Raw genomic sequence first — 144,179 nt, forward strand, 5'->3', positions numbered from 1 at the left:
TTCTCCAACTGAAAATTGGGCTCTAAGTTTGGCAGTTCACTATTGATTGGTTTTCATTTTCACTTAAGTATGCTACATTGTATGTTTTAATTGTTTCTGTGGCAAGATCTAAAATCCTATATCCTTTACATCCTATGGAATAGCCAACAAGTATTCCTTCCTCAGATCTACAGTTGAGTTTTGTCCTTTTGGCTTTTGGTTAATAGGTGTATGCTTTAGATCCAAACATTCTTATATGACTCAAAGTGGGCTTGTTGCCATGCCATAACTCATGTGGTGTTGTTCCTATGACCTTTGTTGGCCATCTGTTTTGCAGGTAAGTAGCTGTCACCACTGCCTCTCCCCAAAATTTAGTAGCCAAACCAGCATCTACAAGCATGCATCTGGTCATTTCCATAAGAGAATGGTTCTTTCTTTCCACCACTCCATTTTCCTCCGGAGTATAAGGAACAGCCTTTTGGTGTTCAATGCCCTCCTCATCCTTTAGGAATCTTATGACATCATTCCTAGTTTATTCACCCCCGTTGTCAGTGTGGAGGATCTGTGGCTTTCTCCCAAACTTGTTGCTCACTCTGGAACATATTCTTTTAGTCTTTCTAATACTTGTCCCTTTTCACTTAGCAGGTATGGATATGTGTATCTAGAATAATCATCAGTGAAAATAAGAACATATTTATTCTCTCCTGATGTATTAGTTTGCATCAGTTCCAAAGGATGCTGTGTTTCTTTTTCTTTGTGTGGAAGAAAAGCAGGCCATGTTGCCTTTGCTCTTATACAGCATGCACACTGATTCAGTGCTACAGGGGGCTATATTTAGACCCTTGACCAAATCCAACTTTTCAGGCTGACATCTCATTTCAGCATCTCTATGGCCTAACCTTCTGTGACACAAATTCAGACATCCTTTGTGTGTGCATTCCTTCACAGTTTTGGCCTTTTCAGTCACACATTCTACTTCAAACAATCCATTCTCTTGTAAAACTGCTTTCATAAGCAAATCCTCTATATGAGTAATGAAACAATGCCTTCCTTTAAATTTTACTTTGTAGCCCCTTTCTGTAACATATTTTACAGACATCAGACTTGTTTTTAGAGTAGGCACACACAAAGCTTCTTCAACTGTTAATCCAATGGTTTCTCCTTTCTCCAATTTGCAGAGCAACTGTGCAGATCCTTTCCCTGCTGCACACATCTGTTTTCCATTTGCCAAATATATAGGGATTTTACAACTTGTATCTAGGTTTATAAATCTCTCCCTTTCTCTAATCAGGTTGCTTGTAGCACTTGAGTCAATGCAAATGCCACTGCTGTGTTTCTCAGACTTAGGTTCCAAAACTTTATCTGTTCTTGCAAGGTATATCCTTTGCTTATTAGCTTTACTTTTATCTTTATTCTGTCAATTGACCAGCAAAACAAATAAATAAAACAGCAGCACAATCAGAAAATACATTCAAACAATCCCACCAGTCCCGCAATGCACCAGAGCAGTCTGAATTCTACCAGCAATGTAGCAGAATTTCGCCACTGAATAAGAGACACTAGAGTCTTTATCTTCAATTAAGAAGTTCACTAACAGACTGTTAGATACACAAAAGCTCCCAGGGCCATCAGAATACCAAGCCAGCAAGGGCACAATTAAATGCTTCCTGACATCTTGATAAAATTCACAATAAAGTAACACATGGTCAACCATCTGGATCTCATTAGCATTTTAGGGACATAGTCGCGTCTCTATCAGCCACTGGTGAAATCTTCCATGCAGTAAAGCAGATGGCAAGGCATTAAAATGAGCTCGAGAAAATGCCCAATGAAACTTAGAAAAGGTGATAGTGGACAAGTATGGGGCAGTAGAGAAGCCTGCCCATGATTTTAAAGGCCTATATAGTATTGGAAGCAGGCGCAGGCCGTGAACGTGCCTCTGGGGGGGGGTGGCGGGCAACTTCTTTAAGTGTAAATGGAGCCGGTGCTCTGTGCCACCCAGCAGCCCCCGCGGTGGGGAATCACCTCCGCCACTCACCTGGCCACTGGCAGGGGCTCGCCTCCGTGGGAGCCAGCTGAGTGGCAGAGGCGATTCCCTGCCATGGGGGCTGCTGGGCAGCATGGAGCACCGGCTCCATTTACACTCCATTTACCGGCTACGTTTACTATCAAAATTGCATCTGACATGATTACTTCTTGAGTTTGCAGTTGCTTAGATACATTTTTCTAAGATTTCATTCATGTGCTTGGACAGACTTTCTCCTTCTCTAAGTCCTTTATTGCTCCGTTTTCTTACTAGATGCACTTTGGAAACCACAGACTTCTTTTTATATAATCCCTTCAGAGTTTCCCACATATTCTTTGCATTTTCTTTGTCTCTTAGATGCACTAAGATTGAGTCACTCACCACCAAGTAAATCATTCCTGATGCCTTTTCATCTGCTCTGTCCCACTCTTTCTGCTCCTTTCCTGCATCTGAAGGACACTGGGTGTGCAGAACACTGCCAAGTCCATGACTCTTGAGGAGCATCTCCATCTTGAAAGACCAAAGCTTGTACTCAGGACCTTGCAACTTTTCAATCATCTGGAATCCTTGTGTTGTCTCCAATTTCAAAGATTTTATCTTTGCTTTGCTTTCTATTTAACTCTCTAGGCTTTTCTCCTTTATTAACTGGCTTCTGGGCCCATAACCCTTTGTAGGGGGAGAATGGCAGTTCAGTCCCCAAATAGCAATGCAAAACCAGTTGGGTGAGAAAGCAGCAAAGCAAGCAGTCTTGTGACAGTTCTTTAGTATTGAAGAACTACAAGGATTTATTTAAAGAAAAGGTTACAGACAAATGTAGAAAAGCCTACAGGTTAATTTCAGGTGTAGTTCATGGCTGAAGAGAGAGACCAAAACAAACAGCCATCTCTGGAGAGACAAAATGGAGACTAACAGTGGAAGTACAAAGAGGGGAAGAGTCCGGCACTTTTATCTATGACCCTAAAAAAAATCCCAGTGGTCACTATGAGACATTGCATCTGAGAGCTGATTCTGCCAGGGTCCTAGCTCCAACATCTTGTGTCTCTACCTGCAGTACTGGTGGGACATCCCAGCTTCATCAAGTAATAATTTGCTCTATGATTGTATATTGGTGCAGCAGCCAGTATAACCCATCCTGACGGCACTGGCGAGTGTAGAGAGACACAGAACTGGGTCACAGAAATCCAAGATGGATGAGTCTTTGCAAATGAAAGAGAAAACCTGGTTGGGCAATGTGATTGAGCAGGTTATGGCCAACCAGCTCCAGCAGGTTTTGGTGGAAACTGATTATCTGATAGGATTGCTGTTGAATAGTTTGCCACATTACTTTGATAGTGTGACTATTGCCTTGGAAGTCAAGGAGGATGCAGATTTACAATTTGTAATTAACCATCTAGATGATTAATTGCACAGTAATTAACCATACAGATGATTTGATCTAGACCCATTTCAAACTGGCTTTTGAGCTGGCTATGGGATTGAGACTGCCTTGTTTGACCTGATAGATGACCTCTATCGGGGAATCAATGGAGGGAGTGTGACTCTATTGGTTATTTTGATTTTGTGGCAGCATTCAATACCATCAACCATGGTATCTTCTGGATCACCTGGGAGAGTTGGAGGTTGGGGGCACTGCTTTGCAGTGGTTCCGCTCCTGTCTCTCAGGTAGATTCCAGATGGTGGCCCCTGGTGACAGTTGCTCCTCAAAACAGGAGCTGTTATATGGAGTCCCTCAGGTCTCAATTCTGTCACCAATGCTTTTTAATGAAATGCTTTTTACATGAAACTGCTGGGTGAGGTCATCAGGAGTTTTGGTGCTGGGTGTTATCAGTATGATGATGACACCCAAATCTTCTTCTCCTTTTCATCTGCATCATCAGGAAATGGTATTTCATTCCCTAAATGCCTGCCTACAGGCAGTAATGGGCTGGGTGATGGATAACAAATTGAAACTGAATCCAAGCAAGACGTAGGTGCTCATTGTCAGGATTCAGAATCTGAGGGATGAGTTAGGCCTCCCTGTGCTGTATGAGGTTACACTCTACCCAGAAGAAGCAGGTACAGAGCTTGGGAGTACTCCTGGACCCAGACCTCACCCTGGTATCTCAGGTGGATAGGTCAGGAGAGAGCACCTTCTTCTTCATGATCCCCACCACAAGTTAAGGTCATCTGAAGAAGTCAGTCTACAATTACCACTAGTATATCTGGTGGAGACTCAGAGGCAGGCCTTCTCTGTAGCCACTCCTGGACTGTGGAATGCACTCCCTGCAGAAATCCATAATTTGAATTCTTTATTGGCCTTCAGGAGAGCCCTCTAAACTAACTGTTTGGCCTGGCCTGGCCTTCCAGGGTTTTTAAGTTGTTTTAAATGGTTGTAATGTTGTAGCCTGGTTTTTTGGGCTTTTTAAACTGTTCTGACTGTTTAATTGTTGTTTTGTGGTGTTTTTAATTGTTTAATTGTTGTTTTATGCTGTTTTGGAATTTCTGTTTTAACTGTTAATTGATTTTAATGGGTTTTGTTTTAATTGTAAACTGCCCTGAGCCATTTTGGAAAGGCAGTATAGAAAATGAATGAATGAGTGTGAGTGTGTGTGTGTGTGTGTGTATGTTCTGGCCCTTATAATTCACCAAAGTTACTTGGAAATTTAAATGCAGAACCCCATATGGTATTTATTGGTAACTTATGGATAGAGGACATAGATCTAACCAATGGTAAGAATTATTTTTGTGCAAGTGGATCACAATCTTGCTTCAGAGCCTCTAATGGTTTTGCAAACAATAAGATTTATTTCATAATTTAGATTGTCTGTTGGTCCCATAAGAACCGTAGAAGTAAAAAAAAGATGGAACAAGAATATTTTTAAAAAAGGTTTAGATTATCCCCACATTACACTCCAAATGCAATAAATTCCAGACCAAGCCCTTTGACTGAACTACCAATGCTCAGGTAGTCAGTTCAACCCCAAGACGACAAACTGGAAAATAATAATTCTGTTGTCACTTCTATAAGCAGCAGTAAATTCACAGGGACTATAAGTGTATACCAATTAGTTCCTTTGATTCAGAAAAGAACTCAAGATTGTGGCTGTAATTTTGCATTCAGATTTTTAAACCTCACTGAAGAATGTGATATAAGCAACCTACCTGGGCACAGGATTGCAGCCACATCATTAAATCAATAAGATTAAGTTGCAAAATAATGATAGAAGAAATTATGGAGCAAGAAACTTCATTGTATCACTAAATAATGTGACAGTACTAAACAGAACTTGTGGTGAGAGGGCAACCCAGCTTCGTTCATCTGTGTAGTACAATTTTACAAGTTGAAGTTCACTGTTAATTAAAAGCCTCTAACATCACCTTGGAAGCTACAACTGGAACCACAATACCATAGAGCAAGTTTAGGATTACAAGTATTATTACAGTCTTTTATATGGGCAGGAAATTCTTTTATATGGGCAGGAAATTATATGGGCAGATCTTTGTCACAGGTTTACTTGAAAGACTGCAATTATTATTTTTAAGTAGATCCTTATGTAGTTACATGGGTCACAGAGGCATAAATTCAGTTATACTGGCATAACCTCTGATTTGTGAAGCTGAAGATAATTTTTTAATTGGCACTTTTTCATTGAAGATCCTGATAAAGTCTAGCCCATTCAAAAATGCAGGTGTAGAACAGCATGTTGTCTTAGTTGAGAAATTCAGACAACCCTATTAACAATTATTATTCATGTTACATACTATCATTTGAAGAAGTCAGCAGGATATTCCTACCATGATGTACAGCAGCAGATTAAAAAGCTGTTGCACACATACAGCTTCCATTGTGTATAAAATCTCACAATACCCAGATCCAAAAAATTTTCTAAATTTAAGTTTTCCTTGCTTCTCTTTTACAAAATTCTTAATACAACATATAAAAATATATAATAAATACTCTACCAATTTAAAGCATAATATTTGAAAACCAGATAAGCCATGTAAACAACAGAAAGCCAGGTAATGCCAAAGTATCTAGTCTGCAGTTAGAGTTTTAGGGTTGAACTATGTAATAGTTTATTAACTGTAACATATGTTATTAGATATAATGTATTATATCTGTGTATATAATGCATTAGAATTATATTAGATGAATTATTTGAGTATCAGAATGGGGGTTGTGCAGCAGATAGCAGGGTGGGCAAGTGATTTCAAGTAAACAGGAGAGCTACCGAATGCATCCCCAACCCACGAGTCCTCCTCCCTCACACTCCTCCCTCCAGCCACATCTCTCTCACTTGGGTATTGAGAATGGAAATTAGCCCAGCTGCATGGGAAGTAGCCTATAAAGGAGGGAATGTTAGATGAAACGAGCAGACGTTGGAAGCATTCAACTAGGGATGTGCATTAACTTGTTTGGAGTCCCTTTTACAGGCCTACAAACCAGTTCGAACATGGCAAGGTTCGAAGTTCAACGCTGGGGAGTGGCGCTTTAAGGGCAGGGGAGAGTCACTTACCCCTCCTGCCACTTTCCCCCCACCAGCATCAGTTTTCCAAAAAGCCCATCGGGGCAGCAGCGTACCTCTGTCGCCCCGTTGCCATCCTTGGATGGAAGTGGCCGGAAGTACTGGGCACGCGTGTGCACGCGTGCCAATCTGCTGTGCACCCTCCCCCCGCCCTTAAAGCTCCAGCCTCACCACTTCCAAACTGCCCAGACATGGTTCCATGCACATCCCTAGATTCAACACTCCACTTCTACTCAATGTTTCTATAGGATCCCCTGCCAGCCACTTTGGAGCTCTTGTTAGGGTCCCTCCGTGACACCCCTCTCAATTCCAGGAAGGTGATTTGTTTTTATTCTGTGACAGTTTAGTCTCCAGGTTCTGGGAATTCATTCAGTTTTTACTTTCCCTCGCTGCCACCATATAAATTCTGGTTACCCTGGTCTCGGTACTCAACACCTTTGGCTGTGTAGCCTCGCAAGCACAGGATAGGCGTATATGTTGAAACAAAATTTGAGGTATAAAATGAAAACAAGAATAAGTTTATTATTTACGGATTTGAATAAAGATCTCTGCAAAGCAGATGCTTTGCACACAAGCTTCTCTGCCAAGTTACTATGTACATCTGCTGTTCAACTTTGAGTGTTTCTTTTCATATGGATAAAATGTAACATATAGGGAGGTGAGATAACTGAGACGGAGGGAATTAAAATTGGGTTTGTAAACTAAGTGAATTCTTCCAGACCTTCTTGTCCATTATTAGGAGGTGCCCAGAACACTGCTGGTTCTCCGGCCTCCACACATTCACTCTTCAAATTCCACACAACCCCCACCCCCTAACAATCTCTCCATTTCAGAACACACAAACTAATCTCTCAACCCTCAGCCCAAAACAACTTCTACTCCCACACAACTAAATCCAACTCTCTTCCTTCTCTTTCTGTCTCAACTGCCTTTATTTTTAATCCATTCCCCTCTGAACTTTCCATGCCTGGTTACTAGGGTAACCAACACACACACACACACACACACACACACACACACACACTCCTATATATACATCCCATTACAGCTCTTCAGCTCAACCTGCATTCTGATATATAGGCCTGTTTTTGAAACATTTTGCTTAGTCCTTAGAGGTTCTAGGAAGAAAACAGTGGCCTGCATCTGCCCTGTGCAGCCCACTGAAACCAAATATACCAATCTCTAACTGTTCCTTATTAGGGATGTGCACGAAACTGGTTTGCCAAGTTCGGTTCAAATTTGAACCAGGTTCTAACCAGGAGGGGGAGGTTCGGTTTTGGTTTTGCTAAAAAAACAACCCCACACCTGGTTCAGTTAAAATTTGAACCAGTTTGAACTAGTTAGAACTTATTTGAACCTCCCAAAGTGGGTGAGGTAGTAGTCGGTACCCATGGGTGCCTACCACCCAACTCCCAAAGCAATCGGACACTTGTACAATTTTTTATGAATTTTTGAAATATTTTTAATTATTTTTCTCATGGGGTATAATGGGACTTGAACCAGCCCATTATTCCCTATTGTTGAGCACCCATGGGTTCCAACTACCACCCAAACCCAGAAGCAATCAGACACTGCTATGATTTTTTATGAATTTTTGAAATATTTGTAATTATTTTTCTCATAGGGTATAATAGTACTTGAACCAGCCCATTATCCCCTATTGTGGAGCACCTAGGGACACAAAAGTGGGGTGGGTGTTAGGCACCCAGGGGTGCTTACCACCCACCAAACCCCAAGGCAATTGGACACTCCTCCAATTATTGGTGAATTTTTAAAGTATTTTTGAATTCCCCATAGGAAGAATGGAGGTTTCAGAAAATGTATCACTTCATGTCGAGGGAAAAGGGATGGCCTAGAGCAGAGTGCGAAGGGTGGTAGTGTCCAAGGGGGGCAAGGAAGCTACCAGAATTATTTCAAAGGAATTGGGCAAAGGGCTGATTTTTAAGTGATTTTTGAAGTTTAAGCGTCTTTGTTTTTCTCCATAGGGTAGAATGGAGGTTTAAGCAGCCCCATAACTGCACTTTGGGGGCACTGGAGTGGCCCAGAGCGAGTGGTGGTGTCATGCACAGAGGGTGCAAGAGTACAGATTCTCTGGAAGCATATGAGATTTTAAAAGACAAACGATGAATCACTCTCATTTGCTACTAGAGAATCTACACTCAGAACACCTCAGAAACACAAAACCCTTTACCCCATGGGTTAGCAACCCATGGGAGTGGCTGGCACCCTCTGTGCACTATACCACCACTCGCTCTGGGCCACCCCAGCGCCCCCAAAGTGCAGTTATGGGGCTGCTGAAACCTCCATTCTTCCCTATGGAGAAAACCCTTAACCGTGTGAACCCCTGGATCCCTTTTTGAAAATCAGTGTTACATTTACTACTTTCCAGTCCTCCGCTACAGAGCCTGATTGCAGGGATAAGTTATACATTTTAGCAAGGGGGTCAGCAATTTCACATTTGAGTTCTTTGAGGACTCTTGGATGGATGCCATCTGGCCCTGGCGATTTGCTAGCTTTCATTTTTTCCAGACAATTTAGAACTTCATCTCTTGTCACGTCTATCTGACTCAGTTCTTTAGCCTCCATCCCCGAAAAGTCTGGTAAACTCCATGCATTCTGGTGCAAAGTGACTCTCTTGATTTTCCCTTTCAGCTTTCTTTTCACCATACTCCTCATTTTGGAGAAGTTTCCTCTTCTGAAATTCAAAGTGTCTGTGTTAGACCTCCTTGGTGATTCTCTCCCCGCATGTATGCTGAATTTAATCACACTATGGTCACTCTTCCCTAAAGGGTAGATGACACTGACATCCCACACCAGGTCCTGAATACCACTCAGGATTAAGTCCAAGGTCGCCTTCACTCTGGTTGGTTCCAAGACCAATTGTTCTAGGGCACAGCCTTCAACATATCTAGAAATGTGACCTCTCTGTCATTACCTGACTGTGAATTTACCCAGCCCATGTGTGGGTAATTGAAGTCACCCATTATTACTGCCTTGCCTCTCCTTGACGCCTCCCTGATTTCCTCCTGCAACTCCCAGGACCTGTCAACATTTTGATCCGGAGGGCGATAGCCTATCCCCAGTGGCACATTTCCTTTCAAGCCTTGTATTGTCACCCACAGGGTTTCTGTGGAGGACTCCAGTCCCCCTAGGTTTTCTTCCTTGTGAGATTCTATCCCTTCTATAGCATAGAGTCCTACTCCACCTCCAAGGCTCCCCTCTCTGTCCTTTCCATAGAGTTTATATCCAGAGATAACAGTGTCCAACTGGCTCTCACTGTTCCACCACATTTCTTTTATGCCCACTATATCTATTTTTGCGTTAGCAACCAAGCACTCCAGCTCACCCATCTTGGCTCAGAGGCTTCTGGCATTGGCATATAAGCACCTATACGCTGAATCTCTTACCTGGTGTATGCAATCTTTCTTTTGACTCTTTGACCAGCTGGCACAGACTTCTGACTGTTCTTTATGTGATTCTGCTCTGTCCCATTCTGATTTCTCTGAATCCTTTACATCCTCACACTTTAAAGGATGGCATTTGCCAAACCGGATACTGCCCAGGTCCTGACAGCTATTCCCCACGCGTCATTTTAAAAGCTGCTCTTTTAAAATAAACTCTGGCCATGTAGTGCATTTATTCCATGTTACTGCTAGCTGCACAGCTAAGCAGTCGTCTGGAAAAAAATTATTATTCACTGCAGGCTGAAAAATCAATAATGTCACATGACAGACCAATCAGATGATTGCTCAGCGGTGTGGCCTGCTATAATGCAAATTCATCTTAGAGCTTTGCTGATTTTCAGTCATGTGAATAAATCCATTGGGACAGGGGATAGTAGGAGTTTAGGCACAGAAATAAAATCCCCATTTCCATTTATAAACCCACCACATAAATTTAATGTTTGCCAGAAGTTCTAGATTTTAAAAATAAAATAAAATAAACAGTGGCTGACATCCGGGGTACATTACTCCTGACTAGTCCTATTGAAATTAAGTAGTTCTTTAGAGTAGTGCCTAAGTAATGCTATTAAGTAACTGAGTCTGAACGTCAGCTATTGATTCTTGCTATCAGTACACGCATTATTATTTCATCTGCCCGAAGCTTGTTGATTTATGTCCCAAATTTGGAAGGCCTGCCCTAGCATCTCAATAGCTTCAGTGCAGTTAGGAAGATGTGGCCATTTTTGTGGCTCTTGCTAAGGTTTCTCCTAATATCACCTTCCTTCCTGTAGATGCCCACAAGCGAGTAATTGTACAGCTGGAAAGGTTAAGCAACTGGCCATGCAGCAAACTGAGCCACTTAGTTTATTCACATATTTGTATGGATTATTTCCAGCAAAAGATCCTCCATCTCATGACCTACCTCATGACTTCCCTCAGTCCTGTTACAAAAGGGCAATAGCCTGTAACAGCGTGAAATAGATTGAGCTCCGTGCTTCAGCACCTGACCTTGGCTACGTGAACAGAGTGAAATAAGCTGCACTGAAATGTGGTAGCATCCATATATTGGAAACGGCTGAGTCCAGCTAACAAAATGTTACCAAGGGCTCAATATTTAAAAGGGGTGGAAACCTACAGCTCTGTAAAACAGAGAGTAGGGTATGTAATTGCATTTTCTTTGTGCCTGGAAAGAAAATATTTACGATGGAACAAAAGACATTTAAATGAGATTTTACATTTCCATTGCCTTCCTTTCATAAAACCAAAAGAAAACAGGAGCAGGTTCTTACTGTTTCTGCGGAGGATTTAGAATTCTGCACTAAGGAAAATAAGTCACAAGTTCTGAAAACGCACTTTTATTGACTGCAGATGTGCTGCTAGGTAATTTTGGACCATGGACTTAATGAGCTTATGGGGACCCCATACAAAATAAGAATCTTTTCCAGATAAATATACATTTCACAACAAATCCACAGGTCTGGGCCAGAGTGCATTTTGGGGGGAAAGGACTACATGACCTCCGAAGGATCCATACATCTTCTTGATCATTCACCACAAACCCACAGATGTGGGCCAGATTGCATTTTAAAAACAAACAAAAGACCACACAAACCCCAGTGATTTCACACAGCTTCTTGACGATGCACAAACTAACTGAGAACAAGACGTGTCCCTTGCTCCACAGTTCAAACACAAAACCAACTTGGATATTGTAAAACCTAGTAAGGGTCATTTTTGTATTAGATAAGTGCTTAAATAAGTTAGCCATATTATGCTGGATAGGTGCTTAATAATTATTATTATTATTATTATTATTATTATTATTATTATTATTATTATTCAATGTCTATACCCCCCTTCCAAAAATGGCTCAGGGCGGTTTACAAAGAGAAATAACAAACAAATAAGATGGCTCCCTGTCCCCAAAGGGCTTGACATGAGTCCAATTGTTTGACACAGTTCAGGCCTTGGCCTTGGTATGAACTCATGGGCGAAGGCTGTCACATAGGTGAATTCCCAAATCTCCCAAACTACGTACAAATTAGATATCCTTTTTCTGGTTGAGCACACAAACTCCTCATCCCACCAGTGAGTAACTTTCCGCTCACTGTTCAAGATAGCCCCCACCTCTCCTTTTGTTTAAATTTAGAGAATCAGCCTGTCAACTGAGGTGAACTTCCTCATTTTCACTGAAAAGCAGAGTCTAGAAATGAGAGTATGCCGAGAGTATGCCGACCATAGAGTTCCGCTTGAGGGGTCGCTCTCCCATGTTTATGCCCCTTTCGCTTGCGTCTGTCATATTTTCTGGCCAATGACATTAAATGTCAAAGGTATAGCAAATTAAATTATAGGTCGATTGGTCAAGACCCCTTTTTGGCCAATTATTATCAGGGAAATATGGAAAAATTGATGGGTGGGTGATCTAAAGAAAGGTACAAAAACCTCAGATTAGAACTCAAAGTGTGTCGGGTCTCGAATGGGACACATCACACAGGAGGAGAAGGAGAGAAATGAGGAAGCACAAGGACTTTTGGTGAGACCCCAGGGGGATTGAGAAACCACAAGAAAGGAGAGGCTTTGACAATCTTTTAAAGCTGTTAGCTAAAACTGCCTGATTGCTTTGTGGGGGGAGAGAAGTATTTTTGCTGTATGCTGTGTGCTGAGATTTACCTGAATCTGGTGAGCAATAAAGCCTTTTGATTAATTACCCCTTCATTCTCCTTGTGTTTTCTTGAGTCTTGAGAGTCTTGACAGCCAAGACCATCAAAAAGAACCCACAGTGCTTGTTAATGTGAGGATTCTGAGATCCTAATCTATTCCCAAAACTGCAAAGGAATTTTGGGCATCTCGAATCTCTTACAATATATAGTGCATTCGTAAACTGTGGTGGGGGGATTAAAACCACAACACATGGCCCTTGTTTCAGAGTTCTCATGCAGACCCTTTGGATGACAAACCAACTTGAGCATAGTGTATTCATTTTAAAATGTTGTTTGTTTATTCAGATGTAACAGTTCCAGTTTCACTAGATGTGAAGTACTCTATAGATAGAGATAACTCTTTCTGGCAGCTTTACTGCAATAGGGGGAAATTATTTTTAAAAATCACAGGATTGACCAATTTCCTTGAAATAAAAATACACAGAGTCCTGACAACTTGGACTACATGCCTTCTGCAGATGCAAATAGTGGAAAAACCAGTTTTGAGATAAGCAACAAACTATGTTTTGTTCTTTGAAAGTTACAAAACCCTACAATTAAAACCTCTGTGTATGCTCAAGCAAATTTTTTTGTAGAATATTAGTCTGCTTGCTAAGGTTTTTGCCTGACACTTGTGACATTAAACTGAGTTGCTTTTCATGGAGTGTCTAGGTTGCTGGTTTTTCAAAATAGTTTTTTTTTAAATTCTATAAAGCACAGTGAGAACATACACGAAAGAAAAATCAGAGAAGAGAGGAGAGGAGCTGCTTCCCTAATGCTGTGATTTTCATTCAAAATGGCTTTGCTCATCCGATATGCCGAGAGCTGAAAGCCCTGTCTGGAAAGGCTCTGGGTAGTCACTCCCTTTCAGAGTTTTCTCCACTTCAAAGATCGCATCTTCCTCCTTCACAGACTCCTGCTGCTGCCACCCTTGCCTCCAGTCACTACTTCTCTTTTGGCATTTCTTCTACATATCCTTCCCCTTTTCATAACCAGTCCAGTCCAGCATCCAAAAGAAAATGGAAGAGAGTGTACATGTCAAGTGAAGCAGAGGCCATTGCTGTTGCGAAGAAGGATGTGGATGCAGAGGTACATGTATGCATATGCATGCATATAACTGCCCACTTTTTGGAGTTCTAGCGCATCGACCTTTTGTACCAACTATCCTAATGACCACTAGGGGCATTATTATTATTTTAGATTTATTGGGAGTAGCAAGAGTGAATAAGGGTCTCCCTAGCTGTTCTACCTGTCTCTACACTATGACCCCTGATATGACTCTTCAGGTATTTCCTGTTGAGAGTTAGAATCCCTTCCTTTCCTCTTAGAGAGCAGATGGAGACTTCTCTCTCCCCCTACCTATTCATTATGTAGTTCTTTAGATTAAGGATTAGGTCTTTCCTATCCAAAGGTGTACTTCACCAATAAAACTACTTAGTATTTTATTCTACAAGAATCTCCATGTGTCTTCTCTAAGTAGCTGCAACAGCTAAACTCTGCATTGTGCTCTGTAACTGGAGTAGGTAGCTTCTTTAGTGCTGTGCTAATTAACTGGGGGATAAAAATTACAACCTCCAACACCACTTGCATGCCTTTCATCTTTTAAGGTGAACAGCAGCAACCTGCCCTGTCGCCCTCACTGATCCTCAACCCCTGGGCCAAAGTAGGCACTAATGCTGCCCACCCCTCACTGGCATTGCCCTGCTTCTCTCGCTACCATGAACACACTCTCTCTCTCTCTCTCTCTCTCTCTCCTCCTTACTGTTTCTCCTCTCCAAGCACCAAACTTGTCCAGACACAAAGCTGAGAGACAGTGGGGGGGGGGGAGAGAGAGAGAGAGAGAGAGAGAGAGAGAGAGACCGCATGAGCGAACTGACTTAGGAACAAAGCAGCGAAGAAAAGAAGCTAGCACATAAAGCTATTACTGCTAGATACACACTCCACATTTCCTCACACAGCATGCAAAAGCAGCATGTGCCCAAAGGAGAGGCTGGGAGGGGGTGACAAGTGAGATGATGAAGCAGGAGGTGAGGCCAGCAGGGGATATGGGGCCTGTAAAAGGGGAGAAAAGCAAAGGACTTGTGATAGTATAGGTGGTGATGCCTGGGATGGGAGGGGGGTGCCACTTGCTGCCTGATGCTGACACTTTACATGGCCATGAGAATGCCACTCCTGCAAAGCTATGGCCACTGCTTCTAAGAAAAATAAAGGGAGGAGGTGCACAAGAGAGGGGAGCATTTCGTGCCCTGCCTCAGGTCTGCTGAGGTCTTGAGCAACTACTGGGTACAGTCTGTGATGTCTTCATGCAAAAACACACACACAGCAAACACATTGCAAATCATCAGCACAGAGGCCTCCCTGTCTCTTCCTACCTCTTGTTTACATCCTACCCTCAGCTTCATTCAGACATTATAAAATTGCCCCACTGTATCCTAATGGCATGGCGGGGAAATGCTTGACTAACAAGCAGAAGGTTGCCGGTTCGAATCCCTGCTGGTACTATATCATGCAGCAACAATATAGGAAGATGCTAAAAGGCATCATCTCATACTGCGTGGGAGAAGGTAATGGTAAACCCCTCCTGTATTCTACCAAAAGAAAACCACAGGGCTCTGTAGGCACCAGGAGTTGACACCAGCTTGACGGCACACTTTACCTTTACTTTACAGTGGGAGGAAGGGGGAAGGAGGAAGGTATGCATGAACTCTGCTGCTCATGCATACAGTGGAGTGATCCAGTCTCACAATCACAGAAGTGCCTGCCATCACACATTGGGCTTTTCCCTCTTCAGACAAGCCCCACTGTACATGTGACCAGTGGGGGGCACTGCTCATTGACACAGCAGGGGTGTGACTTCCTTCCACTTCACCCCACTGTACAGTGGGGCAATTTTATAACACCTGAATGAGGCTCCTATCTCACTGATTGAGTGGATTTGCTTCTTACTTACTTACTTACGGTTTGAACGTTGCCTGAGGTCCTGTTGCTGTATAGGAGTTGATGGCGACCCGCTGGTGAAGAAAGTGTGGGGTTGAAAAAAATAGCCTTTCAACCTTCTGCTCTTCAAACGTCCATCACATACCCCAGTTCCATCAAACAGAAAGGTTTGTCTCTGCAGAGAAGGAGAAAGTAATGAAATTGTTTACCAGAACATCCTGTATAGGTTGGGAACAAATTGTGTGTCAGATTCAGAAAGGTGCTAAAACATCCATCAGTTGTAATATCAGGTAGCAGGAAAGTTGGTGTCACACACAAGCTGTAAGGCCTGCAGCAATGTGGGTGGGTGTTATTCCACAGAGTACAGTATTGCCAATTATAGGAAAGGGTCAATAAAATATGTGCTGGAGTGCGTGTGTGCAAGAGAGAGAGGGAAAAAGAGAGAGAGAGAAGAAATTAGAAGTAATAATACAGCCATAAAGATTCCTCTAGGCTGCAAAAAGACCCACAAAAACACAGTACATATTAGGCCCAAGAGAAACTTGAATTCTGTGTTATATGAAGTAAGATGAAAGGCTGCATACGCCATGTAGCAAGGGAGAGCATATGTGTGTTATTTTATTTTAGAAAGAGTACTGGAAAAGAGGGTAGAGGTACTTTGTTAAAGGCTCCTTTAAGGCGCAGTCATAGCTTGGTAAAGCATCCTTGGGATCTCTAGGTAGAGCTGGAAAAGGACCCTGGGGGCGTCAGTATAGGCCGTTCTGAGCTAGATGGGCCAATGGTCCAACGCACCATAAGGCAGCTTATACTGTATGTTCTCTGAACTTACAACATTGCATCAAAAGAACTGAGGGCACACTTTTGTTCTCATATATTCACTCTTCAGGCTGGAGAGCGTGAGATTGTTCTGTCAACTAGATTTCAAATGCTGAAATAACAATATACTTGGGCAACATATGTAAATTTTAATTTATTTATTACATGTATCTCCCACTCTTCCTCCAAGAAGCTCAGAGCAGTGAACATGGTTATTTTTATCCTCACAACAGCCCTTTGAGGTAGGTTAGGCTGAGAGATCCATGACTGGCCCAGAGTCACCCAGTGAGTTTCATGGTTGAATGGGGATTCGAACTTGGGTCTTCCCGGTGCTCATCCAACACTCTAACCACTACACTATGTAAAATAGAGAAGACACTGACCCATCCCTAGCCAGCAATTTTGAGCACTTTTATTTGGAAGTCTTAACTTTAAAAACTGAAACTTTAAATATTTAGAGTTTGTATTGTATTTTTAAAATTGTTTTAATGATGTTAATGTTTTAATGGTTTTTATATTGTGAACCACCCAGGGACTTTTTGTATAGGGCAGTATATTCTCTGCACAAATTTGAAAAGCAGTTTGGACTCGGAAATCCATGTATATGCCCTAAAAGAACTTTCTGGCTTCTTGTGCCAGTTTCTAATCTAATTAGTCCAGTCTTACAGTTTGCTGTTCCTTCCAATGTATTATGGCACATCATTTTGGGAATGAGCCATAATGCTTTGCATACAGATCAGATCAAATCAGAGAGCAAGAGAAAGAAAACAGAGGTTACATTCCTCTCCTCCAAACAAACACAAAGAAGCTAGCAAAAGATCAGACTTACAAACAACCAGCCAACCTACCTGCTCTCTAAACAAAATGGTCATTTGATTATTTTGAGTAGCTAAAAGAAAGACTCCTCCATCCTCTGAGCACTCTGATTGGCTGCCTGAGGAGACAATAAGCCTAGTCCCTCTCTGATTTGGTTTATAGGGCAGTCCTGGGACTGCCCACTTTTCAAAACAAAAGTGAACATGCTTATTGGCACCTGCCTTATTAATATTAATATTTTACAAGATCTGGGGCTTTTCATTTGTTCCTTGAGGTTGGTGCTACCGTTGCCCACCTCACTACTCTTAAAGCAGCAGGCAGCAGGCAAGAGCAACAGCGAACAACAGAATGAGGCAGTAGGCACACAAAATGGAGGCAGAGACAACATGGCTGAGAAATGTAAGGTAAGCCACTTTGCCCACAGATAAGATCCGCCCCGCACTAGGACACTGCAAGGGAGGAAGAGAGCCAGCCAGCCACTTCTCCTGGAGTACAGAGTTCCATTGGTAGAGGATGATCACAGAGAAGGTCCTTTCCTGTCCGGGTGTCGGAGGGTGCTCAGAGGGAGGCAAACACACACAGGAGGCAAGCACACACAGAATTTCCGTGCAAATCCTTGTGAGCCAGGCAGATTTACATGTGAGAAAACAGCATGTAAATCTGCCTGGTGGTGGTGGGAGCTATATTGTGCCTGGTGGTGGTGGGAGCTATATTGTGCCTGGTGGTGGTGGGAGCTGTAGTCCAACAACATCTGAAGATCTCAGGTTGTTAGACAACAAAAAAAATCCAAATATAGAGGTTGAGAACTGTAGGTGAGGATTTGAGTCAGCCCTTTATTTAGCAGAGAACCCCAGTATGATGAGAACAGAACTCATAGAGGAGATCTGGTGAGTATTGCTTAAGGGCTAAAGCAAGTAAAGGCTTATTTTAAAAGTTACAAACTTGAATAGAAAGTCCTGCACCCTGAAGTAGCTACCACATGGTGAAAGGAAGAAGAACAAACAGAGAGAACAAAGAAGAACAGTGTCCTAAGGGTATCAGTCTACCAATAGGACAAGACATAGAGCAGAGATAGAGATAAGAGAGAACAAGAGGGCTAAACTCTCTACCTACCTGACATCTACCTGATGTCTCTAGTGGTCAGTAGGAGTTATTGGTGTTAAGATTCGATGCCTGTGGAGTCACATCTCCAACTAGAACTCCTCACAGGTCACCAAAAGAGAAGAACTAACAAAAACAGAGCTGCATGTGACAGCAGGATCATATAAGCGGGATCATACAGCAGGATCTGTATCCTGGTCATTCATTTCCTCTCAGGCTTCTACCACAGGAACCACATGCCACGAAGAAAAAGAAGACCTTTGTCTTCTAGAAGTTTTACTTCTAACATCCCTTGTATATGCAACAACTAGACAAATCCATGGGTTTGTTTCCTTGTTAAAAAAAAAAATACCCACCGAATGAAACAGATCCTTAGCAAAAACGTTTTCTCTTTCAACATTGTGCTGCAGGGTGTCAGAACACATACACATTTCACACAACCAACTTCCATTTGTGTGTGTGAGGAATAATGTTCTTCAGCCGTAACTCCAAGCCTTGGGCTTGTACATTTTCAGTCCCTCGCACTGTCTGCCCTGTAGCATACTGTTGACATCAAACGGACGTTTGAATCCGTGCACATGAAAACCTTAACTTTTCACTTTGTGGAATGGAAATTTGACATAGGCAGCACACTAGATAAAAATGAACAGCCTCCTCTATTGAATGTGAACCTTTCTTTATTATTAAAGGGAGGGCAGAAAGAGAAAGAGAAATGCAACATCCTAGTCAGTAGGATGCATTATGAAATCATTAGTGCATGTGGGATCTATGGTCAAGGTCTTTCTCTTCTCAGAGATCCCTAAGCGGCAAGCACTTTCAGCTACAAAACCTTTCTGCCAAGAGTTTTGCAAAAGCCTTTTCTGCCATCTAGTGGCCATTCTTCATACAGCCTTGGAAATGATCTTGGATATAGCACACACGATTGCCCTTGTTGACGGGGCTGACTTAGAAGCGTACCTAACCTTTTTGATTTGCTCACAAATGACTCTTTGAGGGCAATGGCACAAACCCATGCCTGCATGAAATAGATGGGGGGTGGGGCGTTTTGCAGTGGAGAGAGACGACGTTACTACCGTATGCTCTCTTTTCTAATAGATAGGTCTGCCATACAGAAAAGAGGACAGGCCTCCTGTACCTTTAAGCGATACAGGAACATATCTGCTGAAACTGCTGAAATTCCCTCTTCTGTGCATCTCTTAAAGGTACAGGAGACCAGTCCTCTTTTCCATATGAACCTCCTACTAATGGAGATTCAAAGAGCAAACGGTGGATGCAGGGCTGTTGGGTAGGACCGCCATAAGGAAACGTCCACAGGTCTCCTGTATATTTAAGAGATGCACAGAGAGGGAAGCTTTTCTTCAGCTGCCGCTGCCAAAATTCCCTCTTCTGTGCATCTCTTAAAGGTACAGGAGACTTGTCCACTTTCCCATATGGCAGCCCTATTGGTGATGGATGATCTTGTTCCTGGATTGTTTGTTTTTGTAGTCTTAGGCTGCCTTTGGACATAACAGCAAACCGCAGGTCCAATGGACCCGCAGTTTGCCACCATTCCCCCAGGGTGCTCCCAGACTATTGTCCTAGAGTAACAGGCTGCAGGAGCTTCCTTCAGTGCAAGAAGGACAACCTCAGCAGCCAATTGCGATTGAGAGGGGGAGGAGCTTACTCCCCTTAACTCTGGTTTGTGAAAGTTGCATAAACCGGACGACACTCTGGAGGCAACGAACCCTCAGTTGGCTGAGTGAAACTTAATTCCAGCCGAGGGTCCATATCCATATTTGGGGGAAGAATCGGAACCATGACTGGGTCCGGGAACTGTGGTTCTGATCATCCGGAGGTCACAGGGGGGAGGCAAACCTTAGGTGCATTTGTCTCAGGTTCCCCATGACATCTAAAGGAGGCTAAATGTGCACTCCCAAACAGAGAAGATAGCATCAGACAGAATATTCTGGGTTTTTCTTATCCAGAGCCATTCTTGCTTGCTATATAAGGGTTTGGATTTCATCCATTCCTTCACATAATGGAAGGATATGGCACACAATATAATCTTTCCTTGTCATGGACTGGATCATTTGAGATAATGTGTAGGTTATTAAGAGCTGAACCAATATAGTGTAGTCAGAAGTGCTCTTACTCCTGGACTTCGGGACCGAAGTCCAGGGCCTCCACACCTCCTAGGGGCCCCCCAAATCTTCTTTAATCTGTCTTGGGTGGTGTAGTTGCAGTGCCACACTATGGGCCCACACTGTGCTGGGTGGACAAGTGAGATTGTGAGCTGTGCGGGGTCCTTTAGAGACAGAGCGGGGAGGGGGGAAGTGTTAAGTTGTGTGATGAAATGTTTCTGTTAATGCATATCTGCAAAAATATACCTGTTTTATATACTTAAATTCTTGAGAGTTCAGCTGCTGTTTGAGCCCTCAAAAACCATGTGTTAAAAAATACTGTGAGGAAATTCTCACGATCCACCAAAAGCGGGCTAAGGGAGCCTAGCCCACTTTTGGCTCCCAGCAGCAAACCCTCCTAATTCCCCCTCCCTTTAGATGAGGTTAGCGGAGCGAGCGTTCTACTAACCCTGTCTATTTGATCATGTATTGCAGCAGCGCAGCTCCGCACCATGGCTACACATGAGGAGACCCCTGCCGGGAGGCTGAAACAAGCCTCCCGGCCCTGGAGGTCTCTCCAGGATGCTCTGCGCACTCGCACAGGGCATCCTGGAACTTCTGGGGGACGCATGGCCCCCGATCCCCACAGCCCCCGCCGGCTCTGTGATGGAGCTGGTAGTCATGTAGGCGGCCAATCCGGCCACCCAGGGCTGTCTGGGGATCGTCTGCAGGGAGAGCAGGCTAAGCCTGCTCTCCCCACAAACCCTCTTAAGGCGGGTCTCACTGATCATGAGACTTGCCTCTGTGTGTGTCACAGTATATGTAGGGGGATATGCTTAGCTTGCAGAGGGGGCCTCCAGTGGCAGGGAGAGGGCTCCATAGGCCTTTAGGTCCAGGCTCCAAAATTGCCTAGGTGCACCTCTGAGTGTAGTAGTAGGTTAAGGCGGCAGACTAGGACTAGAGAGTCCCAGACTAGGACTAGAGAGTCCCAGATTCTCCATTCAGGCATAATGCTTATTGGGTGGCCTTGGGCCAGCCACTATCTCACAGCCACACCTACTTCACAGGGTTGTTGTGATGATAAAATGGGGAGGAAAGGAGAACGATGCCTGTTGCCTTTAGTTCCATGGAGAAAGGATAGGAAAGGAAAGGCTAAATGTAATTTCTAGCTGAGTAGAGGCACAAATGTATATCCCCTGACATGCTCTCTTTATTTTATGTAGTTAATAAACATTAGCTCTCTTTCACATAGCACCCATGACCAACCCAGAAACATGAGCTTAATGAGGACAGCCATCTAAATTGCCAAGTAAAATTTTACAAAGAAGACAGGCCATGAACCTAAATGAGTGTCTTTAGCTTCTTCCTGAATAGGAGACTGATCTGCTTCATGCCTGACTGGAGAATGGATGTATATAGCAAGCAAAAATTCATATCCTTAACCAGAAATGTACTCCTTATATTTCTTAATGCCTGAACTTTACATCTCTGGATTACATCTTTACATCTTCTCTAGGAGAGGGGAGCTGGTCTTGTGGTAGCTAGCATGACTTGTCTCCTTAGCTAAGCAGGTCTGCCTTGTTGCATATGAATGGAAGACTAGAAGTGTGAGCACTGTAAGATATTCCCCTTAGGGATGGGGGCACTCTGGGAAGAATATCTAGATTCCAAGTTCCCTCCCTGGCATCTCCAAGATAGAGCTGAGAGAGATTCCTGCCTGCAACCTTGGAGAAGCCTCTGCCAATCTGTGTAGACAATACTGAGCTAGATGGACCAGTGGTCTGACTCAGTATATGGCAGCTCCCTATGTTCCCCTGAATAACGCTTTGTCTTTGGTAGCACTCATTGAAGTTCTGCAGTCAGGCTTTCCAAAGCTTACCCATAACCTAATTTAAAGCTAATTTAGACATTACCAAAGACTATTACCAAAGACTTGACTATTGCAATGCGCTCTACGTGGGGCTGCCTTTGTACGTAGTTCGGAAACTTCAATTAGTTCAGAATGCAGCAGCCAGATTGGTCTCTGGGGTAACCCGGAGAGACCACATTACGCCTATTTTGAAACAATTACACTGGCTGCCGATATGTTTCCGGGCAGAATACAAAGTGCTGGTGATTACCTTTAAGGCCCTGGACGGCTTAGGTCCAAGTTACCTTGGAGAGCGCCTTCTTCTGCACGATTCCCACCGCACATTAAGGTCATCTGGGGAGGTTCGTCTCCAGTTGTCACCGGCTCGTCTGGTGGCGACTCGGAGGCGGGCCTTCTCTGTGGCTGCTCCGGGGCTGTGGAATGCGCTCCCTGCGGAAATCCGTAATTCGAGTTCTCTGTTGGCCTTCAGGAGGGCCCTTAAAACATATTTGTTTGGCCTGGCCTTTCAGGGCTTTTAAAAATAAATAAATAATTTTAAAAAAAAAATTAAATTTTTAATTTGATTTAGGGTTTTTAATTACTTAACACCCCCCCCCCCGCCTTGTGCAGATGGGAGGGAGTTTGTCCCAGCCTGTCCTGCACGAAGACCAGGAAGGGTTCCGTTTGACCCTTTTGGCCATTCTTCATTCTTCATTCATTGTCCATTCTCTCTTCAGTTGGGACCAGGCAACCACAGGAGAAGGAGCTCTCCCCTCCCTCCCCCCCGGTACAGAGCGGGTCTAGCGACTGGCCGCCTGAAGGGGCCGAGTAGGAATTTTTTGCTCCCAACGCATTGGCCACTGTTGGGGTTTTTTTCGCCTACTCCGTTCTGTGTCCTGGGTGCGTAGTTAGAGTTAGGTCAGTCACAATGGCAGGAACAGTGCGGGCGGGGTGGTAATTTGAGGGTTAGAACATCGGTGAGCACCCTTGGATATGTAAAAGGGGTGATTGGTTAATCGCTCCTTTGTAGCCTGTGCGGCACGGGGAGAATGATTGCCATGAACCCTGCTTCAGGACTTCTCCAACCTTTGGGCTGTGCGGTCCGGGGTGGACGAATGCCTAGAAGTATCCAGATCCTCTCTTACAGAAGGGGGGGTCGGCTTTGAAGTAATTGGGTGGAGTGTACCTGCCCATTCCCGAGCCAGGGTGTGTCGCCCAGTAGGGCGCTGGGTAGGATTTCAGAGTTCTGACCTGCTTCTATTGGCCCGCACTGTTCTCTAAGGGTGATTAATCACCTGGTGTTCCAGTCTGCCATGCTTTGTGTAATAGTTAACAAAGTTGTGGCCCTTTTCTTCTATACTAAGTCCACGTGTTTTCTTGAGCTGGGGTCTGGGGACAATGTTTAATTTTTGTTTTAAAATGTTTTTAAATTGTTAGTTGTTTTATTGTTTTTAATTTGTTTTAGCTTTTCATTGTTTTATAAGTTGTTTTAATTGTAAACCGCCCTGAGACATTTTGGAAGGGCGGTATATAAATTAAATAAATAAATAAATAAATAAAGAAGTATGGGCAGGAAATCTAGAATGCCCCGAGGTCAATACAGAAAGCAGTGCTTGAATTTCTGTTCAGTTCCAGATTATTACTGTCTGTTTCCAAGTATTTCCTGACTATCTTGGGTTAAATGTGAGTTTGGGGAGTGGCAGCAAATTCTCTTGGATTACTAGTATTAATGGAATAGTCTAACCCAGGACTGCACAACTTTGACCCTCAAGTTGGCCATTGTGGCTAGGGATGATAAGAGTTGTAGTTGAACAACAGCTGGCGAGCTGAAGTTGTTCAGTCCTGGTCTAATCTAATACATATTATTTATTTTATTTATGTTTATATGCCGCCCTTTGACCTAAGACCCCAAGGCAGTTAACAACAACATAAAAACAATTCAATAAAAACATAAAACCAAAACAAATACAGCTAGAAGTTTAAAAAGAGCAAAGGACAGCTCAGCAGCCCAAAGCCTGGATAAAAAGGGCAGTCTTCATTTTCCTCCTAAAGGCTGAGAGAGACAGAGCCATGTACGTCTCAGCTGAGAGCGAGCTCCACAGCCTGAGGGCACCGAGAAGGCCCCATCCTGCCTCAGCAGGTGTCGGCACTTGGAGCAGAACCCTCCCAGCTGATCTAGTCAGTAGGGTAGATTCAGCTGAGAGCAGAATTGTCTCTGGACCAACCATTTCTCTAGCTCTCTGAGAGCTGCTTCAGATGTGAGTGCAGACAAATCTAGGACACAGTCCCTTCTAGCAGTGTTAGCACCGCACACTACTCAGGAAATCCTGCTTCTTCATATTTCATAAGACAGGTTTACCAAGAGAGATTTTTATTATCCCATAAAATGACAACTTAGGCAGTAGATGCTGTTAAACTTGAATTGCCTACGAAAGATGAAATATACATAGAGGCCTGGAGTTTGTAGGAAGGGCAAACCCATGAAAAAGCCAACCATTGATGCATTCTGGGCCTCCATGAACTCTGCAGAACTCATGCTTCACTAACTTTCAAAGCAAAGAAGCTTTTCGAGTTACTGCCAATTGATATACCCAATGTGAGAGTTCTGCATTTTCTGTTCTTTCTGCTGTATGTTTTGCAAGGGCAAGCCTGCTCCTTACACATGTGCATGCTCACCTGCACAAGGTTGGTCTAACATGCTTCTTCAGAAAGATGCAGTACTGCAGAATGCTGCACATTCACACATCCCACAATGAAAGTAAATATCAGAACACTTGTCTTTCAACACATACCAGATTTCATACAATATATCAGTGGCTGATTATCCTTTCTTCAAACAATCATCAGTTTCTTTCTTTCTTAGTCTCACAAATGCAATTCTTTTCCATGAGGAATACAGAGAATTAATTAGTAGTTATCCACCAGAGAGTCCTTCCACCTTTAATTACATGCTCCATTTCCAATTTTTCCCTTTTAACTTCTTTAGAATATCTGATGGCAGCTTCAATTTTTTCCCTCTACCCTTTAGAAAAAGAGAAACACTATAGAACTTGTGTCCAAAGACTGGGTTTATAGTTTGGTTTGGGTTCCTTTCTTTAAATATAAAGCACGAATAGAACACTAAAACAAAATGATAATTCACCCTTGAAAACTGCAGAAAGCAGCATTTAGTAAAAAGTCCCCATCAGCTGGCAACATATATACAGCAATTGGCGTGAGAAGTAAATTGAACCCTCAAGCAGTTACAATTTTCCCCCTCATATTGTTTTTCTTCACTTTCCCCCACTTTAATTCCTTGTTGGCACTGGGTTATTAGTCCCCACACAGTAAACAATGGCTTGCAGATTCTGACAAAACAAACTGCTGAGATGATTATTCATTCCTCTATGAGAATGCTCTGTGCACAGAAGGCTACATGTTCTGCATTCCGTGATACAGCCCCATGTGGTTTCCCAGCTCAATCAAGTGTGCTACAGACTGTCACAATAGTCCTTGACACCAAGAAAAGAAAATTTAGGCAAAAATGGCAAGCCTGAGTCGCATTTTAATAGCTTACCATTTGCACCAGAACTTGCCCCCCTCTTCCTCAGTTTATTTTATTTTTTAATAATCTAGATTGACTAGTCATTCAAAATGCAGTCACTCCACTTGGCAGGAGAAACAAGCAAAAATGACTGTAAAACCCCACTTCTCTACATAATGATTGCTGAAATCTCACATTCTAGAGCCTTCTTCTTTGGGGTCAAACCATTGAACCCTATGGGGGGACGGGATCCAAGTTTAGTTAGGATTATGGGTTTTTTTAGATTTGTTTTGTTTCCCTTACAGAGGAAGCTACAAAAAGAATATTAGTCAACCGGGCAAATTATGATAGAAAAAAGTTCGGCACAGTAATAACAGAAACAAAGTTTGAAGGAGGATTCCATTTGTGAAAGTTATTCACGCCGTCCTGAGAGTTATTTAAAGCTGACAAACCATCCCCACCCCCGGAATCTACTATCCCAGAATTGTTTCCCTTTGGAAAAGCTGTTTTCAGAAGCCCCAATTAACCTTGATTGAATTCCGCTTTAGTAATATCAGGAATTTTAATTGACTGGGAAGGTGATCATAAATCTCTGTTCAAAATACAGCTTGGCCATTAGCAAATCCCCTGTTGGCAAAGCTAAGTGTCACAGAGCTCTTCTGGAGGCAAGACTCTTTTTCAGAGCATAAAAACAATCCAAAGGGCTGGCGGGGTGTGTGTGGAATCCAGGATTCCAGGTCCTATCTTGTGAAGGATACTTGTTCCCCAGGGTTATTTTGACTTAAAAGGAATGAGCGTCTCAGGGACACTTCAAAGCAGACTTTTTTGTGCTTAAGTCTGATCCCACAGTAAAAACATGTGCTACACTTCACACTTGAACTGCCCACACATGTCTCTGCGTGTCTCTTTGAAATGCACACAAGCACCAGTTAATCTTTTCCCCATCCTTGCTCGTGTCCATTTTGCAGCGCATGTATTTTGTAATCCGACCCGAATACAAAACAGTCTTGTTTGAAGCAACTTGCTGATAAACTGCAGATGAGCATTTGAATCTTGCACAGTGTTCCTTTCTGAAGTAGTTCACATTATTAACAACTCCTTTGCTTTTCTACCAATGTGAAAGAGATTTTTTTTTTAAAAAAAATCACCTCATACAAAGCCATTATAAAAGCCAGGATTCTAAGGCAATTGGTCACTGACTCAATTCTGGCTGGATTTTAATGGGATTTGGGAACATAATTCCTTGAGAATTGACATTCTCAGCTTTAATTATATTTTGTACAAGGCTTTAGACTTTGCAGTGTAACAGTCTGTGAACTGAGAGAAGTCATCTTCCGACTATATTATGTGTCTGACAGGGGCATCGCTAGGGGAGAGGGGGCCTGTGTTCACCCCTCTCTGGCAGCCCCTCAGAGTGAGGTAGATAATGAAGAAAATAGTGAGGGGTATTGCTGGGTGGCCTGGGTTCACTGAACCCATTCGCTCAATTATAGCTACACCCCTGGTGTCTCTTACACAACAGATTTTTAAGATTCTTGTTCATTATTACTTGGCTGCTCAGAATCAAGCAACAAAGGATGAGCTCTGGGCTGTCCCCAGGCGATAAGGCCTGCTGTGGGCTGGGCCCATGTTTCCAGGGAGTTATTCACATGCCTCGGGGTATCTGATTGTTTAATTCAGGGGATTAAATGGATAGTTCACATAGTTGTCGGCTCCTCCCCGCGCTTCTTGCCAGATCTTTTTCCTGTGCATTCCCACCTACTTGCTCTGGAGTTTTCCTCCAACCACTCACAAACCACAGAGGAAGAGGGGAGAGAGCTTTTTAAAAATAGTTTGACAGCTAAGAGCAGAAGACCAGCATGACAAGTTACCAAACAGCTGGATAAAACAGCAGGACGCTTAACCCTTGCCTTTGTGAGTGACTACACACACATACCTAATAGAACCAGCTTAGACAAAAAATGGGCTCAGGTTACATCCATTCTGCATATCTAAAGACTAAGTAAAACATAGGAAGACACACATTTTGCAGTTTGTGCTTGTGTTTAACTCAGGAATTTCTCCCTCCCCCTCCTTCAACAGAGTATCACCAATCTGCAACAACACACATACACACAACCACCTCTTGCAATTTGAAATCACTTAGAGCAGACCACATCCAAAACAGATGTCAAGCTCCCCTTCACTGAGTTTTGAAAAACGCCGATTTACTGGCATGACCACCCCACACATAACAGAGAAAATTGCAGGGCATAACAGAAGCCCCGTTTTTTCTCTCAAAAGCCTCTGGAACTAGAGGATATTTTTAAGCCGGACATACTTTGGGCTAAGCCAGAGACAGACATTTCAAGGTACAAAAGCAAGCAAGGTTTATTGGGGAAATTGCATACTTGGATAGAAAAGCCTGTGTCCCTGAGCTTTCTATCTTCATAATAGTGCAGAGCAGAGAGGGAGAGACACAGGCCCCATGGCTAGTGGAGAATGCAGCGGAGCAGGGAGCAAGGAGGAGGAAGTGAGACACTCCTGAGAGTACAGTCTACCAATCCAAGAATGCAAAAGCAGAGGGAGGCACAAGCAGGGGGATCAAGAAGAAGACCCTTCCTTGCTTTACTTCTAATGCCCCTACTAGTCATAGGACAACAAGCGCATCAGACGATGCAACTGGAGTTGTGTCTGTTTCCCAACACAGTAGCCATACACCCACCCTCTCCCACACAATAAACCTTTCAGATCCCAGAATATGAGTGACAGTAGCAGCCAGAGGGGTGGTTTCCATCCTTCCCTTTTCACACGCAGGGGGTTCTAATTACTTGAACTGGTATTTAAGCCACACATAAAGAAGCAGTGCAGACAAACCATCCACTGCAATTAGAGGAAGGTGCCCCTGTGTCATCTCTATGTCCTTTTATAGAGGACATGCAACTATTCTGGGGACCAAATGACTTTTTGTGCAGAGTACATGAGTTGTGGGGGGGGGGGGGTTGTTTGTTTGTTGCATGAAGTTCTCGGAGCAGCTGGAACACTTTGTTTGCTCAGAACACTTTGCTCTGATGAGCAGCTTCCCTCCCTCTGACTCCTTCCCCTTCCTACTGACCATCCATCCACTGGGGAAGCCAGAGGAAGTTCTGCTTCAGTGGCAGGTTGCAGAGCCACATGATGCAGGAACACAAACAGATGGGCTCAGCAGATCCCGCTTGCTTCCTCCATGCCCCTGCTAACAGAGTATAAAGAATCTCTTTTATTTATCACAGGGAGATCAACTGGCCCTATCCAACCCCAGCACAGCATTCCTTCAGTGGCTGATGCTGGTGTTACCTTGCATTTCTTTTTAGATTGTGAGCCCTTTGGGGACAGGAGAGCATCTTATTATTTATTCTTCTTTGAAAACCACTGTGAAATGTTCTGTTGAAAACACACACACACACACACGTTTGTAGTTAGAGAAGAGCAAGTGAGTGGGAGATGGTGTATGCATCACTGTGCCAGCATGGAAAGCTAGCTGGCTGGCTGCCCTGCCTTGAACCAAGAGATGAAGCTGCCGGGCTGTCTGGGGAGAGCAGGCTGGGGAACCCATGGGAGTGGAGGACAGCAGACTAACCATCTCCTAACCAGGAGGCTTTACAGACAGGGCTTCTGCCCCAAATCTCCTTCAGAAGAGCATGTGTGCGTTCACACACCAGCCAAACAGACCTCGAAGTCCCTTTGAGATTCTTGGACCCACTCCACACACAAACCGGGATTTGTGATGCAAATTCTAATTTATCTCGACATATGTCCAGGTTTTTTAAATGCTGGTTTTAAGCTACTTTTTCTGAAAACACCGGAGCAAATGGGAGAGGCACTGATGTACAGTCATTAGCATGATAAGAGGCATACTCTCTTCAGAAATGCAGATCTATCTCTGCAGGAGTTCTCCCCCTCCCATTGGCTAAAAGGAAAACATGGAGCATGCCATGTGGACTTGCAGAAACAAAACTTGAGAGGGGAGGGGCTGCTTCCCTCAAAGCCGCATGTGTACTTCGAAGTGGCTTCACTGAACATTTACCCTGAAGCCAAGTGCGAATAACTCCCAGGAGATGGATTTACAGTTAAGAAGCCAGGGCCTTGAGAACTCTGCTGCACCTAGACTGAACAGACATACCACTCACCTGGTCATCAGCTTCACAGTGGTGAGCTGTATTTATTCTCAAATTATCCATTTTTTAATCAAAATATGCATAGATAATACCAGAAAACATAGAAATTTTATGCAAAGTGGAAGGGGCTTTTTTTGAGACTTTTTTTTTTTTTTGGATGAAAAGTGTCCTTTATTGCCCCTTTTTTGGTGATGGATATTGACTTTTTTCACCATCTGGACCTGCCAACCCTAAGGATAGTTGGTGGACAAAGTATCATCCAAACTAACCCTATATAAATGGCCACTGGTATCAGGGGTATGCTTTTCTCAGGCTATGCATACCATACAGTTGGATGGCTTTAAGAAGGATGGCTGGAAGGATGGATACCATTCAGTAGTTGGATGGCTTTAACAACCTGGATGGCTTTAAGAAGGGTTTGGATAACTTCATGGAGGAGAGGTCTATCAACGGCTACTAGTTGGAAGGCTGTGGGCCACCTCCAGCCTCAAATGCAGGATGCCTCTGAGTACCAGTTGCAGGGGAGTGACAGCAGGATGGAGGGCATGCCCTCAACTCCTGCCTGTGACTTCTGGCGGCATCTGATGGGCCACTGTGCGAAACAGGATGCTGGACTAGATAGGCCTTGGGCCTGATCCAGCAGGGCTGTGCTTATGTTTTTATGTACAGTTATATCCCTAGGCCCAGCATCAGATTCACAACGAACAACAGGAGGGCCTTTACATGTCTGCTGTCTTGACTGCTGCTCAGAAGTGCTGCCTCCTTTTCCTTCTCAGTGGGGTATGGGGAGGCAAGACATGTGGAGGACAACATAAAAGGCACCTCAGGAGTAGGTGCTGGGTGGTGAGTGTGAGTGTGTTTGGGGGTACAGAATTGGGAGCAGATGCACTGAAGCAAGTGGACTGGGGGGCGGGAGCTGCTGAATCCTTGACACTATCTTTGGCATCCCTGCCAGCATCCAACCTGCTTAGCAAGTGTGAAGGAGAAGCACCCCATATGTGCTTTGCTGGCAGGCTGATTGATGCACCCCCACCCCATACCTAGCCTATACTATTCCTAGTATAGTATACCTAGTCTGCACAGGCATACTCAGGGCCAGATTATGATATGCAGGGGCCCTAAACTATATCAAGCTTAAAAGGCCCTATAGCATTCCAAGAAAATTATTATGATCAAAAAAGACAAAGTGCAAATAAAGCTTTATTTTTACATATATTTCTTGGCAAAGATCAAAACTGCACTCAGGGCCATAGACTCCCAGAATCAAACTGTTTATGGATCAAATTTCTGATCCAGGAATCAATCTTACAAAAAACTGGGTCCTGGTTTAATGAAATTACAATATATCTTACTGTTATTTCTGCACATATTTATGAACTAACTAACTGTAGCCATATACATATTTTTTTTTTGTCTTATCACAACAATAATGTCTGTTTTAGAGTCTTTTCCCCCTTTCTCCTTTATTTTTCAACCAATTTATGTAAAATTTGAACATTGTTTGTTTGTTTGTTTGTTTGTTTGTTTGTTTAAATTCAGAGGCCCCTTATAATGTGAGGCCCTAAACTGTAGCTTACCTAGCTTGTGTCTAAATCCAGCAGTGGACATGTGCACACAAGGAGAGTGAACCAGGAAGAGCCACTTAAAGCCAAAACCAGGTTTCATTCGAAAATTAAAAGGCAAAAATAATCCCATTTTCACCGTGGGTATGTTGGGTGGCTTGGCTTCTTCTTTTATCATCAATGTCTCCAGGTAACATTGTGATCATGATAGCTGCTAAGTTCTCCTTATGCTTACCCAACTTGTGCATTGGATTGCAGCTTTATTATGAATATGTACAACATTAAAAGTTCATAGCAAAAGGAAAGGTTGCAGAGTAGTTACTGACTGATGTAGCTCCAACTCAAGCTATTCCTTTGTGGTGATTACACACACACACACTTATTTTTCACCATATCACCAAACATGCTTTCATCAGTCAGTTAGGGATTGACATCAGTCCTTTCTTCAGAGAAAGTTGTTTTTATTGTTCTGTGCATATGCCACACAATCTTCAGGTGGTCTATGAAAAAAGTTAAACAAACAAGGTAGGTACTTCACTTTATTTCAATACTTCATTTCGTTTAGGCACCTCACTCCATTTGGGTCCTGCCAAATGAAGCTGAGCAAAGGGCCCCACTATCTAAATCCACCTCTTCTTCAGGATACTCTACATGAAGCAATTTTTCCAGTGTTCTGCACTGGCATTAGTCAACAAGACAAATATTTTATGGTTGCTTCCCTCATACATACAAAAAAACTTATATAGAGTTATATAAAGGTTTATTGAGCAACAGCTCCATTTTCTCCTTCTCCTTCCCCTCCCTTTTTCTTTCTGACGCCACCTCCCACACTTTCTACAGCAGGGGTGGGGAACCTTGCCCCTCCAGCTGTTTTTGAACTACAACTCCCACAATCCCCAGCTAATTGTGGCTGGGGATGATGGGAGTTGTAGTTCAACAGCAGCTGGAGGGCTAAGGTTCCCCACCCCTGTTCTATAAGATCCCCACTGAGACAAAATACCAAACAACAAAACACAGGTTAACTAGCTATAACATCAGCAACTTTATTTGTTAGCCAAGCCATATCAAATTGTTCTCTGGGTGGCTCACAACACAGCATTGAATCATCAAGTAAAAACACATAATACATGAAATCACAACATCCCCCCCAAAAAATTACAAAATACAATATGAAACAATTTTTAAAAACTTTTTAAAAGTCAGTTTTAAAAATCAAATTTTAAAGGCCTGAGTGAACAAAAAGGTCTTCACCTGGCATCTAAAAGAACAAAGTGATGAAGCCAGGCGAACCTCACTGGGGAGGCTATTCCATAAACACTGGGGAAGCTATTCCATAAACAGGGTACAACCAACCTCGCCTCATTTGGCAGGGACACTTGGAGCAGGGCCTTTGAAGAAGATCTTATGGAGCTCTCTCTCAGGTAACCCAGTTCCAAGACATTTAGGGCTTTAAAAGATTAAAACAAGCACTTTGAATTTGACCCAGAAACTGACTAGGAGACAGTGCTGCTGATGAAGCACTGGCATAATATGATCAAAACATCCAGTCCCAGTTAATAATCTTGCAGCCCTATTTTGTACCAGCTGCAGTTTCCCGTCTGTTTCCAAAGCCATACAACAACATGATACTGCTTTATGAAGAGTTGGGTCAAATTCAAAAGCTTGCCTACACCAACCTACTACATTGGTCCAACAATACCACTTTACAAGTGGTTTGTATCCCCACTCTTGAGCACTTGACAACTGTTGCCTACTGAACAATATTCAAGTGTGTGAGAGGCCTCATTCAAGAGAGGAAACTGTACTTGTGCAACTCAACTGCACCCGCTAAAATTAGAACTTGAGATACAAGCCGTGTTTGTTCCATACATACAAATCCCATTTCAAATCAATAAGACATATGTAAGTGGTCCCACAACTGCAGCCTCAGGGCACTATCAGCCATGAACGGCTACACAACCATAATTCATATCAACAGGCCTCTCACAGGTGCTCTGACTGAAAGCTTCACAGCAGTAGCACATGGAGAATTGCTCTTTTGACCTCAAAAATCAGATATACCATTCCACTTCTATTTTTCAATTATTTAGATTTACATTTTGTTTTGCCGGGGTTGTTTCCTTCCTTAAGAATAAGATATCTCGACAGCCTCCCATTGAAATTGATGGCAACATTTAAAATAAATTTTAAAGAGCCCAAGTCTCTTGCTTCTCAATTGCAGCTTTGGAGAATTTTTGCACAGAGTAGCAAGGTCTTTATGTCAAGGGCGTATCTCATGAGGCCTAATATAAAGTAGTTGGAAGTGAAGGTTTAACAGCTTACATCAAAGCAGGCTATATAAAACAGGCCATTAGAGTGAAAAGTTTCGTGTGTTTTGAAAAATGTTCAAATGAATTACATTCCCTGCCATGCACATATTCCACATAGTTCAAAAAGTGCCTTTAGGAAGAAAGGGAAAGTGACATTCGTGATGGGCAGTTTGCTGTTCTGCTGAGCATGTGAGCCTGCAATTTTGTTACATATTGATTGTAAGAGATTCTTTCTTCCCATCTAGTGCTTGTGCATACTGCAGGTAAATCTGCCTTTTCTTTCCCACTTGGAACTCCAAGTAGTTTAGTCGTTTCAGGGAGCAATGTGGGAGCTATCACTACCTAGATATACTTTATTCCACATGTATGCTGCTAGAATCACTTAGCCGCCCCCCTATCCCTCTTTGTGATTGACAGATTTCATACTCTAATTTTATTTATATTCAGTTTTCGGGGGGGAGGGAGTTGATATAAATGAGTTATAGCCAAAAAATAGGGATGGTGAAGTTGCCATGAAGTACCATTCCACCTTCATTTTACAACAAAACCATTGCTGAATTCAGCATTGAGTTCTACATTTTAATAGAGATTTTGATGCTCTAAAATTTTCATATTAAATATTTTACTGTCATAGCAAAGGTTTGCAAGATATATGTGAAAAACTATTATTGGCCATCATTTCTCCAAGATGACAGCCAGAGCTCAACCTGGAACATTCTGGACTTTTAATCTGTTACTTATAACACTATCCTCAGCATCTGTGCCAATTTTCAAAATGTTTGGATTTTTCCCCACCTTGCTTAGGATCAAGGTGTAGATCAGCTTCAACAGAAATACTTCCATCTAACTGGATTGTGCTGTACATAACTAACTATTCCATGCTTTTATTAAATACATAAATAATGTAATTCCATTTTAATTCACTGCATTATTATTATTATGAATATTTATATATCACTCTTTTCAACAAAAGATTCTCAAAGTGGTTTACACAGAACAAAATAAAAATTTTAAGCCCATGCATCTAGGTAGATTATGGGCGGGGGGGGGGTGTATAGATATATAAAGGAAAGGAAAGGTTGTGCCCTCGAGTTGGTTTCGACTCCTGGCGACCACAGAGCCATGTAGGTTTCTTGGTCGAATACAGGAGGAGTTTGCCATTGCCTTCTCCCACGCAGTATGAGATGATGCTTTTCAGCACCTTCCTATATCACTGCTGCCCTATATAGGAATTTTATATATTTTGGGAAACACATCAGTGGGGTTTGCACCAACAGCCTCCTGCTCTCTAGGAGCTTCCCCAATGCACCATTAGGTGGCTTCATTTTATGTAATGTTTTTCCCTTTTGGCATGGCAACTGATTTTATGAGCAACAATGCCCTATATTTTTAATGCTCCCCCCACCTTTGGCAACAGAAACACCTCCACAGCACAATTTATTATTGAATTATCTCACAAGCTGTTTCTGAGAAAATCCATTCACAGAGTTGTATTAACAGTATTTGTTCTTGTTTCATTAGATCTCTGGGGTAAAGCACAGGGAATAGTATTTCCCCACATCATGACTTCTCTTCAAAAAGGATTCTTTACAGTTGGAGTTCACATTTAATACAGGCTGTGAAGTACAGAAAAACTAGGACCCAACAGAGAAATGGTGAAACAAAAGAGAATCTCTGACCAATTCTCAGAGTTTTTGTGCTTTTCATAATGGCTTCTCCAAGGTAGGGCTGAAAGAGATTCCTGCCTGCAACCTTGGAGAAGCCGCTGCCAGTCTGCGAAGACAATACTGAGCTAGATGGACCAATGGTCTGACTCAGTATATGGCAGCTTCCTATGTTAGATAGGCTCTTATCTGAGGAAAGAGGGTGGAAGTTTCCTGGGAAGGTGAACATGGTACAGAGGGACATTCCATCAGTATTGTCTCAAGCTATCAAGGTAGATTGCCTGTAGGCTTCCAGCGGCATCTGGTGGGCCACTGTGTGAAACAAGATGCTGGACTAGATGGGCCTTGGGCCTGATCCAGCAGGGCTGTTCTTATGTTAGATTACCATAACCATTTCAAACATGTTGAAGTAGATATTTTCGTTATAAAACATATGTTGACCTAATATCACTCTGTTTCAAAATATTGCCATTCAACACACCCTGCTTTATTCTGCTTTTTTGATTGCCATCCAGACACACACTGAGGATTGCCATCCACACACACACACACACACAATTTTACAAATCCATTCATAAAGTCAGCTACATCAGTGGAGGAGATGCAATGCTAGTTGAACTGTGCCAACTACTGAGCAAGACTGAAACATTCTAGGAATTGGTCAGGGTATGGTAAGAGCAAAGGGGCATCCAGTTTCTGTTCATACTTGCAGGTTCTGGGGCTTGTGATTAAGTTCCCCATCTCTAGACGTTGGATAGTCTAGACTTTGGAATGCGCTTTCCATGGGAATAAGAGTCTCCCCATCTCTAGCATCTTTTAAAAAATGTCTGAAGACTCATCTTTTTACCCAGGCTTTTTAACTTTTTAACTTTTAGATTGTTTATTGATTTGTTTTAAACTTTTCTTAGCATTTAATTGATTTTAATGTTCTGTTTGGTGTTTTGTTGTGAACTGCCCTGAGACCTTGGTTTAGGGCAGTATACAAATATGATAGATAGATAGATAGATAGATAGATAGATAGATAGATAGATAGATAGATAGATAGATAGATAGATAGATAGCATCACCAGAGTAGCTTGCTCTCTATAGTCCTGATCATGGCCAGGATTTTTTTTTTTTTTTAAGTTCAGCCAGATCTGCATACTCAAGGGGGCCTTAGGCATGTGTTTCTCAAAAAGCCTTGTATGCCACATAAAATGAGAGAGCTTTCCAAAGAACCAAGTTAGGGCATAAGTTCTACTGTTCCAACCACCCACCCCTCCCACACACACACACAATCCCATTGGAAAGGGAATTCTTTGGATCCTTTCCAAGTCTCCTATATCTTAAGCAAGATAAGTCCTGCCTTCCACTATTCCAAACACAAGATAAATCACAGCAGTGTTACAGTCACTTCTGAAATGGCTAATGCAGACATGCATTAACAACTTCCTATGCATGTTGACTCAGAAGTATGTACCACTAAGTTTAACCAAACTTGTTCCCTACTAAGTTGATTTAGGATTGCAGCATAGACCCTTACTTGGGCACTTAAAAACTGTACATTTACTTTGGAGTAAGCCGCCCTCTATTCAATGATAATTACTTCTGAGAAGCATGCATATGACAGGGATGCACCACTATTACTTGCGCTATCGAACCACTAATCCAGTGGACTCAAACTGCCCGTAAAAGATTCCCAGCAGCAGAAAACCAGAGGATGTTATGGATCGGCAGCAAAAGAAGTTACTGACATGCCCAACAAAAACAAAAAGCAGAGGAAGGAAGAAATCCATTTCCTTTGTAGGAAATCTCACCAATGTTCATTATGCACCGCATTTGTGGATTCATGCATGCTCCCAGAATGTCAAGGGGATGAGCAAGTAGGCAGGTATGTGCAAAAAGAAAACCAAAGATGAGCTGGAGTTCATATTTAATACACCGAGATTTTCCTTCACAATTAGGTATTTGACAATCATGTATTCCTTCCATAACTGTCAAGTTATATAAACAAGTTACAAAGCAAGAATGTAATTGTGGTCGGCTAGCTTCTTTGCTGTATATGTAATGTAGAGAGATTGAGCCTTTTAATATAGCCCTATTTGAGTTAGAAAAATGACTGTCTTGTTATCTTCTCCTAAATAACCTAGGACTGTTGGGGTTATGACTGTTGTATAAATGACTGTTAGTGACTGTTGCTCTTCAAAGCAAGAGTATGGAGGCTCCATATTGTCTCCAGTACTTTTTAACATCTATATGAAACTGCTGGGAGAGATCAGGGGATTTGGTGCAAGGTGTTATCAGTATGCTGATGACACCCAAATCTATTTCTTCATGTCGACTTCATCAGGAAATGGCCTAACTTCCCTAAATGCCTGCCTGGAGGTAATGGGCTGGATGAGGGAGAACAAACTGAGGCTGAATCCAAGCAAGATGGAGGTACTCATTGTGAGAGGTTGAGACTTAGGAAGAGGTTTAGATCTGCCTGTTCTGGACGGGTTGCACTTCCCCAGAAAGAGCAGGTACGTAGTCTGGGAGTACTTCGGGACCCAAACCTCTCCCAGATTTCTCAGGTTGAGGCAGTAGCCAGGAGTGCTTTCTATCAGCTTCGGCTGATTCACCAGCTGCGTCCATTTCTGGAGATAATCTTAAAACAGTGGTGCATATGCTGGTAACATCCAGACTTGAGTACTGCAATGTGCTCTACATTGGGCTGCCTTTGTACACAGTTTGGAAATGCAGTTACACAGAATGCAGCAGCCAGGTTGTTTCCCAGGGTTGCCGAAGAGATTGCATTACACCAATTTTAAAAGAACTACAATGGCTGCCAATAGGTTTCCGGGTGAAATACAAAGTGCTGGTTATTACCTATAAAGCCCTAAACAGCTTGGGTCTGGGGTGTTTAAGAGAGCTCCTTCTTCTTCATCAACCGCACCGCCTGTTAAAATCATCTGGGAAGGTCCAGTTGCGGTTGCTGCCTTCTCGGTTGGTGGCGACTCAAAACCTGGCCATTTCTAGAGTTGCCTTGGGACTCTGGAACACGCTTCCTAACAAAATTAGAGAGTTTCCCCTTCTCCGAATGTTTTTAAGAACGACCTAAAAACATACCTGTTTAGTCAGGCTTTTAGTTTATCGTTTTAAAACTTTGGTTTTAGGGTTTTAATTGTGTTTTAAACTCTTTTAGTTATAGTAATGTTTTAATGGTTTTATATTGTGAACTGCCCAGGGACAATTTTGAATGGAGCAGTATATAAATGTACTAAATAAATAAATAAAGGATTGGGATGCGGCAATGCAGAGTCCCTATTTTTGGGCAATAGTAGGAAGAGTGCTGAGACTCTGTGGGGTGGGACAACTGATTGGAGAGACAGCCAGCGAGTAGCACAGCTAGTATAGAGCTGATGCATTTCTGGGCTTGTCTGAGCTGCCCTCTCTATGGTTTCAGGAGTGGGCACAGCACAAAACCCAGTTTGAAGCGGCCACAGAATTCGGAGGACACAGTGCTGTCTTCAAACCTGAGGTTCAGCTAGCAAAACTCACTACAAACCGAAGGTTCATATTACATTTTGGGCTTGCAAACCTCAGGTTGTGAAAACCACCGTTTCACACATTTGGACAGCCATGAAATCGAATCTTTACCTCCAGTTTGGCATTGTGGGAAGGTGGCCAATGCCTACTCTTTTCCAGAAAGGCCAAGGCCCCTTTAGAAGAAAAGAAGAGGAAGGATGTTCTAACTGTAGTTAAAGGAGAACTTGATCAAGAATCTTCTTATGTATATTCCTGAAAAGTCTATACCAGTTTTGTTGTTTTGGTTGTTTGGGTGGACCCATTACTGCTATAGAAGCCTCCACTGTGCAGTGAAATTCTCAGAGAAACTTTCTGCAAATGTTCAAACTTTGTTCACAACTGAAGTCCAATGTCCAATTCCATGGGAGTCTGGGTTGTGGCAGGCACCCCTTGGGGCACTTCCACCCAACCCACTGTTCTGCCCCAGCAGACCCCTTTCTGCCCCAAATCTGCCCCAAATCTGCCCCAAAGACACTCCAGCTTCAACAATTCCTAAGCAAGCAGCCCTTAGGCCAATTCCATGGGAGTCTGGGTTGTGGCAGGCACCCCTTGGGGCACTTCCACACAACCCACTGTTTTGCCCTGGCAGACCTCTTTCTGCCCCAAATCTGCCACAAAAACCATGCAGACTTCAGCAATTACTTAAAAATCAGCCCTTTGGCCAATTCCATGGAAGTCTAGGTTGTGGCAGGCACCCCTTGGGGCACTTCCACCCAACCCACTGTTTTGCCCCGGCAGACCTCTTTCTGCCCCAAATCTGTCACAAAGACACGCAGACTCCAGCAATTACTTAAAAATCATCCCTTTGCACATTTTCCTTTCTTTCCCTCCTCCCACATGGAGAGGTAATGCCTCAGGATTGTATCTAAGGAAAGGTGGGATGTAATGAATAATAAGTACAAGTACAATGTGTTATGGCAAAATAAATCATTAAGGAAAGGTGAGATTATTGATTGATTGATTGATTGATTGATTGATTGATTGTTAAATTTATATACTGCCTTTCATTAGAACAATCCCAAGGTGGTTTACAGCAAAATTTAAAAACAAGGTTATAAATATGATACAGTTAAAATATTAAGCTAAAAATGTGAGACAAATCTGATTTAAAAAATTTAAGACACAAGAATAAAAACAATAAATACAAAGTACAAAGAACAGCAACAGAGACAATCATATAAATATAAATATATAACTATAAACATATAAATATAAACTCACTCAACAATAAATAAACATTTAAAAAGTCTGGGGGAATTCAACAAGTAGAGGCTGCTGTGCAGGCAGGCTGGCATGCAAGCATGGATGAAATATATTTTACACATAAAAGTAGATATAATCCCCTTCTCTCCCAATCCAATCTTTCTAAAAGCATGAAAAACAGGAATTCAGTATAAAAGTATATTTAAAGTAAATAATCACCTTCACACACCTTTTTTTTAAAAAAAGGCTTAAAACATAGGAGAAGCAGAGAGAGAAAAGGGGTGGGGAGGGCTTTTGCTAGCAAAGTTCCAAGCAGCCCAGAGTAGAAGCTCCGGATATTGTTACTTAGAGTTGGCACTGTGTTGGCTACTCTTCAGGTTAATCATTGCATTCTTAGTACACAATTGAAATACAATACAATACATTCTCAACTAAATCATTCATGCCCAAGGAAATGTCTTCAAGGAAGATGTGCCCCTTTTTGCATATCTTATCTTCTGCTATGCTAATTGCTAATCCTTTTGACACTCAGTTGCTGAGTGGAGAGACCAACAGGACAAAATGCAATGCTGAAACACAAATGGAGCTCCAAAGTGCTTTCCGAAGTACACAAACTTCGGATCCGAGAGGTCATTTCAGTTTGTAAACAAAAATTATTGAGGTCTAATTCTGGTTGCGATTTGTAGACAAATCATCCAAAATCGCCATTTTCGGGCACAAATCAATTTGTGCCCGAATCGAAATGCACAAGCCTATCATCCAATGAGGGAAAAGACGGAGCAAGGTGAGGGATGCAGGATGATCCTGATAAACTGATAGGTTTTGAAAACCCTCTTTCTTGGTTGCCTTTCTGACAAAACTGGAAGTGTATTAGTCTACTCCTTTGCACTTCTGCTTGGTGTACTTAATTTAACTGCTGCTGGCATTTCAGCTATTTCAATCATTATTATACTGTTTTTCAGTGGGGAGTTCTCAAAGTTCATATAGAAAATGAGAAGATGGTTCCCTGCCCCTCAAAGGGCTCACACTCCAAAAGAAACACAAAGCAGGCACCAGCAACAGCCACTGGAAGGATGCTGTGTTGAGGCTGAATAGGGCCAGTTGCTCTGCCCCTGCTAGTATAAGGAGACTCACCACTTTGAATTGTATATGTTTACCCAGTTCGCATATATTTTTGATAATAATCTGATTTTAGCTTTTTCATAACACCAGCCAGTGGAGCTTTTCTGACTGGTTCAGGGCTTGCTATAACCTAGGCCACAGGATGATGACGATGATGATGATGGATTCTTAAGTACATTTATTTATTTATTTATTTATTTATTTATTAGTATTACATTTATATCCCACTTTTCCTCCAAGGAGCCCAGAGCGGTGTACTACATACTTGTGTTTTCTCCTCACAACAACCCTGTGGAGTATGATAGGCTGAGAGAGACATGACTGGCCCAGAGTCACCCAGCTAGTATCATGGCTGAATGGGCATTTGAACTCGGGTCTCCTCGGTCCTAGTCCAGCACTCTAACCACTACACCACGCTGGCTCTATATACCACCCCATACAAAAAAAGTCCCTGGGCAGTTCACAATACAAATCCATTAAAACCCAGTAACATAATTAAAACAATTTAAAATACAATAAAAACTCAAGAACTCTAAAAACTCTATACATGAACCCATACTAACACCCTGTGCTTTATTAGCAAAAGACACAATTACTCAGATCTGCCATAACTTATATTCTACAGTTTGTGCAATCAGTAAACATTGTTATCCAATACAACATCTGGCCCTATGTTTTGAAGTGAGTTTCTGTTGTTGTTGACTTATTGTTATTCTTTTTCTGTGTAAACCACTTTGTGAACATTTTGTTGAGAATACTACAACTCCCATCATACCCAGCCACAATGGCCCATCATTGGCCATTGTAGGTGAGAATGATGGAAGTTGTACCCCAACAACATCTGGGGGTCCAGGTTTGAGAACCCCTGTAGTAGTGTGACATCCTCCTTTGGAACAGTCTCCCCTGTGAGGCTTGCCCAGCACCCATGCCAATGTATTTTTGGCACCAGACACAGAGTTTTATTTTCCCCAGACTTTAGACCTCTGAAGTTTAACATTTGGTGGTTTATTTCCTTGCTGCTTTAAATGGCATTTTTTATATTTTGTTATACTTTGCTGTTTCATTCCTTTAATTAATGTTAATTGCCCATGTAATTACTTTTGAAAGCCTATAAATAATAGTTTTTAGAAGAGGTTGAAGTTGGGTTTTTTAAAGAACGATGTACCTGTATGATAAAACTAACAGTTGAAATAAGAAAATGAAACCTATTTGTCACTCAACGCAAAGCACAGTTGTGTTGACAGACTAGAATCACACTGGGAATTGATTACAAATAAGATGACATCCCCCGCCCCCACTCTCCCATCCCCACTTTGGTACATTAAAAATAAATTCTCATTCATTTGGGATCCTGCTGTAGTGTAGAGGACAGATTATACCTCTGAGCCTGAGGGGGACAGTAAACATAATGTCCCTTCTCAGCCACCAAATGAGCTTTGTCTCATATAATACAGTTTCATAAACAAGATAAGAGGACAGAAAAGGAGGCTGAATGAACAGCAGAGAGCTCGGTTGCTATTAAGGAATTGTTTCCATGAAGGACATACTCAAAATTTGAGTCAGTCTTTATTACAGGTATCATAAGTAAGAACAGCAGCTGGATGGGATTTGCGTTCACCAACTGAAGGTGAGAAGGCCCCAAAGGGAAAGCTTAATCCTAATAGTACCACTAGATCAGAATTTTGTTTCCAGGAGAGAAACAGGAATTTTAAGTTTTCAAACAGCTAATATTTTTGTCCTATGACCGACCATTTAAAAGACTCAGTACTTCCAGAGCACAAGCAAATAGAAGCTGTTAAAAACTATGGGGTCAACTGCCTTCCTTCTCATACTCCTCCTTCCTGCCCAACTGAAAAATAGGATGTAACACATGCTCCCTCTTGTGGGCAAGCTTGTATTTTGATTTTGTATTTGTATGTCTGATCTTACCTAGCATGCGGATAATAAGATACTCCTAATCAAATGCAGAACATGCAAGCAGAGAAATCATTTATCAATGCCCAGTTGTCTTTCCTTCTACTTATGTTTTTCACCAACAGTGGTTTCCAAAGTGTGGGGCACAGGTTGTCAGACATTGGATCCCCTGCCAATTAGAATTATGATCTCTTTAAAAAAATAGACATTTTTAAAGTAACATTACATCACTTGATCTAAGCACTTGTTTCTGATAAGATTACTGAATTTAAGCTTATACACTCTGCCCACAAAGAAGTTTTGAACATAATCACTAATAAGAATGTTTACCCCACCAAGGTTTGACTTCCAGCTCTAAAAACAGTTGCCAAAAAACAACTCGCTCAGGAATTAAAAGAGGTCAATGCTGCACTTGCAGAAATAACAACCAAGAATTTGCAAGAAACAAACCAACTAATGTACAGTGCAGCAACAATAACAACACAAGAGCTCGGATATAAGATCAGTGGACCTGTAAAAAAAGAAAGCAGTATGTCACCTAAATGGAAGATTAGATTAGAAAATAAAATCTCCAGGCTTATAGATCAGATGCGAGTAAATTGAAAGATATGAAAGACAAGAAGCTGAAGAATGAAAACACCCAACTGTATCTGATCCAAAAATACCACCTAGATTCAAGGAAAATTAGAGAAGTCCTGGAAATAATAAAGCAGCAAATAACAGCAGTGTCAAAGAAGATTAGCAGATACGAAGCCAGAATTACACAACACAGGCAGAATCTCCAATTCCAGTTGAATCAGAGACGTTTCTACCAAAGCATAGGAGAAACTGCAAGAAATGTAGAAATGCCAAATAAAGAAGAAACAGTACAATTCTGGGGGAAACTACGGGACAGTCCAGTAGATTATAATAAAAAAGCAGGCTGGGTGAAAGAGGTCGAAAAATGTAACCTACAAATGCGAGATCTAATAATAACACCAGAATTAATAAGTGAAAGAGCAAAGAAAATTAAAAATTGGACTGCGCCAGGTGACGATGAACTGCATGGCTTTTGGCTTAAACACCTAACAAGCCTTCATAAACAACTATCAAAACAGTTCAATCACATTGTGCAAGGAGGTGATATTGAACAATGGCTAACAACTGGGAAAACTCATCTCATCATGAAAGACCCAGCAAAAGGTGCAGTTCCAAGTAATTATAGACCGATAACCTGCCTGCCAACACATCACACCCATTTTGAAAGAGCTGCACTGGCTACCAGTTTGTTTCTGGGTCCAATTCAAGGTGCTGGTTTTGACCTTTAAAGCCCTAAACGGTTTGGACCCAGGATACCTGAGGGACCGCCTGCTCCCAAGGGTTGCTGCCCCCTTGACAAGGTCATCTGAGGGGCTCTGCTCCAGGTGCCGACAATGAGGGAGGCTCGGTTGTTGTGCACGCGGGACAGGGCCTTCTCTGTTGCTGCCCCCAGACTCTGGAGTGCTCTCCTCAGCTATTCGCTCCTCAGTTTCCATCACAGCTTTTAGAAAAAATGTAAAATCTTGGCTTTTTGCCAAGGCATTTATTTGATTCTCTGCTGCTCCTCCTTATAATCTTGATTGCTTTTATGCTTTTTGTTTTAAACTTTTTAATCAGATTTGTTTAATATTTTTCCCCACTTAATATTTTAATTATGTCTTTTTTACCATCTTGTGTTAAATTTTTTTTGCTGTAAACTGCCTTGGGATTGCTTTAATGAAAGGCGGTATATAAATTTAACAATAAATAGATAGATAGATAGATAGATAGATAGATAGATAGATAGATAGATAGATAAAAGACCGATAACCTGCCTGCCAACCATGTTCAAATTATTAACTGGAATAATAGCAGATGAAGTGATGCAACACTTATTAACTAACAAACAGCTTCCAGTTGAACAGAAAGGAAATTGCCCCAACACCAGAGGCACAAAAGACCAGCTGCTGATTGACAAAATGATTTTAGAAAATTGCAAGAAAAGAAAAACAAATCTAAGTGTTGCATGGATTGACTACAAGAAAGCCTTCGATTCATTGCCTCACACATGGATACTAACATGTTTAGAAACAACTGGTGTCAGCAAAAAAACCCAGATATTTATAAAAAAAGCAATGAGCATGTGGAGTACACAGTTAACAATCAATGGCGAGAAACTTGGACAGGTTAGCATTAGAAGAGGCATCTTCCAAGGGGACTCACTATCCCCTCTGTCGTTTGTAATCGCCATGACCCCACTTTCACAAATACTAAACAAAACAGGCCTCGGATACCAAACATCTAAAACATCAAGTCAAATAAACCATCTGCTGTACATGGACGATCTGAAGTTGTATGGAAAGTCCCAGTCAGAAATTGAATCATTGCTAAACACTGTCTGTATATTCAGTAGCGATATAGCAATGGAGTTTGGACTAGACATGTGTGCTGTATTAATAATGAATAGAGGGGAAATAAGAAAAACAGAAGGAATAGAACTGCCCAATGGAAGCAATATCAAGAACCTGGAAGAGAAAAAACATTACAAATACTTGGGCATTCTCCAGGCTGATAACATTGCACACACTGAAGTTAAAAGAAAAATTGGAAGTGAATACATCAGGAGAGTTAGAAAAATCCTCAAGTCCAAACTCAATGGTGGGAACACCATACAAGTCATAAACACCTGGGCTATACCTGTTATCAGATACACTGCAGGAATAATAGATTGAACCCAGGCAGAGCTAGAGACGCTAGATCGTAAGACCAGGAAAATAATGACCATCAATCATGCTCTGAGCCCCAGCAGTGATGTAGATAGGCTAGACCTCCGTCACAGCTCAGGTGGAAGAGGAATGCTGCAAGTTCATCAAACAGTAGAGGAGGAAAAAAGAGGTCTTGAAGAATATATAAAGGGCAGTGAAGAAGATGCACTTAAAATGGTCAGTAACGAGAAACTATTCAACACCAATCAAACAAAGCAGGCCTACAAGAAAGAACAAGTCAAGAAGCGAGCAGAAAAATGGAGAAATAAGCCCCTGCATGGTCAATATTTGCACAATATAACTGGAAAATCAAACATCACCAAGACCTGGCAATGGCTTAAGAATGGCAACTTGAAGAAAGAAACAGAGGGTTTAATACTGGCTGCACAAGAACAGGCACTAAGAACAAATGCAATAAGAGCCAAAGTAGAAAAATCCACAACAAACAGCAAGTGCCGCCTTTGTAAAGAAGCAGATGGAACAGTGGACCACCTAATCAGCTGTTGTAAAAAGATCGCACAGACTGACTACAAACAAAGGCATGACAAGGTAGCAGGGATGATACACTGGAACATCTGCAAAAAATACAAGCTACCTGTAGCCAAAAATTGGTGGGACCATAAAATTGAAAAGGTTGAAGAAAATGAAGATGTAAAAATATTATGGGACTTCCGACTACAAACAGACAAACATCTGCCACACAATACACCAGATAGAACTGTAGTCGAGAAAAAAGAAAAACAAGTTAAAATAATCAACATAGCAATACCAGGGGATAGCAGAATAGAAGAAAAAGAAATAGAAAAAATCACAAGACACAAAGATCTACAAATTGAAATTGAAAGGCTGTGGCAGAAAAAGACCAAAATAATCCCAGTGGTCATTGGCGCCCTGGGTGCAGTTCCAAAAGACCTTGAAGAGCACCTCAACACCATCGGGGCCACAGAAATCACCATCAGCCAATTACAAAAAGCAGCTTTACTGGGAACAGCCTATATTCTGTGACGATATCTATAACAACAGCAACAACATTGACAATAAAATTCAGCCATCCCAGGTCCTTGGGAAGGACTCAATGTCTGGATAAAACAATCCAGTCAATAACAACTGTCTGACTGTGTAAACAAGAAATAATAATAATAATAATAATGGTCTGACTCAGTATAAGGCAGCTTCCTAAGCAGGCACAAGCTACAAAACGTGTATTGCCCTACTGTGACTTAAATGAAAACTTCTACAAGTGCCATTAGCTATTCTTTCAGGTCATGGGGGGAAAGAAATTTGAAAATTATCAGTCTTCAATAGCAGATGGTACAGAGTTTGAAAATCAAGAATCACCATTTATGTTATTGATTGATTTCAAAATATTGCTATCCTGCTTTCAACACATCCTGCTTTTTGGAAGGAGAGTTGGTCTTGTGTAGCAAGCATGAACTGTCCCCTCTGCTAAGCAGGGTCTGCCCTTGTTTGAATTTGAAGAAGAGACATGTGTGAGCACTGTAGGATATTCCCCTCAAGGGATGGGGCCACCCTAGGAAGAGCATCTGCATTGTGCATGCATGTTTCTATGTAACACAAGTTATAAAAGCAGCTTGCATATCACATATAAAGCGATGCCAACAACAAAACATAACAAATGAAAAGCATGGTGGCACTAAAACAAGCATAACACAAGTAAACAAACAACCCAGATTTTAAAGTACATTCTTGAACTGCCACCACAACACAAGAGCTGTGGGCACAGAAGTGGTCTCAAACTGGTAGTGGGCCCTCAGCTAACTATGCTGGCCACTGACACTGCCCTACATGTATATCTCTTGAATAGCTCCAAAGCAACAAAGATGATCTGTTCAGAGCGTCAGATCACGTGCTCCACCCCCAGTCCCTTAACCAAACTTTTAAGCTGCCTACTAAAAGACACATCTCTCATTTTTCCCCATGGTAGATAGTCACCCAATGGCACAGCGGGAAATGACTTGACTCCCCATTGGTATTTTTCCCAGACTATGGGGAAGCTCCTATATTGGGCAGCAGCAATATAGGAAGATGCTGAAAGACATAATCTCACACTGTGTGAGAGATGGCAATGGTAAACCACCCCTGTATTCTGCCAAAGACAACCACAAGGCTCTGTGGTTGCCAGGAGTCAATACCTACTCGACGGCACACTTTACTTTACATGAAAGAGACAGGCCCATGAAGGCACCAGGGGAGGACAGATGCAGCAGCCACGACTACAGTATCTTTTACTGCTACTGAGCTTTTAAAGGGAAACATCATCTTGTATGTTCATCAGATTGTAAGCTGGAAAACATGAAAAGGTGCAGCAATAGGTCACTAGGAGGTATCTCTTCAGCCCCATTTTGCTTTTTTTCACCATCACTGCAGTTGTCTTGCCTGAGGAGATCCGCATCACGCATTTCTGTTACTCCCCTACTTTTTGAAAAACTGCCAATATTATGTGGATGTGCTTTGTCACCCCTAACCTGCACCTAAGACAATTTTCCTCTCAAGATGATCAAACAATATGCCACTGTAGTACTCAGGGAATCTGCTTTTCTTTTGCCTTTGGTTTTTAAGGAGGCTACTCTCTTTAAAAGGTATTGCTTCAATTATGTCTACTCAGTTTACCAAGCTGAAGAAAGCAATGCTCCCAGCATCCCCTTTGCCATACGGTGGAAGCAAATACTACAATTTAGAGGGCACTATGATGACACCACAAGTGCCTATGTAAACAGAGCAAGGTAATAGACTTGTCTTGCTCTCAAGTACTGCCTGTGTCACAGAAAACTGCCTAGCATTTATTTTAAGAGTAATTAAAAATGTCTCGGAGCCATCAAAGAGAGGCTTGTTGTTTTAGCAATGACAAGGTTAGAACAAAAGCAATGGCTACATTTCTTTACAGAAGAGACCGTCTTCCCGGGTTTCATTGCTCCAAGGAATGCCTGGTCTCCGCGCTCCTCTGATTGGTATTTTATTCACACTCTCACCTTAATTAAACAGTCCATAGAAATTCCTCACCATGAGAGTAGGAGGAGCAGATCAAAATCAAGAAAAGCAATGGAAATTGTGTCAATATTTTTCATGCAGTTAGGCAGCTTTGTTTTGGTCTCTGCCTCCCGAGGAAAAAAAGATTAAAATACAATCAATCCCACCACCTGCACACTGCAGACAGGAAAGGAAGATAACCAGCTAGGATGTTTTGAAATCTACCTGCTTAATCCAAAATTGCCAAGGGATCGGGACAAAAGAAAACCTGCCACTGTCTTGGCTATTCTCCTTTCCAATGGTCTTCAAAGGGTTTCAATTTACTAATGCAAAACACTAACATCTTTCACAAACGGGAGGGGGGAAAGTCAGCCTTAGTGGGAAATAATTGAAAATATGCTGCTTTCTTTTTGTTTGTTTTTGCAGTCCTTTTCACCCTCTTTCCAGAGAGCTTTCGTTTCTAATTAGAAACACCACAATCACTGGCATATGCATTCTGTGTAGAACCAGCGACATCTAGTGATGAAACACTGAATTTTGGGTCAGAGAAATGAGTTCAGAAAATGAATTAAAGAAGAAGCAAAATATTACAAAAGATGTTTTTAAGAGAGAATCTGAAGCACTGGGTTACATTAAAAAGCTAACAAATAAGAACAGCCCTGCTGGATCAGATCCAAGGCCTATCCAGTCCAGCATCCTGTTTCACAGAGTGACCCACCAGATGCCTCTGAGAAGACCATAGCCAAGAGGTGAGGGCATGCTCTCGCTCTTGCTGTTGCTCCCCTATAGCTGGTATTCAGAGAAATCTTGCCTCTGAGGCTGGAGGTGGCCTATAGTCACCAGACAAATAGCCATTGATAGACCTGTACTCCATGAATTTTGTCTATGCCCCTTTTAAAGCCATCCAAGCTAGTGGCCATCACCAATCCCTGTGGCAGAGAATTCCACAGATTAATTATGCACTGTGTGGGGAAAGTACTTCCTGTTGGTCCTAAATTTCCTGAAGCCTTTTCAGAGAGCAGGATTCATCGCAGGTTTATCACAAGGCTTTACTGCGTGTTTGGGGCATAATCAATACTCTGATGCAAAAAGAGGATTTTTTTACCCCAGACATAAATCAGGCTAGGTTCAAATCATGTGCTCTCTGAAGTATTACACACACTTTGCGGAAAATTTGGCCAATATGTGAACGCACACTCACCTTCCCCAAGTAAAGTTGCAATAAAGTTGCCGTCTGAAAAAGCTGCTGGTCTTCAGTATCATGGGATGACCCCTGGTTCTAGTATTGTGAGAGAGGGAGAAAAAAACTCTCTATCCACCCTTCTCTCTACTCCATGCATAATTGTACACATTGCTATCATGTCTGCCTATAGTCGCCTCTTTTCCAAACTAAAAAGCCCCACATGCTAAAAAGCCCCTTATAGTATTATAAAATAGTAAAAGCATGGATTACAATCCAGCAGAACCTTGCTGACCTAGGAAAATAATAGAAGAAACATTGGGCTGGATCCAAAGAACCGTGCAACTAGTTATGTGTATCCAAGGAAGCACTGGAGATATGCAAGGGGATAGAGACAAAGAATGAAAATGGATCCCTCCTCCCCATTTTCCTGTCTCCTTCCCTTTAGCAGTGGGAGAGGAAGAACAAAGAGGAAGTTGTAGCTTAGCTGGTGGGGGCCCTCTCCCTCAGTGATTTTTCCCCCCTAAGGCATTTGTCCCTCGCACCTTTTATTCAATTATAGCTACATCTTGGCTATGTGCACCCCATTTATGGAATAATCTCCCCAGTGAGGTTCACCTGGCTTCATCACTTTGTTCTTTCAGATGCCAGGTGAAGACCTTTTTGTTCACTCAGGCCTTTTAAATTTTGATTTTCAATTTTGAATTTTAAAATATATTTTTAAAAAGTTTTTAAATTGTTTTATATTGGTTTCTGTCCTTTTTTTTTTTTTGCTGTTTTATTATTTCATGTGTTGTTTTTTTACTTGATGTTTTAATGCTATGTTGTGAGACACCCAGAGAACAATTTGTTATGGGGCAGCTAACAAAATTTATTTATGTGTTTCTTGAACACATACATACATACATACATGGCAAATCACTTTTCTAAAGAGAGGAGATTTTCAGAAGCCATTTGTGATCTGCTATGTGTCTTGCCATTCAAGGCAAGATATGTAAAATAAAAATGAAACTTCTTTGGCTCCCCAGCCATTGAATTCTATGACTCAGTACTGGGTTTGCAAATCCTTTTAGAAGACTCACAAAAGAGTTTGATCCAGCATCTGGGCAAGATGATACTCTCTTCAAGTAGCAAAGAAACCCTTATCTAAGACTTGATCATCCATGCGGCCCGTTTACAAGCAAAGCCATGCCCCCTACACCTGTCATCAGATGCAGGGGGGGCCTTAGCATGTGACATCAGGTGCGTGGGCAGGGCTAGGGGGCCACGGAGGCGGGCTGGACCCTCCGCCCCTGCAGGTGTGGCTCCCCCTTTCACTTATAAGAACATAAGAAACTGCCTATACCAAGTCAGACGACTGGTCCATCTAGCTCAATATTGTCTACTTTGATTAGCAGTTGCTCTCAGGGTTTCAGATGGATGATTCCCAGCCCTGCCTGGAAAGACTGAACCTGGGACCTGCATGCAAAGCAGGCCCTCTCCTGATCAGCTAGAGCCCCAATCCTCCCTAATGAAATGCAACAGCTCCATCACTCTTAGATAAAGAAGCCCTTTCAGGGTCTAGATCTGCAACCCCATCTATGTGCAATATATAATGATGGAAAGACATAGCAAGAGGAAGCTGTTGCCTCACAGCTTCGCTACACAGCTATTGAATCAAAAGTAAGGCGGTCTACTATGGTGGGGGCATACAATGCAGAAGGTGAAGAGGGGAGTGTGTTATCAGAGCTCATAGTCCAGGTGAGGAGGGGAGGGGAGAGAGCACAGATAGCAACATCCCTGTATCTCATTAGATTTTAGAGGAAAACAACAGACAATACCAGTAATACCCACATAAGCAAGATCAGAAGAGGCCGTGCATATTAATAATCAACAACTAATAAAACTGCCCATGCATAACTCAGTCATTTCCAAATGACTGAGTACCCCTACCAGAAAACACTAGAATGTTTTCACTGTGATGGCCACCTTTACTTTAAAGCAACCTTCAATGGTGGCTGATTGTTGCAGTTTTCGCAAGTGTAAAATGTTTATTAAAGCATATATTCAGATGTAGCAGTAGTTCTCAAGCCTTAAAAGAGCAGTATTGTCTGGTGCTCACTTTGTTATCCTTCCTACCCATTTATTCATGTTTGCTGCCATCAGATCACCAGGAGGTATGATGTGACAGACAGCTGACAAATTATAGGTCTGTAGCCTGAGGAGGACAGGAGGCCCATTCAGATGTTATGTTCAACACTTGTACAATGGGTGTACACAGGTACAGTCATTCACTTGTTATGTTGAATGAAGGTGGAGAAGTACCTCTCTCTAGCATGCATTTGATGGGCCTGTAACCAGGTTCACTTTTTAAATGAACCCAAATGCAGTCATTCACACAAAAACATGTATGAGTGTACAGATATCTGTACACCCACACAGCATAATGTCTGGATTGGACTAGGCTTTTAGCTATTTCCACACCTCAGGAAAGGTGTTGCCTCTGGCCAAAATTTGGGAATGAAAGGAATTATTCCAGCATAAAAGAAGATGTCAGTTTCTCCTGTTTACTAGCAATCTGCAAGTGAGTAAAGCTTCCGGGGCATAGGAAGGTGGCCGCCTCATTCTACAGAAGCTGTGGGATATTTCAGACAAACAATTCTTAACTTCTCCAATGCAAGATGCCAGAGCTCATACCTGCCTGAAGTCCAGGGGAGGCCCTTTCATGAGGCAAAGTAAAACCAGTTGCCTCCGGTGGCAGATTATTGGGGTGGGTAGGTAGGTAGGTAGGTTTTATTTCGGTCATTGACGAGTAAATTATTGGGGTGCCAGCGGGGTGACAAGGTGCCCCGCCATCACACCACTAGAGCAGCTCTTTGGGACCAGTCTGACCCCTGCAAAGGAGCACCTGGAGAAAAGAGGAGGCTGCTACCTGTCTGGCTCCTTGAGCACTTACAAGGCTTGCAAGGGTTGGTTCTAAAAGTGGCCAGACCTCATCCAAGGCTACAGGGCAAGGCAGCATTCTGGTGCCTTGAATTAGGTGCCACAGTTCTTTGGGTCGCCCCTGTAGAAAGTAATATAAAAAGTCATTACTACCCAGTGTCCACTCCAGTCTATACAAACAATTATTCTTTCCTTTAGAGGCAGAATGCCTCTAAATACTAGTACTAAATAAAGGCCTCTAAATACTAAATACCAGTTGCAGGCGAGCCATGGCAAGAGAGAGAGCATGCCCTCACCTCTTGCTTGTGGGCTTTCCAGAGGCATCTGGTGGACCACTGTGTGAAGCAGGATGCAGGGCTTTTCTTCTGTACATCAGGCAGAAGGAATTGTCTCAGCCAGGGGAAACTTCATTGGCTGGTGCTTCTAGTACTCTACTCAACATGGTCACCTTGGCTGTCCAGGATGTGGTGTTCTTTTCCCTCATTGTCTCAGGCTTTTCAAATGCCTATCAATGTTGTTTAAATAAACCAGGAACTCTTCACAACCTGCCAAGATCTTGCTGCAAGGTCAGGTCAGGAGAACTGTTGTCACCAGATCTGTGCAGTCAACATCCTTCTTTACAACCCATTTCTTAAATTTCATCTTTGTTCTAAAGTACCAGCAACAATTAATGTCAGACTCTCTCACTGCTGTGATGCAGTCTGAAAGCTAAGCACTAAACATTCGTAGGACAACTTTTATTGCTTCCCAGCAATAAAAAGTTATACATAATGTGTTTATTATAAGCTACCCTGAGCAGCAGCGGAGTAGATAGAAACATTTCTAATAAATAAGTGAAATATTTATTCAGTGGCAGAGCATTCAAGAGCTGATACTTTCACTCTCTACTGCACTGGACAGATTTTGTATTAGATGCATACACCAGATTGCTTTAGAACAACAATTTTGTGTTATTATTTGTACCTGCACTTCAACTCAAAGGCTCTCAAAATAACTAACAATAGTTTAAAAAAAACACCCCAGTAAGACAGCATATTGGAATAGGAAGGTTGCAAAGAAAAGTGACATTAGACACCATCAGTGTCACACTTGAATTAGACACACAACATTGAAATAGTAGACTTTAAATGTCCAGATAAATAAAGAGGTGTTTACCTGGTGAAACTCTCCCTAAACTCACCTGTCACCAGGTGAAGTCCTCTTTATTTGTCTGGATTTTGCATTCCAAAGGCTGGGCATCCCCACTGACAAGGCCTCATCGACTTAAAGTACAATTTGCAGAAGAATAAATCACTTCAGGGACTGGGTGACTATTGTGTGGTGAAGGCCTTTGCGATAATATGAAAAGTTTTGCCAAGAGGCAAGAAGAAATTTGAAACTGCACTCTTCACCTCCTGCAGCTTTGCAGCTTTTAAAAATATTGTTAAGAGCACAAGCCTATGCATATTTACTCAGAAAGAAGTCTCACTGGCCCACATGATGTGCAGCACAAGGCCTCCGTAATGCTTGGCTCCAGGCTGCTGCAGGCTCAGAACGCAGTTGCGACACCGTTAAGAATGGACAGTTGTGCTATCAGCACTTCCGGAGCTCAGGCTTAGCCCTTCACTCTGTGGGCTATTTTTCTCCATCAAATTAAACCCAGCTGTTTTTCTCTTCACAACACACAGAAGATAATTTCCCTTGCAGTCATTCGTGGGAAGTGAATGGGAAAGTGACCTCCGTCACTGCTCTGATGAAATTTTGTTCTCTCCCATGGCCGCATTTCAGTTTTAAAGGAGAATTAGTTTCATGCATTTCCCACTTCTAGTTTGGCCCTAAAGAGGCTTCTGGCAAATCAACCACAGAGAACCTTGATGGGACTTTTTTGAAAACATTTTACCCCTCTCACTTTCATGAAACATGCACAAAAAAGACAAAGAGCTGAAGTCCTGAAATCTTTCCTACCTAGGGGAGACAGATTCTTTTAGTTGATGCACAAATGGTTTTCTGGAAGTCAGTGTTAAAAGGAAGTGAAAATGAAAATGAGAAAAGGTATGTGTTGCGGGGGGGAGGTAAATTTCCCCCTTTTTCAGTGGCAGGGGAATGAACTCATTATTATTGAAGATGAATTTGAGTTGACCTTGCATGAACTCTGAGGCAGCCAGATCATATCGATACTGAACACACATAGATCCAAATCTGTCTGGGAGAGGGCAATTTCCCCACTTTTGGATTTCCCTGGTTGGCCACTGTATGAAGCAGGATGCTGGACTGGATGGGCCTTTGGCCTAATCCAGCAGTGCTTTTTTTAATGTTCAAATGGGGACGTGCAACTGTATGTTCCAAAGGCTCTCTATATATAATTGGGAAACCTTTGAAGGCAGTATTCCCAATTCAGCAGACAGTGCCCTTCAAGCACACGCTTGTATGCACAGCACTCCTTTCAGACATTCACATGGACACACAGATCAGGGTGGCACTTCCCCTTCCCCACCCCAGTCTACACACATTCACTATTCACACAAACTGGACACTTGGACAGCAACTTATGACTGCTTGAAAAGTATACATTGCATTGGAGACACTTTTAGCCTACTTTCCAGGAGGCTTATGAGATCACCCGGCATTCCATGAGTCCATGTGTGTGTGTGTCCCCCTATCAACTTCAAAATGCCTGGACCAATATGAACCAAATTAGGTACAGTTGTAGAGACACATAGGGATGCCCCAATGGCATAGTTTCTGATGATGTCATTCATCCCAATTCAAGATGGCGGATGCATAAACTTTTGGAGTGCAAGTGGGCTAACTGGTAAACCACGTAATCGACTTGAACCAAATTTGCTACAGCTGTAGGGACACATAGGGATGCCCCGACGGCATAGTCTCTGATGATATCATCCACCCCACTTCAAGATGGCAGATGTGTAAACATTTGAGGCGCAAGTGGACTAACTTGTGGACTGTCTAATTGATTTGAACCAAATTTGGTACAGTTGTAGTGAGTGACACATAGGGACACTGCAATGGTGGTTTTTATTGTGATGTCATCCACCCCAATCCAAGATGGCAGATGCATGAACATTTGAGGCACAAGAAGTCTTTGTGGACCACCTAACTAATTTGAACCAAATTTAGTCCAGTTGTAGGGATAGAAAAAGGAACGTAGGCAGATTAGTTCTTACTAGAACAACTTGTTTCAATTATCTTCTTATATGTATACAAGAGGAAGAGAAACATATTGCTTTCCCTTTCCTTTCCAGTTTTTCAAGCTAAGTTCCATCTCTATTCAGTGCTTAAACACTAAGCTTGGCAGAGATTATGGAAGCACTTAAGCAAGCATGTTCTTATTCACAACACTAGAACCAGGGGCTATCCAATGAAATGATCAAGAAATTTAGGACCGACATAAGGAAGTACTTTTTCACACAGCACATAATGTCCCCTGCTAACTGGGCAAAGAGGCACCTTTTACCATGGTGATTCTCTTTATTTAGCAGGGGGAGAGTAACTAGCCCTATCCACCCCCAGCACAGTACTTCCAGTGACTTTTGCTGGTGTGTGTCTTATGTTTCTTTTTAGAATGTGAGCCCTTTGGGGACAGGGAGCCATCTTATTTGTTTGTTATCTCTCTTTGTAAACCGCCCTGAGCCATTTTTGGAAGGGCAGTATAGAAATCGAATTATGAAGAAGAAGAAGAAGAAGAAGAAGAAGAAGAAGAAGAAGAAGAAGAAGAAGAAGAAGAAGAAGAAGAAGCAGCAGCAGCAGCAGCAGCAGCCATCCCAGGTCCTTGGGAAGGACTCGATGTCTGGATAAAACAAACAAGTCAATTACACCTGTCTGACTGTGTAAACAAGAAATAATAACCCCCCAGCGAGGGACTACCTTGGTGCGGTTGTGGGGCTTGTGTGCTCTGAGGAAGGTGAGAGCTATGCCAGAGGTCCAACCATACTGGACAGGTCTCACCAGAGGAGCCAGACAAAGAGTGCCTCTCCCATCAACAATATGGTGAGACGTAACGTTAATAAATCTATACCGGATCGGTCGTCGCCCAGGTCAACAAGGACCGCGCCAGGTGCTATAGTCCCTGGTGGCAAGTGGACAACAGGACTCAGGATCTTCAGTTGAGCAACCAGGGCTGAAGACATCAAAGTTACTGGAAGAAACGTCGCTTAACCGAAAAAAATATACGAAAAATGTCAACAAGGAAATAATGATCTGCTATTACAGGTCTAGTCCAACTAGAAGAGGTTATTTTAAAAGAATGTACCAAATTTGGAAAGAAAAGCATCCAGATACAGAAATAACAGAACAAAGGCTAGCAGACCAGAGAAGATACATAATAAGAAATAAAGTATTCACAGGAGTTGAGCTGGAAGAACTGCAAAGAGCAACACAGGCTCAAGATTAGGCATGTGCCCGAAACGTTTCGGAGGCCATTATAAAGGCCTCCAAAACGTTTTGGGCTAGGGGCCACTTCGGCGTTTCAGCGCCGGCTGGGGTAGAGCTTTAAGGGTGGGGGAGGGTGTACTCACCCCTTCCGCCGCATTTCCCCCACTGGCGCGCTGTCGGTTTCAAGCCCCTCGGGGCGGCAGCGTTCCTCCCTGCCACCCCATTTCTGCCCTCGGCCGGAAGTGGCCAGAAGTCGTGAGTGCACGTGCGCACACTGTGCACGCGCACATGCCCCTCTGCCGTGTGCGCACGCACACGGCATGCGCACGCACACTCGCCACTTCCGGCCACTTCTGGCCGAGGTCAGAAACGGGGCTGCAGGGAGGAATGCTGCCGCCCCGAGGGGCTCAAAACCGACAGCACACCGGCAGGGGAAATGCAGCGGGAGGGGTGAGTACACCCTCCCCCGCCCTTAAAGCTCTACCCCCGCCGGCGCCGAAGATCGTCGTGCACATCCCTACTCAAGATATGGAAGAAGAATTACCACCAATTGAAGAAGTTGCTCAGGCGTAGGTGGAGGAAGTGTTGGAAATCGAGGATGCCACTGTTACTGAACTGTTTCAAAATCAAAACCAGGCAACCTCTCCTTTGCCTTCACCTCAAAAACCCAAATGCCGTTTAACAGAAAAGCAACAAGAACTAAAGCAAAAAATAACTGAGCACATGAACCAAACAACCACCAGAGTTCAACTTCCAGCTCTAAAAACAGTTGCCAAAAAACAACTCGCTCAGGCATTAAAAGATGTCAATGCTGCACTTGCAGAAATAACAATCAAGAATTTGCAAGAAACAAACCAACTAATGAACAATGCAGCAACAATAACAACACAAGAGCTCGGATATAAGATCAGTGGACCTATAAAAAAAGAAAGCAGTACATCACCTAAATGGAAGATTAGATTAGAAAATAAAATCTCCAGGCTTAGATCAGATGCGAGTAAATTGAAAGATATGAAAGACAAGAAGCTGAAGAATGAAAACACCAAACAGTATCTGATCCAAAAATACCACCTAGATTCAAGGAAAATTAGAGAAGTCCTGGAAATAATAAAGCAGCAAATAACAGCAGTGTCAAAGAAGATTAGCAGGTATGAAGCCAGAATTACACAACACAGGCAGAATCTCCAATTCCAGTTGAATCAGAGACGTTTCTACCAAAGCATAGAAGGAGAAACTGCAAGAAACCTAGAAACACCAAATAAAGAAGAAACAGTGCAATTCTGGGGGAAACTATGGGACAATCCAGTAGATTGTAATAAAAAAGCAGGCTGGGTGAAAGAGGTCAAAAAATGTAACCAACAAATGCAAGATCTAATAATAACACCAGAATTAATAAGTGAAAGAGCAAAGAAAATTAAAAATTGGACTGCGCCAGGCGACGATGAACTGCATGGCTTTTGGCTTAAACACCTAACAAGCCTTCATAAACAACTATCAAAACAGTTCAATCACATTTTGCAAGGAGGTGATATTGAACAATGGCTAACAACTGGGAAAACTCATCTCATCATGAAAGACCCAGCAAAAGGTGCAGTTCCAAGTAATTATAGACCGATAACCTGCCTGCCAACCATATTCAAATTATTAACTGGAATAATAGCAGATGAAGTGATGCAACACTTATTAACTAACAAACAGCTTCCAGTTGAACAGAAAGGAAATTGCCCAAACACCAGAGGCACAAAAGACCAGCTGCTGATTGACAAAATGATTTTAGAAAACTGCAAGAGAAGAAAAACAAATCTAAGTGTTGCATGGATTGACTACAAGAAAGCCTTTGATTCATTGCCTGACACATGGATACTAAAATGTTTAGAAACAACTGGTGTCAGCAAAAACATTCAGATATTTATTAAAAAAGCAATAAGCATGTGGAGTACACAGTTAACAATCAATGGCGAGACACTTGGACAGGTTAGCATTAGAAGAGGCATCTTCCAATGGGACTCACTATCCCCTCTGTCGTTTGTAATCGCCATGACCCCACTTTCACAAATACTAAACAAAACAGGCCTCGGATACCAAACATCTAAAACATCAAGTCAAATAAACCATCTGCTGTGCATGGACAATCTGAAGTTGTATGGAAAGTCCCAGTCAGAAATCGAATCACTGCCAAACACTGTCCGTATATTCAGTAGCGATATAGCAATGGAGTTTGGACTAGACAAGTGTGCTGCATTAATAATGAACAGAGGGAAAATAAGAAAAACAGAAGGAATAGAACTGCCCAATGGAAGCAAGATCAAGAACCTGGAAGAGAAAGAACATTACAAATACTTGGGCATTCTCCAGGCTGATAACATTGCACACACTGAAGTTAAAAGAAAAATTGGAAGTGAATACATCAGGAGAGTTAGAAAAATCCTCAAACTCAATGGCGGGAACACCATACAAGCCATAAACACCTGGGCTATACCTGTTATCAGATACACTGCAGGAATAATAGACTGGATCCAGGCAGAGCTAGAGACGCTGGATCATAAGACCAGGAAAATCATGACCATCAATCATGCTCTGCAGCCCCGCTGTGATGTAGATAGGCTATACCTCCCTCGTGGCTCAGGTGGAAGAGGAATGCTGCAAGTCCATCAAACAGTAGAGGAGGAGAAAAGAGGCCTTGAAGAATATATAAAGGACAGTGAAGAAGATGCACTTCAGATGGTCAATAACACGAAACTATTCAACACCAATGAAAGAAAGCAGTCCTACAAGAAAGAACAAGTCAAGAAGCGAGCAGAAAAATGGAGAAATAAGCCCCTGCATGGTCAATATTTGCACAATATAAGTGGAAAATCAGACATCACTAAGACCTGGCAATGGCTTAAGAATGGCAACTTGAAGAAAGAAACAGAGGGTTTAATACTGGCTGCACAAGAACAGGCACTAAGAACAAATGCAATAAGAGCAAAAGTCGAAAAATCCACAACAAACAGCAAGTGCCGCCTTTGTAAAGAAGCAGATGAAACAGTGGACCACCTAATCAGCTGTTGTAAAAAGATCGCACAGACTGACTACAAACAAAGGCATGACAAGGTAGCAGGGATGATACACTGGAACATCTGCAAAAAATACAAGCTACCTGTAGCCAAAAATTGGTGGGACCATAAAATTGAAAAGGTTGAAGAAAATGAAGATGTAAAAATATTATGGGACTTCCGACTACAAACAGACAAACATCTGCCACACAATACACCAGATAGAACTGTAGTCAAGAAGAAAGAAAAACAAGTCAAAATAATCGACATAGCAATACCAGGGGATAGCAGAATAGAAGAAAAAGAAATAGAAAAAATCACAAAAGACAAAGATCTACAAATTGAAACTGAAAGGCTGTGGCAGAAAAAGACCAAAATAATCCCAGTGGTCATTGGCGCCCTGGGTGCAGTTCCAAAAGACCTTGAAGAGCACCTCAACACCATAGGGGCCACAGAAATCACCATCAGCCAATTACAAAAAGCAGCTTTACTGGGAACAGCCCATATTCTGTGACAATATCTATAACAACTGACAATAAAATTCTGGCATCCCAGGTCCTTGGGAAGGACTCGATGTCTGGATAAAACAAACCAGTCAATAACACCTGTCTGACTGTGTAAACAAGAAATAATAATGTGGTGATGGTCACACAGCACAGGATGTGGTGATGGTCACTAACTTGGATGGCTTTAAATGAGACTTAGACAAATTCATGGAGGACAGGTCTATCAGTGGCTACTAGTCTGGTGGCTATAGGCCACCTCCAGCCTCAGAGGCAAGAAGCCTCTGAATACCAGTTGCAGGGGAGCAACAGCAGGAGAGAGGATATGCCCCCATCTCTTGATGGTGGGCTTCTCAGGGGCATCTGGTGGGCCAGTATATGAGACAAGATACTGGACTAGATAGGCCTTGGGCCTGATCCGAGAGGGCTGTTCTTATGTTCTTAAGCATTTGCTACTGTACATAATCCCATTACTTTAAAATACAGTTTTAAAGGTCAAGATATCATTCAGAGAGGAAAGCCATAAGATACTTTCGAGATACCATGTCTCATCCACCTGATGGAAGAGGCTGATGGGAGAATGTAAGGTCTGCTCCCACTCCACCCATGTGATCAGCAATTCCAAGCAGTTTCTGTCTGAGATAGAGAGAGAGAAACACACAGAGACTGACTTTTGAAGAGATGGGAGTGGAGAAGCTGAACAAAAAACTATAGCACCTTGGGGTTTTCTCTACGGGAATCTGATTTAACTGTTGCTGCTTCTAGAAGTGCTCTGCTATATCCATCTAATGGTCATATATCATATTGATGTGAATTCGGTTCGTCCCTGGGTCCGCCTTTAGCCAATCAAACAGACTCAGTGGGAATCTCTTTTGAGGCTTTATTGCACTGCAGTTGCAAGGTATTCAAGAGCTAATGGCTCCACATTGAATACAAATAGGTTACAGCTTGAGGTGTTCTTTTATACAATCAGTAAAATGGATGCTGACACCCTAGACATACTATACGTGGCAATAAAATGGTGGACTAAGTATCTAGTACGCATGCGAATGATTCATTGTTCATCTGGTGATTACTCCTTATTTGGTTACATCCTGTTTTCTTTAACTGTCAGCAAAGAACAGTGAGAATCTTGTGAGAACCAAGTTCCTTAGATACAATTTAGTGGAGAGAGATAACGACATTGATCATGAGAGGCCGTGATGTCCCTGAGCTGGGCTGGGGTTACTTTGAGTTAGAATGTGGTATTCTGGGCAAACATGGAGTTTCTTTGGTTTTCTAAACACATCAATATAACAGTCAATATGTATATTTGTAAACACACCAAATATTATGAAGACACCGTAAGCCTCCAGGAATCTCTTCCAGAGGAGGTGAAAACCTTAGCAGCACTGCACCCCTGGAATTTCCCACTGCTTAAGGAAGCAGGGTGCACCTATAGTATCATAAGTAGAAAAGGCCATAACAGAACAAGTGCCATCATTAACACATTGACCCCTTTCAACTGGAATTTCAATTTTATTGTGGCCTACACTAGTACTATGTCGAGCAGCAGTGATATAGGAAGATGCTGAAAGGCATAATCTCAGATCTATCCTGTATTCTACCAAAGAAAACCACAGGGATCTGTGGGCGCCAGGAATCGAAATCGACTTGACGGCACACTTTACTTTACAGTGTCGAGCAAGTAGGTAATCCAACAGACTGCATTAAACAGCAGCTTATGGCAGTACATGAAGTATGTGCTGATCAATCCTTCCAAAGCCACTCTGGAGTATGTCTACAAGATATATGCAGCCATGATCTCTATGAGAAGATAATTCTTTTCAAGAGCCTCCATGCTTACCTTCAACCTGTTACTCTACAAAACTAGAAACAGAGGCCAATATGAAAAGTTTTCCTTTGGCACCTTCTTCAGCAAGCTTCCTTTTAAAAGCAGCTCCTTGCCTTGGTGCACAGGTGAGTCAAATAATAAAACACACCCAGAGTCCTCCTTTCTCTTCCAAGCAGCTGCACACCCACCCATAAGAACATAAGAACAGCCCTGCTGGATCAGGCCCAAGACCCATCAAGTCCAGCATCCTGTTTCACACAGCGGCCCACCAGATGCCGCAGGAAGCCACAGGCAGGAGTTGAGGGCATGCCCTCTCTCCTGCTGTTACTCCCCTACCCCTACCATATTTGGGAGAGAATGTAGTTATGAAGTGCTATAAATACAAATACATGTTTGAAGTATATATCTGCTGTCAGGCCACACATCAAATTACCAAAATCATCTTGTTTATATCACCCTTTAAACAGGCTTCAAAATCTGCATAGCCAACCTTTCAGAGTAACAGCTCCTTGTGGAATTTAGTTTCCAAATATTACATTTTCATACTTTAAAGTTTTGGTTGACACTTATCCTAAAATCACATTGTGGGATCAGGAAAACTGCTAAGAATAGGAACTATGATCACTATTTCCCAGTACCATTTCCTACAGTTCTCTGAATGTGTGACTCATTTTTTAGCATCCCACTCAGCTTGGAGTTACACCCTTTTTAAACATAGACTGCTGAATAGAAAAGCTTGGGAGAGTGAATTTCCAGTCTTTTTCCTTCCTGAAATTAAATTTGGGCTACTAATAGGTGTTCAGCAGATTAGTCAACAAGAGCCAATCCTTCACATAATTACACCAGCTTAATTGTGCAGGCCTATCCTAGGAATATTTACTTAGAAATTAAGCCCCACTAAGCATGGGTTTTACACCCTAGAAGGCATGGATAGCATTGCAGCACTATATATTACCAGTTTCACATGAACGTAACTGCAAACCAAGAGCATTTTCAGACAAAAGGCTTTACCAAGAGTTTGAAGTTGAAGGCTCTGTATTTTGCACAATTGTCAAATATTCAACATGTGGAGCTTTTTCCTGACATGAAGTGATGGGGAAAGCTATGCAAGTTGAATATTTGACTGTCATGCCACTGTTTAAAAAAAAACAAAAAACAGTCAAAAGAGTCAGAAAAAAGTAGGCCCGTAGCCAGCAGGTGGCATGATGTGCACGTGCCACACCCAAAAATTCTCTTTCCTCCCCAGCCTCACTGACTGTTTTCACTGAAAATTTTATAACCTGCCTCCCCTGACTTCTGCAATCCTCCCACCAATTTTTCCCCCCTGAGGCTGGTTACAGGCCTGGGGAAAAAGTGGCAGTTTTAAACCACTTTTGCTGTCATAGGCATGTGGCAAGGCTGAGCCAAAACAGATGTTCTGTGGTGTGGGGGTGGGAGAACACAACCTCTTTCAACAGCTTTGAGAACAGGAGCAAAAGTGTTTGCACTCCTCTTCCCTCTCAACTTACACTGAGGTTGTCATTTCAATTCTCACTTCACTCTCCACCACCACACACAAAAGACACAGCCATTTAGAATGAAGGAGACATTGATATTGAGTGTTGTTTTCCAGTTTGATGTACAAAACAATATATGAGATGTTGTTGTTGTTATTAAAACTTTTATACCGCCCTTCCAAAAGGCTCAGGGCGGTTTACATTAAAACATCTACTATATCTACTATATTTGCTTATTTTTCTTTTTCTGTATTCTGTATTCTTTTTATATTAATTTTTTAAAAAGATTGAAGGAAATGTGATACAGAAACAGCGACATTGCCCTCCCTTGGAATTGGCTATAGGTGTGCTTTCCAAACAAGCCACTCAGAGAGATACTAGAAGTACTGCCTTCACTCTGAATTAATTTCATGTGCCCTCCCTCATGTTGGCACATAGCCAAATCTGATTGGCTATGTGTCATAATCACTTTGTGATCTCTGATTGTTTGAAGTCAGAAAAATATAGATCACAAAAATAGAAGGACCCTCAAAAATGGAACTGAGAGAGCAGCAAAGGAGGGAGAAATACAGTGGTTATAAATACAACACAACAAATATTTATATACCTCTTTTCAACTAAAATTTCCAAAGCGGTTTACACAGATATAAAAATAAAATAAAATAGCCATTAAACAGCATCCAGAAATAGTATGTTTGGTGCTTTCGCCTTTCACAGGTGAAAATTCAGCACAGCACAATTTAATGTCATTTTGAGCCATTTTGGAAGGGCGGTATATAAATCGAATTAATAATAATGGTAATAATAATAATAAAATAATGTCAGAGTGCTTATGCAAATATATCAGAAGGGGAGAAAACGAAGACACCTTAGCTTGACAGTGTAAACAAAGGCCCACTTTTAGAGCCTATATATAAACACAACAATAAACATAACATGAAATATCCTAAAAGCAAAAATGGTATGAAATATATCAGAACTTGATAAACTTTTCAACTTCAAAAATACGAAGAGGCTGTTCTCACAGCCAAGGTCAGGCTACAGATGAGAACCACTGGTGGCAGCACTAGCGAACTCGGTGGTGAACCTGCCTGCAGAGCCAGCAACTTAAACGAGGTGAAGGGAGTGAGCACTCTTTGAGCCCCGTTTTCCTGATCATCTGCAAGTACCGGTTGCTTTTAGCCAGCACTGAAGCAGTGATGGGTGCCCTCCCATGGCTGGGGGGATCCCCACAATGCACCGCACATTCTCACGGTACATTCTGGGGGCTGGGATGATGCATTCCAGCCTCCGGCCCTCCGTGATGCTGAGGGCAGCCCATGTCTGTCTGGGCAGGCAATCTGCGCACCCAGCACGGACCCAATGATCTTCGGTTGGGGAAGTAGGCTTTGGCAGCCTTCCTCCCCCATGGGCCCTCAAGCCCTTCTCTGATCGTGTGAGAGGGCTCTAAGTCCTTCAATTGTTATGTTAAAGGCTTGGATATATCCCATAAAATAGCTGAAATTGCATCCTCAGTATTATTACTAGCTCCCCAGTGTTAATGTTAAACTGGCCGTTGAACTTGATGAACTCCATAACTTAACATAAACTCCATGGTTCCATGACTATCATGAGTGCTGTTGAAAGACTCAAAACAAGCTCCAAAGTTCCAGAAATTTCACAGATGAATGAACTCCCTGAAGTTCATTCCAATAAAACCCATGTTTAAAAGCTTCTTCTCAGTCATGAGTTATTTATACATCAACACTGCTATAAAACAATGTTGAGATACCTTGAAGCAATGCCTCCATTTAATTGGCTAGTATTGCCATTCTGGTTTGATTAAACTCTACAATTGGGGTACTCAAACTTGGGTCCCAACATGTTGTTGGACTACAACTCCCATCATCCTCATGGCCATTATGGCTAGAGATGATGGGTGTTGCAGTCCAACCTCACCTGGACATCCAAGTTTGCCCTACAACATACTTTGTACACTCCTCCATAAGTTTAAGATTGCTCAAAGTTAGCTTAAAGTGGACATTTTACATGTGTGCTTGTTTTAAGAATGCCAGTATCCCTTTGAACCTTGTGCCAAATTAATGAATGACAGACAGTTAATTTGAATAATAATCTACTGTATGGATATACAAGGGTTGAAGGGAATGACTAGCCTTCTTTGTTTTTTCATGGCTAGTTAAGTACAATCCTTATATACTTATATCAGTTACACTTAGTAGTCAAAAGCTTAGATAAACAGCAGTCCTGTTCATGACTGTGGGAAAGCCCTGTTTCTCTATGGAAAAGAGTGAAATCAGATAATTCAACTAATCCATGGACAGATAATGGTGACACCACTTTAGTTTTAAACAAACCTTATTCTCCCCATTTTAACTCCTGCCCTATCCTAAAAATTCAGCACACAGCACATTCTAGTTTTATTTGCCCCAATCCAGAAAGGGAGATTTATGCATGGAAGCAGTCTTCTGCCCATGAAGCCACAGGACATCCCTATCTGCATGGTAATTATCATCTGGGCCCCATTAAGACAGCTGGACAAATCAGGGAGTTCTTTGGTCACACAGAGATGTGCAGCAGTTGTTGGGAGTAACTAGAGTTGGATCAGGGGCAAGATCTCAATTATTACCTGGTCTCACCCTCATTTCATTGCAGTGGCCAAATGCCACCCAGTGTCAGGTCTTGACCAGCCTTGAAGATGGGCTACAGTGAACACGTCCAGTTTGGATGCAGGTAGGCCAGATTTTGTTAAGCTCCAAGTTGTTTGTGTTATCTATTATATGCCATAAACTGTACTGCAATCCAAGTATCAGTAGAGTATCTAAAGTTAGTCCGGCTGCTAACAATAGCTGCTATCATAATACCTATATGAGATTCTGGATAAACTTAAAATACTTTCTTATAATCTGAGTGGGTTAGGGTGCACAGTTAAAAGAGCCCAGGGTGTGCAAAAAACTGGGTTACCTAGTTTGGTTTGAGTCTGGACCGGACTCGAACCAGGCCAGGAATGTTCAGTTTTGCCACCCCCAAACACACACACCCGGTTCATAAAAAAAATCCTCAACATCTTTTAAAATGTAATTAAACTCACCACCACCTGGGCTTCTGCATGGCTCTGTGTGTGGGGGGGGGGGGGTTCCAGAGGTTCTCCCTCCCCCAGCTGACCTCCACTTAATGCCAAATAGCCCGGTTTGGGCTATAAGAAAGCAAGAGTAAACAAAAGTTCACTATATAGGCACCCAAATAAGGGTGCATTCAGGATCCCCAACCTTCCTTTATTTCGATGCCTTCCAACTGAAGCAACTCATTCATGTCATTCGAAATGATCAGGTGATCCCATGGGTTTCTATTGAGCTTTCCTCAAAAGCTCAAACAATTCGAGCTCTCCCCTTTAAGCAGGTCACTGAAGCTAAATTAGTAGGTTTTAGTACCCCTTTCTTGGCCACCACACTGAGAATCTGGCCTCCCTGGGCTAAGACATTGACATCATCCACTTCACCACTCTATTATAGATCATCCTGCATTTGCAGACCCAAGCAAATTTTTTTTAATTTTAACATTATGTAAATATCAACAATATGAGAAGTGGGAGTCAAAGGGGATTTACAGACGGAGGGACATTATTGAAAAAGGAAAGCCAACACCAGAAGCTAAACTTGATACTATGCTGATTGACAACCAAGCTACTTGGATGCAGAAAATTCAAATTCAGTCCTTTGCATCTAAGTTGCTACAGAAAGGAGAGGCTACTATTTATTTATTTATTATTTATTTATTACATTTATAATATCCCGCTCTTCCTCCAAGGAGCCCAGATCAGTGTACTACATACTTAAGTTTCTTCTCACAACAACCTTGTGAAGTAGGTTAGGCTGAGAGAGAAGTGACTGGCCCAGAGTTGACCGTGGATGAAAACATACGTGTCTCGCCAACTTACGAAACAAGAGGAGTAGCTTCGCTTACATACAAGACCCTCATTTCCTTAACCTTTGGTTCCTAGGGAGGGCTGAAAGCAACATGAGAAACTGATTTAGGAACCTCTCTTGAAGATACTGGATGGGAAGCAACCATTTAGAACCACATTTGCCCAGATAAGGGAGGCAACATTGAAGGCTGTACATAGATGGCATCTTACTCCAATCAAGATGCACTATGTCACCAAAACATCTTCCCCATTTTGTTGGTGGAGATGTAAAAACAGAGGTACTCTCCTTCATTTATGGTGGGGTTGTCCATACATAAAAGGCTATTGGCAGCAAATATAATCTCTGAAATAGTTCAACTCGATCTTCAGCCTGATCCAATATTAGCACTTTTATCCATTTTCAAGAGTACTCAGAAAGATATACCTCATAAAGATCTAATAACTCTGCTGCTGGCAGCAGCCAAGATAGCTAAACACTGGAAATCCTCAAGGTGTCTATCCACTGAAAATTGATTCAGTAGGGTCTAGAAGATTGCATTATCCAAAAAGTTAACCCACCAAACAAGGTTAGCTAGAGGAGTAACCAGACAAGTTTTTGGAAATATGGTTTCCATTTATTGAATATGTCAATAAAGGATGGTCAGTTTGTAACCCTCCATCCATTCAAGTCAAATTTTGGAATGATGTTTTCTCTTGAATTTTGTTTCCAGTTGTCCCCTATCAACTTACACCTGCATGCTGAGCAACCAACAATCTCTTCGTAATACTGGCCTTGCATATAGTCTCAAATGGCTCTTAATTTCTGGCTTATATTTCAGTTTTTCCTGTTTGTTCTTTTCCATTGCTGCACAATTTTTATACATGTGCTGTATTTGTTGAAAATATAATTTTAAATGGTTTTTAAAAAAGACTGTTGTCTTGCGTTTCAGCCAAGTTTTCTCTATGGTGCCTTAAAGTAAAGTGTGCCATCGAGTTGATGTCGACTCCTGGCACCCACAGAGCCCTGTGGTTTTTCTTTGGTAGAATACCATTTACCATTGCCTCCTCCCACACAGTATGAGATGACGCCTTTTAGCATCTTCCTATATCGCTGCTGCCCGATATAGGTGTTTCCCATAGTCTGGGAAACATACCAGCAGGGATTCAAACCGGCAACCTCTGGCTTGCTCGTCAAGTCATTTCCTCGCTGGATGGTGGGGAGGGCCTTAAAGGTTACAGCAGTTTAAAACAGGAAAATAGTCCCAGCCGCTATCCTTACAGTAGCCACAGCACGGCTCTCCACTCCAGAGGAAGCAGTGGATGCAACTGTCTCTAGGGGCATATAAGCAACAATACACACACACTTATACTATACATTCATATGTTGTATACTCGTACCATAACCTACATTGTTTGCTGTTATTCTATTCTATATTTTTACATGATTTACTGACACTTGCACATGTGTGCAGACCAACGAATAAAAAGGGGGGGGAGGGGGAATTCACATGATTTATACACCATGCTATTGTTTTAAGGCTGCATTCCTAATGAAGTCTAGTTTAAGCAAAGCTTCTGTGCTCACCTGTCTTCCTCTGCAAAGCTTATAAGAGCTTGAATTGGGGTGGGGGAACAATTTACCAGGCAATGGGCAATGGGAGAAAGGTCTAACAGCCTCTCCCAGAGCGGTGCTTCCCCAACCTTCATAACAGCCACAAGAGATTCTAATCATGGGCCTGCTGATTAGACATCTGGTTTGACCCTTAGCAAAAATATTGGAAGGGCACAGGCAAAGGTCAAAAGGGAAATTCCCATTGGCAATGTCCTCCAGCAGCCACTTTGAGCTGCAAGCTTCTTTTTGAAGGGTTTTAAAAAACACAGCCATTCCTCTTGGTGCACGGGTGAACCTAACAATGGCAAACGTACTACATCCATTTTCGCTTTCCAGCAGCATGGTGCAGATTGCATTGTCACCCTGACCCACCAGCAGAATAAATAGAGAGCAAGCGTAGCAATGGAGAATGTAATTTTTGGCACGCTCACTTAATTATTGCAGTCCAGAATTTAGCAGGAGTGGGGAGGGAGAAGAGTGGTGAATTGCCTTTTTTTCTGCAGGAAAGCCAACAATGGTTAGAGCAGGGCTGCTCAACTTTGGCCCTCCTGCAGATGTTGGCCTACAGTTTCCAGAATCCCTGGCTATTGGCCACTCTGGCAGGGGATTATGGGAGTTGTAGTCCAAAAACAGCTGGGGGGCGCTAAGTTGAGCAGGTCTGGGTTAGGGTGTTGGATATGGGCTTGAATTCAAATCCCTGCTTAGCCACAAGTTTCCTCTAGCTAGTCATGCTAGCTCTCCTCATACTGTAAGCCCACACATTAACTCACATGGAGAATGGGGCCATGCTCCTTGATGCTGACACACTTGCAGGCCAAACTCCCACTGGGTGCACGTTCAGCCTTTCATACTTAGACTGAACCTGTGACTGCTGGGTGTGTGTGTGTGTGTGTGTGTGTCTGTGTGTGTGGACACCAGGCACATCCGCATCAGGGTTGTGGCTAGATGGCTTGGCTCCATTCCTGCCGCCTGCATATTCAGTGGAGATGTGTGGAGTTAAGTAATGAAAAGGACATCCCTTTCCATTTAATCCATCTCAAAGGCAGTAGCATGGATACAAAGGAATAAACACTATTTGAGTCCGTTGAGGAGTCAGACTGGTTACTATTTATTACAACTGTCGAAAATAAGTCACCCCTCGCAAGTATCCCACCCTCTAGAACTTCTTGTCCAGGGTGCAAAAGATGTCTTTAAAAGACAGACATTTTAAGCAAAGATGACGAGGACTGCAAGAAAAAAATCATTTGGAAGAGGAGGTTCTTTTGAAAAAGCAAGAGCCTCCCCATCTCTGACAACTTTTAAAAAGTCAGTCAAGACACATTTGTTCACCCAGGCTTTTAATTAGACATTGTTTTGATAGTTTTTAATATTGTTCATATTTTAAATTATTGTGGTTTTATCCTTTTTATTTTGTTGAAATTTGTATTTTATATTTGTATTTTATTGTGAGCCACCCAGAGACACAAGTTTGGGGCACGATATAAAAATGTCAAACAAACAAATTGGCAACCAGATCCCTGATGTACATGAAAGAGGACAGAAATAAGAGTATTGGCAAGATATCGTTTGGTGAGGAGCAATTAATTCCCTTCTCCAGGACACAAAACCCGGTTCTAGCCTAAGATGTATCTGTCCCAGGTATGGCCAAAATGAGGCTCCCTAGCTGCAACTGCAGGTGATGGGACAGGGGCGTAGCTAGGGAGGAGGAGGCCAGTGTTCATCCCTCTCTGGTGGCCCCCCAGAGGGAGGGAGATAATGAAGAAAATAGGGAGGGGTGGAGCTGGGGACCCTCAGGAGAAGTGCAGCCCTGATTATTTGAACCCATCCACTCAATTACAGCTACACCCCTGCACAGCGCACACACCCCTCTTTCCACACTGCCCAACACCCTTTGCTCAGGACGTTAAAAGGTCTTATAAATTAGAATTCTAGCTAAGCACGCATATTCCCAGTGATTGCAACAGGAAGGTCAAAGGAGGAAGACGCTGTGGAGAGAAGAGCCATCCCATCTCCCGCTGCAAACTCCATGACCCGTCAGCCTACAATGCCAAGTTTCCAAAGTTCGAGGGGAGGCCTAAGAAAGGCGTTTTGCTTTTCACCCACACGAGCCTACAATGCTCCGTGACCGCCTTTTCGCGGGGCCTAGCCTCTCTTAGGGGCAGCGGTCACTGCGAACTCAAAAGCCAGGGACTCGTTTGGCAGGTGGGGGGCCACCTTCGCGTCACACCCTGCCGACACACCCCCTCCCCCTCCTCCTCCCATTGGACGCCGGTCAATGCCCGGCTCTCTCCAGCCTTCCAATCCGCAGTCGGCACTCATGGTGGCTGCCTAGTTTATTTGTCTTTGCCGGCTAGGAAATCCTCTCCAGTCATTGCTGCCGCGCTCCAGGTCACAGGAGGGAACTTGGCTCTGCAAGCCCCGGGGTAGCTACTGTAGGCCTGGGCAACCACCAGCCACTGTCACTCAGTGCAAACAGCGGCGGTGACGTTTTTTATTCGTAACTCTTGTGCTTTGGAAGGAGCTTAGGCAAACAAATGGTTGATCGCATTGCCAAACAGCGTGCTGTAGGTGGACTAGGACCAGAGGGACCCGAGTTCAAATCCCCATTCAGGCGTGTAACTCACTGCGTGGCGTTGGGCCAGTCCCTGATCTCCCTCCCTCACAGGGTTGTTATGAGTTTAAAAATAACCGGTACACCGCTCTGGGCTCCTTGGGGGAAGAGCAGGCTAAGTGTGCAAATAAACAAATAAAATTATTTTATTTAATCAAATAATTATTTAATCAAATAAAATAATTTTATTTGTTTATTTGCACACTTAGCCTGCTCTTCACCCTTTCTTTCTTTCTTAGCCTATTTTGAAGAGGAAGCTTTAGCGGGCTGCATTCCAGAAGTGACAGGTCTCTCTGATAAGGGGTTTCCTGGTGCCTCCAGGTCATGGAAGAGACTGCAAAGGGTCTGGCAATAGCTTCACTCATCGCATCTGAGAATATACAGAGTGACTCTGGGCAGACCGAATCAGAGGCAGGAAAGAGACAAAAGGCAAAAGGAATGCTAGCTTATCTCCTTCACCATGAGTCTTCCTTAATAAGGAGGAAGAGACTAATCCAGTCTTCCCGGATGTGTTAATGAAAGCGCTTTCACTCCCCCTTTCCCGCCCTGAACAAGTTCTGGTGAGTAATGCCAAGGCGTGAGTCTCCCCCTCCCATTTCTATTCAGAGTGCTACTTTCAGCAATTAGCCTAGAAGCAACTCCCTTGTTTAGGAAGCATACAGGAGGGAACACCCAGGACAATAATTCAGTTGATGCGACAGTTTGTACCATGAATGGAGCAAATGTTTCCAAACTTTTCAGTTTTCTACACATATGCAAAAATCTATCAGTGGCCCAAAGGACTGAAGCATGCCCCCCAGGCACGTTTTCAGGTATAACTACCTCTCCCAAAAGGGGACCGCTCTCTTGTATCACCCTCTCGCACCCATCTCTGCGCATTCCTGCACCCCATTGCCACATGCTCGAGCCAACTGGAGTGAAGGACCCCATCAGGATCAGGTAGAAAATGGCTCTCTTTCCGTCCTAAACTCCCATCCCATTTCCTTAGCAAGTCTGCTGGGCGCCAACAGCCCGCTTTTCACTTTCTGTGCCAATTATTCTTCAAAGCAACTCTTTGCTTTCAAGCCCGCGTGTCTCTATTCTCTTTGTCTCCTCCCATTGGGGAGCTATTGGGGTTTGTCAATGGCTATTGGATAATTAGAACCTCCATGTCCAGAGACAGTATATCTCTTGTTGCAGACGAGACAAGTATCTCTCTTGTTGCAGGGCATACGCAGTGAGAGAGTGGCTGCCTGAGGCCTGGCCTGATTGTGGTCTCTCCGTCAGGTCAGTCACTGTGTGAATAGGATGTTGAGCTAGATCAGCCGCTGATCTGTTTCTCAGCTGATCGGAAGCTTTTCCAGAACTTGCCTTATTAAGGTCGCATTTTCCCAGAAAATGTGGGATGATGAGGCATAAATTAGAGGAAAGGACAAAAATGCAGAGCAGAAGCTTTAAAACACGAGGATGATGAATCTCTAGCTCAGCAATGAGCCAAATTTGTCGTTTTCCGACCCAGCCACCCGCTCCGAAGGGGTAGGCTGACTCACGTCGCCACCCCTTCCCACGCCCTGTGAAATAACGTTAGCTGTGACGTAAGTAACCCGGCTTTCGGAACCCTGGAGCGGGGACCAGGCCAAACCATGTCGGGGGGGGGGACGCAGTTAACGGTAGACGGGGCTCTCTTGATGTTCCTTTCCTGTGAGAAAAGCAGAGTTTCAGTCCTCTGTTTCAGCGCGCATGGAAGTGTTTCGATGATGCGTTTGGGTCTTGCTCTGCCTTGAAGAGCGTAGCTGCTGAAGCTAGTTTCAGTTGCGGCGTCCATCCCCCTCTCTTGCAGTTGGGAGTTGCCGGCTGCGTCAGTGCCGGCAGGAGGTGTGAACTCTTCTCGGCTGCTCGAGTTCCCTTCCGCAGCAGATGGAACTGCCCGCGTGCTCGTGCTAAGCAAGCGCCCTTCTGGGATTTCCTCTCAAGCAGCTGCAGTTCTTTACCGGAGGGGTGTGTGCACGCGCGCTAATCCTCCGAGTTTAAGAGGTAAGAGAGCAGCAGGTGAGCAGCTTCCCTTTGCTGCCGTTCAGGAAAACCTTTATTGTGCTCGTCTGGCTTGGGGAGCGGGAGCGTTATTATGTATCACAGCCCTGCGAGGTCCCTGTGCTCGACCCTCTCCAATCTCTGCTGTGTACCTTCCTCCGCCACCTCCTCGTCCCTGCTGCGCCGGTCTCCTGGTCCAGTGAAGAGAGCCCTATCTCCGCCAGCTCTTCTCGCCTCTTTCTCCGGCTTGACTGGTCCTCGCTGTGGCTGCTCGGTAACGGGAGGTTCCTCCGGGACTGCGGCAACTCAAGCAGGTGAGTGTGTGGAATCGGCGGCCGAAGGTTCCAGGGATGGAATGTTGGGACTCGGGAATTCTAATCCTATTGGGGGCTGAAGGTTCCATGGATGGAATGTTTGGGTTCGGGAGTTCTGAATATGGCCCCCGCCCCCGCTAGGGAAGAGGTTTCATTATGCCAAAACTCAAGGCTGAGAGCTTCCGTGGACTCTGTCGGCTTATATAGCCCGCCTTATGTCTAAGGCCAGGGGCGAGTGGTATTGTTTCATTTATCTTCTTAGCCCTTGCAATAGGTCACTGTTCCATTTTACAGGAAGAGAGATCTGTGGCTGGATGTGGATCAGTCCTACAAGGCAGGATTTGAAGCCTGCTCTTTGGGGACCACCATACTTGCTACTATGCTAAGATCCTTCTTGTGCCATCTAAAGTGTGTTGAAAGCTGGTTCTACGAAAGTAGTGGCTGTTATATCCTGATTAAGCTTTCTAGGGAAAATCCCATTGAAACTCAGTAGTTCTTAGACTAACTCCTGAATAGTACTATTGAGTAATGTCAGGATGTCAGCTAGCTATTCAGTAACTAAGCCAAAGAATAGCATTTTAGACAACCATGTTGTTACATTCCCCATACACTGTCTTTTCTATTTTATTACCTTAAGGATAAGTAATAGTCTCCTGGATTACTTGTGAATTATCTGTTGCTGCTTTTCAGGGATTAGGCCATAGCTCAGCGGTAGAGCACCTGTTTTGCATGTTGAGGGTTCTAGGTTCAATCCCCAGCATCAGGTAGTGCTGAGAAAGACCCCTGGCTGAAAATCGGGACAGCCACAGCTGAAAATGGACCAGTGGCTTGACAAGGCAGTTTTCATATATACATTTACCACCCTCTGAGATTTTTAAAAAATGCCTTTGAATGTGTCAAAGTTCTTGCTCATTGTATTTGTGCCTAGGGAGAAGTGAAAGAGATTGTATGCTGTATGGCTGCAGTCCTGTGTATACGTACATGGATGTAAGCCCAGCTAAACGTGATGAGATTTATTCTGAGTAAATGGGCATAGGACTGGGCTGTGATCATACTGCTATGATCTGTTTCCTGTACTGCTGATAAAATGTATTTGGTATCTAGTATAAATATGTGATAGGGTTGCCTTGTTTCCTTTATTGTTCAGAGTTGGGTGCCACTATCTGTGAAACAATTGTGATATGATGTGTTGGCGATGATTTACAATACACTTTTATGTGTTTCCCTCAATTACTATTATTTTTTTGTCAGCTGACTTTCACATTTCCCTTCCATGTTCATGATGACAAATGGCTTTAAGCCGCTAGACCACACTGGCTCTAAGTAGCATCAGTTAACGTCGTCTTTTTTTAAAGTGGGGAGGAAGTGACTCTGTTGAGAGCGTTCCATAGTAGTACTGCAAAGTATGATGAACTAAGACCACTGGAACATTTTCTTGTTGTGGTGACCTGCACTGTTCCCTCTTAGGCGTGTGCATGTGCTCCCGCTCACAAGTTTTGGGGTGTCTGCTCAGTTCATTTTAGATCCCGCTTAGGTTGAATCAGGAAAGCTCCGCTCTGAATGCATGTGTACACACACGGACTTGATACTGCCACCCAGAACAAAACTCATTCCGCACAGAGATGAAAAAAATTAGAGGAATCACTGGTTACCTGGATTTCTCTACCCTACATTTGCTTGGCTCGCCTGCCTTCTACCTGGTCTCCTTAAAATGTTAAAGTACCAATCACTTGTCTTACCTGATTGAGTTTCTGCCACAGCAGTTATAAATTGGGATACTTTGGATGAAATTCACACAGACATAGGGCAGGCCTTAGCCTTTTTTCTTTGGATCTGGGAGCCAGACAATGGACACTTGACAAAATCACTGGACTTAGTGATGGACATTAGGAACATAGAAAGGTGTGCCATATAGTCAGATAGTCCATATAGTCCAACATAGTCAGACCATAGTTCCATCTAGCTCAGTATTGTCTACACAGACCGGCAGCAGCTTCTCCAAGGTTGCAGGCAGGAATCTCTCTCAGCCCTATCTTGGAGCTGCCAGGGAGGGAACTTGGAACATTCTGCATGCAAACATGCAGGTGCTCTTCCCAGAGTAGCTCCAGGATAATATCTTACAGTGCTCACACATGTAGTCTCCCATTCACATGCAACCAGGGCAGACCCTGCTGAGCAAAGGGGACAATTAATGCTTGCTACCAAGCCACCTAATGGTGCAGCGGGGAAGTAACTTGCCTAGGGAGCAAGAGGTTGCTGGTTTGAATCCCTGGGAAACACCTATATTGCACAGCAGCGATACAGGAAGATGCTGAAAGGCATCATCTCATACTGTGCAAGAGATGGCAATGGTAAACCCCTCCTGTATTCTACCAAAGAAAAACCACAGGGCTCTGAGGTCGCCAGGAGTCGACACCAGTTCGACGGCACAACTTTACCTTTACCGCAAGACCAGCTTTCTCCTCTGCCTCACATTGTAGAGTAAATGGGTTTTTCTTTATCCCCTGTATGGGAAACATACTTGGAACAGAAAAAGGGGTGCCTGGGACAAATAAAGATTTTCTTTAAAAACTCTACCTCTGAATATCATAACCTAGGCACTAAGGTTAAATTTCTAGGCACCATGGCTCCCTGGTGCCAGGGATTTGTAAAGCTGTGGTATAGGAAATGTGCCTTTCTTTGTCACTCCCATCCCAGCTACCATCAGTCTATGGTTTGTTCATCCTACTTGCATTTCTGTCCACCCTTATCCTTAGAACAACTTGTTCTAAGGATATTCTAAAACCATCAATAAAAGATTTTATTATTAAAAGGCTTAATGTATAATGTGGAAGATCTTTGTCCCTCCTCTCAGTGCTACCTCATCCTAGCTAAGAAAGACCAACTCAGATGGCTGCTTTTTAGCCTTCTTGAGCCTAGGGTTTGACAGACTTCCAAAGGAATCTCGGCACTGCAGAGCAGTTGTCAAGGAGGTTTCTCAATGTACCTTCATTGTGCAGATAGATATATGAGTAAAGTTGAGTCGGTGTCGACTCCTGATGACTACAGAGCCCTGGGTTTTCTTTGGCAGAATACAGGAGGGGTTTACCATTGCCGCCTCCTGCGCAGTATGAGATGATGTCTTTCAGCATCTTCCTGTATTGCTGCTGCCCGATATAGGAGTTTCCCATAGTCTGGGAAACATACCAGCAGGGATTCAAACCGGCAACCTTCTGCTTCTTAGTCAGGTATTTCTCTGCTGTGCCACTTAAGGTGACTATATTTATGAATACTCGAGGTCAATGGCAGAGTTCAGAGACAGTTTGATAGAAGAGAATGTGTGGCCATAGTAATTGTCCATGAAACTCCATGATGGTAACTATGATTTCTACTCTTTGGCTTTCCTGCCATTCCAGGGCTGAAAAATGGAACTCTGTAATGTTGGATTGTGCATGTTTTTGGCTTCTAACTACTCGAAAAGTATGTTTTGAAGTAAGAGTACTTAGAATTCCCATATGCATTTTAATGTGTCTTCATTGCTATGGAAATCTGCCTCTTGAAAAGTTCTGTTTTTTCTGAGTCGTACTGGGGGAAATCTGGCGCTGTGGGGCTGAGGCTTCTTGGTGTGTTCTTGCAGCACAACTGGCAAGAGAACAAATTGTTCTTTGGCCATTTGCCACATGCCCCCCCCCCAATAAATGATGCTAGATAAGGTGACTGAAATAGCTGGCTTGCTTGGTCTTGAAACCTTTTACCTGCAGCGGAATCCTATACTCATTCATTGGAATTACTTTGGAGTAAATGGTTTAAGCATTGACTAAAATGTGTGTTTTTATCTCTCATCTTCATTTGCCTTTGTTATAAATCACTATCAGTATGTGATTAGAGTATGCCTGACTAAACAGAACTTTTCATAGGGCACCAATATAATGCTTCCTGAATTAAATGTCTTCATATTCAAGTTAATTGGGAGGGGTTTAAAATCTTCATATCTGGATATTGAAGGGAGATCTTGTGTTCTGTTGTTGTGAAACCTTTGTGGTCTGGTGTGCAAGATAACACTTGGGTTTCAGCCAGCAAGAATAAGCACCAAATGCCACTCACAGTTGAAATCTGTATCTGTTTCAGTTCTGATTTCTAGATAGATGAATTGGGACCCCAGGACACCATGATAAACTGGACTTTAAAATGGTTTTAGCTTTGTGTGTACCCTGATCCAATTACAACCCCGCTTCTACATTTCCCTCCTGGGAAGTGGGGCTAAAAATAAGACCATCTGGAGCAAATAATACCCATATCCTTCCAGGACTTTGCGAAAGAGGGGCCTTTCCAAAAAGCAGCAAGTTGGAGGCCGGGTAGTAGTGTGGATGATCTCTGGGCTGAACAGGAGTTTAGCAGGGTTGGAGGCAGCCTTGCTGAAATATTTGAGGATGGGGGGGCCACCCACACCTGCCTTCACAGCCCCTGCCACCTGCCTTCACCACGGAACTGGAGAATATCCAGGCCAGTGTGGCTGCTGATGTCACTATGCTGGCTTGGTGAGGTGGGGCTGTCCGCAAGAACAGAGCTGCCTTAAAGGGGTTGCCTTTTTGCTGGCATTGGGGCACTGCTACAGCTGCTGGAGAGGACAGGACAGCCAGCTCAGGTTGCAGCTGAGCACAGTAGGGGAGGTGGCTGGTGGCCCTCAGACACCTGTGGCCCCATCTCCATTAGAGATACACCCCTGTGAATGAAATGCTCTATTTTAAAAGACTGGGCCCAATAGAGCCCCGAGAGATCTCTCAAACAGCTAGAGGTGTGTTCTTGTGCTTCCTAGTCCTTACGGGACTCCTAATTAATGATCCATTGTTTCCTCGATTGAAGTTCACTGCTTAGTTATTTGAAAGCTCTAATTCACTACATAAGACTTGTGATATGTTTTTCTGTGCCTGTTTTACCATCCTATAGGTGTTCCCATAAGCTCTTAATGTGTGAAGTGTCCCTCGTTGTTTCTGGCAGGGGTGTGCCCTTACTGAAGAGTTGGATTGATTGTCCCAATGTCATCAGGCTGTGTTGAGCAAGGCACTCTCATTGCAGGAGTGGTGTTGAGTAACATACACAGGCCTGACTAAGCAGCTTGTCTGTCCTGCTGGAAACTGCAATCTTCTTCTGCCTCAAGGTTAGGCGAAAGTAGCACAGGTCCCAGTAGACTTTAGACCACTCTATTTTCTGAACTTTGAGCAGTGATGTGGGTTATTTCTGAAATGGCTGTTTCTAAATATGCATGTTTCTAAAAAAATAATAATAATTGCATCATAAATGTATACAATAGTGATCAAACTGGGTTGTGATTCATGCCTTTTTCTCCCCATCTTGGGAAGTAAGTGTGTGTGTGTGTGTGTGTGTGTGTGTGCGCGCGCGCGTGCCCATACACACCCCCCACTGTTCTTTGACACACATACACAGCAGTGCCAATGCTAGAGTAAGAGAGTGATTTCAAGCAACTGTTGGTGCCACTGAGCCTTCCAAAAAGGCATTATTGGATCCTTGACAGTGGCATAGGATGCAGAGGAAATGGGAAGACCCTTGCATTAATGGAGTTCCGTCCAGTTTGAGGCTCCCTTGCACCCATCCACCTGCAATGTAGGCCATTTCAGCAGATGTGGAGGGCTGCAGCACTGTCGAGAGCTGTTTGTGCTAATTCTTTTCCTTTGCTGGCATTGCTGTGTTTATGAGCCTGTCCAAAATGAAGGCACTGAAAACTGTTTTCTCTTCAGTATTTCCAATAAAAATAACTTTCGTGAGAAACTTTGAATTTATAGTAAGTAAAATGTGCCGTCGAGTCAGTGGACCACCGTCGAGTCGGTGTCCACTCCTGGAGACCACAGAGCCCTGTGGTTGTCTTTGGTAGAATACAGGAGGGGTTTACCATTGCCTCCTCCCGCGCAGTATGAGATGATGCCTTTCAGCATCTTCCTATATTGCTGCTGCCCGATATAGTACCAGTGGGGATTCAAACTGGCAATCTTGTGCTTGTTAGACATAAAAACAGCATTAAGAACTGCTTACTTATTTCCTAATTGGTTATTTCTGTTCAATAAGCTACTTGGGTAGACTTTTGATATCTCTGCCACTTATAAAATTAGCATGGCCATGCTGTTTTGTTTTTACTAAATATAGGTCAAGTGTGCTAATTCAGACTCCAATTAATCTAGGACACTGAGACATTATCAGGAGAAAAAAAATCAATTTGATCTGTTCAATGCACATCCTTGTCTGCATGTGGTCTGTCGAATTTTACCAGAATACGCACACTGGCAATCAGGGTATAAAGTTATCATAAGGCAAAATACTTGAAGAGCAAATAGCTATGGATATAAAACTAGTCGTAGTCTTTATGTACATTAGAAACTGTAAGCGCTCTTGGAAATTGCAACTAAACCAGCCATTGTAGAGCATCTTACTTATGAAGAAAAAGTTTAAGAAGCGCTGACTCTTGGGATTTCCTAGGAGTATATGTCCAGCCGCTTTTAGAATTCTGAGCAAACTGCATCTCTCAGAATTGTCTGATCCATCGCAGCAGCTTCAGTGTTTTTAAGTGAAGCACAGCTGCCTGCCCTCCTGTCAAGATAAGCCTCGAAAGTGAATACAGTTGCTTGGGCTCCTGTTTCTGCATTGCAGTGGACCTGTGTAAAGCAGAAACAAGTAGAGAGGATCAGTCACGATGTTGCATCAGTGCAGAAGAACACCCAGGACTTCAATCAGTACAGCAACTCGGGATGATGCCAGCCTGGCAGTGTAACTACAGTTGCATAAGCAAAATCTAGGGGGTGAGCAGAGGTGACAGCTGTGCCACAAAATGCCTACAAACTTGGAAGACCCAGGGGTCCTCTTTATGCTTTTGTGATGTTACTACCCAAACGCATGAATGTTGCATTCCGGAGCAGAAGCATCGGATTCCAAGGCACGTTATTGGCTTTTCTGTTGAGCATTGATTATGCGGCATTCTGACATAATTGGTATTGCTCCCAGTGTGCAAAAACAGAGAAAAGACAGAAAGGGGATTAGTGCTCAAAAGGTTTTCCTATCTTGTTTACCCATATAAAACTGCATGTTTGGGGAGTGTGCTTCTGTATTGTACAATATAGCAAGTGATGGCTGGATTTGTGTACTTCCATTAGTGCAAATGTTTTGTTTGCTATATGGGATGATATGTGCAGCTTTGGGTTACAGAGAATCCTGAGCCCAAAGCATCATTCTCAAGCACAGGCATTAAGGAAGTGCATGCACTTGTCCTTCCCCCATTTCTGCCATGCCAAGACCAGCTATTAAGGTGTTTAGGGCAAAAGCTGGAGCATCATTGCTGTGTGGCACCCACCCTGTTGTGTGCCTATAAGAACTGTGACCCTTTGGAGCAGGGCTTCTCAACCTTTGGGTCCCCAGATGTTACTGGACTTCAACTCCCATAATCCCCAGCCCCAGTAGCCTTTGGTTGGGAATTATGGGAGTTGAAGTCCAATTACATCTGGGGACCCATAGGTTGAAAAGCCCTGCTTTGGAGGATATAGAATCTTAAGTTCCTGAGAGCTGTGTGTTCAGTTTCATGATTAATGTCTAATGCCACTCTGCTTTTGGAGTAGCGTGTTTATTTATTTATTTATTCAATTTATATACCACTTTTCATTAAAATAATCTCAAAGCGGATTATAATATAATATAATTAAAACAATGCATAATTAAAATACAAAAGTATGGATAATATAAATAGAAAAACCTCTATTTAACCCTCTGTTTTTAAATTGCAGTTGAGGCTTGGGCCTGGCTTACCTCGTTCTAGCTTAAAAAAATTATTTCTTTGGTTGGCCTGGTCCATTTAACACTGGTAGATCATTTTCAAACTGTTTGGAGGAGATCCTTGGTGGGAAAACATGTGTCGTGTCCCTTGTTTTACTATCTTGGACTAAAGCTAAAATGATTCTTTGACAATGCACATGGGGCACCGAGTTGCGAAAAGCTCTGAGTTTAGAATATAAGAACAGTCCTGCTGGATCAGGCCCAAGGCCCATTTAGTCCAGCATCCTGTTTCACACAGTGGCCCACCAGATGCCTCTGGAAGTCTACAGCGAGAGTTGAGGGCATGCCTCCCAGTTGCTTAGGAGTAGCTTTATTCCAGCCAAAAACCTATTTAATCTTATAGTACCGAACCATCAGAGGGCAGTTAACAATGGCACAGTTGAATGTTCTACCATCAGCTCTGCTCAGGGGTAGATATACAAAACATCCCACTTCCTTAGCACATTTGTCCTGGGGAAGTTGAAATGGTGGGACGTTTTTTTTGTATTGCTCCGATTTTTGAGACATTCACTCCATTTTTATTACACCCATTTTAGTGGAACCAACAGCCAGGTCTGATGAATTTTATCTTCCTTCTCTCTGAGCAGTACCCTATTTCTGATAGGGTTGCCAAGTTTTGTTCTTCTACCTGTAGCACCTGACAGAAGCAGTCTAAAATGAGACAAAATGATTCAAGATGCTCGTTAATGACTATCGGTGGGGTTGGCATTGCCTAGAATGTACTGTGTGTGTTTGGTATTTTGTGTATTGTTTGCTGGTCTGTGACTGTAATAAACATATCAATTGATTCCCATGCCAGGGCTAATTCAAACCGCATGTAGAGGAGGGGTTTGGACAATCCTTTCTCCCCATATGATTAGGGAAATGTGCACATAGGAACATAGGCATCTGCCTTATCCCGAGTCATCTAGTTCAGTATTGTTTATACAGAGTAGCAGCAGCATGTCCAAGGTTACAGGCAGGAGTCTCTCTTGGTCCTATCTTGGAGAAGCCAGGGAGGGAACTTGAAACCTGCCCCTTCCCAGAGCAGCTCCATCCTCCTGAGGGGAATATCTTACAGTGTTCACACTTCTAGTCTCCCATTCATATGCAACCAGGGTGGACCCTACTTAGCTAAAGGGACAAGTCATGCTTTCTACCACAAGACCAGCACTTATCACAAGGGGGAGGATGCGCCCGCTCAGTGTACACATATCCTTATCACTTGTAATTGGGCCAGTCACACAAGTATCACCCAAATTGCTCCAGTGTCTACTATTCCCCTTGACCAGACTTAAAGGATCTTGTCATTTAAGTCACTGGTCTTCAGCTGTTGAGTCGAGTTCCAAAAGTGGTTCAAATTGTGATCTAAAGCTGGTCTCACTAGGGGCACTACTACTGTTTTCTAAGTTTAGGCATTTGTAGCTCTCTTCTTTTTGAGAGAAGGACAGAAATGGGGGTTGAGAGAGAAGAAGAAATATGGAACCCAGTTTGTGTGTCTTCCCCACCATGTCCACGGTGGGTTAAAGACATGGGTCTTGCATCTGAGAAAACTGAAGAATACTGGCTTAAGTCACCATACTTCCACAGTCTAGTTCTGGGTGTGTTGCATTAGTCTTGCTTTCTAATTTAACTAGTCTAACTAATGTCCTGCTTTCTCACTTGGGGTACTGTGAACTTCTAGAAAGATGGTCAAAACAGCATTTATAAGAAAATATGTGCATACTCGTTGAAGTCAGTAAGAAAAAAAGCTAGCAAGGGATCAGTTGTGTAAGGTTTGCCTGTAAGGAATCTGGACAAAAGTTTTGTCTTGTAATCCAGGTCAAAGGTGCCTCTTGGTAGAAACTGCAAATGGAAGCTGCAATTTTTTGTTGTTAATAGAGGCAGATGTGAAGAGCAGCCTGTGCCTTCCCTTTCAAAAGTGTTAGGCTTCCTGATGGATCGTGTGGGTGAGAGCAATATGAAAGTATTTGTAAAAATACAAAACACAAAGTTTTGTTTCCCTGTGTTTATTTCACGTGGTCAGACATAGGTTGGCTTCTTTGGGAAGGGAAACAGTCTCGTGAATGCTTCAACATGTGGTGAAATCATGGCTCAGCAGGCAAGAGCAAGTTTGAGTCTGGATTATTCTAGGGTTGCTAGGTAACAGTTAATTGTGACAGTGGAATAAATATATATAATTCTTATACATTTGGAAACATTTCTGCAAGAGGCCACTAGGTGTCACCACTTGGCCACTTTAACCTATATATAATGTTCACATGACTTGGAAGAGGGTCATTTTTTCTGAGTGTGCTTCCTCATTAGACTTGTTTACTCTCGGTGCTGATGTATTCCAGTTTATCAGGTGCGTATGCAAGACTGACAGCTTCATTCAGTGTTGTGACTTTATCCGATATATTGCAAAGCCTGTTCTCTGCAGCTAACAGTGTTCTGCTTAATCTGGAGAGTGTTTACAAGTTTATACAGTTGAGGTGTGGAGGTCCTACTCTAGAGAGTTTTACTTTTAGCCTGTTTTCCACAACTGTTGGTCAGAAACAGCTGTCCAGAAAGAGAACTCTTCATTATGTCTCAGGAATGTGATAAATAAGCAGCAAGATTATCTCCCCCCACCCGCCTTAAAATGTGTGGAAGATTAATTTGAGGCCCTTGAAACTGTGAGTATACTTAATTCAAGACGGCGCTGCTACTTTTTCTGCTACTGTGAAGAAGAAATTCAAGAATTTCAAGAGCTGTAGGAAAGGATTCTTCTGCATAAAAACCAGTTTCCCACAGAGAAAAATGTGACCAGAGTTGTATATGAACAGCTGCCTGTAAGACAATGGCGCCGAATGTGTGAGAGCAGAATGCTAGTACTCGCTTGTAATAGAAATTGTGATGTCTCTCTTACAGAAATTGCTTGATTGTGTAACTATCTGCTTCTTGGCAACTTGTCTTGAAATCATGGTCATCATTGCAGAATAATCATTAGCGGGTTGGAACCTGCCACTGATAAGATTTAACAAAGAAAGATGCAAACTACTGAACAGTAGGAGTGAAGTTCTTTTAATTCAGTATCTGAAAAACAGGTAGTACTTTCTGAGTTTTATTTTTCTCAAACTTCGCTTTCCTTTGTATGTGATGGAGGAAAACAAAGTTCTTGAGAAATTGGAAAGTACTACCTGTTTTTCAGATTTTGTATTAAAACACAACTTCACTTGTATGCCGTTAAATCTGATCACCAGGTCCTAACTCCCTGCTTTTCTGATTAAACTTAGACCTTGAAATGCAAAGCTCCTACTTTCCTGCACAACACTAACCAATAATAATTATTTAGTTATTACTGGTTTTATTTTTGAGACCTCTTCTCTGGGTGTGTGTGGATGAAATGAATGAGAGTTGCACTGATTTTATTCTTGTTGGTAGAATGTCTGTTGCGCAAATGAACGGAACTTTTGTGACCACTTTGGCCTTCCTCTGGGAAGCGAATGCTGTCATCATGAATCTTGGCATGTGTGAGGGATTACGTAAGAAGTGGCTTTGCCCATTTCCTTGCTGCACTTCGAGTAGCTGCTGCTGCTGGCATAAGTTTCATTGTATAGGCTGATGAGAAATGTCTGGCATGTGGCAAGCCCTATTTGGATCTGAGTCATATGAAATGAAAGGCTTAACGGACCATTGGAAGAAAGTAGCGGTTCCCAGAATTCTGTGGGCGTCTTCTGACTCGGGTGGATTCTGATGACACAGCTTTGACATAGGAAGCTGCCTTATACTGAGTCAGACCATTGGTCCACCTGTCTCAGTGTTGTCTACACTGACTGGCAGCAGCTCTCCAAGGTTACAGGGGGGAGGCTCTCCCAGCCCTACCTGGAGATGCCAGGGAGGGAACCTGGGGCATGCAGATGCTCTTCCCCTGAGCGATGCAAGTGGGGAGCTTCCACTTGAAGGGCTCTTGGGGAGGGTACTCAGAGCCCCTGCCTCCCCACACTGCAGCCGTGCTATTGTTCCCCATCTGAGAATTGCCAGCTTGAAGCCAATGCTCCTCAGCAATGTGTCCACTGCAAGGAGGGAGGAGAACGAAGACCCTCCTCCTCCTGTGCTCCGGATTGGCTGGCTATGTACTGAAGTTCAGCATAATCCTCTCCTCAGCCTGACTGACAGGCTTCAGATAATTGGCACCAAGTAATCCCATTCAGATTAACAGGACAAGTTACTTGTCCCATTAATTTAAATATGACTGCTTAAGAGTAACTTAGTGTGGGTGTGAGACAGTGATTGTAGTAGCCTGTCTCCCAAATTGTAATTCAAACTGAGTTACTCATAAACAGCCTTGTTGAAATCAATGGGACAAGTTTACTTCTCCCATTAACGTCAGTGGGCATACTCATAACTAACTTAGTCTGGATGTAAGCCAGTGAGTGGAGTAGCCTGTCTCATAATTGGAACAAATTTCGTGCACTCTCTCTCTGGGGTACCTGAGCTGAATGTTTGCAGCTGAAGGGGTACACATATTTTTAAAAGGCTGGGAACCCTGCCCTTAAGGGGTATTTTAGTGTTCACGTGTAGTCTCCCATCCAAATGCAAGCCAAGGTAGACTCTGCTTAGGAAAGGTGACGGTTCATGCTCCACGAGACTAACTGAAGTGCACCTGCACATCATTCTCATGTGGAAAATTGTAAACTTTTTAGGTGGTGTCACATAGAGCTGAGTGGCAGTTCCTATAAAATGAAGCTGGATGCTGCACTTGTTGAAACAAGCATGTGCCCTTGGCATACATATGAGTAATGTGGTTCTGATCAAATTCATAGGTAATGTGTGTGTGATGAAATTCAGATGAGATTCACATGGAGGTACTTACTTTCATGTTTGTCTGGGAATCTAAAATGGCTGCCAATTCCAATATGATTACCTGCACAGTTCCCATTTCAGTTTTTCCCCAGCTATACAGCTGTCTGTGGTTGAAAGGTATCAATTGAACTCTTAAGAAGTGCTTTGTAATGCAATTTCCTTTCAAGTGAGTCCCACAATATCCACATCTGCTCCAAAGTTGGGGTTCTCTGAACCCAAATGTATTCAACGGGAGAGAAGCTGTGACTAATAGGATCTCCAACAGTGGGAAGCAGATCACTGTAGTGACCGGAATGAACATTGTACCTCTTAGATCTAGTGTTTGTGTTACCCCAGTAGTCTGGAAAGTGCTGCTGTGCTCGTGCTTCTGGGGACCCTGGAGAAAAATGAGGAGGCCTGGCCCGTGTAATCCCCACACTGCTCTGGAACATGCTCCCAAATCCCCATCTCTGGCTGGTTTATCAGGCTTTTTGTTTATAGTGCGTTAAAGTGTTATTGATGGTTATTGATCAAATAACACTTTGTTATATTATTTAAGGTTTTGATTATTGTGCTTTAATTTGTAAACCACCCAGAGATTTTATATGGGGCAATATAGAAATGTGGAGCTGCAGAACAGGTGTCGTAGACCGCCTAGAGACTTCAGTAATGGACGGTATATAAATATGCTTAATAACTAATAACGGGCTCCTCTGGCCTGGTCCAGACTTCTCATGCTGTCCAGTGGTGTGGGAAGGAGTAGGCCCCACATCACCAGAGAAATAAGAGTACTGACCCTTAGTGTTCACAACTGTGGCATGATTTGAGTTCTGTTACCCCCTTTGCTCTCAACACAGCAGGAATTTTTTGAATGGAACAATTGAGAATGAGAGGGAAATGACAAGAACAATATTGTAATCATGGATCAAAAGTTTTAGCCCCTTTGGAGCTGGGAGATAAGGTTAATGTTGGATAAGATGGACAATGGAAATCTGCTGAAGTAGCTGGAAAGCATAAGGTCCTGAGATCTTATTTCCTGAGAATAATTGATGACATTGGGGAGAAAAAAAAAAAAGGAAGAGATCTGCAAAATAATGAGGAAACATCCATACATAAGGAACAAGAGACTGACTTGACAAAAGAGAGAGAACGAGATACAGTTAGTGATATCATTGTGAAGAAGACAGTGTGAATAAAGGGGCAGGGTTTGGATATGAGGCCAGTGGTGACGTCTATTTCAGAATGAAATAGATAAATAACTTTCTTAAAGGAAAGAGGAAGGGAGAGAATTGATTTACTCATGTGTAAAAGTCTGGAGAACTAATTAAAGACAACACTGATGACATAGAAGTGGGATTCAAATACAAACTTCATTCACCAGTCTGAGTCAACAGCCTGCAAGTTCAGCTGTCTCCATTTATGTTTGATTTATTATGTGTTTGGGGAACAAACAAATTGTGGTCTTTGATGCTGAATGTGTGTGTTTTTTTTTGCTCCCCCTGCAGTGTGTTCCATGGGCAACAGCACAAGCCGGCTGTACAGTGCTCTTGCAAAAACCTTGAGTAGTGGTGCTGTCTCCAAACATCAAGAGTACTTAGAACAGACAGACCAAGAGCTTCTGGATCCCATCGATCCAAAGGAACTGCTTGAAGAATGTCAGGTCGTTCTCCGGAAACGTCCTGCCCGACTCCAGAGAGATTTTGTGGATCTGAGGACCAACTTTGCCAGAAACCACCAACCCATCAGAGTCATGCAGTGGAATATTCTTGCACAAGGTATAAGCCTGAATCAGGAAAGTTATTTTTGCACCCTTGTAAAATTAAAGCTGAATTTAGTTCCTGGTATCCTGACCAAACTACTTGATAGAAGTCCCACTGAAATCAACAGAACAGGTTAATCATGATTAATTTGTCCTTTAATTTCAGTGGGATTTAGTCAATGTCGGTCAGCATGTTTTAATTTATTCTAAATGACAGGGTGTTTAGTCCTAGAGCAGGGCTCCAGCCCTCCAGCTGGTTTTGGACTACAATTCCCACCATCCCCATCACATAGCCAGTATTTGAGGATGGTGGGAATTGTAGTCCAACATCTGCAGGGAGGCTGAAGTAGCTCAGCCCTGCTCTAGAGAACAGAATGGTTAAGAGAGTCAAGACAACAATCAGTGCCCAGAGAGCTGCTAGTTTGGACAGTGATGACCAAACTAGCTGATCTGGAGCAGAGCATCTGTGCCCCTAGTTCTCCCTGTCTCTCCTCCCCATCTTCATTTCTGCCCTCCCTTCAGCCCCAGTCCGTTCTCCCCCTCCCAGTCGGCTTTCCCTCCCTCGCCGGCCTAGCCGGCGCCATTGTCTCACCCGTCTCCGTCGCTATCCAGGCAGCTGCTCACAAACTCTCGCGTGAGCTGCCACACATGGGATTAGCAACAGGTACACCTTGTACATAGAGAGATGGATGATTATTAATTAGGGTTGTCTTCTGGAGACATTTGAATGGTCTTCTGGAAAAAAGTAGTACTAAGTGGCATACATTCTGCACAATGCCCCACCAACCCAAGAGCGGGGTGTGTATACAGAGATGAGCCCGGACTGGTCCATAGGCCATTCTGAAGGCCTCCGGACCGGTCCGGACATGAGGGCGGTCTGACGGTCCAGCACTGGTGTGTGGGACTCTTTAAGGGCGGGGGAGGGTGTACTTACCCCTCCCACCGGCGCATTTGTTTTGAAAAGCTTTTGGGGAGGCAGGATACCTCCCTGCAACCCCTTCCCCTAGCGGTCAGCAAAAGGCTTCAAAAAGCCTTTTGCGCGTGCACACGCCACATCTCCGTGTCACGTGCGTGCGTGCGTCGCGTGTGCACGCAAAAGGCTTTTTTGAAGCCTTTTGCCGACTGGGGGAAGGGGCGACAGGGAGGTATCCTGCCACCCCAAAAGATTTTCAAAACGAATGCGCCGGCGGGGGAAACGCGGCAGGAGGGATAAGTACATCCTCCCCCGCCCTTAAAGAGCCCCCCCACATCAGTGCCGGACCTCAGCTCCACGGTTCCGTGCACATCCCTAGTATGCTGCTGCTGTGCAACTTCAAAGCCTGGCCACACACTGCTAGCAAGCGTGGAGAGGCTCTGTGGCTACAAAGAATTGTGTCCTCACTACAAGGATGCTTCTCACATTGGGAATGATGAAGAAACTGCCGCTAGAGTGATGATGCAATTGCAGCAGAGCCTCTCCATGCTCCCTGGGAGCTCTTGGATTGGTGAGGCGCTGTGCCAAATGTAAAGAAGTATTTATTGGCGCAGTAAGTATTCTGCAGATGTGTGCGTGAGTAAAAAATGTGCGGAATCTGGTACTGGGCTCAGAGTTTAGTATCTAAAGAGCTTCAGCTTTCAACAGTTGTAATCAAGTCTTCCCAGAACATGTTACTTGGTGCTTTGGTCCCCCCCTTTCATTGCTGCCTGACGCACCCAGCTAACCCAACTTCCCAGTGCATTATTGCCAATAACAAAACTAGTAATGGCAGGTAAGAGAATTATCTTCAAAGACGATATGAAGTGTTTGAACCTACAGGAATTGATAGATCCGAAGCCAGTGATCTTCCCAAACTTTATTTTCCATAAGAAAATGTTCTTGTTGTAATCTTGGCACTGCCACTATGAGCAGCTAGGAGTGTGCATGGTTCGGTCCGGGCACTATGTTAAGGACCGCCAGACCGGTTCGGAGGTCTGGCGGTCCGGCAGGGTGGGGGCATGTAGCTTTGGGGGGGGGTAGTACTCTCCCCCACCCCCGCCGCTCTTCTTCCTCCAGTGCTGGTGCTGGTAAAAATCTTCTTGGGGTGGCAGAGTTCCTCCCTGCCGCCCCTGCCCCCGTCGTTCTTCAAAGCTCTCAATGGAGTCCAGCTAGCGGCACGCGCACGCCAGCGGCAGAGACATGTGCGCACGCTGCGCAGGGCACATGTGCACCGCTAGCTGGACTCCGTTGAGAGCTTTGAAGAACAACAACGGGGGCAGGGGCGGCAGGGAGGAACTCTGCCACCCCAAGAAGATTTTTAACAGCACCAGCGCCGGAGGGGGAAGAGCGGCGGGGGGGGAGTACTACCACCACCCCCTTAAAGCTACATGCCCCTCAGTGCCGGACCACGCCTCCGTGGTTCCGTGCACATCCCTATGAGCAGCCAGCAGAGGATAATTCAAAATGAAGTTTTGATAAACAAACTCAGGGGGACAAGGAACCATCACTTTTCCTATGTAAACTGCTTTGAGAACTTATATGGAAAAGGGCCCAGAGTTACATCTTGATGCTTTGCTGTTCCTACTCTTTTGCTCCGGTTCTGAAGAAGACGGACAGGCTTTTTTCAGCTGCTTCATCAGTCTTAGGCAAATATATTTTGTAAAGGGGGAGGGGTGTCCATGGGTTCTCCTTGAGGAAGGGCATAGGCACAAAAAAGTTAAGAAACCCCTGTTGCAAGATGTAACAGCTGTGGATGTTTTGTTTCAGCTCTTGGCGAAGGCAAGGATAACTTTGTTCAGTGCCCTCTGGAAGCCCTCCGGTGGGAGGAAAGGAAATGCCTCATTCTGGAAGAGATCCTTGCATACCAGCCAGACATCCTGTGCCTGCAGGAAGTGGACCACTACTTCGACACCTTTCAGCCACTGCTCAGTCGACTAGGCTACCAGTGCACTTTCTTCCCTAAGCCGTGGTCTCCATGTCTGGACGTGGAACGGAACAACGGACCAGACGGCTGTGCCTTGTTCTTCCTAAAGGATAGGTTTTCTCTGATTGATACCACCAACATCCGGTTGACTGCAATGAAGCTAAAAACCAACCAGGTGGCCATCGCTCAGACGCTGAAATGTAATGAAACTGGCAAACTCTTCTGCATTGCTGTGACTCACTTGAAAGCCCGCAATGGCTGGGAGAGGTTTAGATCTGCACAAGGGGCTGATCTACTTGAGAATCTGAAAAGTATCACCCAAGATGCACAGATCCCTCTCATTGTGTGCGGCGACTTCAATGCTGAGCCCACCGAAGAAGTATACAAGGAATTCTCCAACTCCAGTCTGAATCTGAACAGTGCTTACAAGCTGCTGAGCACAGATGGACTCTCTGAGCCCCCGTATACGACATGGAAGATCCGTCCCTCTGGAGAGTGCAGACACACACTGGATTATATTTGGTATTCGCAGCATGCCTTAAAGGTTAATGCTGCTCTCAACCTTCTGACTGAGGAACAAATTGGGCCCAACAGGCTGCCATCTTTCAACTACCCTTCAGACCACCTGTCCCTAGTATGTGACTTCAGCTTTAATGAAGATCCTGATAGGCTTTTATAAGTTAGGTGCAGTCACTTTTTAAAAAAAAAAACTTTTTTTGCAGTGGCCTTTTAAAATGGGCCCCTGAAGACTTTGGGGGAACTATTTATGAACGGAGAACTAATGATTTATTTTCAACTGTATCCACACCATGTCATTAAATTAACACCTTGCTGTGACAGTAAAACAACAAAACAAAACCTGCTGTCTGCTTATTTGAGAGGTGCTTTATGTCTTTTGCCTCTCCTAGGCTTAAGGGCTGGGAGAAGCTCTGAGTATGGTTAGCCTGTGTGTGCTCATGTGGGACCACGAGGGCAACATACACAAAATCCTGTCTCCTCTGCCCCAAACAGTGCTGAATTACCAAATTTTGATAACTCATTGGAAGACCTGTTCAATTTAGAGGTGTAAAGAACTGTAATTGGAGAGTACATTAAAATATGCCCGGGTCTCCTTTCCGAGTGAACTGAGGTAAGATCCAACAAGCATAACAGTGCTGTTGAGCTTTAGCTTCTGTTGTGGGCAGGATCTAGACTAGTTAGTCATGACTCAGCACCATTTAAATCAATGCAACTAGTTAGTCATTGTTAACTTCAGTCCTGTTAATTTCAAGTCTGGATCCTACCCAGTACTGATGGCTGCAATACTCAGCACACTTAAAGGTACAGTTGTGCCATCGGGTCGGTGTCAACTCCTGGCAACCACATGGGCCTGTGGTTTTCTTTGGTAGAATACAGGAGGGGTTTGTCATTGCCATCTCCTGCGCAGTATGAGATGATGCCTTTCAGCATCTTCCTGTATCACTGCTGCCTGATATAGGTCTTTCCCATAGTCTGGGAAACATACCAGTGGGGATTCAAACCGGCAACCTCTTGCTCTCTAGGCAAGTTACTTCCTTGTTGCAGCAGACTTAATAAGAGCCAAATTGGAGGTGACATGAAACACTTGTGGTGATTTTCTCTCCTGCAGCAAGTAGCTGCTCAGAGTGTAGCAACGTAGATCAGAAAACTAGCATTTGGATAGCTGTTCATCTTTCTCCAGCACCTCAGCCCAGATCCAAACCAGGGTCCCTACACAGCTACTAAATATATTACACATACACTTGTCAATCTTTGTCCCCTATTGAAACTCATAGGACTTAAGGATCTCCATACTTAAGTGGTTCTGTAGATTAAATTAGACAAAAGCCAACTGCTGCAATTCAATGGATGAGGTGCCCTTGTTTGGGCGACATTGGTACGTCACAAGGAGCTTTGGGTGTGTCCCGAGATCTCAACCGCATGTGTGCACTCCATTGCATATGCATTCTGGGAGGATGTGTTTGTGTATGTGTTTGTGTGAATGATGGCATTTTATTTGTTTAACATTCTTTTATACTGCCCAAAACATGTCTCTGGGCGGTTTACAACAGAGCAAAATAACAAATCTTAAAAGTAATCCTGGATACAGGCCCCTCAAATGCATGAAACAGGAAGTGTACTGCTGTACTTGTGTTCCACATGTGAACATCTATACGTGTGTGCTGTACACCTGTTCAACACTTGTACAAATGTGTGAATGGGGCTAAAGGCAGAATTCAAATTAAAAGGGTGTATATGTGGTTAAGTGTGCACATGCATATATTGTACAGAGCGCATGTGGGACCATAATGTGTGAACAGGACTGTCGGCCTTCCATGTGTGTCTCAGGGTTGTTTCAGAAGCAACATATCAACTCTGGTGCTATTGTTGCAGACAAAACTTGTTTTAAATCCTCCCATTAACTACTACCCCACAAAGTAGTTCAGGAATCTTAAGGGCTTACTCTTTGCCAAGTTAGCAGGGGTTAAGGGTCAGCTCTGGTTTCTCTGGTGAGAGATTGAGCCAGATCATAGATGTGTCTACTTCAAAAACTCCCACTTAAATGATATGTTGGTCTAAATGCCTTATCTGATTTTAACTGACAGGTTTGATGCATTGTAGTCTGAAGATGACTAAAAAAAAAAAAAAAAGATGCAGATCTATTTCTTTTTACTAAGAAGGACCTTTTGACTTTCTGAAATGTTCTAGAATTCATCTTCAGCCTACAGCAACCAGCACCCACAGCAGAGAGGGGAAGCCAAGGCGGAGGGGGGGGATGGTGGCAAAAGCTCCATGAGCCTTCCTGCCACCCAAAATGTCAGGTTGGGCCAATTTCAGGGCTCTCTGTGCACATGTGCAGAGAGCCCCCAAATAGGCTGAAAACAGCCCAACTTGACATTTGGGGGGGGCAGGAGGACTCATGGAAGGAGCTTTTGCTGCCTCTGCCACCATCGCAGATGGCAGGGATGGGGGCAGATCAGCTAGAGAACTAGCACAGATGTTCTGCAGTGGCCCAGCTAATTTGTATGATTTAGTTCTGCCTAATCGTAGTGGGACCACCTTAAGTGGAGCAGCGGAGAAATGCTGGACTAAGAAGCAGCAGGTTGCCGGCGAATCCCTGCTGGTACTATAGCAGGCAGCAGCAATATAGGAATATGCAGAAAGGCATTATTGTATACTGCACCAGAGGAGGCAATGGTAAACCCCTTCTGTATTCTACCAAAGAAAACCACAGGGCTCTGTAAGTGCCAGGAGTCAAAATTGATTTGACGGCACACTTTACTAGTGGGCCACAGTGTGAAACCAGATACTGGATTAGATGGGCCTTGTGCTTCATCCAGCAGGGCTGTTCTTATGTTCTTCATATGACAGTGGCTAACATACTGCACAACAGCCTAGTGATGTCACATGTATGCAAGTTGCACAAATGTTATATCATTTGATGTGGCTGCAAACACTACAGCAAAAAACACATGCTAAGGCAGGATCTGCTCTAAGTGGATACAATGGGGGCAGGGTTACTGCCCCAAACAGCTGCCTGTAGCTCTGTAATGTTCTGATGTGGGTCTCTACACAGACATAAATCCCATCGGTGTCACACAGACACTACATAGAACATGTTAAAATGCAACCCCCTTGGAATAGGCTTATGCGTATCATTTGCACAACTTGCACAACTTCCAGAAATGTGCATGCAACATTACTGGATGTTGTACCATTGTGCAGGATGCCAGCCTCTGACCGTAAATGTGGCCATTTCAATTTAAGTGTGTTCTGCAGAGCAATTACTACACATTACTTGGACCAGGCTGAATTTTTGGAGTTTTTCCATAGCAGCCATTTTACAGGAAGGGAGAAGTTTTCTTGAAAAAACATGTTGTGGGGGGGGGGCACTTTTGTTGCAGAATTAGAATCCCTTCTTTTCAAGAGGGGAAAGATTGTGTTGCAGCTTGTTTGACAAGGCAATTAATAGTACTGTATGCACACTATGTAGCAACAGCATGGCAGATAGCAGTGGTCACACTTAAAAGGAGGCAAGCATGGCTGGCCATTTGATTGCTGAAAGAGGCCAGGTGGGGGGGGGGGACTTTCACAGGAGTGGCTCCTATACATGACTCCACCCTGTTTTACAAATGGATCAAGTTTTCCAAAAATAAAACCTCTTGTGTGAGGTCTATGTTGAGCACAGCATAAGAAAATCAGTACCTCTATTCCAGGAAGTAAAAGAACTTGTATTCTTCCAAATCAAAACAAGATGGATTTCTAGTATGAAAGGTAGAAAAGCCTCATGTTACTGCATGTTCTTCTCAGTGAGTGTATGCACTGGGGTTGAAATATAAGTTTATTCAGTCATTGACTAGCAAATGCACTGGAATTGATTAGATGTACATTAGGATTGGTTGTGACTACTGAATGCATGTCTACACACAAAACATCTGCTTGTGACCATCACTCACTTTATATGGACTTTTCTTTCACACAGAAGTGATTTCCTGAAGTAGACAATCAGAAAATGTTTAATTTGAAGCATCTTTTAAGTGTGAATGCAGGCAAGTATATCATAGGGATTGCAATCATCATGCAACAGCCTACATGGTTTGACATTTCAGAGAAGATGACTCCGGACTTTGAGATTACCACATGAATCCTTGGTTTTCTGAATGCAGAGGAATTCTGCTTGTAGAATACTTGGCAACTTATTTTATTAAGCCTCTACAACCAGTGCAGGAAAACAGGGATTCTGCAATTGCCTACATATGCCAAAGAGCTGTCAGGGCTGGAATACAAAAAAAGAAACCAAAGCATGTCTATCTTTCACTGCAGCTGGTTGCAAGAGGATGATGACACTTCTACCCATGTCACCCTCTGAATATTTTTACAGCACCACTCTATTCAGGAAGGTTCTAGTACTACTGCCTTATTAGCCCTATTCACACATTATGATCAACACAGGTATAGATCTGAACACAGGTTCAGCAGTATTTTTCCTATCTGAAACATGCATTTGAAGTGTATGTACCCAGGTTCACTTTTAAGACCCCTGCTTAACTTGACAAAGAGGCACCTTTTAACATGGTGATTCTCTTATTTAGCAGGGAAAGAGTAACTGGCCCTATCCACCCCCAGCACAGTACCTCCAGTAACTGTTGCTGGTATATATCTTATGTTTCTTTTGATTGTGAACCCTTCGGGGACAGGGTTCCATCTTATTTATTTATTTCTCTGTGTAAACTGCCCTGAGCCATTTTTGGAAGGGCAGTATAGAAATTGAATAAATAAAATGAAGACAGGTACATCATTCATACAAAAAGTGTACATCTGTACACTTTCACTTAATGAAAGGTTGTGCCCCAAATTCCCATCACGATGCTGGGTTACCCTTGATATAGTGCAGGGCTGCACAACCTCAGCCCTTCAGCTGTTAGACTACAACTCCTATCACCCCCAGGGGCCAATGATCAGAGATGCTAGGAGTTGTCATCCAGCCATAGCTGGAGGGCCAAAGCCCTGATAAAAGGAGGCTTGGTCAGGCAAGCCAGACAGGGTGGAGCCTGTATTGTCAATAGCAGAAGCAATGCAACTAGCCACTGCAATGCCAGATGGATTTCCCAACTCTGTCCTCTGAAAGTCTTTTTCAGTCTGTTAGCGGCATGGACACTAAAGAGGCAAGCTATCCAATACAATAGACTTAGAGAAACATCAGATGACAGGCTTTTTTTTAAAAAAAAAGAGAGACTCAACTTAAATTTCATTTCTGTATTTCAGTAAAACCTACTTGAATACACTTTGAAACAAGAGTACAACAAAATAGAATATACTTTAAATGTTGAATATACAAACTATTATAGTTCATTCTGAACACTGGTACTTCTCTCTAACTTCAACTAAAAAAAATGTACAGGCTTTTAACTACCTGACAAGAGTTCGTGCCAAGCGTGACCTTTCAAGTGACAGAGTAGAAGCTGAAATTGAAATGTATGCACAGATGTCGAGGGCGAAGTGTGTGCCCCAGGTGTGGCGCAGCAAAAGGCTGACACAACCCTGTTGCCACTTTGTCCACAATTAAGAAACTGACAGACTTAACTACCATACAAAATATGTTACATGTAATTCTATAACAATACTGTGCTAGGTATAAGATTTTTTAAAAATTGTTTTAATAAAAAATGCTTTACACAAACAAGCCATTAGCTTATTTCAAGGAAAAACAACTGAAAATCAGTCTAAGGCTTTCATTTTACATCTGCTTAAGCTGTATGATACAAAAGTCCCTCTAGGTCTCCATCTTCTTTTAGAAGCTCCTTAACCCTCTCCTTTAATTCACATTCTAGAATACCTAGTAGCAGAGGTTTTTTTTTCACATAGCACCAGTTGGATACTGTGAGTACACAGTAATAATTGCTGGTATGCGCATTGAAATGCATCAGATTTGTCTATTGTAACAGTGAGACTCTTCTGACTCCCCATACACAGAAACCAAGAACCCCTCACAGAACCAGCTTAGTGTTCCATGTCTTAGTGTAACTGGATAATGCAATGAGACTCTTGAGCCCCCTTCCGTGCCTGGAATCTTCAATCTTCCTTCTTCATCAGCTTAGTCGTTTCCCCCATTTGCAAGAGGCAGTTGTGTCAGTATGTGGATGTGGTTCCAATTCCCACTGAAACATGGGACATTAATTTGCTTCCAGTAAGCTTCAGATATATGAATAACTATTAGCATTTTTTTTAAAAAAACCAAAACTGTTTTTACTTCTTGATTGTGTCCCTGCCTCCCTAAACATGTCAGTTTGCTTAATTTCACAATGGTCTATGCAATTCATGTCCATAGCTGCCTCTTCATTTCTCGCATGTCACGATTCCCTCCGTTTTCATGGTCACGGGGAGGGCAATGGCTGAGGGTGTACTGACGACGACTACGTGGGTAACTGTCTTGGTTCCATCTGCTGGCTTTTCTTCTTGCACAAGCTGAAGTGTCTTAACCTCCCGTTCCTGCTTTAAAGCCACGGCTTCAGATTTGACTTCTGGCCCTTTTATAACTGCGCTAATTACTCTGGGAGGAGTATGGCTACCTGCCTGCTGAGCAGGCATGGAGAATCGCATCACTGGTGTCCCATGGGCTATGGACACGGGAGTAAGTGCTCTCACAGCTAGTGGTGTTCCAACTAGGTTAATACTTCCTGTCCCAGGAAGACCAGTTTTTGTTTGCAGCTGGCACTGTGCAAGTTGTGTAGCAGGGATAGTAATGATTTTTGCAGGCTGCATGGTAATTTTCTCTCCATTTTCAGCAGATGCTGGCATCACTGTAGGGATTGTCTGGATTACTACCTTTGGTGATGTTGCAGTCGTCGGGCTAGTGTTGGTAATCAATGGTGACCCTGCATTTACTGACTGCACTGCAACAGTAGATATTTTCTGTCCCAGAGATGTCATTACAACAGGCACTTGCATGGCCACACGAACAGTTCTGTCAAATACATGAAGACAAACACTGTGTTAAGACCAAACAAGAGATATGAACCAATCGAAGTAAGTTACCTGCCATTGATCAGGTCTCTCCTACAAGAAAGGAAAAAATGCTTTGTGTCTCTGTAGATTGGATAGATTGAAATTGTAGATCTCTACTGCTTTGAGAATTACAGCAAAAATCCACAAAAATATAGCTTACATAGGAAGCTGCCATATACTGAGTCAGACCCTAGATCCATCTAGCTCAGTATTGTCTCCACAGACTGGCAGCAGCTCCTCCAAGGTTGCAGGCAGGAATCTCTCTCAACCCTATCTTGGAGATGCCAGGGAGGGAACTTGGAACCTTCTGCTCTTCCCAGAGCGGCTCCATCCCCTGAGGCGAACATCTTACAGTGCTCACACATCAAGTCTCCCATTCATATGCAACCAGGGTAGACACTGCTTAGCTAAGGGGACAAGTCATGCTTGCTACCATAAGACCAGCTCTCCTCAGGAGTAGTAGAGTACTGCCTTGTTTAACAGCTAGCTTTTAAATCAAAGTTCTGCATTACTATTGGCTTTACAGTTGAGTCAAGCCTTTATTAAGCAAAAGGTCAACAACCAAAGCTATCAAGTAACAGCCTAATTTTGCAAAAGGGCTCCATACTGAACAGGTCCCAGTTCAAATCCTTGGGTTTTTAAAATAATTTGGTTTACTGTGTGTGGAACAGTTTATATTTCCTTTTAATATCCAAGGAATCCTTTCCTGGATTCCTTGTCATCCAGTCTTCATAGGGTTTTTTGGAAGGTACGTGCAGCTTCACCCAAAGGCACTCTCCTAGCTTCCTAAACTTCAGCCCATCCAACAGGGCAACTCACCTGGGAGCTGTCGTTGCTGGAACAGTGGTGGGAGAACAAGATGACATTTCATGTCCTGGTGATGTGATATTCACCACCCTCGTAACTGGCTTCTCTGCTCTGGTGCAGTTCAACTGAGAAGCACTTTTTCCTGCGCGAGCAGAGGTTGCCGCTTTCAAGAGGCTTTCTGCCGACAATGACACTCGTTCCAATGATTTCTCATCTGTAGACATTACTAAATCTTCACCACCACATTCACTCTTGTCGTCAATAACCACAATGTTTTTGGGCATCTCCTTAAACTGATATACAAGCCTCTGCCCTTCCACTTTGGCCAAAATTCCTCTTTGATAGTAGTATCTGCACAAAAATATACAAAGAAAAGTGTATATAATGTCAATAAAAACAATTTTTTGTCCTTTTAAGTTTCCAAGCAACAACAGGCTTTTCTTCAAAACAGCATATGCATCCTGAATTCTACGCAAAGTTTAAAGCAGTTCTCACACACTGTGTGCACCGCCACCCCCACCCCACCCATCTTTGTCTTTACCTGAGAGCCCTTCCCATTGTTTCATAGTTCATGTCAGGCTTGTTCTTGTGTTTCCCCCAGAGTTTGGAGACTGCTTTTGAGTCCACAAGCTTAAAGATGCCTTTCTCCCGCTGAGTCCATTTGATATATCGAGGACAAGTGTTTTTGTCCTGAAGCAGATCTAGAAGAAATTCCCACAAGTAGGTGGTATTTCCTAAAATACAAATATAAGTGTCAGGGCAACTCACATATTTAAAAATCACCAAATAAAAAACAAAGCGTGTCCTTACAGGACTAGCTACAGCAAGAAGAGGTTACATATGTACATTCTTCTTATGATATGAAGATGGATTTTAAGTTTGGAAGGGATGAAGTTTGTCTCTAGGCTGCCAAGTTGCATGCAGACAGTAAACATTTTCCTCACCCCCAAGTTTCTAATTTTTACCACTAGAATGTCTGAGTTAAGATATTTATTTTTTCAGTGGTCAAAGGTCCCTCCTTTCATGAGTGTACCACAGAGTTCTCCAAACAATCTTATTTTCTTGATTTCCTAGTGCATACAGAGCACTCTTAATTGCCTGTTTCACCTAAAGCACCTGACACCTTTTGAAGGAAAGGCTAGAGAAAAAGTAAATTAGACAAGCATTTTTAGCAATAGTAAAAGAAGGGACTTAATCAATGGCATGCTGAGGCTGACTTATAAAACAACTACCAGCAAGCAAAATACAATTATAATATATAAAGATACATAAATAAAATAAGTTTTTTTTTAAAAAAAGTATTTCAGCTCACTTTAATGTTTAAAAAGCAGAAAGGTGTCAAAGAAAGAAAAAATTAAGGAATCCTAATGTCCATGGTCTAAAACAAGAATCCTGGACAGCTAGACTAATAGGCAAAATATACTGTATATCTGACAAAACCACTTATTGATGTTTTATACACTATTGTGATATACTGGCAATTCAGTAGGGGGCAACCTTCCACCAGTCTGTATTGCACAAACTTTTGCTCTCGTTAAACTGAAGCCATATTGTGAAAGGACAATACAAATGTCCACTCAGATTCAGGATATAATATACAACTAAAGTTTATTAACAAAACGTTACTTTAGAAACACTTAGATTCTGTCTTGGAATTCCAACTGGAAAAGCTACATATCTGTTTATCAAAAACATTTCTAAGTATCTTTTCTATACAAATATTCAAAGTGGCTTACAGAAAACAAGACAACAAGATAAAGTAAGAAAGCTAAAATAAACACCACATATTAAGATGTTTTTAAAAAGCAGAAGAGCACGAAAATCAATACAAGCAGCAAAAAAGCAATTAATAAGTGCTATTAAAAGACTTGAATAACAGATTGTTCTTGGCAATGAGAAGACAAGAATGCTAGCGCTCAACCCACCAGGAGAGAGCATTCCACATATTCAAGGCACCAGCACTGAGAAAGCCCTCGCCCTAATCACCACACTTCTGATCTCACCAGGTCTAGGCTAGGGATGTGCATGGAACTGGCGGGGGGGGGTTGAAGGGGGGATAGCTTTAAGAGCGGGGGTGAGTGCACTTACCCCTCCCTCTGCTTTCCCCCTACTGGCGCTCTATTTGTAAAGTTCCCATCGGGGAGGCAGCTACTTCCCTGCCACCCCATGCCCTCTTTGGCTGGAAGAGCAAGGTGCGCGTCAACCAATTCAGAGGCCCATATATGGCCTCCGAACCAGTTCCGTTCACATCCCTAGTCTAAGTGACCAAAACAGGTCTAAGTTGCGCAGGTTCATATGGAAGAAGACAGTCCTTGTGATATCCTGGTCCCACATGTATAAGGCTTTAAAGAGCAAAACCAGTTTGGTTTTTGAAGAGCCTATAAACTAAACAGCAAACCTGAAGGCTCGTTCTGACTAACTTGCTTATCTCCAGTACAAAGTGATGACAAATAGGTGTCACAACGTTGTCCAGGCATCAAGAATCACTAGAAAGTCAATACTACAACCTTAAGCAGTGACGGAGAAAAACAATCAGGCCCGAGTTGAAATGAACAATCAGAAGCAATCAAATGAGGATCAAAACAGGATTAAAATTAATAAATCGTTTCACATTATAAAAATACCCTACATCCCTAAAAAGCTGGTAAGACCTTTCTCACGTCTCTCAAGTGTCAGTTTTCTGGCACTTGGCCCTATTTTAGCAGAACCAAAGAGAGGGAATGGGCTCTGAACAGCAGGACAAAAATGAATGCTTAGCTTATGAATAATTCTATGAAAGAATGACAACCCTGTGCCTCACAAGTCTTTCAAGCAGTCCTCCTAAACTTGAATAAGACCTTTGCTACAGTTTGAAATGTTTCCAGCCACATGTTTCTCTTGATAGACATCAGGAGCCATTGTCAGGGAACCATTCAAGCCATTTTTATTGAACAGGAACATAGATATACTCTGCATGCTTCCAAAATGTGACTGCAGATTTCCAGTGGCAGGGTGAGAAGATGGCATGCTCACTTTTAAGAGACAGAAGGTACCTGGGAAAGCAAAAGTCTAACAAACAGTTTCATGAAGCAAGTCAACATGCCGACATTAAAACAGCTCAAAAAAAGAAATGCTGCAATCTAATAATTATATGGGAGCATCCCGGTATTTCTGCCAGTTACTTTGCAATATTACAAGAAGAATTGTTACGCAAAAGTCACCTTTGCCTTCTCTTGGCTTCTTCTTTATACCCAAATCCGGCGATGCACTGGAAATGGTTGATGGTGTTTGGGCTTTTGGTTTACGGCCAGCTGCAAAGAACAGTTTGAAAGACTGAAACACATGCTTAGAAATAATACTTCACAGCTTGAGTGGTCTGACACCATAGGTTTTCAACCAGACCTGAATCAAGCGGCCACTGGTGGTAAATGAACACACTGACTAAATAATGGCTCCTAAGTCACAATTGTATTTGGCTGTTTATTGCTTAAGGAGAAACCATTTCACTTACATGAACTAACAGAAAGTTGACAGCTACATTAAAATTATACCCTTATGTAAATTTAGTGACTAATCTGATGCGCAGCCACTGGGAGGACAGGAGTGACTTGTGGTGCCACTGCTGTGAACCACTGTTCCCACTAAGGGGTGTGCACGTGCGCATGCTCACAAGTTTTCTGATGTCTGTTCAGTTAATTTTAGATCCTGCTCAGGTTGAATTAGAAAGGCCCCACTCTGAATGCATGCGCACACATAGTGCCTCGATTCTGCTGCCCAGAACAAAACTCATTCTACACAGAGATGAAAAGAATTAGAGGGACCACTGCTGTGGACCTAGAAGCAATGGTGCCACTGTTGAGAATCAAGTGCTACTGCAGTTCTTCCCATTTGCCCCAAGGGGGATGCAATGCCTGAGGTTCTCTATAGTGGTGCCACTGCTTCCAGGACCACAGTAGCTGCACCCTGAGTCACTTCCGTCCCCTTTGAGGCTGAGCATCAGGGCCAGCACAGCAATAGGATGATATTCATTTAACAAAGCAATGAAATAGGTTATCAATATTTTGCTTCTATAGACAGGGAACAACTGGAGGGGAGTTACAGAACGCTCGTGGTAGAGTGGGAACTGTGGCGTAGTTGCTGCTCCCTCAGGGGGCAGAGGAGAGGGAAGGAGCCCTGCCCTTAGAGCAATTAATTGTAGGTATCGGTGTGGAAAGTAGCAATGCTCTCTCCCTCCCTCAAGTCCCCATGCCTCTTCTTCTTCCCCTCAGTAGCTCTATCCTTTTTCTGTCAGCATCACCTCCACTTCTCCCCTCCTTGCAATCCATACAGGACTAGACTAAGAAGATCAAGTGAAGTGGAGAGGAGTCTTGCACGCCTGTCTGCAGGCAGCACCTGCATACACACGTTTCACACCACTTGAAAATATCACAGTGTATTTGTCCACACACAGAGCCCACTGGTTTCCTATCTTCTCACAAATAAGCACACAGAGTACATACTTAATTTTTTTTTAAGCAAGTCTTGTTGCTTCCTTTCTCTTCTCACAATATAAACATTCATGAAGGTACTGTACAGAATTGGCTGCAGCTCTATGTGGCATTTACTTGAGAGAATCCTTTGTCAGGTTTGAAAATTGAAACCATATAAATCACAAACCTGCCCAAAGAACTTATGCTGAGGACCTCTTCTTTCAGTAAGACTACCACTCCCCCACCCCCCAGCAACACAAAATAACCCACCGACACTGGCATAAGGACTAGAGTGGTGGAACTACTTGACTATTTTGGACTGGCCTGGTTACCAAGCTGTGCCTGTTAGGTTTCCCATGAACAATAGGCAACAACCTCAGAATTCTTAAAAATGAAAAGGCATATTTCTGCATTAAGGACACACACATTTCCAACAGGATAAGTCTGAAATTGTCCAGTCAGTAATTTCAGTTAATATGCCTTGTATTATTTGGAAGCTATAACCCCCCACCCCTTAACCTTCAAGGGAGGTGAGAAGCTAAGCTAAGCTCGCAAGAGGCTTTGCTTAAAGTCCCAAAAAGCGGGGGGGGGGGGGGAGAGAGCTTGCTTGCTGCTGTTTTTTTGTTTTTGTTTTTTTTAAAACCTACCTGGAGGAAGTGCCAGTCCACCATTATCCCCCACTTCCCCCTCATTCTCTAGATCTGAATGTTGCCAAGATTTGCTAGTGGCATTTAAAAAAAAGAAAAGATCTCCAAGCGAATGCTGGAGAAATCCAATGCCTTCTGAGGGCTTCGTCAGGATGCTGAGTGAGGACTGGCTTCCCAGTCCAGGGAAGGGCTGGCTTCCCTCTAGAGAAGAGGAGGCTGGAGAAAAGCAGACAGGGCCCCTACCTTCTGAACTCCATTTGTTTGCAGACTGAGTGCTCCCATTTTGCACACAGATCTCCAGAGTCTGCTCAACCTGCCTAGAAGGACCCTGGGAAATCAGATGACTGAGCTGGCCTTGTTTGCTGGCTACTGGTCAGAACAGGTGCCTGTAATAGGTGCCTCTAAGCCACCTAATGGCACAGTGGGGAAGTAACTTGCCTAGGGAGCAAGAGGTTGCTGGTTCGATTCCCTGCTGGTATGTTTCCCAGACTACTATATAAGGCAGCAGCGATATAGGAAAGATGCTGAAAGATATCATCTCTTACTGTGTGGGAAATGGCAATGGTAAACCTCTCCTGTATTCTGTGGCTCTGTGATTGCCAGGAGTCGACACCGACTCAACACAACTTTACCTTTAAGCTATTGTGACTTCTGATTGGTAGCCCACTGGGGGGGGGGGGGAGAAAGGCAAATTCTGGGGCACTAAATATACAATTTGGGTTGTGATTAAGTATGGTAATTACTTCATTCGGGGGCAACGGATCCCACTGAACACCCTAAGAGGCTTTAAAAGGGAATTTCGAAAAAAGACCAACAGCCAGGGCCATCTATTGGCAAGCAATGGAAATGCAATAGCAACATTCAAGCAAGAGACACACAAAGAGAAGGCATGTTTGGTGAGGGAATGTGGGTCTGGCAACGAGGGGGGGCAGCACCCTCTGCCCAAATGAGGAGCCTCCATTGGCTGCAACCATCATAATACCTCAAAATATAGTCAAGGTAATTGAATTATTCATTTGTTCAGTATATGTAAGCTTTTACAGTTGTCTATTTATAACTGGATTTGTCGCCTACTGCAACTTTTTTATTAAGCCCAATTGTAAATCTATGTAATCCACATTAGCCTAGTAAATATGCAATTTCCTAGCTGCCTTTCCAGAACAATGTGAGCACAAAGGGACGTATAATACACAACAGAAAGTGGCTAACATCTTAACAAAACACAGAAGCTTCTAGGCGCTGCAGGGGTGGGATAGGAGCCTACATGCAACTCTGCCTGTTCCTCTGCAAAAGCACAGTTCCACAGGAGCCTTGAGACAAGGGTTACCAACAGTTCCTTATTAGCAGGGACATCCCTTATTTCAGCCCAAATTGTCTGTCCCTTATGGGACACTATTTGTCCCTTATTTTCAGCTAGTGGGAAGAACCTACGGCTCAGATCAAACCAGTTATTTTCACTAATAATGAAATAAATGTGATGACCACCAGCAGGATTCAAAGAAAAGATATTTTTCAGAGAAATTATTTTTTCAGTATGGCAGATGAGGTTCTCATTCAGTGCACGCTGCTGATTCATCTACTACTACTACTAATTCAAGTTCTCCCTTTGTATCTTTAGAGATGCCTGCTGCTGTAGACATTTTCAACTCCTTTCTCTTCTCCCTCCCTACCAGAGTAATCGGTGGTTCTTGTAAAGACCTAGGGTTTCTGTACTGGGGCCATTAACAAAAAGAAACATTGGACCTACCGTGAAGGGTTCTTTCTCCTCTGAAGTAGGAGGTCACGGCTCACAAAGGGTTAACTTCCACTCCTTGCTCCCGATAGACAGGAAATCTCAGGTGTTTTTCAAGTAGCTGAAGTCCGTCCCCCTTCTCCCAGCATGCTCAGGTGTGATTCCCCAGTTCCGACTGTCGCATTTCATGATTTGGCTGCAGAACTCCACAGTGTTGTGGAACTAGAGGTTAGCACGCAAAGGGAGTAGGATAGAGGACAGAAGCCCTGAGATATTAATCAAGGGAGAAACGGAGATTGTTCCAAGATTAGCATCGGAACAATTAGTCCCGAAGGTTGGCGCAGAGAGGCATGGCCTGACACCACACTAGTCCCTGATCCACGGGTGGGCCGCGTGACCTCCTACTTCAGAGGAGAAAGAACCCTTCACGGTAGGTCCAGTGTTTCTTTCTCCCTCGAAGTAGGAGGTCACGGCTCACAAAGGGACTTACCAGAGCAGTTATAAGTTACCATGGGGTGGGGGGGAAGGATCAGTTCTGTACCACTTGCTGGAGCACCCATCCCCCAATTTGGTAGTGCTTGAGAAAGGGAGAAATGGCAGGCCATGTGGATGCCCATCATATTTCCCCTAGCGGCGCCTGTGCTGTGAAAGCCACTGAGGTGGCTGCCCTGTGGTAGAGAGTGCTATGATGCCCCATGGAAGCTGGGTTGACGGGGCGTGGTAGGCTGTGCTGATGCATGCCCTCGGCCAACGAGCTAAGGTCACCTTAGGCACCTTAGAGCCCTGTGAAGTCGCGTGGAGGGACACGCGGAGGGCCTCGGACCGCCTTAGGTCCTTTGTCCTTTGAATGTAGGTACGTCAGGCCCTGCAGCCCTCCAGGGAATGCCAACTGCGTACAAGCATACAAGGGAATGTATGGGCTTGGAAGACTGAGTTTATTAATATATTTAATTCTTTATTTTGACCAAGGTAGGGTCAAAGGACCCTATGTCTTAAGGACCACCACGTCTGGCTGGAAGACGCAGAGCTCCCTTCGAACCAAGAGCGCCCCCCGATTCCGATACTCTGTGTGCCAGAGTGATCATCACTAAGAGAGGACCTTGTCGGATAGCTACTTTAGCGGGATAGACAAAATCAGTTCAAAAGGGGCCCATGTGAGGGCATTCAGGACCTTATTGAAGTTCCATGAAGAAAGGCGATGAATCAGTGGAAGAGCGATATTGGTAGCTCCTAGAAAAAACAAGAGAGGTGGGGGTGGAGTTGAATACTTCCTGCTCTCCTCAGGCTCCAGACCGAAGCTGAGGTCTGTTGTTTCAGAGTAATGGGTCTCAGGCCCTGGTCCAGGCCTGCCTGTAGGAAGGGAAGGCCGGATCTTGGGGGACTTTGGCCAAGCATCTCTCTCTCTCTCTCTCTCTCTCTCTCTCTTTTTAATGCCTAGCCCATCTAAGGCGGCCTTTCTGAGGAAGACGGCCCAAGTCATCTGGTAATTCCTATTGGTGCTTTGGCGCCCAGTGGCCCAGATTGTGTCTTGCACCGTCCTGGAATAGCCCTCTCTTCGCTAACAGCGTGCGGTTAACTCCAGGCATGTAGTGGAACCATGCCCAGTCTGGCTGAAGCAACAGCCCTTGGGTAAGAAGATCCAGCCGTAGCAGTAGAGGCACTGAGGCCTCGACAGAGAGGGGTACCAGTCCAGCAAACCATGGTCGCCTTAGAGTGGGGCCCCTAGATTACCTGTGCCCTTCTCTATCAGAGTTGTGCCATCAGCCTTGGACGACGACCTACCGAGGTGAGGTCATCCAGGAGACCCTGTGGCTAAGGAGAGTCGAGTGCGTCCATGCCCTCCGCGAGGTGGCGGCGGCACCTCGTGAAGAAGTGGAGAAGCTTTTTTATTAATTTTATTTTCATCATTATCATTATCAACATTTTATCTCCCACTTAATAATAATAATAATAATAATAATAATAATAATAATAATATCATCATCATCATCATCATCATCACTACATTTATATCCTGCTCTTCCTCCAAGGAGTTTCTCCTCACAACAACCCTGTGAAGTAGGTTAGGCTGAGAGAGTGACTGGCCCAGAGACACCCAGCTCGTTTCATGGCTGAATGGGGATTTGAATTCGGGTCTCCCCGGTCCCAGTCCAGCACTCCAAGCACTACACCACGCTGGCTCTTCAAGGAGCCCAGAGCGGTGCACTACATACCAAAGTTTCTCCTCACAGCCAACCTGTGAAGTAGGTTAGGCTGAGAGAGTGACTGGCCCAGAGTTGTCCAGCAGGTATCATGGCTGAATCGGGATTCGAACTCGGGTCTCCCCGGTCCTAGCCCTAGTCCAGCACTCTAACCACTACACCCGCTGTTTGTGGGACACAAAAGATCGCAAACAGGGTCACAATGGATCCACCTGGGGATCCCCAGGCATTGCTGTATGTGAACGCACACCTTGGGATGGAGAGCCCACTCTGACTGGTCCACTGTCTGGCAGCTGAGCCAGTCTGCCTGGACATTGGATGCGCTGCCCCGATCAAAGCTAGGTGACCTTCTGCCCACTGGAAAAAAGGTCGCCTTCATCAGGATGGATTTGGTCCGCCCTTGGATACGCATGGGTCCTGGCTATCATGTAGTTGGTTCTCACCAATACATGCCGCCCCTGTAAGCGGACTGAGAAATGGGCTAGAGCCAACCTGATGATTCTTAGTTCTAGCCAAGTGATGTTGTGTAGGGCCTCCTGAGGGGACCAGAGGTCCTGCACTGAAGCTCCTTGCAATGGCGTAGGTCGTGTCAGTGACCCTGTTAGGTTCCCTCAAGAAGTTTCCTCTTGTCACAGCAGAAGACCCTCCCAAACAAGCAGTTGTGATAATGTCTGGAATGGCAGCGGTGCTCACTGCCAGGCGTGCATGCCCCCTTGCTCCTGGCAGGCGTTCTATGCCATCATGGACCACAGAAGCTGAGCCAATGTCAAGACCTCCACCCGCGACCAACCCAAGGGCGGTCGGATCTGGGTGCAGATCTTTTTCCTCCTGTTCATGGGGAGGGATATGGCTGCTGCTCTGGTGATGAACCAGGCCCTCAGGTGCAGTAATACATTGGATGGCTGGAGCTGGTTCTTGGTCCCGTCCACCAGACAACCGTGTGACTGAAGAATATCATCCGAGTAAACATGAGCCCAGTGTCCCATGCTATAGCTAGGGAGTACATAGTGCTGTCACCCCCACATGCCCAGTCCAGGCAGGATAAGAATGACGTACAGAGCCGAATCAGGCATAAGGCCATAGAATTGGCCAACTGGTTAGATGGAGTTAAAGGATGGGGCTAGTGCCAGCGGTCTATACACAGTGGCCCAGGCTGCAGGTTTTAACCTAAGAGAAGATTGCACTGGCGATCATCTGGTGACCTGTGGATGTCCATGGCAGAACACAAGAAAGGGCCACCACCGCCCACTCCCGCACAGCACAAGACGACGTCCTGCATCCCTGCCGCCCAACACAACACCGGCGGGGATTCAAACAGGCAACCCTCTGTTTGCCAGTCAAGCGTTTACCCGCTGCACCACCTAAGGCGGCTGCCTTAGGTGTACCTCCTGCTTGGTGGCCACTCTTATGTAGACAGTGACTGGGCCACAGAAGGGTCCACAGAAGCAACCACCCGAGGGAGGGGACAAGCCCCATTGGCTGGAGGAAGCAGGAATGGCTTCAACCCTCCTGGCTTCCCAGAACGGGGGTTGTGCAGATACCCTGTGTGAAGGCCTGGAAGGGAAAAATAAATATGATTAAAAACCATGTGTAAAGGGGCCACATCATAGATTGTGGGCTTAGCCTTAGAGAACTGCATCCTCCTGAGTGGGGGTGCCACAGGCCTGCCATCCACCGCTGCACAGCTGAGCTGTGGGGTGGCAAGGAAAATGGCCTCGCCCCAACTGCCGCTGTGGTCTCCGAGATCAGGGGGGCCGTGGTGGTGTTAGGCTGAGACGTAGCGATAGCCTGTGAGTTTCCGCCGGCAATTTCGGCGTCAAGGGACCTGCAAGGTCGGGGGAGTCCTAGGAAGGAACCTCCTAGACCTCCCCTTTCTTTGTGGTCCAGAGTGGGTGGACTCAGGGGCCAGTCGAGCCCCACTCCCCACTGCTGACCCACCAGCCACGTGCAGCCTCAGGCTTCCCCGCTGTTGCAGTGAATCACTGCAATCTACTTGTATATCTAAATTATCTCACTTAGTCATAGAGGGACTAAGCAGGAGGGCAGGCGTCTAGGAGATGGGAGTGGGGACCACCAAATAAATACAACACTCTTCTCTGACAGAGGTTGCAGCACGGGAACAGGCAGCTCAGCATTAGAGGGCTCCATTATGGGAGCTGAAATCACGATCATCTCCACAGTGTGGCTGGTGGAGGGATCAGAGGCTGCTGGAATAAATAGCTCCATTGTGGGAGATGAAATCACAATCACCTCCACCGGGTGGCTGGTGGAGGGTTCAGAGGCTACTGGAGTAGATTGATCTCCGCACGCACCACTCACCTGTCGGGAATCCAGACTTACCGCCTCATGCTGTTGTCCCTGTCTGGTAGCCTCTGTGGCCCGTCTGGCACATGGGTCCACGTTGTAGGCACAGCCTGGTTGCCTGCTCACTGACCGCTGAGCCAGGTAGCGCGTCAAGATGCTCATTGAGCAGACGCCTCTGGTCCTCACGGGATATGTTATGAGCCAGGTCACTTGTGGCGTGGGTGAGGGGCCAGAGGCTTTGCCCAAACGCCAGCTCCCCATGCTTGGGGAGGGGGTTGCCAACCCCAGGTCGAGGCCAACCAAGGTTCTCCAACCAGGATCTGTCATGCGCCAAGGTCACTTGTGGCGTGGGTGAGAGGCCGGAGGCTTCGCCCAAACGCCAGCTCCCCATGCTTGGGGAGGGGGTTGCCAACCCCAGGTCGAGGCCAACCAAGGTTCTCCAACCAGGATCTGTCATGTGCCAAGGTCACTTGTGGCGTGGGTGAGAGGCCGGAGGCTTCGCCCAAACGCCAGCTCCCCATGTTTGGGGAGGGGGCTGCCAACCCCAGATCGATGCCAACTGGGTTATCCTCACAGCATCTGTTATGCGCCAAGTCACCTGTGGCATGGGTGAGGGGCCAGAGGCTTCACCCAAACGCCAGCTCCCCTTGTTTGGGGAGAGAGTCGCCAACCCCAGGTCGAGGTCATTCAGGTCCTCCCATGTTGGCGTCATGCCCAAAGTCCACCTTGCTGGCAGAAATTCATGTCTGCATCACCCCAGCTGGGCAGCTCAACCGCGTTTCAGAGGCCAGGCCAACCAAGGTGGCCAGAAGCGGGGATAAATAGGAAGCAACCTTATATTGAGCCAAATAATTCTCCAGAATTTACTGGGGGATGCTGTCAGTGGCTAAGCCTGGGACCTTCTGCATGTTGCAGTCCTCCCACTGGCAGTAATCTAGCTCTCCTTTAGAGGAGGGAAGAGAGTTGGATAAGGCAAACCAGGGCAAACTCTGCTAGGCAAAGGGGAGATTCGCCTTTGCTATCAAGAGGCAGCCTCCTCTCCCCAGCTATTTAGCTGAGGTACTTCCTCCTCATTAAAGTGCTAGCCATGCTTAGAATTCATCTGGTAAATCCTATTGGTTGCCTCCTGAGAATTAGCATAGTAAGCCAAGCAACCAAGATAATTGCAGTACTGCCTCCATTTTAATAGGAGGGGGACTGCTAGATGCTTAGCCCTGAGTCATGGTCAAAGGTTAACCTGAGACCTAGAGGATTAGCATAGCCACAGGGGTTGAGGCTGGGATCAAGATAAGGGGCCCCTCCAGGGGCTGCTGCCTGTTGGAAATGACAGGGAGAAAACCAGCCCTCTTTCCCCTGAGTGTAACTTGGGAGGTGGGGGACGGGACCCCTTCATTAAGTGGCTGCTGCAGCAGAATAGCACCAAGGACAATTTTAGGCTTGAGCCAATTAGTCCTGTGCAGGAGGGAGGTGAGGCTGTAGTTGTAGTAGCAGGCAGGAGGAGACCTCACCTCACAATGATGCTCAGAGGAGTTCTAAGGAGCAATCGAGACTCTCAGTTTGAGGACTGAAAAAGGCAGTTAGGGTCCCTTGTTCCCCCCCTTCTTGGAGGGGGTTCTTTTCTTTGAGGGGCAGGGAAATTGCGGCGACACTGTTTAAGGGCCTTCTTTTGACCACCCCCGCCCCAATGCTTTCTGTGGGAACCTGCTAAGGTGTCCCCAGGTTGCTAGCTGCCCTTGCCCAGTTGTAGAAAGGGGAAAGGCTCACCGGTAGGATGAATGCAGATTAGAATTTGGGCAGGAGCCCAGGTGTATGTCTGATCAGGAGCGAAGACAGGAAGGAACTGGGGAATCACACCTGAGCATGCTGGGAGAAGGGGGACGGACTTCAGCTACTTGAAAAACACCTGAGATTTCCTGTCTGTCGGGAGCAAGGAGTGGAAGTTAACCCTTTGTGAGCCGTGACCTCCTACTTGGAGGGATAAATTATTTTTTCAGTATGGCAGATGAGGTTCTTATTCAGTGCACGCTGCTGATTCATCTACTACTACTAATTCAAGTTCTTCCTTTGTGTCTTTAGAGATGCCTGCTGCTGTAGACATTTTCAACTCCTTTCTCTTCTCCCTCCCTACCAGAGTAATCGGTGGTTCTTGTAAAGACCTAGGGTTTCTGTATTGGGGCCATTAACAGAAACATTAACATTAACAGCAATCAATGACTGGCTAACTTACAGGTATCAGGATAAATTTTATTTATTGTTAAATTTGTATACCGCCTTTCATTAAAACAATCTCATGATTTAAATGAAAATTACGCAAGTGAAAACGACATACAGCACTGCTACTCAGGCTCCCGATTACCTCTGCATACTCCCCGCCTCCCACCCCATGTCACTTATTTGGGCAATGAAACATTGGCAACCCTACTTTAGACCCTCAGCAATGTGTTTCTGCCCTTGCTTTTTTCAGAGCACAGGAAGCACTCCGAGTCTAAAAGCTCCTGCAGAACTGCATTCAACACAAGGCAACATGGGGAGGTGTTTGAGGACAACTACCATTGCATCCTAAAAGGTCCCAAGAAGCATGAGTGCTTCATTGGGATGTCAGCCAGTATGTTGTGCCATGTCAAATCATGTGTTGTTTAAATGTAGATTCTGCCACAAACCGCTTACAGCAATTTGTACCAGAGAGGGAGTATGTAAAGATTTTAATAAGCAACTCCAGTGCATACTTGGCATTCAAGTCCCTACTGCCCCCCAAAATACCTTTCTTTTTTTTCATTGGCTCATGAATTTCTGGAGATGTTGGTATTGGAGATGCATCCATTGGTTCAGACTCCTCAGTTGATACCTCTACTACTGTTTCTGTAATCACATCAGGTCTCATCGCAGCATGGATGAACTCCGGAGTCGACACACAAGGTGGGACAAAAACTTCCACTAAAGGAGGCAAAAACGCGGGGTGGGGAAGGTGTTAAGGAGTTTTCATTTCTAGACCCTGCCTACCAAATATGTTTTGAATTGTAAGGGATTATTTTTGAAAATGTTGCAGGATTACCTTAAGTCAAACCAAATATGCCTCATCATTTCCCAAAGTCCATGGATTCCTTTGAATCCCGTCATTCACTAAAACCCAAATCTATCTCAGTGCAGGACAAAATACACTTCCCAATTTTAGACACAATATGGGCCTGATTTTTTGTTGTTGCTTTAAAGTGCAGAATACTGAGAAATACAGGTAGCCCTCATTTTCCGTGGGGATTCGGCTCTTGGCTACAACTGAAGATAAACAGAACCATGGATAATGAGACTTTGAGGCAATGGGAACTAGGGGGTTAGGTTCCTAGAGGTGAACAAAGGCTTAAAATGGCAGAAGTAAGAGAAATAAAGTGCCGCACTATGCTCTGCAGGTCCTCCAGCTGTCCAGAAATGGGGGAAATTGTGGGTTTTTGTTTTTTTAAAAAAATGAAGAAAGAGCCACAAAATGGCTCCTTTCAGAAAAAAATAGTGGCAGGAAATGACCTTGGAGATCATTTCTCGCCACCTAGAAACCATGGATAGGTGAATCCCTATTATTTTTGGAAGAATGTATAACGAAGTGGGGTTTGCATTGCCTGACCACTGATATGAGAAGCCGCAGGTATCAGGATTGTGGGTAACAAGGGCAACCTGTATACATCAAATTCTGATAATGGCTAGACCCTATAATTTTATAATTGAGATTCAGTATTGTTGAAAATTGACAAAAACTTTATTTGTTAGCTGCCCCATAACAAATTGTTCTCTGGGTGGCTCACAACACAGCAAATCAAGTAAAAACACATAACACATGAAATCACAACACACATACCCAAAAAAATACAATACACAAAATAATTCTACAACTTTTTTTTTTTAAGTCAGTTTTGAAAATCAAATTTAAAAATCAAAATCTGAAAAGGCCTGAGGGAACAAAAATATCTTTACCTGGCGTCTAAACGAAAAAAGTGAAACCAGGCAAACTTCACTGGAGAGGCTATTCCATAAACAGGGTGCAACCACTGAAAAGGCCCTCTCCTAGTAGCCACCCACCTCACCTCATTTGATAGCGCCACTTGGAGCAGGGTGATAGTTGCAATTGCAATGATAGAGCAATTGGATGAACCAAGAATGGGCCCTCTATTTCAGAATAAAACACAGTTCTTCCCTTAGCAGGTTAGGGCTCAGTCAGTTCCTTAATTAACCTTTATAAAGCATATTTTTAAATGGTTTCTTATTAGTAAGGCACTTTCTGGATTTCATGAGTTAACCATGTAATGTGAATATGTGGTTTTAGTGCCTCAGAAAACATTGCACTTCTAAAAGGCAGAAGACAATTGCAATTGCTACGATGATTCTGGCAATTTAAACCTGGTGATATGATAACAAATGCACTTCTATAAATGGAATACAATTACAACCAAGTTGGAAAGCAATCTGTTTTTTCCAAATGGCCTCAATGGATTTTATAGACTGATATACCCAAGTCTGAAGGGAAGAATTTTTAGTCCTGTCATTCTATGCAACTGAGACAAAATTTACAAATAACCATATTAATAAAGTTAATATGAACTGAATACCATGAATTGAAACTGCTGGAGTAGATTATAACTGACCTATATTCTTTCCTTCCTAGGTCATTTGGGGTCAGTCTAGAAGTCATGCCGACCACATGAAAGCTCCCTGAAACAGCCTCTGGGAGTGGCCTCTCCAAACCCCAGGGGAAGTCACTACATGGAGCATTCCTTTTGCATCAAGAGCTTCCACTATGTTCTTGCTGCCACAAGGAACAGGGCTTGTAGACCGGCCCTTTAGAGGAAGAGTATTAAAGCCAACAAATAAATCCTTTGGGGAATAAATAACTCTGCTCTGCTGGGCCTGGAAAGAATTTACTCCTAAATCAAGTCTCAGCTATACTTAGGGTCCTAGTGCAAGTTAAACCACAGTCCCCCCACCCCCACACACATTTTCACCAGAGAAAGAGAAGTAAAAATATTGACATACCAGGAGTTCTAGCATCTCTTAAGCAGGTCGGAGATTCCATATGAAGCAGGGCTTCTGCTGCTTCAATTGTCTTATCTGAACAGTGCACATTGCTGCCATGAACTGATGCTTCCACTGCACAAAGGAGAGAGAGAGAAATTCCCATTTCACACACACACACTTGAAAAAACCCATTATACAAATATATACAGGTCTTCTGAATCAATAGCTCTGCATAGGTCGAATCCAAAGAAACACATGCTGTTACAAGAAATGTTTTTGAGGAGAAAAGGAATTTGTTATATGTGAAACAACTACAAATTAATGCTTCCCCTTCTATATGTTTGTTGAGCCTTGCTCAAGAGCCTCGCTGGATCAGATCAAAGACCTACCTATCCAGCATCATGTTTCCCCATAGTGGGCAAGCAGGTGTCTCTGGGAAGTTCACAAGCAGGGGATTAAGGCAATACCCTTTCCCCACTGTTGCTCTCCAGAAACTAGCATCCAGGGGCCTACTGCCTCGGAACCTGAAGGTAAAGCATGGCCATCCAGACAATGACATTAAACAGCTGAGAAAAGGTTTCTAACTTCCCTCTGCAAATTAGACTGTGGCAAGCCTTTCTTGCCCTTTTATTTTCTCCCCCCCCCCCCCCAATCTTCTGTCATCCTTTCCAACTTGGAGAAGAGCAACTTTCCAAACTGGAGCAGTGTTCCCTCTAAGGCGCTCGCTCACACATTTTTTGATGTCCACTCAGTTAATTTTAGATCCCACTCAGGTTTAACCAGGAAGGTCCCACTCTGAATGCATGTGTGCTCACACTGTTTTGATACTGCCGCCCAGAACAAAATTCATTCCACACACAGATGAAAACAATTAGAGAGAACACTGAACTGGAGGTTTCTTAACTGGTTACATTCATTCAGAATCTTATAAAAAGGCACCATGGTTGATATCTTCAGGGTGGATTTGATTTAAATCAAATCGATTTAAATCACGATTTAAATCACTAGTCAGTAAGACTAGATTTAAATCATGGGGTTTTTTTTAACATAAAGCCTCATTCTTTTTTTTGTTTTTTATTTATTTATTGCCGGTATAATCTTAAAATTTACAACCAGAAGAAGGTTTCATTTTTGGTCCTCTTCTAGATAGAAAAATTGCCCAAAATAATCTTACAGAAACCTCTGGAAGAGCATGACATTGTGAATGGATTAATGGAATTCATTTACCAAAAAATTTAAACATTGAATATATACAGCCTCATGCTACATAATTAAAAACTAATCCTTATTTCATGATGAATAAACTTTGGACTATAATGTATCTTAAATCGAAAACTATCTTTAGATAGATTTTTTCCTCAAAAAGCATTTTACTTTAAAAAATCCAATTTAAATTTTAAAAAATCAGATTTAAATTTTAAAAATCTATTTTTTAAAAAAATCCTTGATTTTTATCAGGGTGGATTTGATTTAAATCAAACTGATTTAAATCACGATTTAAATCACGATTTTAAATCACTAGCAGGGTGGATAAAAATCAAAAAAATCCAATTTAAATTAAAAAAATCCGATTTAAATCAAAAAATCCAATTTTTTTTAAATTGGATTTTTTTGATTTTTATCCACCCTGCTAGTGATTTAAATCGTGATTTAAATCAGTTTGATTTAAATCAAATCCACCCTGATTTTTATCCACCCTGATATCTATATATAAACTTGACAAGTTTTAACTGATTAAAAAAACCCAGACAACTGACTAAAACAAACAATCTTTACTCAACTGACACCCTCACTAGTTACAGATTAATCTGACTCCATGGAAACAGTCACTTTTCACTGTACAGCCAATAATTACCCTACTATAATCCACTTACCCTCTTAGGGTGTTTAGTCCTATTTTACATAGTGGGTATAGCTAGTTTCATTTTCCAGCACTACTGTCTGACCCAATATCGTGCTTCATACATGGTGAGTGTCATCCAAACTTTGGACACAGCAGCATATCATCAAAAGGAAGACCTTTCCACAAGTGGAAAGGGTCCTTGCATGAGCACAACTCTCCTTCCACTCATGAAAGGAACTTTGGTCAATAGCATACCACTGTGCCAAAGGTTTGTATGCCATCCAGTGGTACTTATATAGCAACAACAACAGATGACTATTGGCTTGTATTTCTCGTTCATATTACTCCTGTCTTTACAAATAATCTGCAATGAAAAAGAAGCCTTGACATCAGTGCCTAGATAATGTTATGTCTATAGTAAGTGCTCACCCAGAAAATACATTAGTTAATTTTGAAAACAGCATTGTAATTTTATTAACAGCTCATCTCCAAACTAAAGACGGGGGCAGGGGGATAAATCTCTCTTTTCTTTTCCCATGGAGATGTTTAAAACTAGCACTACATAGCCACCTGTTGCATATCATCCACACATATGAAGGTGTATACACACTCTCTCCAATTGCTCTTTCCATTTATGGAAATCTACTCAAAGCTAAACCATTCCAGCTAGGCTGCCAGCATCTAAATCTATCTTTAGAATAAGCAGGGTCACCTACCTACAATGCCAGTAAGCTAATGAAAATTCAACTAGTGCTTCTCTACTGGAACTTCAAAAGAGCAATCTTGTTACTTCAATATTCTAAAGAAAACTGTGACCAAGAAAAGCTGCTTTTTCTTTCTTTCTACGGATTCGGCACTAACACTTTATTCACACGTGTGGGTGGCTATTTAACTGTGTGGGTGGCTATTTAGCATGTATTAGTATGGAAGTATTTCCAAATGTGGCAAGCCATTTTTTCTGAAGCAGCTCCCCACAAGTTTGAATCAATTTGCACTAAACTAAGCAGCCGGCCATGAGATGAGATTAACTACGTATAAATTTATGCACCACAGAAAGGCAAAGGCTTGCAAACAACACAAACTATCCACATATAATAATGAAGCTGGTGTGCAGAGAATGACACAAAGGATGGAGAGGAGCTAAGTACAGGCTGAGTATCCCTTATCCGGACTGCTTGGGACAAGAAGTGTTCCGGATTTCAGATGTTTCCGGATTTTGGAATATTTGCATAATAAGATATCTTGGACATGGGATCCAAGTCTAAACGCGAAGGTTACTGTATTTTTTTTTATTTTCTCTCTCTAAGTCTCTCTTCTCCACCCTGATTCCTTGCTCCTACCTGCCTCCATTACAGCCCTTTTATTTGCATGGCAAGACCCCGCCAGAGTGTTTCACATACGAGTGCTTATGGGGTCTTGGCTACCATCCCTGCGGGCCCACTCTGGGCCACCTGCAACACCGCTGCAGAACCCGTGTTCACCGGCGCCTTTTTTTCCCTGGCCTGAGGAAGGCCTCCAGAGCACGTGGACGCCGCCAATCAGCGGCATCTGGGAGCAGCAAAGGCCGCAGGCCTATTTTGGAGAAGGCAGGGAAGCGTGCCTCCGCTTCCACTTTCCTCAGCTACCTCTCGCCGGCCACCAACAACAGAGAGACCAACATACCCGCAACTTCCGCTCACCTAAGTAAGTTTTGACTGCAATATCAGGTAAATGCCTAACTGAAAGCCTAAAACCCTGAAAAGCTAATCCCAGCATAGCCACAGATTATGAGAAGGCACTGTTCTTCGAGCTTGAGTCCTCCATTTCTAAAATTGGATTCTTGCAAGAATTATAAAATATTCTTAAAGGTGCAGGTGAAATGAATAATGAGCTCTTCTGTGAACTTGCATTAATTAGCAGGAAACAGAATAGCACATGCCTCTGAAATACATTGCCTACAGACCCAGACTGTAAATTCCATTACAGTGTACACAGCAATGATTGATACTATCTGAAATCTCTACTCCAGCATTTTGAAAAAAGAAAGGAGCCTGCAATGTTATGCTTTATGTTCTCAAACACTGTAACAAGAGTATGTAAAGTCTATTATCTAAGCAGTGGCTAGATGCAATGCACTGAAGTTAAATAAATCTACAAGAGATTAAACTGCAGTCAAGTGCTGCACAGATAGGCAGCAACCAATCAAGCCTGGGGTTAACTGCCAGGAAAAAAAGCCTAATATGCACAAAGACAGATTTTTTGGAGTACTTTTTAAGGTACATCCAATGAGCGGAAAGAGGGGCACTGGAAACATAATTTCTCACAAGAAAGCTGTTAGACAGAATCAGGGTGGATTTGATTTAAATCAAACTGATTTAAATCACGATTTAAATCACGATTTAAATCACTAGCAGGGTGGATAAAAATAAAAAAATCCAATTTAAATCAAAAAAATCCGATTTTTTTGATTTAAATTGAATGTTTTTGATTTAAATCAGATTTTTTTTTATTTTTATCCACCCTGCTAGTGATTTAAATCATGATTTAAATCAGTTTGATTTAAATCAAATCCACCCTGGGTCTAGCATTTCCCCACTGCCCAAATACTCCTGTTTGAAACCTTGGAGCGCCACTGCCAAACATTGTAGACAATACCGATATAGAGGAGCCTAGGTCCAGTTCAATATGACAGCTTTGTGTGCTCAACAACAGCAACAAGAATGGTCACCCTCCCTCATCCCCAATTTTGGCTGTTGAAACAATGAAGAGAAGAGGATATGAGCTCAGTTCTGATGCTGAAAACCAACTCCTGGACTGAGTCTTCCCTCAGAGAAAGAGGCGCTTTGAGTGCCTCAGAGGCACTCTCTTCTTTAATTCAGAGTATGTCTGCCCTCACCCGCCTTATTTTACACCCAACTCCAATCATAGATACTAGGATTCTGGTATAAAGAACAAGACCACCACACAGATCATATAAGCCTGAATTTTGGCCACCTCTTCCTTAAAGGATCCACAAGAGTAAGATAAGAATTCTGAATCATTTGCTAAAAATAAGCCAAATGCCTTACTCATGATAGTACTATGTTCTACAGAACTGGTAACAGGGTCACAACTGAGGTGAACAAATATGCAAGAAAACACTGTCCATCTGAAAACAAAGCTAACCATTCATATAATTTTCTGACATCTTTTAAATAGTTCATTTTACCATGCTGTCATCCTACAATGAATATTGTAGAGAGGGTATTTTGGGGGGAATAGGTTGGAAAGATAGGAAGCAGCCAACATTTTTTGGTATGGCATGTTTGATGGCCACAGAGTGCAAGCAACCTGCTCTTTAAAGTTTAACACAGAAATTTTGTTTTTCCCTAACCAGCTACCAAAAAACAAAACAGAACACTGAACTAAGCAATTAAATTCAGCAGAGTTGAACTGCAGCATGCTGTCAACATTTGAAGTTTGAAATAATGCTCAATATAGTTGAATTCAAATTTACAGTATTTCATCCTGACATGGACAGAGCTAAATTTCAGACAAAATTCAATAACACACAGCAGTGTCACACAATTAAATTACTAGACAGGCTAGTAGTCCCAGTTCTTCTCCCACTCCCTTGAGCCTTCCTGGTGCATTGATTTTTCCTGTTACTACCCAGCCTTTGCATGCTGTGCTATGGTGATTACAGTACAAACCTGTACAATATATAGTTGCTACATAAACAATCAAATTGGTGCCCACAGAACCTGCCACATTTGCTCAGATTTGTAACATTTGACTATAAATGTAAAGCATTTAAAAGCACAAGAATGAGGATTGAGAGCAGCAGCATAATAAACACACAAGGGCACTGGTAATTTGGAGGGCAAGGCAAAAATACTGGCCAGGAAACATTCTCTTCTATGCAAATGAGCCCTGCAAGCCATAGACTCACACATTCACTTATAAATGGGAAATATTTTATTTCTGCTTTGAAATCAACCATAGTTCTGCATTACGGCCACACGAGGGTTTGCTTCAAAGTTAGGGAACATAGGAAGAAGTATATCACCTTTTCCACATTTGGACAAATTATGGGAACTGTAGTTTACTTCAAAATTGAACTGAAAACTTTCTTCCTTCTTTCATGCACATGAGGATGAGAGGAGAGAGTGTGAAATCCTGCATCTCACAGGAGCTCATGATTTTCCATTAAGCCTGAACTGGGCCCACAGACAGCACAATGAAAAACCAGCCTGTAAAACTTCCCTAACGTGAGCTCCACTATCATTTCTGACAAATACGAAAAATTTCATAGTAGTGTGATGTTAATAGCTTTTTCTTTTACCTAATTGCTGGTAAAGCTTTTTAAAGTCAACAAACTGAAGCCTAAAAGCTGATTATGTACAGTGTTTAACTGATTTCACACAACTCTCACTCATATCCTTGTTATACACTTTGATGTCTTGGAAAGTATTAAAAGCAAACATGATCAATAGTGTCACTTTGGTACATTTACAACCTGATCCTATTGTTCTGCCAAGATAATCAATCTCTCTCTCCAAACACACACACATGTAATTTTTTCAAGTTTGAAAAAAGAATAGAGGCAAATCACCCCCTTCACGTCCAGCAATGCTACAAATCATTCCTTTTACAGAAATAAAGAGCATATATCCCTTCTGTAATTGTTAGCCCTGATGCTCTAGCAGAGTGCAAACTGCAGGAGTCAGGAGACCTGTTCAAATCCTGCTCCCCAGCAGATGGCACCATTCACAATTCCCAGTTTTAACATCTGACCAAAGCCACAGTGTTTCCCAACACAGGCATCCATGACACAGAAACAAACTATTGTGCAATGGGAAACCCTATCCATGTGGCTTGGTCACTGAAAACAGACAACAGCAAGGTCTATGCAGAAGCTCAGCACCAAGAGCTCGGTGTTGTTATCTAACAAGCCATCCACATTCTGCTCCTGGCAGAGAGTGCCATAGCAGTCACTTTCTTCAGCTCCAGACATGATAGACATATACTCCCAAACTGTTCAGCGCCTACTTCTAAGATTATAGGAAGACACAGTAGTCAAACTGATCAATTTTGTAGGCAGTAGCAATGCAGCCTAGGTTTCAGATTCGGTAGAACAGATGTAGCACAGTCGATCCTTAATTCCAGTTTTGCCCTACTGTCATCTGGCTTAACTCACTATGTTTTAAGATTTCCTAATTCATGGAGTGAACACATTTAAGCATCATATAATTGCTAAACACTTTTATTCTTCAAGGAAGCATTTTTGAAACCTACAATGGCAAATGGTGGTCCTGAACAGCTTAGCCTACCTGAGAGCAGCAGGAGCACCATAAAGGCTGTAGCACTCAACACAAAGAGAAGGTCCCATACTAACTGAGCAGAGAGACACCTTTTAAAATTACAGTTCTCTTTATTTAGAAGGGGAGAGCAACTGGACCTATCCATCCCAGCACATCATCCCTCCAGTGGCTGTTACTGATGTCTATCTTATGTTTCTTTTTTAGAGTATGAGCCTTTGGGGGACAGGGAGCCATTTTATTTGTTTATATTTTTGTAAACCACTTGTTCTGTTGAAAAGAAGTATATGAATATTTGTTTTATTCGTATTCTACTCACACAAACAGCAGGGGAGGAGAAAGAGCAATTTTCACTGATCCCTCCATTCCTTCTGCAAACCCCTGGCACCCCCTTTAAGTTATGTTCTTGAAGGTACCCCATCAGAAGGAAGGGTGGCATCAGGAAAAAAATGGTTCCTCCCTCCCTCCACCCTTGCATAAGTGGAACGTCCTCCACAAGTACTAGTAAGGATGCTGCATAAAAAGACTTTACTCATTTTGGAGCACAAGTCTTATACCCACATACCATAAGAGAGCCAGCCTTGTGGGGGAACATGGGATAGTTTCTAACCTGTCTGATCCTTTAGTCTTCCCACTACATCCATCTATGAGCTTTGTAGGATCTTGGATGGTACAGGCACACAATTTGAGTCCCTTGTAGTGGAGCATCATCATTGCTTGCTGCATTTAATGGCACTGGTCCATACAAGGACATCTCAGTGGGACATCTCAGTGCAGTTTTGTTCAATTCCTGGCCTTTTGACCAGATGTTAGCACTATTAAACTAAGTACATTTCTGGAATTACAGGAATGAACAAACAACAATCTTCAGCTTGGTACAATATTATGAATGCCTCAAAAAAAAAAACATATTAAAAGTGTACAAATTCCAGTCCGCCCCAAACAGTTTGGGCACAGAAATAAATCCCCTACAATAATATTTGCAGCCAGATACTTTCAAATTCCTAAAAATTAACAAGTTTAAGCAGGAGACATGAGCCCCTGGTGGCACAGTGGTAAAACTGCCGCCCTGTAACCAGAAGGTTACAAGTTCGATCCTGACCAGGGGCTCAAGGTTGACTCAGCCTTCCATCCTTCCGAGGTCGGTAAAATGAGTACCCAGAATGTTGGGGGCAATATGCTAAATCATTGTAAACCGCTTAGAGAGCTCCAGCTATAGAGCGGTATATAAATGTAAGTGCTATTGCTATTGCTATAGCAGAAAGTAAAATACATTCAAGAAAGATAGGCTAGAAATCCCAATATATGCATCCTAGGGCTGCAACACTAAATATTTAGCAGCTGATTTGAAAAATATGAAATTCAGATTTGCCTTTGTTCTCTAACTCACAGCCCCATTTACTTAGTTTTCCTGCAACAGAATAGAACCCTTCCTGTTTCTTTCTGTGTGTGGTTCCCCCCAGACCTCACGTGCTCACTCATCCCCCCCCCGCCAATTTCCCATTGCTTCAACTCCCTGTCTCTTCAACTCCCCTATTCCTTCTCCAAGATTTCAGCATCTCAGGCAAAGTGAAATAATAGCCTACTACATAATAGTAGTAGCTATATAATTCCCTATATTAGTAAGTGGGAATAATTTAGGTTACAACTGAACCCTAAAATGGAGATATTATGACAAGATGGAGAGCCTACTGGAGAGCCTACGTAATGACTGGGGAGCCTACCTTTGCAGAATATTAGAAAGTTGAAACAAGAAATGTTGCCTCCCCACAGTTCCAAATAATAGCAGAGACAAGGGTTACACAAGCATGGACCTCCAAGAACAGCACAGAGATGCAAACTTTCACTCAGCCAGGGATAAGAGTTAGTCAAACTGAAGGAAAGCAAGCAGCTTGCTACATGTTCCTCTATATAGCCTAGGGCTTAGCAGGGGAAGGTAGAAGAAACTGAGCATGAAAGAAATGTTCAATCTCTCTCTCACACACACGCACACATCACCCACCAAAGATCCTTAAGCTGTAGAGGTGATGATACTCTAGCAGATTATAGGATCAAGGGCAGGGGATTTGCCCCCAAAGGATCAGTGCCCTGTGATACAGGAGCCCACTCAGCCCAATTTTTTTCTTCTCCCTAAGGACACTTAAGGTGCCTTTGAGTCTGATCTCCACCTTTTCACTGATCCCACTAAGATGTGCACATGTGCACCCACTCACAAATTTTTGGATGTCCACCCTCTCAATTTTAGATCTCACTCAAGTTCGATCAAGAAGGACCCACTCTGAATGCATGTGCACACACACTGCCTTGATACTGCCACCCAGAACAAAACTCATTCCGCACACAGTTGAAAAAAATTAAAGAGAACACTGCACCCTTTACCCATGAAGTTCTCACAAAACCCCTCATACTTTATGTGCTTTACACACACTCTCTTGTAAAATGGGCTTGCAGTTTGCAAGCATTCCTCCTGTTCCACGAAATTACCATGCACTCTCCCTTCACAACTTGCTAAATGAAGACCAGAAGAGCTGCTTTGTTTTGAGCATGTAATGGTGTTGCTGCCAAGGACGCCCCCCTCCCTTGTTCTTGGAGACCAAATGAGAAAGATAAACAAAGATCTCTGGTACAAGTTTTTTCATTTTTTTTAAAAAAAAAATTCTTAAGCAAGTTTCATGGAAATCTGACATGGATAGAAGTCCAGAAAGCTGAAACAGTATAGCTTGTTTGTTTCTTCATCATTCTGCGAAACATCCAAAATTAAAGTACCCAAGAAAATTGCCAAAGTTTGTCAGGAAGCATCATTTCCGATGCTTTTCCAATGGAAGAGCTTTTCTGCATTTTAAGGGGGAATTAATTAATTTTCCACAAAAGGGGGGGGGGGTTTCTGGTAGTGTGAACAAGGTCTGGAGCCTATCTGCCAAACAGCATGTCTCTATCTTTAAGAACATAAGAACAGCCCTACTGGATCAGGCCCTTACCTCTGAGACTGGAGGTGGTCTATAGCCATTGATAGACCTGTTCTCCATGAATTTGTCTAAGCCTCTTTTAAAGCCATTACCACATCTCATGACAGAGATTTCCATAGATTAATTATGTGCTGTGTGAAAAACTACTTCCTCTTGTTGGTCCTACGTTTCCTGGCTTTCAGTTCCATGGGATGACTCCTGGTTCTAGTGTTGTGAGAAAGGGAGAAAAAATTCTCTGTCCACTCCATGCACTATTTTAAAAACCTCATTCATGTCTCGCCATTGTCACCAATCTTCCAAACTAAAAAAAAAACCCAGATGCTGTAGCTTTGCGTCATAAAGAAGGTGCTCCAGGCCTGATCATCTTGGTTGGCCTCTTCTGTACCTTTTAAGTTCTACAATGTCCTCCTTAAGATACGGTGACCAGAGAACCGTACGCAGTACTCAAAATGTGGCTACACCATATATTTGTATAAGGGCATCACAGTATGAGCATTTTTATTTTCAATTCCATTCCTAATGAGCCATATAACGGAATTTGCCTTTTTCACAGCTGCCACGCACTGAGTCAACATTTCAAACAAGCTCTCTATCACGACCCCAAGATCACTCTGTTGGCCAGTCAGTGAAAGCTCAGACCCCATCTCAGACTTTCATGGCTTACTAACCCAGGCTTAGTCTGGGAATTTCATGTCAGTCAGTGAGTGAGGCCAAGCAGCTTTATATATACAAATATTTATATTGTGTGTCACATTATGTTGAAAACTACAGTCACAGAACAGATACTCTCAACTAATGAATTTGTTGCATTTATATCTCACCTCTCTCTCCCAGCACCAGTCAACACTGAAGATGGTGTCAAAAAGGTGATTCACCCATAAACGCAACTGCTCTCATACAAGCCTCTTATCTAGAGTATTATTATTATTATTTCTTGTTTACACAGTCAGGCAGGTGTTATTGACTGGTTTGTTTTATCCAGACACCGAGTCCTTCCCAAGGACCTGGGATGGCTGAATTTTATCATCAATATTGTTGGTTATTATAGATATCGTCACAAAATATAGGCTGTTTCAGTATATTATTATTATTTTTTTTACATTTATATCCTGCTCTTCCTCCAAGGAACCCAGAGCGGTGTACTACATACTTGAGTTTCTCTTTCAAAACAACCCTGTGAAGTAGGTTAGGCTGAGAGAGAAGTGACTGGCCCAGAGTCACCGAGCTAGTTTTATTGAGTACCACCTCAAATTTTGAAACTGCAACTCTGCCCCATAGGAATGCATATATAAAGCAATTTGGACAAATGTGTTACATTCTCAATATTCAGTGGAAAGTCCTGATATCCAAATATGCAACCCATACTTTGGAATAACAAATCTATTATTTTTTCAAAATATAAAGTAATTACTGACATCTTAACCAGATATTTCAAACAAACCTCAACATTAAAAAGAACGTTCATATATTTGTAATAGACCCCTTGGGAACGGTGTTCCCTCGAAAAGAAAATCCCAGATGTTCTTGACTACAACTCCCAGCATCCTCAGCCAAAGCCAACTGCAGCTAGGGATTCTGGAAGCTGTAGTCAACAACATCTGGGATCACTACTTGGGTCAGTCAACACTAGGAACAAAAACAACTGCTATGACTACTCTTAGAAACTCGCCAGAGAACTGTAGATGTACAGATCAGCGTCAACCATTCATAAACAGTTGTACGGAGAAACGCAAACACAGCAACCTATTGCGGAGAGTGGGCGAGTCATATAAGAGGATTAGAAAATCTGAACGGGGAACAAAGAGGCAAAACTAATATCTGTGCATTGATTTCCATATTTACACCTAACGCGCAGATGGGCACGACAGGCAGCCCCCCGCTCTGCAAAGGACCTTTCCCAATCGCTCCAAAGCCATTGCGGGGCTCCTCTCTGCCCACCCCTTCTCCCTACACCAGCCCCGCCCTCGCTTCCGTATTTACAATCCTTCCTCTTCCCTCCAATTCCGTGCTTGCATTGTCAGCGCCAGGAGAAGCTGCCACTCAACGCCTCCCTCAGCCCCATTGGCCGGACAGAGCCTAGCCCCTCCCAATAGAGGCAGCAGCATTCTGATTTCGAACAACTTTAGCAGTTGATTGGCCGGCAAGACCCGTCACTCACAAACTCCCCGCCCCACCCCGCGCACTGGGGCTCCTGAGGGAGCTCCGCGCTTCCGCTATGGGGGGGGGAGAAAAGGGGAGTTAAAAAGGACCAGGTCTTCGGGCTGTAGACGGCACCCCCCCCCCCGCGATCGCCCAGAGTACAGCACGGGGCTCAGTGGCAGCGCCACCATCCCCCCACTTCCCTCTATGCTCTCGGGCTAGACCCCCCAGACCCTCCGAGACGCAGAACAAAGTTTAGAGGGCAAGAAGCGGATCCAAAGAGGGGGTACCTTAAGCCCTCAGAAGCCCTCACCCCTCTCCCGGCAGAGGCACCTCGCTCGAGTAGCCGGAGGAGGAGGAAGGGCCGCCTTTTGCCCAAGAGGCGCAGAGAGAAGGAAGCAGCCTTTTCCGCTCAGACAGCGTGGCGTGGCTGGCGGGAGGGCAGGCACAACAATCGCCCCGCACTCTTCCTGGTCTGGGCTCCAAGAGCAGCAGCAGCGCCGCCGCCGCACGCTTCGCTGCCCCACCAACCGTGCACGCATCTACACCCACACACCCCTGCACTCCGCCCGGGGCCGCCGCTGCCCGTTGCCCTCTCGGGCGCAGCCTAGCCAGGTTGCTAACGCAGTCCACAGCACGCCAAGGTGATCACTTCCTGGATCTGTCCTCCCTCCATTACTCCAGCCCAGCGCCAGTGCCGCCCCCGGGAAGAGCGAGCGAGCAGCGTGCGCAGCTCTTTCCCCGCTCGCGCCTTCCCTCTCCCCAGCCGTCCCACGTCGCCCCCTTACCGGCGCGGATGAGCAGATCGAGCTGGTTCGTGGGGCCCTCATGCAGGGAAGTCGCCATGTTTATGCCGCTGGAGCGAGCAGCAGCCGCGGCGGCGGCTTCGCATTGACCCGCAGGGGCTCCCTGGCGCTCGGCCGCGCACACGCGGGACCTTGCACGCCGGCGTGCACGCGCTCTCGCACGCGCAGCCGCGGCCGGATCTTTCTCGCGCCGCACACGCGCTCCCGCGCCCGCCGGGCCAGCCAAGGCAACGCTCGCTCGCCGCCCTCCGCCGCGCTTGCAGCAACAGAAGCCGCAGCAACGCTTCCTCCTCCAGCGGGGCGCACGCGATCCTTCCGCCGCTAGCCTCGCAGACAGGAAGTGCCGGGCGGGCGCGCTCTCTCTCTCGCCCTCCCTCCTTTCCTCTTCTATTCTGCATCTGCAGCCGAATCCCGCCGGGTCGAGGAAAAGTGTCAAGGCCCGCCGATTTTCTTTGGCTTGCCATGCCAGTCTTAGTCGCCGCGGCTTCCATGCCAGATCGTCCCATCGCAGTCGGTCCAGCTGCAGAGCCCAGCCGCGCTCGCTTCGCTAGCCGCGGGCCAGGTGAGGATGCCACAAAAAGGCAACAGGCGCGGCAAGGAATTCGCAGTCACTCCTGGCAGGCTCCGCTTTCCGTCCTGTGTTTTACAACGGAGCGCGGTCGATGAGAGGGGGTTCCATTCCATGGCATTCCATTCCGTCGGCCTCTGGGCATCCCATTCCTGGTTTCTCTTGAGTCAGTTTTCTTTCAAGGTTCGAGATGACCTTTGATAGCTTCGGGTAGAAGTGCCTCGAAGTGCTCCAAGGGAAGATCAGACTCCGGTGCAGAGAGACTCACCGGTGTTGCCCAGCTGTTCTGGCAGAGTTCTTCAGAGACGTCTCAGTCTTCAGAGTCTAATTCAGTAGAATTCGTGTCCTGCTCCCAAATTGTTGTTGCAGCTCCTGAATTCAACCGCACTATGTTTGTCACACTTTGTCCCACAGCCTGGGTGACTCCACGATAATGTGGACAGCACTGAGTTAGAGGTGTGTTGGAAAGCCAAAAAGGTCTAAGTTCAAGGCAATTCGCTATGGGGTTCAAATGGCAACATAATGGGAAAAAGTTCCTAGCTCAATATACTTCTGTGCTTTTCATTTATACTAAGGCTGCAATCCTAAACGTCATCACTGACAAACCCAGGCATAGAGGGACTTCCATCTGGATTGCACTAGAGGTTCGCTTCTTGCACAGCAGCCCTACAAAGGAATTAAGAGCCTAAGAATTGCCTTCCTGTGTCAAACCAAGATCTAGCTAGTCCAACATTCTGCTTCTAAAAACAACCAGCCAGCTGTCTCTAAGTTTACAAGCAGGGTATGAAAGCAATTGCCATCCTTGGCATTTAGAACACAGGCCCTAAAGGGAAGGTTAGACCAAAACTTTTTAACTTTCAGCTGCAGATTTGGAGGTGAAAGTTATGTGGATGTGGAAGTTTGCAAGTCACCTGCGAGACTCACCCCATGAGTCTGTAGGATTACTCAAGAGTAAACATACAAATTTGCATCTTTATGGGCCACCCAAGCTGGGATATTCATCAAACATATCTTTCCAGAGGTTTTGCTGCACAGGCTATACAGATCTCATCACCAGAGGCATTGTGGACACCTTTGATCTGTTTAACCTGTCTCATATCCAAGCTCTTGGACATAATTACAAATATACTAGACAAGGTAGGAAAACCTGAAGGTGGGCATGGTACATGTACTGCATGAAAACAACCACTGAACTGACCCACACACAATTCAAATCAATGTATTCTCCATTGTCATTGACCTGACTCACTTTTCCGTTAAGCATTCCATGTGATTTTAAGATAGTCAGTTCTGTGGAGTATAGCTCAGTATGATTTTCCTCATATTCAAGCATCACAGCATGTATACTTATATATTTTGACAAATACAGAATTTTGATTCAGACACTAGATTTTTTTAATATCTCCCACTTCAGAGAAGATGGATTTGAAGATAATGATCAACAGAACCAGTCTGAAATTACAGCATCTTGCATTCATTCCAACCTTAGAGGCTAAATTTGGCCTCTAATTAAAAGAGGTTGCGCTATCTAACTGAAGGAGTTCATCTGCAATATCAGAAACAATACTTGTGAAATACCACCAGCAATAGAATCTGTCTGGCCTATGCAGCAAAGATGCTTCTATGCAACTATACAGATTTACTCAGGAGTTTAATTCAATGACCTGTTTTGGCTGAGTGGGAGCATGTCCCCTGGGTGATCTGCAATCCAGAAACCTTTCACCTGCAATGTGTAGCTGATAGCTAGAAATTAAATTTGCACCATGCTCCTTCACTATTGCAAGTTATATATTGTATTCAAATTACAGAGGTTCAATTTAACTATTCTGATGAATGACCATTGACAAATTCTTCATGAATTTGCTGTAATGGAACTAAAATTACTTTTCAAATTCAGCAACCTGACAATAAGTCCTAAGCACACTTACTTGAAAGTAAGTCATACTGAAGTCAGTGGAACTTAACTTCAGAATCAACATGTATACCGGTAGTCTATAAGGAAAGCAGTTGCACGCTAGTTTTCAATACTTCTGCCTGCGCACAATCATTAGGAGTAAATCACAATGCAATACCAAAACCACATAATATTACTAGGTTTAATGCAGCAGACCCTGTTGGGTCTACTTATTACTACAGCCTTTTAGGGAATTATAGCTCCCTTCCAGGGCTTCCATGAGTACACCTAAGACCCTTGTGTGCTAGGATTTGATTTATAGCAGAATGGGATGGGACAACAGGTCAGTGGTAGAGCATCTGCTTTAGGATGAAAAAGATCCCAGATTCAATCCCCAGTATCTCCAGGTAAGACTGGGAAAGACTCCTGCCTGAAACTCTGGAGAGCCACTGCCTCTACTGTAGACAATACTCCGCCAGATGTTCCAAGGGTCTGACTCCATATAAGACAACTGCCTATGTTCCTATGTGTACCAGCAGTATTAGTTACAGGTTGTATTTCCATTTGGGGGGAAATTGTGTTAAATATATTTAATTCTAAAAAATAGATACAGAACATGAGATTAACAGCAAAATTCCACACTTGGATATCTGTTTCAAAGCTCTTTGTAGTATATTTAGCTCAGCTATATTTAGTTACTACAGTACTATTACTGTACTATAGTAACAGCATAGTATAAGAATTACTGTATCGAGATTGTTCATTCCAGGCTGAGACTAACTGGCAATGAAAGTGTTACATATACACATAGGGCTTCCTACTATAACTACACAGCTTTTGAATCTCTCTAGACACAGCTTCAAAAGCAGCATGTGATACAGTGTTGAAGATCGGGGGATGGAAAAGACTGCTACCCTGATCCAACTGCACACTTCTCCAGATCTTGGCCATAGGCAGCAAGATGCTCCATTTCTTTTAACAGTTATAATGGTGAGCCAAGGGTACAAATCCCATGAACAACTTGCAAATGAAAAAAAAAAATTGTTTGCTTATGGCAGCATAAACTTGCCACCCAAAAAGCAATTTCATTAGAATCCACGTAAACATTTTATTTAGAAATGTTTACTTATAAACACACATCATTTGTACTATCTGTTTAGAAATGGCTTAAAGTCATCTTGGTTTCTACATAGGGTAGTTACTTAGTTTCCACACAGGTAATTTCTAAATATTACAATTAAAATGTATTTAACTCCGTTTCATTTTATTACTCAAGAAGTGCATAACAGAGAGAAACTACCAACTGACCAACAAATTTTGCTCTTTCAGAGTAAGATCTTTTGCTATTGTGCCAATCTGATTGCCAAGAAATAAAAAAATGGCAAACTAGAGATTTTATTTAGAGATATGGTATTTCAAGAATAAAGGATTAAACAACATAGTCATGACAGTGTGGCAAACCAGTTGTCCATAATTAACCTGTCCTAGATTCTAAAAGCAATATCTTGAAAAACTCATGACAATAATCTCCACTAGTCACTTAATGTATCTTTAAGGCTTTATATTCAATTTAAGACAATAAGTTTACATAGGGTATTAAAGCATTATAATTTCCCAAAACAATGGTATATGTAGTAACCTGGAAAAGAAACAAGACTTGTTTTAGTATATACAAGTCAGCATTTGTTTTAAGAGGGGTTAAAGGTTTTTTCTAAATCTTGAACTGTCCCTTTCCCCTTATTTATGAATTTATTATTCAGGTTTTTTTATGGTCTCTGTGCAGTCACAACTAGGGAATTTGTGCCTGTGAAGGATTTTCTAGAGATTGGTTGTGAGAATTTTGACAAGATCCACAGCTCTGTGGAATTAGAGTGCATGCTGAAGCAGGTGTGGCCCATGGCTGCTCCTCTGGTTCTTAGTGGAAGCATTACTAATAACTTTATCTTGGTTTTCATTAATGCCAGATGAGTCTGGCATCTGTCTCCACGGCTGTGTTACAATTTAGTCATTTATATTTTTCCTTCTTTTAGTTTGTGTTTCTTGCACTCTCCCCTTCCCGCCATTGTTTTCTCAGCTGCAGCCACAGGGTTAGTGTTCTGGACCTTGTTTGAAAAGTGCAAAACATACAGGGATGAGCCCCCACCTTGTGTCTTGGTGAAGTGCATGAAACAGAATCCTACATCTTTTGTCAACACTTTACCAAGCAAGCAAGATGCAACTGAATTACCAGGCTTTGTGCCACTTTATAGGAAGAAAGTGCTTCAGGCTTCCAATTCCTTGGCCCAAGCTCCAAGTGCACATGCCAAAACACTTTGTGGCAGAGGTGAACCTATGATACTGTACAATCCTGCCATATAATACAGCATGCTAGTCTACCATAGGTATGGCTGCACAAGACCATGAAGAAGAAAAGATTCCTTACCTGTTACTGATGTTCTTTGAGTGATCATAAACGCAGTTACTCAAACCCCTCCCCTCCTCCCCATTGTATTATTTGCCCTCTTGGCAGAATGTGCTGTCACTCCTTAGGGGTGTTGATTCAGAATTCTTGAGGTTCAACTCTTGAAGGTTCAGGAACAGATCCTATAAGTGTAACTGCACAGATGACCACTCAAAGAACATAAGTTACAGGTAAGCGTCCTGTTCTTATCTATGTATAAGTGTACAAAGGAGTTATACATACCAACACTTCTCTAGCTCAGTTTTCAAGGTAAGTCACGGGGAACTTCCTGCTCAGATCCCCATTTCTCATGTAGGTCTTCTACCTCCCTGTGGCAGTAATATGTTTTTTTAAATTTAAAAATAAAAAAGGTGCAACAGGGAGGATTTCTGATGTGATGTCAAGAAGTGGGTAACAAAAATATTTTAAGCCGAAACTGTCATATACGGTACAAAGAAACTGCATCTTGAATGATCTTATTGTTCTGAAAATATCAAACTGGCACTCATTCTGCCATAATTAAACATATACTGTCACATTTCACTTAAAGCTCCTCAGATGGGAGGCCGTACACCAGCATCTCTCAAGCGACTTTCTAAAATCTAAACTCTTTTAGTTTTGTACTAGAAAAGAACATTTTACCCAAACTTTTTTTTTAACAATTACTTGTATAAAAAGTTCAATTAGTGCTGAAGATGTGTCCCGCTTTTATAATACAGTCTTCTTGAAAAGCTACATTGAATGCTTTTATGGAAAAGAAAGATACACATTCTATCAATGATAGCTATGATGGACTTCAAAAAACTGAATGCTCTCAACACAAAACAGATACCAGAACTGGAATCTTTATTGTGAATCCTAAGAGTATTATCCATGTAATTATGCAACAACTCCAAAAGTCAAGGGAGTTTGGCTGCATACACACCTTTCATGCTATCATTCAAGGAATCACAAATTCTATGTTCAAAGTAAATTGAGCAAATAATGGAAGTTAAGATCCTTGTTTCAGAATCTGTTTTCAGAAGAGGGGAAAAGTGTAAATAAGATTCATGGGCAAGGACAAAGAGGGCAACTGCCTTTCCATATCACTAACAGAAGGCACTGCAAGCAGAAGAGCACCTGATATTTTCATGAGTCTCCATTCTGCAATGCAAGCAGATACCTCACTGCACACAAGGCCCAAGCATCAAATCTGACTGCAGAATAAGAGCCAGGCCTACAAATGTACCCACCTTCTTTCAAGTATTAGCCTTCTATGTCTGAAGCTATTAATTTTACTGCTTATGTTCAGCCAACTAAAAGGAATATTCTTGTATGAATATGCATTTTGCTTTTATCTCAAGTCTTAAGGTACCCTTTCAGCTGTTTTTAAGCATACATACTGTGTGTTAAGAACAAGCTTTTTTCAATATACTACTAAATGCATCCTTATTACATCATGTAATGTAAGGTAACAGTACATCAATACGTACTTTAACTTCTATAGGAAGAAAGAACTTCAAAGAACAAGTTCATGATTTTTAGAAAGCCTCTTGGAAAGCAACCTGCACTTACCTTTTGACTCTAATTTTGTATAAAGTTTGGAACAAAAGTAAGATTAAGAACAAAGAATGTTAATTATATATACTAGGATCCAAAGAACTATTTTACATATACCCAAGTATAGCCATACTTGTGGAATTTGACTCTTTGAGAAGCAGACCAGCTGCCCATGCTATAGCACAAAGGAAGATAATAGCATTGGTATTGTCCAGGTGGTATTTTAAGTGACTCCTAAAGAGTTTTCTTTTTGCTCATCTGGAAGCTGTAATTCAATGGTTCTCACAAGCCTACTTAAACTGCAAAATAGTATAGAAACTAAAGAGAAAAAAGTAAAAGGGATATCACACATCACACACTCCAAAAGACCTTCCAGACAGTAGGTGGAATCTATAGCTATGCATGACTTGCTCATGCCCCCAACTGAGGCTTTCTTCTCACCCCCTAGCATCCTCCTCCATGTTGTATCACAAGCATCTCTCTATATTTATTGAATCTAAAAACTATATGGCATGTTGCATGGTGGCGAAAGGGATTAGGCTTGCAGAATTTAGTGGGCAAATCACTAAGCCCATAGGTATTACTCACTTAACTATAAAATTTGAAAATGTCCTATTATCATTACTAGCCAGGAGTTAAACAATGCTCTTTAGAGCAAATCCTTGACCCTTTGTTATACTAGAACAGATACAGATTTTACTAGTGCTGAATTATATTATCACTTTATTAAATCATAATTGCTTTATGAGCCAGATGCCTCACCTATAAGCAAAACAGTTATCACATGAGTTAAAACCCCCACTAAATTTCAGTGGAACTTTCTTCTATTCAAAGTATGTCCCGGCTACCAATTATAAATAAATGGAAGAGCAACAAATACTGAACATCTTCCATTAAATATTTTTGGTTTATATTCACTAACAAATTAACTGCCTTGCTTTTAACTGATACATCAACTAAATTTAAACAACATTCACAAACTACAGACCATAATAAAGGTAACCTGAGGAGTCTGAGGGAGACTTTGCAAGCTGACACTCATTGTCAAAGAAAAGTTAATCTTTGATATTTTCTTTTTATTCATGGAATATGAAGCATTTCCTACTAAACACTGCTTTTCAAATTGTTTGGGTAAATAACACACTCATCAGTACTGTAAAAGATGAGATTTAAACACACACTGAAGCCAATCTTAACTGAGCACCATCAGCATGTTAACTGTAATTTTTATTCTAAAAAAGCTACAGCAGTCTCATCCTAAGGCAAACGTATCTGCTGCCTTTAGATACAAACTAGAAGGAAAAGCATCTTCATCAAATTTTATGAAGGGACAACAGATTTAGTACATTTCTGTAGCATGCATATTGGGAGAACCATTAAGATTTCCAGATAATGCTTTATTTTCCTTTTTTATTATCCACTAAATAGGGAGAAGTGGCACATTTTGATCAGCAATTAAAACATTAGTCAGGCTCATCAATATATTACAACCCTAACAAAGTGGGGTTTTTTTAAAGTCTACCTGTTCTCACAGTTTCAGTCTCGATTTCTTGCTCTTCTGCAACATCTTGCAGCAGGTAAGTTTCATCATCATACACAAATATCTGGGCAGCATATCCTTGTTCTACTCTGGCACTTGGCACTGGCTCTACAATCACTGCTGGGTATTCAGAGACGGACTCATTCTCCTGTAGGACACAGTAGTGAGAGAGTGTTAATATTTTATCACCATAATCTAAGTAATCCCTTCTTTCTTCTTAAATAAAATTTCTTCTACATATTAAATAAAATATTAGAAACAAATCTGGGTATTAGTGTGAGAATGAATGTATACACCACTGAAACAAAGCTGAGAAATATGATTGGCACTATGGTCACATCAGAAACGTATTACGAACCACAGCTAATACATAAGATTTGTTACATGTGATTAATAAGCAACATATTTTCATAAACTTAGCCAATGTCAAGCTACATGATTACGGACGTATTGAACACTGGAATAATCAAGGACAACCTTGAAAGTTAAAAGTGCTTAAGTCCCAGGTTCAGGGTACACTGTGGACATGCCCCATACCTGAACTTCTGATCACTGCTTATTCCTATGCCTTGTTTGCAAAATTAACTGATCTTTACCATTACAATTATGTTTTCAAAGCAAATCAATCAGAATCTGCTTTTCAAAAGTGATATTCTGGATTCTCATGGGCCACATATGGTTTCAGAACTGTATCTAGAAGCAATGATTTTAAGGAAAAGAATATGCACTAAAATATCCTAGGCATTTTTTTCTAATCAAACCTGTGATACAGACACTATTCTTCTAATACCGTCTCCACTGTAATAACACACATCTACTGTCCATCCATCTACTTGAGATTTACAAAGACTGCATGAAAATAAGATGTACAACATTTCCAGACCTTGCCTTGAATTTGTACTCCATTGCTGTCAAACTCCTGGCCAGAACCTCCACTGTCAACTACTGCAGATGTCATGGTGCATTCCCTGAAGGATTACAAGGCTTAAAAGCAAAGCAAACAAATCTTCCCAACAATGGTAAAAACTCAAGATATGGGAAGTTTATAAGTCACGTAGAATGTTTCCAAATTCAACTTCTCTGCTATTGTGATCTGAAATCCTGAAAGAGAGCACAAGTAAAGCACATTAATGTAATGTTTTAACATTCACTGTTAATACTATTAAAAATGAATACATCTGCATATCAAAATACGGCATCGGTATCAAAGACCTGGTAATTGTTTTCATTACCATTAACTTTTCCAATACTGTGAGGAATTACCAATTTGTCAACACGTGAGAGTTATAAGCTTACACTTAATGTGCAAAGGACCTATTCCCCTACAACTAGTTTTACCATACCCATTTACTTCAATCTGTAGTTAGTTTTAGCTCATATTTGTTTTTGACATTTGCCTTCATTACAAAAATTTTAAATTGCTCATAAATGTGCATCTTATTTGTGAGCAATTTTTAATTTTTAATTAAGGCCTGAAACCTTGGACTCAAAGGAGTCACTACCAGTCACAATACTGAATTAGATAGACCAATGGTCTGACACATTAAAAGGCAACTTTGTATGTTCGTATGAAGAAATAAGGCAGAAGTAGTGGATAGGAAGTGTAGAAACTGAAAAACTTTATTAGTATCCTATATTCAAGCATTCTGATCTGGCCAGTGCCAGATTCAGAATGTCGCTGTAAACTGACCACTGATTAGCCTCATTAAAATTCCCTATATTCTGAAATTTCTTACACTTTAGTAGCCATTCTGAGTTAAAGATTTAAGTGGGTTTAACCTACAATTGATTGTATGAAAGGGAGGAAAAAGAACTTCAAAACAAATCTCTCCCACTTAATCTTAGCAGTAGCAGAGGGAGACAGCCTTCACTTGTACTAAAGCAGCCAGGGGAATGGAAAACTGTCTCGGGAAGAGTGACTCAAAGAACAGGCAATTCTCCCTCCCTTTGCTTCAGTGGCACAGAAGCTGTCTCCCTTCAGTAACTGAGAAGGAGCAATTAGGCAAGAGGACCCTGAAAAGGCTAGTATCGCAGAGCTCCAGGCTGGCAGTTCATCAAACTGACTGTGAGGAACTGAACCGGGCAAGACAATTTCCTCTCCCAGTAGACCCAGGGCGAGCACCTGACATGTGATATTCCCCAGTGACATGAGCAAGTGTACCTGTACAGTACTTGACTGAGAGGAGAGTTCAAGGGGAGGCATTCTGATGCTCAGCTATTTTTCTGCAAGGGTAAGGAAATCTCTACCATCCATGAAGACCATGCCTTGTCCACCACATGCCTATTTAGGCATACTCAGGGTCCCCAGGCCCTAGACTTAGAAGTAGACTGACTTAGAGCAAGTATGGCAATGTTTATTTGCAAATGGATTGTATCCAAAGAAAAGTACAAGTCCCATTGAAATTAACAGGATTTAAGTTAGTCACTACTAACTTAGGCACAGTGGTAAAGGTAAAGCGTGCTGTCAAGTCTATTTCAATTCCTGGCACCCAAAGAGCCTGTGGTTTTCTTTTGGTAGAATACAGGAGGGGTTTAACATTGCCTCCTGCTGCACAGTATGAGATGATGCCTTTCAGCATCTTCCTGTATCACTGCTGCTGTATCACTAGTCTGGGAAACATACCAGTGGGGATTTGAACCGGCAACCTTCTGGTTGTTAGTCAAGCATTTCCCCGCTGCGCCACTTAAAGTGACAGGCATAGTGGTGCTTAGTCAATATTTTGTCCCATTTTATATTGTAGCAATAGGCCCTCCCTTACCCTAAAGAAGGAATGGAAGTGAACCCTGTCCTGACTGACAGCCAGTGACCTCTGAGGACCAGCCACTCAGCACAGGAGGGAGATGAGGGAGGATGGGGAGCAGGCTTAGTGAGTACCAGCAATGAAGTTTGGCTGCCTCATGGCCAACAGCCAGCCTGGAGACTTCTCTCATGGAAGGACATCTGCAGATCCTTGAGAGACAGGATTGCAGGAAACTCGAATTATCTCCTGGAGTTTGGGGTGAGTTCAAGGAAAAAGGAAGCCAAGGGCTTTTTGGTTTCAGAAAGGCTTAGGGAATAGTGTGATAGCTAGCCTGCATTAGACTATTTTCTTTCCCTTTGTGCTATGCAAATCCTTACAACTGGTTTATTGTGGGGGGTTTTGTAACATAACAAATCAAGGCAAACTGAGCCAATGCCCTTTTCAAATAGGGCATGGTAAAAGTCTCTGTATACTCTCAAGGGGGTAACTGTTGAATGTTCTGATTCACACAAGTATGATGTTGCAAAGGGAATCAGTATTTTCATATTTCTCACTTAATTCTTTGTACTCAGCTTGCTCACTAATCCAAAATTGAGGAGGATACATTGTTGGGAACTTAATGTGGTCCCAAAGAGCTGCTCTGATGTCTCCAAGGTTCAGGGAGGTGGGCAGGGAGACAGGGTGAGGACAGGCACAGCAGCAGCACTTTTTTGGTCAACAGGCTGAAGAGAGTTGGCTCTCAAGAAACACTCACTAGACTAGAGCTTGTCTCTTGCCTGCCCTTGGCTCTGTGAGCAATGGAGGGACCTGGTGGTTGTCAGTTCCCGTCTCCCTCCAATCACCCTTGACCACCCCAGTGCCTTGGAGATGGCAGGTCAGGCCCTTGTCTCCCAATAGCTTCTTCCTGACTCCCAATTCCCTTTAAATTGGCTTGTGACCACCAACACCCCACTTGTGTCCCAACCTGCAGTTTGAGAACCCCTGCTTTAAGCATGCTTAAATAGGTGTGTGTAGTGCAGTCAGAGGCTTGCCCAAAGAAACAGTGACACTGTGGCAAAAATGAGATTTTAGTACAGGCTTTCAAAAGCATGTCTAAAAGGATTGTATTATAGTGGTTTACATTCACTGTTACTCATACACTATTCATTGCTTTCTTTCATGGGGTAGGGAAGAGAAGAGTAAAATGAAGCTATACATGACAACCCAAAAAAGCAATTTTCTTTTATCATAATCTTAGGACACCTCTGCATGCTATTTTGAAGACATGATTGCTCTGTACACTGGATTACATCAATGTTTTCTGCAGCAACCATATGAAGGGGGGTGGGTACAGTAAAGTATTTGCCTCATAAAACAAGCCACATTTATCCACCTTCCAACATCTATTTAGCATGGGGAGGGAGAGATTACTTGCCTGAAAGACCACATTGTTTGAACTGTCAAATAGAGCACACTAGCTCATGAAGCCCAAAATATTCATGCAATGCCTCCTGCACATCCTCATGCCCTCGCAATCAAACAGTACATATTCACCAAATAGACTGATTTTTCTTCCCTGATGATATGGAAATACAGGGCAGGGAGAAGTAACAACAAAGATGGCCAGGCCATATTAGTGCAAAGGTAGGAAAACAGCATAACCAACTGGGGGAACCCTCAAGCAGGCAGTCCTCACTACTCCGATAATGTATCTTCTCTTTCAGTGATGTGGGGGAGAAGAGAGGGAATGGTCAAAGAAAATAGTCTTCCCCCCCCCCGCCATATAGAGTTATAAAAGAGCAAGAATAAGTGCAAGGAGGCATGTACATTAATACAATACTCTAACTTGTATCATATCCTCATGGATAGTTTTAAACTCCTGTTAAAAAGTAAGGAAACTTTAACTTGACTGTTCAAATTTTCAATTCTCAATAATTGAGACTACGTAACACTGCCTGTCTAACCAATTATTCTGTAAAAGTAGGTGCACAAAGGGAAATCACTTTTATAACTCAGCTTTTCAGTAAGTGCATTCTGGATATGTACAGAAGCAGCTTTGGTCTTGGCAGATAATATAGAAAATCCACTGAAGTCTCTCGCACATAGATATCATTAAAGAGACAATTGCCAAGGAAGATGCAAGTTCTTCAAGTGCACTAATACTTCAAGTGCATCCCAGCTCTTATGTCACTGAAGCTTCTCATGCTGACTTGGTAATACTGACTTTGGCTGGTACCAAAGGATTTTTAGCTCATACATTGTTCCTGGCAGCACTGCTGTACACATTGTGGATTCCACAGCACAACTTGTGTGTATATATAATTGCCTACCACAGTTTTGAATAATACTTTGTCATAGTGATTTGATCAGAATATTAAAAGGGGAGTTTTTTCCCTTTGTCCTTGCATCTATATATCTATCCCTTGGTCTGAGATTGTGACTAATCATTGGGTGTGGAAAAGCACTCTCCATATACATGGCAGTAGTCATTTTCTCCTCTTTCCACTCATCAGCGTGACTGCCTTTAGTAAGATGCTGCCCCTACTTTCTTGGGACAGAGTAGTGAAAACCCCAGGGTACTCTGTTGATGAGCAGGTGAGAGGGTGTGGGCAGGGAGGTGGACAGGCTTTGGTCTTTAAGAATATCTCCCTTACTAGGATCGCTATTGAAATGTCTGACCATATTGAAGGTGTGAACTTATGTTTGGGGACCAGGGATAGATTGGGATTTTGGTTGGTGTACCGATTACCCCACCACCCAACAAGTTCCTAATTGAGCTGAAGGACTTGGTCTCGGAGTCCCCCAAGCTTATGGTAGTGGGGGACTTCAATGTTCACTTCGAGACCAATTTGTCTGGGGCGGCTCAGGAGTTCATCGTGGCTATGACAACCATGGGCCTATCCAAAGTGGTTTTGGGACTGATACATGTTGCTGGACACACACTTGATCTGGTCTTTTACTCTAATCATGGTGGTGTCCGTGGGTGGGGACTCCTGTGATTTCCCCATTGCCATGGACAGACCAACATCTGGTTAAGTTTGGACTCACCATCACATCCCACCTTTGCATGGGTGAGGGGCCTATTAGGATGATCTGCCCAAGAAGGTTAATGGATTCAACAGGATTCCAAGAAGCCTTGGAAGGATTTAGTGTTGGCTCTGCCAGTGATTCTATTGATGTGGTGTTGGAAAACTGGAACAGCAAATTCACCATGGCAGTAGACAGGATCACTCCTAAGCGTCCTATCCAACCCGCTTCAAAATTGACCCCTTAGTATATGGAAGAACTACGGAAGCTGAAGAGACAAGAGACGACTGGAGCATAAGTGGAGAGAGACTCAACTCAAATTTGACAGATTACAACACAGAGCACATCTGAAGGTATATACTCAGGCAATACTTGCAACAAAGAAGTGATTCTTTTCTGCCCATATTGAATCTGCAAGCTCACATCCAGCAGAATTGTTTTGGGTTGTGAGAAGGCCCCTCCTCCCTTGAATCAGAATTTGGAAACATCAATTACCTGTTGTGATGTTTTTAATGAGCTCTTTGTGGATAAAATATCTCGGCTGACTTAGACCCCACAATTATTAAAGTCTAATAAAGAGGTGTCCAGCAATTCCTTTTATGTGGTTAGGCTGGATCAGTTTCAGTTTGTGACTTCCGATTATGTGGATAAGTTGCTTGGAACCGTGCGGCCTACCACCTGTTCTCTTGACCCTTGTTCGACATGGCTTATACTATCTGGCAGGGGGCTTGTTGTAGAAGGCCTGGTAGGT

At 43.2% G+C, this 144,179-nt stretch overlaps 2 protein-coding genes and 1 long non-coding RNA gene across 15 annotated transcripts in view; 1 reads left to right on the forward strand and 2 right to left on the reverse strand.

Moving 5' to 3' along the window:
* Positions 1-13,082: 13,082 nt before the first annotated feature.
* LOC128328519 (uncharacterized) lies at positions 13,083-74,366 on the reverse strand. Its single transcript, XR_008309268.1, has 3 exons — positions 73,291-74,366; positions 15,611-15,764; positions 13,083-13,634 (listed from the first exon to the last, which is right to left on the reverse strand). It is a non-coding gene; the product is annotated as an uncharacterized LOC128328519 (long non-coding RNA).
* A 7-nt stretch (positions 74,367-74,373) lies between these two features.
* Positions 74,374-92,885, forward strand: NOCT (nocturnin). 7 transcript variants are annotated; one of them, XM_053258575.1, is made up of 3 exons: positions 74,374-74,792; positions 88,895-89,164; positions 91,871-92,885. In XM_053258575.1, exons 1-3 carry the CDS (start codon positions 74,573-74,575, stop codon positions 92,704-92,706), a joined length of 1,326 nt encoding a protein of 441 aa, XP_053114550.1. In that variant the 5' UTR covers positions 74,374-74,572; the 3' UTR covers positions 92,707-92,885. The 7 variants fall into 7 exon arrangements, with proteins under 7 accessions (XP_053114550.1, XP_053114553.1, XP_053114557.1 ...); XM_053258578.1 differs by lacking the exon at positions 74,374-74,792 and adding an exon at positions 74,890-75,030; XM_053258582.1 differs by lacking the exon at positions 74,374-74,792 and adding an exon at positions 74,931-75,030 and having other exon boundaries at positions 88,932-89,164.
* Positions 92,886-97,766: 4,881 nt separating this feature from the next.
* Positions 97,767-144,179, reverse strand: part of ELF2 (E74 like ETS transcription factor 2) — a 65,246-nt gene continuing 18,833 nt past the window's right edge. For 2 of the 7 annotated variants that reach the window (XM_053253284.1, XM_053253285.1), the window contains 8 exons: positions 138,565-138,782; positions 137,664-137,829; positions 116,686-116,799; positions 114,430-114,603; positions 103,538-103,627; positions 100,879-101,071; positions 100,350-100,688; positions 97,767-99,489 (listed from right to left, as the gene is read on the reverse strand). In XM_053253284.1, coding sequence (XP_053109259.1) covers positions 98,862-99,489; positions 100,350-100,688; positions 100,879-101,071; positions 103,538-103,627; positions 114,430-114,603; positions 116,686-116,799; positions 137,664-137,829; positions 138,565-138,639 — 1,779 coding nt within the window. In that variant the 5' untranslated portion in view covers positions 138,640-138,782 and the 3' untranslated portion in view covers positions 97,767-98,861. Of the gene's footprint in view, positions 99,490-100,349; positions 100,689-100,878; positions 101,072-103,537; positions 103,628-114,429; positions 114,604-116,685; positions 116,800-129,184; positions 129,420-129,450; positions 129,594-129,682; positions 130,067-134,845; positions 134,932-137,663; positions 137,830-138,564; positions 138,783-144,179 lie in introns of those variants that run through there. The other 5 variants (XM_053253286.1, XM_053253290.1, XM_053253288.1 and 2 more) reach the window with 5 other exon arrangements.

Source organism: Hemicordylus capensis, chromosome 5, assembly GCF_027244095.1.
Source record: "Hemicordylus capensis ecotype Gifberg chromosome 5, rHemCap1.1.pri, whole genome shotgun sequence".
NCBI classification, from domain to species: Eukaryota; Metazoa; Chordata; class Lepidosauria; order Squamata; family Cordylidae; genus Hemicordylus; species Hemicordylus capensis.

Bases quoted from the DNA above. Each gene is read 5' to 3' on its own strand.
- NOCT (XM_053258575.1), top strand. From the start codon at position 74,573: ATGTATCACAGCCCTGCGAGGTCCCTGTGCTCGACCCTCTCCAATCTC. The intron at 74,793-88,894 runs GTGAGTGTGTGG...CTCCCCCTGCAG, and splicing joins GACTGCGGCAACTCAAGCAG to TGTGTTCCATGGGCAACAGC. The intron at 89,165-91,870 runs GTATAAGCCTGA...GTTTTGTTTCAG, and splicing joins GTGGAATATTCTTGCACAAG to CTCTTGGCGAAGGCAAGGAT.